General features: G+C 40.8%; 8 protein-coding genes across 12 annotated transcripts in view; 6 read left to right on the top strand and 2 right to left on the bottom strand.

Annotated features, from left to right (window-relative positions):
- Positions 1-987, bottom strand: part of LOC131447849 (uncharacterized) — a 12015-nt gene extending 11028 nt beyond the window's left edge. Inside the window, exons 1-2 of the mRNA XM_058619932.1 lie at positions 697-987; positions 470-624 (exon numbers count right to left, since the gene is read on the bottom strand). Of these exons, the coding sequence (XP_058475915.1) occupies positions 470-553 (84 nt within the window). The 5' untranslated portion in view covers positions 554-624; positions 697-987. The remainder of the gene's footprint in view (positions 1-469; positions 625-696) is intronic.
- Positions 988-1392: 405 nt separating this feature from the next.
- Positions 1393-3831, top strand: oxsm (3-oxoacyl-ACP synthase, mitochondrial). Its single transcript, XM_058619923.1, has 2 exons — positions 1393-2645; positions 3283-3831. Exons 1-2 carry the CDS (start codon positions 1663-1665, stop codon positions 3683-3685), a joined length of 1386 nt encoding a protein of 461 aa, XP_058475906.1. The 5' UTR covers positions 1393-1662; the 3' UTR covers positions 3686-3831.
- A 4840-nt stretch (positions 3832-8671) lies between these two features.
- On the top strand, positions 8672-10204 carry LOC131447772 (E3 ubiquitin-protein ligase arih1-like). The gene has a single exon (XM_058619808.1). It carries the CDS (start codon positions 8672-8674, stop codon positions 10202-10204), a length of 1533 nt encoding a protein of 510 aa, XP_058475791.1.
- A 7500-nt stretch (positions 10205-17704) lies between these two features.
- On the top strand, positions 17705-27044 carry lrrc3b (leucine rich repeat containing 3B). 4 transcript variants are annotated; one of them, XM_058620024.1, is made up of 2 exons: positions 17705-17930; positions 24954-27044. In XM_058620024.1, the coding sequence occupies exon 2, from the start codon at positions 25097-25099 to the stop codon at positions 25877-25879; it is 783 nt and encodes a 260-aa protein (XP_058476007.1). In that variant the 5' UTR covers positions 17705-17930; positions 24954-25096; the 3' UTR covers positions 25880-27044. The 4 variants fall into 4 exon arrangements, with proteins under 4 accessions (XP_058476007.1, XP_058476010.1, XP_058476009.1 ...); XM_058620027.1 differs by lacking the exon at positions 17705-17930 and adding an exon at positions 18042-18159; XM_058620026.1 differs by lacking the exon at positions 17705-17930 and adding an exon at positions 19397-19580.
- Positions 27045-52858: 25814 nt separating this feature from the next.
- LOC131447348 (septin-7) lies at positions 52859-76975 on the top strand. 2 transcript variants are annotated; one of them, XM_058619085.1, is made up of 13 exons: positions 52859-52961; positions 59280-59386; positions 64499-64599; positions 64689-64823; positions 68200-68317; positions 69398-69490; positions 69649-69745; positions 72050-72101; positions 72981-73106; positions 73568-73588; positions 75005-75140; positions 75265-75410; positions 75934-76975. In XM_058619085.1, exons 1-13 carry the CDS (start codon positions 52952-52954, stop codon positions 75968-75970), a joined length of 1179 nt encoding a protein of 392 aa, XP_058475068.1. In that variant the 5' UTR covers positions 52859-52951; the 3' UTR covers positions 75971-76975. The 2 variants fall into 2 exon arrangements, with proteins under 2 accessions (XP_058475068.1, XP_058475069.1); XM_058619086.1 differs by lacking the exon at positions 73568-73588.
- A 4891-nt stretch (positions 76976-81866) lies between these two features.
- On the top strand, positions 81867-112326 carry eepd1 (endonuclease/exonuclease/phosphatase family domain containing 1). Its single transcript, XM_058619370.1, has 7 exons — positions 81867-83153; positions 98330-98381; positions 105291-105401; positions 106640-106774; positions 107454-107595; positions 109919-110113; positions 110555-112326. Exons 1-7 carry the CDS (start codon positions 82303-82305, stop codon positions 110743-110745), a joined length of 1677 nt encoding a protein of 558 aa, XP_058475353.1. The 5' UTR covers positions 81867-82302; the 3' UTR covers positions 110746-112326.
- Positions 112327-117851: 5525 nt separating this feature from the next.
- Positions 117852-131601, top strand: meox2b (mesenchyme homeobox 2b). The gene is made up of 3 exons (XM_058619697.1): positions 117852-118455; positions 124299-124471; positions 130892-131601. The coding sequence occupies exons 1-3, from the start codon at positions 118002-118004 to the stop codon at positions 131117-131119; spliced, it is 855 nt and encodes a 284-aa protein (XP_058475680.1). The 5' UTR covers positions 117852-118001; the 3' UTR covers positions 131120-131601.
- A 7372-nt stretch (positions 131602-138973) lies between these two features.
- LOC131447696 (cilia- and flagella-associated protein 157-like) lies at positions 138974-140613 on the bottom strand. The gene has a single exon (XM_058619655.1). It carries the CDS (start codon positions 140560-140562, stop codon positions 139324-139326), a length of 1239 nt encoding a protein of 412 aa, XP_058475638.1. The 5' UTR covers positions 140563-140613; the 3' UTR covers positions 138974-139323.
- Positions 140614-144179: the final 3566 nt, after the last annotated feature.

Genomic DNA, 144179 nt, shown 5'->3' with positions numbered 1-144179 from the left:
GTTTGGGGACACAATAAACGTTCATGGACTTTGTCATTTAGAAGTTTGAGAAACCCGCACCACTGGTGGTACACAAGCTTCCTCTGGTGGAACTTTGGAATGTGTGTGTAGAAAAAGAAACAAGTGACAAAAAAAGCTATAATAAATTAAATAATAATAATTAAAGTCATTTTATCTCTCTAAATCTAACTTCTCTATACCAGTGTGTGAAGTATATGTGGGGAAGAGGATGATGATAAAAGGGCAAATTATGTTATTGGGAATAACTCTGTCTCCTGTGTAAAGTCCATATCTGATTTTGCTCGGATTATTTACACCACTGTATTTAAACGAAGGTGATAATGGTGTTACTTCAAGAGCTTGTGTTTTCAGGTGGTACTTGATATAAAACGTTTGAGAACCACCGTTATAAAGAGATGTTGTAGTCGCAGTAGCATGGCTTTAGATGTTAGAACAGACTCGCACTTACACTTTCTCTTAATTCCGTGTGAATAAAACCGTTCGCGTTTCGACACGATGTCTTGCTTTGGTCTGTTGCATTGCAGCGAGACATGCCAGCATTTTCCCCAAAACTCCCCCGATTTTTGACTGTAAAGTTCGCAGCCCTGCTGTAACTGCAAGTGACTGCGCAACACACTTCAAATTAAACAAAGCAGGGGGATAAGATACAAACAGACGCCGTGACACACTACGCACCTGGTGTTTGGGAGAAGTTTATCGTGAAAACCAGAGGTTTATGCTCCGCCGCGACGCATTCCTACAAGACTGTTAGCTAAAACTAGCCTCGAGCGGTTTGTTAGCGGCGCTGCTTTGTTGACAAAAATGTCGACATGGACGAACAGTCTGTAAATTACATCACGAAGAAGTTAAGTGAGCCCGGTGTAATCGCGTTTTTATTCGCCCGTACCTTCTAGAAAACAATGTAAGTGGGTAACGGGGCTTTTTGGCAGCGCCATGGATGTTTTGGGTCCTACAGGAAGCTGCATGGAAGGCGCCTGAATGTTTGTAGCACTGTAAATATTCTATGTAATTATTTGTTTTGTTGTTACTTTTATATGATTTACGTTTTTTGATAGGATATTTTTAGCCCTACTTACACTTTTAAACGGACAGTGTTAGTTATAGTCGTTAAGCGACTGTGGCGTTGACTACATTTACAGGCATATGTAAGGACGGACGCGCTGGTCCCATGTGGTTGTTTTTATTTTGGCTGAGGTGATTCTCTGCAATGAGCAAATAAGTTATTTTCGGTTTGTTGAAACATTAGAATTAGTTCATTAGACAGATTAGTTCAGTAATTCGTGCATGGACTGAGCTCAGACTCCGTCTGTCACTGAACTGAAAACGGCTGAACAGGTTGTGATTCGGCTCACGATCGCCGAATCACTCTCGCTAAATACACCGGACGTCTATGTTAAATATTGAGATTTAAAAAAAAAAAATAATAATCCGTGCTAAATGTTTGAGATTAGACCACGTTTTCGGGATTTGTAAGTCTTTTTAAGTGATCTACAATTCGGCATTGTTCGGTTTGATTCCGGTTTGTCGAGCCGAGTCGTTCTCGATCTGTATAGTTAAAAGGCAACATTAGTCCAAACATCAGTTCTGGAGTATCAGGACGAAATTTCAAATTTAATATTGTAAGTTTATCTTTAAATCAACATGTCTGCTTTACAACTGTCCTGTTGGACTAAACTCCAGCTGAGTTCACAGAATATGAGGACACTTCTACGTATTATTTATCCACACAAACACTCCAGGCATCACAGCTCTGACGGTCAGAGAAGGAGGGTTGTTATCACTGGCATAGGTATTGTGTCTCCTCTGGGGACAGGGACTGCACTGCCCTGGGGGCACCTGATCAAGTCCCAGAGTGGGATTGTTGCCCTTGACCCTGAGGAGTACAATACTGTTCCCTGTAAAGTTGCTGCTCTGGTAAGCAGAGGGACTGAAGAGGGTCAATTTAACGCAGAGAAATTTGCTTCACGTGGAGAGATTAACAGCATGTCACCAGCCACGGTGATGGCCCTCGGAGCTGCTCAGCTTGCTCTGCAGGACTCAGGGTGGTACCCCACATCCCCAGAGGAACAGTTCAATACAGGGGTGGCTGTCGGCATGGGCATGGTGTCACTAGACGAGATAGCTTGCACCTCTGCGGCCTTCCAAGAGAAAGGCTACAGTAAAGTGAGCCCCTTCTTTGTGCCCCGCATCCTCGTCAACATGGCTGCCGGGCACATAAGCATCAAACACAAATTAAAAGGTCCCAATCATGCTGTGTCCACAGCGTGCGCCACAGGAGCACATGCCATAGGCGATGCTGCCAGGTTCATTGCCCATGGTGATGCAGTTGCTATGGTAACAGGCGGAACAGAATCTTGTGTGGGGCCTCTGGCAGTTGCTGGGTTCGCAAGGGCACGTGCCCTCGCCACCAAATGGAATGACACACCTGCGCTGGCATCAAGACCCTTTCACCCAGAGAGGGAGGGCTTTGTGATGGGCGAAGGAGCCACTGTGCTCCTGCTGGAGGAGCTGGAGCACGCAGTGAGGAGAGGAGCCAGGATCTATGCAGAGATCCTGGGGTACGGCCTCTCAGGGGACGCCAGTCACATCACTGCACCTACTGCAGATGGGGATGGTGCCTTCAGGTAATAATTAATAATTAACTAATTTCAGGATGTTGAAAAGCTGTTTTCTTTTTCACATTTGAGAGCCAATGTTTTTGCTTATATTCAGTATATGCTTATAAGGAAATTACAATTTCAGAGGATTCCACATTTATTCTGGCTATCAGATTGTAATATGTTGCATTTGCAGAATGGAACAAGTAATAATGAGATTTATGCCTTAGCCACATTTATAGAAAATGCGTGGTTTTTAAGAAAGCAAACATTATATCCATCTTAATAAGCCTCTTTGTATTGTTTTGTTTCTTATAAGCCCATATGAGCTGGGTATGATTGGCTGCACTTAAATCAACCAATCAGTCAGTCAATAATCAAAATCATCCACATCAGCATCTATTACTGTGTAAAGATTGACCTTCTGTCAGCATTCAAATCTACATTTTCTGTTTCTGTAAAGGTACCCATTGTAACTTTCAAGTTTCAGAGTTTTCTTACCCACTCACCAACCTGACATAGCAAGAACAGAGGTCCAGGTGCACAGAGGAAATGAAAGAGGCTCCATTTTCTCCATGAGCCATCAACACGATTTTGAAGTTGCTGTGTCACAGTGAGAAAGTTGTACATTCCTGCTTCAACTGTGTGCTCCCTGTCTTCGCAGGTGCATGTCTGCTGCCATCAGAGACGCTGGCGTCTCACTGGCTGATGTAACGTACGTGAACGCTCACGCCACGTCCACGCCGCTGGGTGACGCGGCAGAAAACGCGGCCATTAAAAGGCTCTTCAAGCAAAGCACTGAGAGCCTGGCCGTCTCCTCCACCAAAGGAGCCACGGGGCATCTGCTTGGGGCCGCGGGGGCTCTGGAGGCAGCGTTCACAGCTATGGCTTGCTACCATGGGATCCTGCCCCCAACCCTCAACCTAGACCGCACAGAGCCCGAGTTTGACCTGAACTATGTTCCCTGCACGGCACAGCCTTGGCGGACTCAGGGCCGCAGGGTCGCCCTCACAAACTCGTTTGGATTCGGTGGCACCAACGCTTCACTGTGTCTCAGCAGTGTGTGAGGACACGCACAGGCTAATCCTTGACCTTTTTCTTTATTAGAAATCACATCTAATCACATTTCTGCTATGATGGAGGTTCAATGACAGAATATTTATTAATCAAGCTACTGGTTGTTTGTTCTTGAGAATAAAACTGTGAATCTAAAGATTTTTTAATACAAGTTTCAATCCTTTCTTTTCTGAAATTTAAATGAAAAGCTTTAAAGGGATAATTCAGTTTTTTCAGCACTCACAAAGCAGTATACACCGCCAACACGCTGCTGTAGTCGGGAATCAACCCGTGAAACACAAGGAAAAATTGTCTGGCTCACCTAGTAAAGTGTATGCATGCTTACCAGAATATATAAATATATATATATTTACATGTGTGTGTATATATATATGTATATATGTATATATATACATATATATTTTTATATATACATATACATATACATATAACAATGTAAAAGATTTCCCATACAGGACATTACAAAGATTTGTTCTCAGTTGGTAGAGCTAGCCATTTGCAAAGTGACCCATGTTCAATTCCACCCATCAAAGATATATTAGGTGAGCCTTTTGTTAAATAGCTAAAGTCTGCTTTGCCTCATGACCCTGTTAGCAGCTAATTTATCTTGGAATAAATTATTTGAACCTTGATACAGAGCAGACCTGATCCTGGCTGGTCTAGTTCCTGTTATCTACAATGTGATCCTCAAAAACACTGTTGAATAAATAATCAGTGTGAAACATTTGTGCATAAAACCAGCAGATGGCGCTGGCGCACAGCAAGCAACTCAGTTGCTCTCAGGTGCTTTTGTATTTTTACTTGGATCAGAATCATTCGTTCACTTATCCTCATCATGAACACAAGTGTTCTGAACAAAGTGCTCTTTGTCTGCAGTTCCCTGCATTATTGCCTCTGTCACAGTAATCCTAATGTATTCCTGTGTGTTCCTGCGTTGAGGAACGACACAGACGGCAATCAACAAGATCAGCAAGATTCTCGACTTTGAAGAGAGCTTTGAGAGAGAGAGGGGACAAATCCAGTAGAATAAAGGGACGAGGATCAGGATTAAAGAATGAAGATAATTATGAAGGAGGACTTCAAACTGTGATCAAGAATGTTGCACTGTAGAGGGCAGCATTCAACTCTTGTGTACAGCCTGCAGGAAGTCATTAGAAGAGATGATTGCATTCCAGTTGAGAAGTTGGAAAAACCATGGATGCAAACTTATCAGTTGGGATTGTGAGGTTGCTCTGATTGTCTGAGTTGGAAGTCAGACCTTAGTTCTTCAGTATTCAGAAATTCCAACTGGAACACACTGTTAGAAATGAAGAAGCCTCTTGGATAAGAGGAAAATGGTCTTCAAATAAACTCATACAAGTCCAGTTGTCTCTCTCCAAGACTACATCTTTACAAACATTTGGTAAAGATAAAGTGTTCAACAGTTTACATTTAATGTTAGGATGCCTTATTGTTGTTCGGGCCCTTATATGTAGGTGATGTAACTGTTTATTCTTAGTTTGAACTGTATTTAACTTGATGAATATTGAACCACTGACAGTGAATTTTAAGGTGATCTAAAGGCCAGATAATGAACGACCGTACCGGGGAACATCTCTCCAGACCCATTTTTAGCCGGGATTTTTCATTAACTCTTCTCAATGTCACGTGCAGCTAATGGATAAATCAATTATTCATCCATTTTGAATTTTAAAAGTATCTGACAGAGATAAATTCAAAAGTATAAGCTCTTTTTTTTTTTTGCAGGCCAGAAAAAGGTACACCCAGATTCTGTGACCAACTTGCACTATCATAATTGACAGTCAGCCGGTATCAATTAAATGCCAATATGACGGAGTGATAGTATTAATCTGGACTCAAGATTAAAGGACAAGTTAATTTAATAATAATTTCCGGCAGGATGTACATTGAGGGGTGTAATGCTGCCCTCCAAAGTTCTTTATTTCAGTTTTTGTCATCCTCTCATCTCCTCAGTCTCATCCTTTTCTCATCCTTCTTCATTGCAATTGCCCCCTTTTTTCCAATTTAATTTTACATGACAGTACAGCTTGGGACCAACACTAGGAGTAACCTGGACATGGCCCTCCAGTGGCTGCGGTCAATTAAGATTGTTTTACTGATCAGGTAAGCTTCTCAGAGGTACCCAACCATTTATCTGTCAGGATTTGAACCAGCAACAAGCCAAGTTCATTTTCCACTACACCATGAGCTGTCCATTTTGGATCTATCTTCTGTTTCGATACCAAGTGGACCCAAAAATAAGGGTTTATGTGTTTATCTGATGGTAAAAACTGATTGGAATGAATTGGAATTCAATGGGATTTGAAACAATGTGGCAGTTTGGGAAATCCTACCTTTTAAATGCAACAGAATTTATCTGTTCATATTATTAACCCGTGAACAGTGCAAAAATAATTATCTAATACGAATTATAGTGTGTTTTATAGCTTGTGCTTGGACCAGTTCCAGTGAGCTACAGTAAAAAAAATAAAATACCGCAATCCTAGAATTCCTTTAAAAAACAAAAAGACTAAACCACGATAATGGTCATTTCTAATGAATGAATGAATGAATGGCCAGAGAGAAAGAGGACGAGAGAGAATGAGAAATACAGAGCCAATTTTAGAACCTGATGATAAACGGTGGTCCTTGTGGGACAGGGTGATATCAAAGGAATGCATGCCGACTCTGTTGCCATGGCAATCACAATTCATCTCGGATATCTTCTAATTAGATGGCAGGGATGTAGAGAAGGCAGAAGAAGGGAATAACATGAACCAAAGTCATCATTACAGGAGCAGGAATCGATAGTTCCTGTCCAGATAAGGCTGTGTTTCTACAGAGCGGCGGAGTGTGCGCTTCACTCTCACAGTTTTCTTCTTACAAAGATGTCAAATTAGGAGAAAAGTGATAAAAACAGGTGGAAAAACACCAGCTCACATGGCCAGGTCACAAGATCTGAGGATATGGCGGTAGACTGTGGATGGTTTGTGGAAGAGAAAACTGAGAAGAATAGCTGTACAAACCTGTGTGTTTTGAATACATGAGTTAATTACTTTAAGATTAAAACGATGTGAGAGGTTAGTCGCTTTCTAGGCCCCCGTCCCCCAATGAAATGCCCCTGCTAGGGGAGTCGGTATTGACAGAAAAAGGATATCATTGTATTTGTGTCACTGCACGTAAAGTTTGCTGAATAAAAGTTAAAACACCCACCGTACACACATTTTAAACGCTGGGGTGCACTGGGTAAAAGAACACAAGATCTTCAATGGTGATAAATGTGGAGAACCGTCTCAGCGCTTATCTGATGATGAGAGTTTCTTCACTGGAGAGACTCGTCACATTATGCAAAGTGATGCTGCAGTACTTGACTCTAATTGCACACAGCAAAAAATATATTCCCCCTGGATAAGAACTACAGCATAATGCAGTACAAGGCTAAAGACTGTTCACTTGGCGTGTTGCAGTACAAACGGGGGTCCTTAAAATGATTGATAATCACGCAAAATGATTACAGCTTGTAAACAGCTCAGGTGTTTGTCATTAGGCCTGTAATTGCCACTGTAACCATGTAACAGTCGGTCAGGTTAAAGGATTGTGTTGCATAGATGGCAGCAACATGGTAATACAATGGTAATACGTATTTTATTGGACGTAATGTGCTTTTTCTAATGGAATTTCAAGCTGGGCGATAACAATGGCAATAGTGTGCTGATAAGGAAATAATATTACTGTAATACTGTGTAATATCCAGGTATTATGTATTAAAATTCATCCTCGCTTGAATGTACTTTTTACATTGTTATTACTTGGTGATTACTACAGAAATAAGTTATTTTACTGTGACGTGGAATGGCCAATGTATGAATGAATGGTTAAAGTGACCACTAGGATCATTGGAGTAGAATATACTGGTAGTTTTACAGCAATGTAAAAAAACAAACACATTCTGCAATGTTTGACACGCCTTAAATTAAACATCATAATTTGTTGTTTTACAGGGAATGGAGTACTATGAGTTTCTGAAATGTTTCAGTAACCTGGGCGACAAAAAATGGCCAAAAGCTGCGACTAAATTTCCCATGGGAATGAACGGGGAGTGGTCTCAGAAATGGCTGAATCATTAAATGGCCCATTAACCTTGAGGAGAAGAAGAAAAATCAGGTACATTTAAATTTAAATTTAAAAGAAGAAGTGTTAAACTGTGTTTCCATCTTGGTACGGTTCGATTAGTTACATACAGTACAGTTTGGAATGGTAAAGCCCTGGGTCAGGCTTGTGTTTCAAAAGAGAACAGTACCTTTACTTGGTAGGCGGGGTGCGGGCTGATGGCATGTCAGCAAAATATAAGTGTGACGTTGTACCGGTGTGACAACAAAGAATGACATCATCCAACAGGACACAACTGACATTAAGCTTTGTATGAGAAAAGACTGCGGGCGTTGAAAAGACATCGGCCACATGGGACGGAGTGGCGACTGTTGTGGGTGGAGCCGGTCTAGCGCCGCCCTGATCGCATCGTACCGTTTTGCCATTTATTTTGGTTCTTTGGTAATGTGTCATTAATTTGATGGTGATGTCAAAGTGAGTTCACTGACAGAAACCTAGCAACCTGGCAACAGCTGTACGTCACCTAGCAACTGCAGTCTCTTGGTCACCTAGCAACCGCAAACCTGTCTCCTAACTGCATTCACCTGCTTAACAAACCACGGTGTGATTTTGATTGGACGCCTGGGCCACTGGATCACATGTCAAAGGGCTGTTCCTTTGATGTGCCAGTGACATCATTTAGCAAGAAGAATTCAGAAAGTACTAATTTAATATTCTGGATTCCATCTGCCATCAGACACCACGAGCAATCAACTCAGCAGTTCCCTGCAACAGGGATATTTTCAAGAAGAGCCACAGGAAAGAAAAAAACATTTCTCACTCTGTAGACCTTTAGATTTTCATTGACACAGTTTTCCGCCCTTGGAATGGACTCATATGATGGATATAGCCATGAATGTGATAGCGAAGTGAATGAATCTGGTGAGTGTAGCACCACAGGGAAGCCACCACAGGGTGAGCTGGTGGAAACAGTGGTGGATGCTGGTGAATGTAGTCACGGGCCTGAGGAGGAAGAGGACTATGAATTTGAGGTTTTAGATCCCGAGGAAGTCCACCAACATATGTTGCAATGTATCAGGGAGATAAACGAGGTCATCCAAAATCCTCCAACAACAACACGCATCCTTCTCAGTCACTTCAACTGGGATAAAGAGAGACTTTTGGAAAGATATTTTAATGGTAATCTGGACAAGCTTTTCTTTGAGTGTCATGTTATTAACCCCAGTAAGAAGGTTCTGAGGCGTAGTCCAGTAACGACCAGGTCATTGACTCAGGGCGCGGATTGTGACATATGCTGCGAAAACTTCCCCAGCTCTTATTTTACAGGCCTGGGGTGTGGACATAGGTTTTGCATACAGTGCTGGGAATTTTACCTGTCCAAAAAAATCATAGAAGACGGAACAGGACAGACTATTTCTTGTCCTGCCCATAGTTGTCCCATTTTGGTCGATGACGACACAGTTATGGGTCTCATAAAAGACTCAAAAGTCAAGTTAAAGTACCAGCATTTAATCACAAACAGTTTTGTTGGGTGCAATCTATTGTTGAAGTGGTGTCCTGCGCCAGACTGCTGTCATGCTATCAAAGTCCAGTACCCAGACGCCAGGCCAGTGAGGTGCAGGTGTGGCCATCAGTTCTGTTTCAACTGCACACAGATATGGCATGACCCTGTTAAGTGTAAGTGGCTGAAAAAATGGATAAAAAAATGCGACGATGACAGTGAGACTTCGAACTGGATTGCAGTCAATACTAAAGAGTGTCCAAGATGCCATGTGCCCATTGAGAAAAACGGGGGCTGCAATCACATGGTTTGCCGAAACCGCAACTGCCAAGCGGAGTTCTGCTGGGTCTGCCTCGGTCCATGGGAGCCGCATGGTTCCGCCTGGTACAACTGCAATCGCTACAACGAAGACGATGCCAGAGCAGCCAGAGATGCCCAAGATCGCTCCAGGGCAGCCTTGCAGAGATACCTATTCTACTGCAACCGTTACATGAACCACATGCAGAGCCTGCGCTTTGAGCACAAACTCTATGCTCGGGTCAAAGAGAAGATGGAGGCGATGGAGCAACACATGTTCTGGAACGAGGTGCAGTTCCTGAGGAAGGCCATGGTTGTGCTGTGCCAGTGCCGCTCCACGCTCATGTTCACGTATGTCTTTGCCTTCTACCTCAAGAAGAACAACCAGTGCATTATTTTTGAAAACAACCAGGCAGACCTGGAAAAAGCCACTGAGGTCCTGTCCCGATACTTAGAGCAAGACATATCCCACGATTGCCTGCAGAATTTGAAGCAGGAAATACAAGACAAATACAGGTACTGTGCGAGCAGACGAGAAGTGCTGCTACAGCACGTTCATGAAGGATATGAGAATGACCTGTGGGAGTACACTGAGGATTGAAGACACATCCCAATGCAACAGACAATCGAGCATCTAAACCAACTAGAGTGTGGATGCAATTGAACAGGGCAAAAGGGGGGCCTTCTGCTGCAAAATCAACCATTTTAAGGCAGATACCAACAACCAATTTTAATGTCATTTTGTATTTGTGTAACTGTATTGATGCTAGCTGCTGTAAAACACCACTACCAAAAAGAAAATGTGCTACAGTATAGTTAGCAACAGAGTCTTGAGAGGGCAAAAAAACATTGACTTATAATGTAAACCTCCCCTGAACAATCTCACATTAAAATTAAAATGTGTTGAGACCGTTGTCTCAAAGGGGCAAAGAAAGTTTGTCCTACAAGGACAGTTTTGGAGGATTGTTGGTAGAAAGTTATTTCATCAGTCAGATCATTTGAAAAATGTATTGGAAGACGAAAATAGTCTCTATTACATTGTCACTAAGCTCCAGGGTGTTGTTGTTGTGCACAGAAGAATGGCACAATCAATAAACGTGTTCTAACTCTTGCAGATTAGGAGAGCCTGTGTTGCAAACATCTTTTCTATGAATGCACATTCTTCCTTGGAGCACTGGCAAGAAACATCTTCTTCATTTTCTCTGAGGATAATTTGACTTAACAGATTGCAGCGAGCAGAAGGAAGGACGAGAAGTCCCATCCATCTGCTCCGCTTCATAAATGGAAGAATCGGGTCTCGTGAGATGATGCAGAATAGTTAAATGCTGGCCGTCTGGCGGCAGCGCATGTCTTATTTATATGTTTCACAAGCGCCAAATGAGGCAAAATGTGCCTATGTGGGAATAATAATGGGCTTTTCACAGATTGTTCATAAGAACGCTCTAAACTATTGGAGCAGCACCATTGTAACAACAGACACTTCTCACACATTGACAATGAAAAATTACAATTCACTCTTCGGCGAGAGACACATTCACCAACAAAAACATCCTTGTCTCCCCCCACCCTTACATACTAATATTGATTATCCTACACGACAGCCATAAGTGTGTGTGACTCAAGGGCGCCATCTCTTAGAGGTAGTAGGTTAATGCCCCAGGTGACTTAGGGTGTTGCCAGTTTTATGAGAGACACCGCCACAGATAATCTCTGTCCATCCTCAGCACCCGACTAAACCATCGCAACCATAATTCTCTTACTTTATCTCCAGTCTGTTCAATCTGAGCTGTCCCTCAAATATTCTCATTTCTGACCCTGTCCACCCTGGTCACTTCCAATAAAAAAAGCTAGCCTTTGTGTTAATACACCATATACCTTAAATTATAGTTTTCATGTCTGACCAATACAAGTTTCTGTTCACTGTACAGGCTACACAAAATAGAAACTCGTCTGCTGAAAATCTTCCTCTGTATTTAAAAAAAGGGGTCTGGGACAATGAGCCTTGCACTGATTGGACAAGAGAGTGATGTAAGCGTGAACCAGTGATGGAAGCATGGACTCAAAAATAGCCAAGGACCAACTGTGAACGCAGTAGTGGGTGTTTGACCAGATAGGCAGTCGAGGGCCACACGGTGGTGTAGTGGTTAGCACTCTCGCCTTGCAGCGAGAAGACCCGGGTTCAAGCCCCAGTTGGAACAAGGGCCTTTCTGCATGGAGTTTGCATGTTCTCCCCGTGTGTGCGTGGGTTCTCTCCGGGTTCTCCGGCTTCCTCCCACAGTCCAAAAACATGCAATGTGGGGATAGGTAAATTGGACACTATAAATTGACCATAGGAGTGAGTGTGAGAGTGAATGGTTGTTTGTCTGTCTCTGTGTGTGGCCCTGCGATGGACTGGCGAACTGTCCAGGGTGTACCCCGCCTATCGCCCGAGGTAGCTGAGATTGGCACAGCACCCCCCGCGACCCTCTGGTGGAGGATAAAGCGGTAGATGATGACTGACTGACTGACTTTGAACATAACTGTGAGGGTTTACACCTGGATCAACAGATAACATGACTAGATACACATGTACATGTACTTTCACTTGAAAAAAGTGCCAGACCACACCCCTAACCACTCCCTCCTCCTATACCTCACTCACTTCTTTGGCATTGGGGCAGAGTTAACTGCAGATGATTGGGTTTAGTTACAGGTTTATATATATGAATACTACAATCAGAGAGAATTGAGATATATAGATAAATTCATACCCTATATATTTAAGATCATAATAGATGCAGCTCAGTGTAATTGCAAAAACACTCAAATGTGTATTGATTAACTTGATAAGTACTTGTGTGTGTGTGTGTGTGTGTGTGTGTGTGTGTGTGTGTGTGTGTGCATGTGTGTTTTAAGGCAAAGCCAGTGTGGTGTGTAAGCTTGTCAGGTGTTATTAATGTCTGACTGGGGAGGGCAGAAGCAAGATGACAGCTGCAATTCTCAGTGCATGCGATGAACAAGCCTGTACTCCAAGCATGAGGGGGAAAGGGCAGCCTGTCCTGCTCACCATGAGAACCTGTCTGTCAGTCCTGACGCAGCTCCATGAAGCCACAGTCCTGCTCCGATAGACATTCACCTCACTATATCCAGATTTAGTTCAGTCTGTTTTCATAAACATGAACCGGAACTAATCCAAAAGGCACATTTTTATTGACATTGAACTGCGTTAAAGTGGTTGTTCAGGTGTTTGTATGACACACCGACTAGAACGATTTGATTACATATTTTTTTGCATTGTGCAAAAATAACCAGCCCCAACTGTTTCCTTCTTTGGCACCAAATTAATGAAACATAGTGGGATTACTATTGTGTCTCAGCTTGCTCTTCCATGCCAATGTGAAAACTTTACTTGATTTGTTTCTCTTGCCTAATCTCTCTTTGCATCTTAGAGTTGTGTGTTTCCACCGGAAATGGAACAGTTCCGTTTGGTACAGTATGATATATTTGTAAAGATAAACTGACGGAATCCAAAATAAGCAGAAATCCAGATTGTTTCGGAGAAAAAGGAGAAACTAATTTATTTTTTTCAAAAAACAAACAAAATCAAGCCAAAGGAAAAACACAACTAAGGGGTCTGAGCGTGACTAGCTTGCAGGCAGAGTTCTGAGTCCAGGGAACTGACAAAGGGGAAAAATAGGTCATTAAGAAAAAAAGGAATAAAAACCTAGAGTTACGCATCTTGGCGGATCACAGAAATAGGGTCATTTACCACGCAGAGTAGACATGACACACTGGATCCAGAAACCAGAGTCTAAATAGCAGAAGTAAACGAGGAGATGAGATGCAGGTGAGTGGCTCAGAAGCTCCGCCCCCGCCAACCAGCCCAGCCTCCTCAACACAATACACACAGGAAGACAGGAAACCAAGAACTTTAATAAATTAAAAGACAGGAACTGACCCCCACGACACCATGATGGAAACACAGCGATAGGGTGTACGATTTGCTTGTGTTAGGTTTAAAACAAAACCCAAGTTGGTCCAGTTGCCCTGCGCTGAGAACCTGGGACATGGAGGTGTGCTATCACTATGCTCATGATAGTTATGAAGATGTTATGAGTGTCTGTCATTTCATCTTTTATGAACAAACATAAAAACAAGGTCACTCTGTTTCTAATGAGCGGCTCCACTGTCGGAGCACTCCACCGATGATCACACTCTGTACATATTGACCTGTGAGTATCTCCTGAACTACTACATCAGCGTGAGGGCAGCTGACCTTTCCCATTCATCACAGATCAATGAAGCTTTGTTTGATTTTTATGGACGAACAGCGGCAGCAGCGAGAGGGCCAGTGTATGTCTATAATGAGTCATAAATGATTCATGATGTGCCTCCTGTGAGGATATATATGTGTGTGTGTCTATACAGTATATGATGAGTTTGTGGACCAAAAGTCCTTTCCTTTGTCAGGTTCACGTCTGGGTTAATGACTGCATTCACACCAAAATCACCACTTCTGTGTGTGTGTGTGTGTGTGTGTGTGCTTTCTTTGGGTTCTCCGGTTTCCTCTCACAGTCCAAAAACATGCAGAGGTTAAACATAGTTGTCTGTCCAGGGTGTGACCCCACCTTTGGCCCTGTGACAGCTGGGATTGGCTCCAGCGGCCCCCGTGACCTCATGTGGAGGATAAAGAGGTTGACAATGAATGAATGAGGTTATGAGTTTCTTGTTCCTGTTCGTGTGCTGCTGCTGCTTGAGCAACGTCTGTTTTCAGACGCCCTTTGTTTGTTTTTAAATTTCCTTTTAGTTAGTTTTTAGAAAGGATTTGCTATTTTTTTATGAGTTTTTGTTTTTTGTAAATGCTTAGTTTTCATTAGTTTTAGTTTTTTGTAATATGGAGTATTTGCCAGGTGCACAGACTCAAAAAGATGCCATTTTAACCCTGAGTTACCTTGGTAAATTGCTGCGGTAATAATACACAACTCCATTATGACATTATGAAAAAATAAATACACTTCATATGAACCCAAAAGGCTTACTGTATGAAATAAATTTACAAAGACAGAAAACGAAGCACATTTTCGCTACAATTGTAGTCAGTTAAGCGCGCAGTTCGTTATCGTTTTATTTTTAAACTCTAGTTTTTATTTCAGTTAAGGAAAATGTTATTTTATTACTTTTCGTTACTTAAATCACGTCATGCGTATTGTCTCACACTTGTGTGAATGACATCACAAGCTGCAGGGCACTAATATATATATATATATGTATATATATATATATATATATATATATATATATACAGCCTCCAGGATACAGGAAGACTGACCACTTAACAAGGGCTGTCATTAATCACACACTCGTTTCCTGTAACTTTCAAAGACTTAATGCTTTGTGTCTACACAAATACTCTGAAAGCTTTGGAATGGCCCTCACACTCCAGGATAATGACTCATCTCCCGCTAATGAACCTGCTTCAGAGACGCACTGTCACAACAGATGCAGTTGAAGCCGAGCAGATTTGGTTTTCTTTGTGACTTCCCTGGGAGTTTAAGCACAGACGAACGCTGTCATAACCCGTCTGTTGTCTCGCGTCTCCTCCTCCTCCCGAGGTCAGAGACAGAGTGTTCACAATGAAACCAGTAGTTTAGCCATAATCACAACAATAAAGCACATAAATACAGTAATTATCAGCCGCGATTCTTCTTATTATAATGGGCTGGTGTTGTTTTCATTGTGTGTGTGTGTGTGTGTGTGTGTGTGTCTGTGTGTGTGTGTGTGTGACGACCACAAAAAATGAATAAAACAAAGGAGGAGAGGACATTTTGAGACAGTGGGGACGTTTTGGCTGGTCCTCACGTTCTGTGACACCTTAAAAAATTCTGTTTATGGTTTAAGACTTGGTTTAACTTAAGCCTTGAGTTAGAGTTAGGCTTAGGTTAAGGTTAAGTTAAGGGGAAGGGACAGGCATCTAGTTGTGATAGTTAAGGTTAGGTTACAGGTTACAGGAATGCATGACAGTGTCCTCACGAAGAATGCTTTACAAGCAGTGTTTAAACGTGTTCCTGAATTTGTTACTTCTTTAGGACCTCTTCGGGCATAAACACTGACCATGTCAGGACCAGTAGTCCTCATGGAGAACAAGGCCATGAACTCCTTTAGGAAAAATGTTTGACATTATAAATCAAGTGAGAAGTAGAAGCTAATTTGACCATAGCCTGAGTTATTTTTGCCATCTGTGTCTTCCTGCTACTTACTGGTCAACACCGCCGGACCAAGGCATAAGCAAACTAAGATATATTTGAAATATCTAAATAGTTATTGAGTTATTTGGTTTTAATTTGTAGTTGAACTGTTCTAAGTGTTAAAAACCAAAGTCATTAAACTGATTTACATGTTTCATTCAAAGTCCAGTATGACCACGTTTACGAATAACATGAAACTGCAAATTAATATGAGGCCACTTTTGTGATCTTACTGCTTTTAAGGCAAAAAAAAACAAAAAACAAAAAACAAGAGTGAAACTCATCGATTTGTGCAATTTATTATTTATAGTTATAGTATACTCTGAAGACCCAATTCAGCTTAGGGCCCCCACAGAGGCTTGAGTCGGCTCTGGTTAAACCTGAAGTTATCCAGCTAATCTTGGATAACTTTAGGTCCCAACAATAACAACATAATAATAATATGACCACACACACCTGCACAAACACACATGTAACACGAGCTGTAGACCAAATCCTGATTCTACTTTGTTTTGGCCGTTAGCCACAACAGCAACAGGAAACCAGGTGAGTGTGCCTTCAAATTAAAAGCACGTTGGCAGTGCACTGTGGTCCAGATTGCAGCTCAGGTTGCCTGTTTGAAAGAGCTAGAGACAAATGAGCCGAGGGGCAGGTGCAGTGTTGCATATTTAATTTGAATGGGCTCGCCGAGTCTTTCGCGAGACAGGCGGTCAAACACAAAGTCCAAAATGGACAAAACACACAAAGGGAAAAAAAACCCCACAACCAACAAAGCAAGACCTAGAAATCAAACATGTAAAGAGCACAGAGACAAGGGAGAGGCTGGAGAGAAACAAAGAATGATTCTTTAATATAATAAATGTGTTTACTCTATCCTGTTATGGCACCAATTATCTGTCTGTTTAGTTAGCTTTCCCTTCAGTTATCTTTCTGTTTAGTTGTCTTTTTGTTTAGTTAGCTTTCCATTTAGTTGTCTTTTTGTTTAGTTATCTTTCTGTTAAGTTGTCTTTTTGTTTAGTTAGCTTTCGGTTTAGTTATCTTCCCGTTTAGTTGTCTTTCCCTTTAATTATCTTTCTGTTTAGTTGTCTATTTGTTTAGTTATCTTTCTGTTTAGTTGTCTTTTTGTTTAGTTAGCTTTCCGTTTAGTTGTCTTTCCCTTTAGTTATCTTTCTGTTAAGTTGTCTTTTTGTTTAGTTAGCTTTCCGTTTAGTTATCTTCCCGTTTAGTTGTCTTTCCCTTTAGTTATCTTTCTGTTTAGTTGTATTTTTGTTTAGTTATCTTTCTGTTTAGTTGTCTTTTTGTTAAGTTAGCTTTCCGTTTAGTTGTCTTTCCCTTTAGTTATCTTTCTGTTTAGTTAGCTTTCCGTTTAGTTATCTTTCCGTTTAGTTATCGTTCAGTTTAGTTATCTTTCTGTTTAGTTATCTTTCCATTTAGTTATCTTTCTGTTTAGTTATCTTTCTGCTTCCATATAGATTAACTTTCCATGTATCTTTGTGTTTATGTTTAGTTATTTTTCCATAAAGTTCTTCTTTCCACTTCAACATCCTGACCCCGAGCAATTTCCTGAATAATAAAATACACTACATGACAATGTTTGTTTATACTCTTTTTAAGTCTTTTTTATTTCTTTTTTTATTGTTAAACAAGAACAATATCTATCTACATTTATTTTTTTTCACTAATGGTAAATCACATTCACTGACACTGCCACATTTTCTCCTCCTCCCAACAAAAATGAACACATTTCCTTCCATTTGCCAACTTCTCTGGTGGAAGCTGGTTGGTTGATGGGAAGTGATGTTGTCTTCAGTTGCTCGGTGACTTCATAGGGTGACCCCCCCTCCACCACCACCACCACCACCCTCTCTCCATTCACTGTCACTGTGCGGTGTTTCACACTGGAAGAAGGCAAAGATGCGAGTTCACACTGCGACTTGTGCAGCAGCAGCAGCAGCAGTGAGTGGATCATCATACTCCTGCAGCAGCAGCAGCAGCAGCAGTAGGAGACAGTCTGCTCCCACGGACACGGCTCGTCTCCTCACCATCACCTCCATGTGAGATGAACACTGTCAGTGTGACTGCAGCTCATCACTGTGACCGCTGGTGAGTCACGCACTCATGTGTCGCCTGTTGCTTCTGTGTCTGTGATGTCTGTGATGTCTGTGCATCTCTTCTGCTGCTGCTGCCGCCGCCGTCGTCTCACTTCTTTATAATCCCACACGCTTTGTGCAGAATACGTTATTATTTAATTCATTACGTTTACTAAATGGGATTATTCTCAAATATAAATTTTTTTTTCCTCCGCTGACATTCAGACAGTAGTGAAGCTCAGGTAGGGCTTGGTGCGTGATGTTTTCACAAGCGACGTGTCTGCCAGACGCCATTATAAAATTCACATGTAACGATTATTTTGGGGGTAATTTCCCAAATGACAGCGTGTCAAAACATTGGCGTCTACAACTAACAAAGATAATCACTCTGCCGTTGATTCGGCGTACAATTAATCCACGCTCGGGTGTTTCTTCAATGCGTTTTCCAACTTTATTCCCGCTTCGCCTGCAGAATTCTTGTTCTCGTTTCCCCATTGAAGTGCACGTCGTTGGGCGGCAGCTGCTGGCGTGAAGCACATCTACAAGTTAAAATATCGTTAAAATTGCGGAGGCTGGGTGCGTTTATTGATTGCCGAATTAAAGTCACACATTTTTTGGTGAAGAACGTGTGAATGAAAACACAGTTGGCGCAAACGTTTGGGATCACCAAAGACACGTTTTTAAAAAATACGATATGATAAAATGAGGTTTGGTTTATTGGACTGAAAATGCTGATGTGAAGCATATCTACAAGTTAAAATATCATTAAAATGGACGAGGCTAGGCGCGTTTTTTAATTGCCGAATTAAAGTCACACATTTTTTGGTGAAGAATATGTGGCTGAAAACACAAGTGGCACAAACGTTGTGCATCACTAAAGACACATTTAACAATAACAGGATATTATAAAATGAGGTTTGGTTTATTGGGCTGAAAATGCTGATAACAAAGCGTTTGTTTAGGGAGCTAAAATACCGTTTAACCACTGTTTAAAAATAGAGACAACAGATTCAATGCATGCAGCTGTTGAATAGATATACTGAGGTAAATATGGTTATTGTATCATGTGAAGTAACAAGTGGATATTCCAGGTTTTCTGTCCATCAAACAGAGGCATTTCAAGGGACTTTGGGGTCCCTGGGCAAAAGGGTCTGGATGTGGGGGGTCCTTTATTAAAATACAGCAGAGGTGTCAAACATGTGGCCAGCGGGCCATATATGGCCACCCCAAACAACTTCATGCATCATAATGAAGTTATTTTTTAAATTTAATTATTTCATTTTAAGCTCATATCAACTGAAAATTTATTATTATTTTTTTAAAATCTGTCCCCTTGACGTGACCTTGCCGACCCCTCGGGTTGATAAAACTGCTGAATCTCTTCGACTACCCCGCCCGCCGTCCTCGTAGACCGAGCCTCAGCAGCACAGATGCGGTCAGAACTGGGGTGGGGGGGGGGGACAAAAGCCAAAAGCCAAATATAGAGAGGTCGTCCCTGGAGTCACAGTGCACGGTGCACATGACGTGACACTGGAGTGACAGCTCGCCTTTCAGTGGGACAGTGACAGGACGTGTACAGAAGGACAGTGTCGGACAGTGTGGCTTAAAGACAAAGTTTCTGTCCATGTGCATTTGAGGAGGCGTCAGACGAGGCCAAGACACAGTAGGACTTTTTTTTAATTCACAGGAGCAAATATGTTCTGTTGAATCGACAAATTGCGATATTTTAATGTCAAATTTATATCACAATCAGAAACAACATACATTCATTCCTTCCTCACTGCGTCTCACTTCTTAACCAAAGTGATGGTTAGGTTACATTGAGGATGTTTAATGTATACAATGTGTCATTTAATGTCTTTTTATGTCTGATTTGGCTTAAGCCTGTCTCGTGCGACCGCACTGCGAGACAATCTTCTGTGCAAATGATGGAACAATAATGTATTATCTTATCTCGTTAAGACTGCGATGATTACTCTATTAATCGATTAAATTAGCTTCTTAAATGTGGTGTATTTTATGCTTTCTTTGCTCCACAGAGAAAGAAATCATTCAAACTGAATCATTTTATGGACTCAATTAATTGTAAATAAGCAAATTTGTAAAGGCTGCATTTTGCAGGTCTATTTTTTTTGATTGTTTTCCACACATCTTTAAGTTGTCATCCGTGTGCAGCGCTTAATATTATGGGATGGTGCCCTGTGGTAATCAGGTTTTAAATGGATTCCACCGTGATGCTGAAATGAAACTCGATCCATGACAAATCAGAAATATGAGATTTATTCTCATCCAGAGTGTGTGTGTCCACCTTTCTTCCCCGTGTGTTGTGGTGTCACTAGTGTTTGGTGAGTGTGTGATAGTATATGACAGGTGGTCTGCAGTGTGTGTGTGTACAGTCTGTGCCCCCGAAAAGAAGCCGCCTGCTGTGACTGGAAGTGATAGTGACGACGAGACGAATCAAAACAGAGCCACAGCAGATTGTGGAGGGAAAAAAAAGAAAGAAAATCTGCAGACAATTCAAGAAACCTGGCATGGTATGAAGCAGAAGACTGCCCGTGTTTTAAAGCTGCAGACCGCCTGCTGCAAAAGTGTAGGCAGACAAACTGCGCTTTTGCCTGCTCACATGAATGCAGTCATCTCGCAAACACACGGGAGGAGACGTGTTCTTTCTCCGTGCGGGTATGAAAACTGCAGTCGTTAGCGCTCGTAATCCGCCGGCACCTGTAATTGCATTTATGGAAACCTGAGGAGTGTTTGGCAGGCGAGCTGATTTTCACCTCACTGATTCTGTTTTTTTCCTGCCTCCATGATGGATCAGTACAATCAAAACATCCCCAAAAATGATTAAAAACACTCACACAGACAAATACAAGAAAACGGGAAAAAAGGGGAGAATGATAAAAGACCATCACAGTCCAGCGCAGTTAATAAAAGCTGATGCTGCACGGTTCACGTTTACCCTGTCCCTGACAAGCAGCTTGTTACCATGGTTACTGCTGGTGTTGTTTACAGACATGTGCAGTGTGAAAATATGCACATCGACTGGGGAAATAAAAACATATATGGTGTGAAAACACACTTACGCCGGCTGACCCAGACAGTGAGACATACATGCGCTGTGTTTCAGCGTTGTTGGACGTCGAGCAGCCACACTGTCCTCCACCCGAGTCATGGCTTCGTCTCACCTCACATTTGTTTCCCTGCACTTTAATCTTCTTCTTCTTCTTCTGCTAATTATGGCCCCGCTTTGGTTGACTGCTGGTATAAATATCAATCACACAGCATTTTCCAGAACCGATTCTTCCACCTTTTACAGCTTTAACTTCCACGTGAGGGTCACAAACAGGGCAAAAGGCGGGGGGTCACACCCTGGACAGGTTGCCTTTGCTTTTCCACTTCGACTCTAGACAGTTTGTGTTTGTTTTCCATTACAATATAGTACCTCCTCAACGTGGGCGGAGTCAGCACTGAAACAATTACTTGATTAATCGATTATGAATCGACTACTAAATGAATCGTCAGCTGTTTTGATAATCGATTCATCGGTTCGAAGATTTCTGATTGTTTCAGCTACTTCAATGTGAATGTTTTCTAGTTTCTTTAAAACTTAAAAACCGAATCATTTCGGTTTGCGGACGATGTTTGAGAACATCATCATTTCCAGCATTTTTTTTTTTTAGCATTTTCTGATATTTTATTGACCAAACAATTACTCGATGAAATTAACCGACAGATTAATCGATTATGGAAATACTCGTTAGTTGCAGCTCTAGGCGGTGTCATGACAGCACGGCTGCGTAAAACTGCCGTGACTTCGTTTTAGTGACTTTTAAAGCAGTTGTTTTCGATGTAACTGAATTGTTAGAATCAGTTGATTAAAAAGACTTGTTAAAACCCTGCTAAATGTTGGCGAGTAACGCGAAATTGAGAGAAGGTGACTTTATTGTCATCTGCACATGACAAACCAAGGACTTAAAATGCGATAGTATTTGTGATCCACGACTATCGTAGCTGTTAATCAGCTCATTAGTCTCCTCGCCGGTGACAGTATATGTTGATTCTCTGGTTGTTTCTACTGTGGGAAAACAGCATTGATATTTCAGCCTGTTCACTGACAGACAGCATGTAGTCCCTGGGTGTTTCAGGCGAGGTGAGCAGATGTGAAACTGTCGTGAAGCAGCTTTTCTGTGAGGTTCGGGGGAGGGTGTGTGTGTGTGTGTGTGGGGGGGGGGGGGGGGGGGGGTTGCGACAACAACAACAACAACAGTTGTGAGCAGAGGGACGGTGAGTGCCTTTGGCTCGGCAGGCTAATGATTTTTTGATTGCGAGCTCCTTCAATCTCAGGGAGAGCACAAACATACTGATCGTTGGCAATTTAGATGCAGGTAGAAACGGGGCTTTATTTTCCTTTTAAATGCAGAGCCATGCCAGTCCACTGATAGACAGACAGACAGACAGGCAGAATACACAAATCATAATATACTCATATATGCAGGAATCTGGCCTCGACGTTCATTTTAAACATGTCGTGCCAAGGGCTTATTGGCAATTTGATGCCGTAATCCTGCCGCCTGTAATCCTGCTTTATTGTCCTGTCAAATATAGTTTGTATTTGTATATATGTATATATTTGTATATAATTAAAGTTGGAAACTTGCCATGGGAATTAACGGGAATTTATGGTAGGGCTGCAACCATGATTCGATTATTAACCGTTTGCTAAATTAATCATCAACTATTTTGATAATCGATTCATCGGTTTGAGTGTTTTTTCAATAAATTAAAAAAAAAGCTTTCTTCATTTCTCAGCTTCTTAAATGTGAATATTTAAAGAACTACTTTTAAAGAAATCATTAGATTGTGGACAAAATAAGACTCGATTAATCGAGACAATAATCGACAGATTAATTCATTATGAAAATAACCGTTAGTTGCAGCCCTAATTAATGGGAATAAACTTGACATTTTTCAAAGTTGAAGATTGGGACCATAAATATATTTGGTAAAAAAAAATACTGTAGCACAATCTTGGCTGAAACAATCCATTTGATACTCAAAACCAGAAAAATTGATGTTTTATTAACACTTACGTAATATTATTTTTATGACCTTTGCACTCATCGTTAAATAATTAATAGGAATTTCCCAGAATGTCATGCATGTCAGTGCCAGCTGATATTTCAGTCCTTCAACAGTCTGCATGGCATCTTGTTTCCCAGGATTAAATTGAGCGAGTTTAGTTCTGAAGTTCCCCCGTTTGCTTTCTTAATTACTCCCTTTCACCTTAATTGACTGGCTCATAATCAATAAACGAGTAGGAGTCATTGTTTGAGCACCTCTGACCTGAGACCAGAGACATCTCATTAGCACATAGTTATAGAACAGCTCTGTAGAAACACCTCGGCACCTTAGAAAAATGTTAACTTCCTCGAGTGTTGCACAAATCCTCGTGTTTAACCAATCCATCGCTTGGACTCCCTGCATTGAATTTGCAGCTTGACCAGATGCAACACGAAGGATTTCAGATACTGGACCGCGGAGCGGAAGATTTAGTCCATTTAGTAAACTAGAACACAGACAAATCTGCACCCGCAAGAATGGCCTCTGTCTTCCAGCACAGCAACAGGATTTTTTAATGTCAAACATCAACACACAGTGTTGCACAGTGGTGAAGGATACTGAGGAGGTTGTGTTCTCTTCCAGTCTGCAGTTTCTGAAGTTCCCTCAGCAGAGCTCTGCCTGCTCCAAAACAACATTTTGATCTAATGCCGCTTTTCCACTACATGACTCCACTCTTTTTTTAGTACCTTGCTCCAGCGAGGTTCCAAGCGAGCTGTAATAAGCAGCTCTGTCGATTATTTTCTCCATTAATCGGGTAATCGTTTGGTCCAAAAAATGTTGAAAAATGTTGATCAGTGTTTGTCAAACCTGGAAAATTATGATGTTCTCAAATGTCTTGTGTTTGTCCACAAACCAAAACGATTCACTTTTAATGGTTTCTTTGTTAATGTGGAGCAAAGAAACCATAAAAATATTCACATTTAAGAAGCTGAAACAATCAGAAATCTTGTTTTAATCATGAAAAAGCTTCAAACCAATCAATCAATTATCAAAATAGTTGACGCGATGGGTTAATAATCGAGTAATCGAGTAATTGTTTCAGCTCTACTAGTTTTTTCTGCATTGAATGTACAAATGTATATACAATTTTTTTACTCGATAGTAGAATTGTTGGTTCATATACTAAATGTTCAAGAATATGTATCATGGAATTCTATTGGTTTCTTAGACGTCAGCATAAAAGAGGAGCTTGTTCTAAAACGAGGCTACTGGTAAAAAAAAAAGAAGAAGACTTGCAAAGCAGCACTTTCACGTCATCTGGAAGCTCCAAATCTATCTGACACCAGTCTTTTCCTTTGTTAGTCACGGCAGCAGCAGCAGCGAGCAGGCTCCGAGGAACAGACGTGTCAGTCAGTTAATCACTTTGGTTCAGAGAGGAATATCTTATGAGCTACTGGATGGAAAGCCGTTTTTATTACAATTTGACTCTGTAGAACCATAAGCAGCAGGTCAATGTTTTCCCTTAAGTATGACAATGAGTGTGACATTTGTTATTTACAGCGACATATCTCAAATCTGTCGTAGGCTGGACACAGACAAAAATTGTTTATTTATTAAGTTGATTTCATCTCCATGTCGGTTTGGACAGAGGTTCTCAGTCCTGAGTCCGTCCCACCGGAGGAGCATGGACAGAAAACCCCCCAAGCAATCTCACCATCTCTGAAATCCATCACTCATATTGGCATATTGTGTAATTGTTGCTTTACAATAATAGGCTATTGTTACCAATGCTGTAACCCAGATAGAACAGAGAAGCTCTCTCTCTTACTTGATTTACAATAGGCTGAAACGTTATTATGGAGTCATTCATCAATTATGCCCGAGATGCCATAGTCAATAAATGTCACTGAGTCTAGAATAAAACAAATTATTTTACTCACATGGTTGATCCTGTCTTTCTTGATTGTCGTTTCAGGCAAACCAGCATGATAATATCTGTTCACGCTCCAGTATCTCCAGTGGACAGACAGTGAGGACCAGCCGCAGCTATGCGATGTGTGTAGGGGACCAGTGGCGGTGTTGTGGCCCCAGGCGGGATGCTGCTGACGGCCAGTCAGCATGACTCTGCTGGACTTGTGGCTGTCGCGCTCCATCCCCATGTGCCTGCTCCTCCAGAGCCTTGTCCTCATGGCCCTGTGCTTCCCCTCGGCCAGCATGTGTCCAAAGGGCTGCATCTGCCTACGCGACCCCCACCTCCATGGCCTCAACGTTACCTGCAGCCAGTCGCGCCTCAAGGAGATCCCGCCCAGTCTCCCGGTTGACACTGTCCTGCTGAGGCTGGACCACAATCAAATAGGTGCCGTGCCAGATCAAACCTTCCATGGACTCCGGCTTCTGAGGGAGCTCAATCTTTCGTACAACGCGGTGGAGAATTTAGGCGAAGCGGCCTTCAGTGGCATTGAGGGGACGTTACAGGTGCTGGACCTCTCGCATAACCGTATTACTAGCGTACACAAGGATGCCTTTGCTCGCCTCAAGGCCCGCATCATTGTGGATGATAACCCCTGGCATTGCGACTGCGCCCTCCAACAGGCCATCAGTGGAATGGCCCACAACCACGAGGCTGCTGCCCGGGTTCTCTGCAGGAGCTCAGAGCTTCTGGACCAGGAGGGAAGACCTTTCTTGGCGGTGGATACTGACCTCTGTAACCTGGCTAAAAGGACCACAGACTACGCTATGCTGGTGACCATGTTCGGTTGGTTTGCCATGGTCATTTCGTATGTAGTCTATTATGTTCGGCAGAACCAGGAGGATGCCCGACGTCACCTGGAGTACCTCAAGTCTCTTCCTAGCAAGCCCAAGAAACCCGACGAGGCTGACGACATTAGCACTGTTGTCTGACGCTGTGTCATAGTCAACACCAAAATGTTTAAGGTAACAGGACCCACTTTTAATGTGTTTACTCTTTGTACTTCTAGTTATGTGAGCGTCAAACTGCTGATGAACCTTTGTATTTTGGAAATGTTGTTGTACGTCCTTTAACCAGGGTTTGTTCCGTGACTGATCTGAGATGAGACGAGAAGGGGTAGGCCACACAGTTCCAAGAACCCTGTACTGACTCGGTAATCACGTCTGTCCTGAGTGGTCTGAGTGCAAGTGCGGACGCACCCCCGATCCAATCCTGAGTGCATCCTCAGATACGATCTAAAAAAGCACAGTCAGAGTCATTAGAGCACACGTGTCTACATTCCTGAATGTGTATGAATGCAAATGTAGGATACATTTGAACTCCTTGTCGGTGTGGGAAAGTCGTTCTTGGTGCTGCCCACATGTGGTCGGGTCACTGAGGACGGACGTTAGTACGCGGTCTGAATGGGGCCTAATGGTGCATTCACACCGAACATGAAGCGATACTCGTGCAGAGCCGGCCCAAGGCATAGTGGAGATGAAGAAAATAAACATTTTAACTTATTAAAGAAATCTATATATATATATTTAGATATAGAAAAAGTTTTGCACGCTAGTTATTGGGTTTTATTTTGTAGTATTTTGAAGATTGCTCATTTATCTGTTCCAGGTTTTGGAAACCAACGTCATTAAACTGGTTTATTTGCTTCACTTAGAATACAAAAGTGCAAATTAATGCTATTCGTCAAGCACTGGCCAATTTAGAGCCCCCATAAAGGCTTGGGTTGGTGCTGGTGGTCGAAAGAGACTTTCTGCCAAGCCCTGTCCTTCTTCACCACAGTGTGGTCAAGTGTTCCAGTTTCAAATATTCCAAACTTCAGCATCTTTGTCTGCATTGACCTTCGCGTCACGTTCGGTGTGAAAAACATCATTATTGTCCAATATCACCGTTACCTTTTCTACAGAAAATTATGACGTTTTGAAAATTTGATTCTCAGGTCTAAAGATAACATCCTTTTTTTTTTTTTAAATTTGGAATTATATACATATATATATATATATATATATATATAAAAAGGTGAATCTATTTTTAAGATGTGACACCCTATAATCCCTTTCCTAGAGCCTTCATTTTGGAATCTCAAAGCCCACAGCACGATGCACGTACACTTAAATACTTATAATAACCAAATGCACCTGCATTCCCCTTAAGATTTAATGTAAATTACAATGTTTACAAATTTTAGATATACAGACAAAAAAACGCAGCGACTTGAGCAGCTGTGCATTTCTATGAAACTAATGATTCTAAAGTTTCTGAAATATTTTAGACTATCCAACCCCCTCTGCTTTGTGTAAGCTGTGGTGACCTGGGGATGTGACGGTGTGATAATCCAGCGGCAACAAGTCCATGATACAACATTTATGGCAATATTGTAAAGGTAATGTAGCTCCGAGTAGCTAGTGCATGGTAAGATGCAACTCCCGTGTCTCTTTGTAGAGAGCTTGTTGTAGTGTTTGACAAAAGTTTGTCCGTGATAGGACGTTACCCTGTGGCGCCAGTGTGTTTTACTAATGTCCAGAGTCATCTGTTGTCCGCTACAATAAAGAAGCTCGACATTCACCGATACATGTTATGGTGAAAATGGGGTTGTAAATGCTTTATCCGCAGTCTTTTTATGTCCTCCCCCCCTTCAAATCCATCTTCTCAAATCCTTTCAGGGTGACAGTTGTTGACAGTTGGGTTCGGATATTACTGGCATTGGTTGGCCAATCACAGACAAGATTCACCAGATTCACGTCACACGTTTGTGACGACGTCAGCTTCTCGGTTCTACAGTTGAATAACTGCCAGATCTCAAAAGTGAAAGTTGTCTTTTCAACATTTTTTGACAATTCTACAGCCATAAACTCAAAAATAACTCCAGGCGGCTTGATTATCACGACCGTGAGAGGAGCCAGCTGAGGTGGTTCGGGCATCTGGTTAGGATGCATCCTGGACGCCTCTCTAGTGAGGTGTTTCAGGCATGTCCTTCTGGGAGGAGTCACCGGGGCCGACCCAGGACACACTGGAGTGATTATGTCTCTCAGATGGCCTGGGAACGCCTTGGGAGCTCAGCTGGTAGAAGTGGCTAAAGAGAGAGGGCTGTCCCAGACCCAGATAAGCGGAAGACAACGATACGAACAAACTGTACCAAACCGAACCGTTCCACTCGGTGGAAACACGGCTTAAGAGAGCAGAGCCAGACCAGGGAAAGCATAGCACATTTTTCAATACTTTGAAACACGAAATTTAATAAATAAAACACTAATCTTGTTGCCAGCCTCATTTTTAGTATGAACTGAACTGTGGGAATGCACAGTGACTCTCTGTGCACACAGAAAAGAGAAAGCAGGAATGGGCTTAATGCCGTGTGTTCTGGAGGATTATACAGTAGTTGTGGTTGACTTAACACCTCTGGACAGCGTCTTCTCCTCCGTCTTTGGTGTTTTACGGCAGTTGGGCGTCAGTAATGTTGCATCACGGCCTCTTTCTGGATTGAGTCATCCATTACTGTAAGCTACCTTATTAATTTCATCAGGACAGGCCATGTCTCTGTGTTGTGCCGAAACGTCTCTCTCTCCCCTTTTAGTGTGTGACGTCTCCGTTTGTTCTTTGTCGTCCTTTGAGCCGGTCGTTCACATGAATCTCATACGTATTTTCACACTAGATAAGAAAGCACAAGTCTACGTATCGTTTCCACTGGACTCTTCCCTGTGTTGTGTTTTGTGTGTTTAGAGTCGGTCCTCGTGAGCTGGTAATTGTTACCGTTTGCTTCCCTGCCGCGCGACTCAATTTGTCTCTCGCCAGGCCCCTTTCAAGGGGAGGACAGATTTGTCAAACATGGAGATGGCAGACTAGAGTATACAATCATCTCAGTCATCACATCCCCATACCCGACGCCGAGCTGCCAATGCGGGGCATCGTTTCCCTTTAATAACACTGTGTGTGAATAATGATGTTTGCAGCGGAGCGTGAAGAGAAAATTGATGCTGTCATTTCTCAAATGGCCCGACCTCCCATCGCAGTGGCTGAAGCCCATTAAACCCACGGAATCAGAGGAAGACAATCAAAGTCGCGTGCGAGCATTACGCGCGCTGACTTATGTAAGTTTCAACAAATTGGATTTCTACCAAAACATTTATTTAAAGGACCTACTTTAAAACCCTATCCCAGAAGAATGTTCTGGCACGATTGGTGACATGTTGTATAATGGGATCGTTTGTTTGATTGTTTGTCACAGAGTGTGTACAGATGGTGGTTGTTTAGAAACGACGTCATATGCGCGCGTAGGAGATATGCAATGACAAGGTAGAGGCGCTAGGTTCTCGGTGTAAATAGGAACGTTCATGTCGTGTGAGATACTTGAAATCCCTTTAATTCGTTGTTCTTGAATGTGCTTCACCCTTTTTTGCCTTTGTCTTTGTAGAGGCAAGCGTCACACTCGTCAATGACAGAATCAGGATTGTCGTCAAACTGCATGTACAACGTACTGAAGCACAGTGTAGCCAAGGACCCTGAAAGTATTTCTAAGTGCCTGAATACTTTTGTCACCATTTGTTTTTTTTGTTTTTTTTGGTCTTATTTCTCCACGTTTGGTCTCTGTTTTGTCGATCGCGCCACGCTCTAGGAATCGTCATGGTTTTTATGTCACTGTGTTTGTCTACTTAGGTTTATTTTGCAAGTTAGGGTTTAAAAAATAAGAAAAGAAAAGAAAAAAGAAATCTGTGTCAACTTTGTTGATGTGACAAGGTGTTTAACTGAATTATACTGTACCATATTGGTTTGTCCGCGCACACACAAAACAGACTCATCTGCAGATGAGAATGAAACTGTTAGCCCTGACTGTAATGGATTTGTTGTAACGGCATGACATACAGAAAATGAAATAAAGGCATTGGTTCAAGGTGTTTTTTATTGTCTGTTCTTTTTCTTTTCTTTCAGGAATATGAACTGAAATAACGTCAGCTTTTCTGTCAGATTGTCTGAATTACATCATAATAAAATGCTAAAAATGACATGTAATGACATGTAATAATATTTAGACACCAGGTTGTGTTTTTTTTTCCTCATTAAAAATGACACTTGTTAGGTTGGTGGCCAGAAATGTGAAGCTTTGTAGTGAAGGAAATCAAGACAAAGACAGACAGGCGAGGAGAAACTGATTTGAACCACTTGAAAGAAAAGGTTTGTCTCATAAAATCCATGCCTGCTTAAGTCTTCAAGGTCTTAAGAATAATGTTCCCTGCTGATCGTCAGTCGCCTTTTTCTGACTGAAAACCTAAAGTTTGTGTCATTTTGTAAGCTCCACTAAAGTCCAAAGAGAAAATCAGCGTTTTTACATCACAGCACACAGGGGTTGCCGATCCACAGCTGGCTACTTCCATCAGTGAGCCCAAAATGTGTTATTTTTATGATTTCAGTGTTTGAAAACCGTAGTTCAGATTTACCTGAGTGACACAAACTTACCACACAGGGCAGCAGCAGCAGACCAGCGGATCCTGTGTCCCCAGTGAGCTAAAAACGCTGGTTTTCTCAATGGAGCTCCCAAGTGTGTCTTCATTTCATGATTTTTTTTGACAGTAATTTAAGTTTGAAGAGTGCGACCAAACTATTTTTCCATACAAAAACACATTGAATTACTTGGTCGTGTTGCCAATCCGACCTGTGACCAAACCATATTCCTTGTCATGGACGTGGAGTTCTTTTTTTTAATCAAGGATCCAACTCCTTTGTTTTCATGTTCAGCCATGACTTCCCCTTCCCGCTACACTCTGAATCAAACAAGGTGAGAGGGAATGACAAATCCCCAGCACTGCTGGTAGTCTCGCTGTGTTTGGTTGGTCACTGTTTGTTAACCTTGGGGCGGGCGTGAAGCGGCCGGGCAAACAGTGTTAGATTTGGCTGATGCATGTGCACAAGAGCATAGAACAGCAATGGATAGAATGTACGATCTCTCTGCTTTTATAATCTCTGCCTTATAATCCTAACCCATAACCCCTCGTCTTGTTTTGCCACGAATGACTGTTTCAGTCGATAAAAATCCCCAAGTGAATTGTAAAAGTCACTTGTCCCAGGAGTGAATACAGATCAAACACGTCCTTACGTGTCAAATATCCTGTGGTTTAAACGCAGAGAATGTTTATGTGGATGACTCATTAATGAGTGAGAGCTAATAATCCACTCTTGCAGGATTAAACACTCTGTCTCTCTCTCTCTCTCTGTGTTTACTGACTTCACTGCTGTCAAATCTGCTCAAACCCAAACACACCTTTTGTGACTCGGAGGATTATTTATTTATTTATTTTCTAAACTGGAGCCACAATATAGGTACAAGACGAGAGTGTGTGATCACTTGTAATTAATCACTGGAAACGCATCTGCTCACAGCAGCTGTCAAAGTGTCGGAGTGACGAACGCCACATTCCACAAAGCGGTGATTGATGCCACGTACAATTTATATAACAACCCTCCCTTTAAATTGAAATGTCCGTCAGGACGCAGAGAGCAGAACGGTTTTCATACAGACAGAAATTCAATTAAAAACAATAATCCCCCTGCAGCCTTTTACAAAGACACCGTTCAGAGTGAAATTAAAGGGGCAAAATGAACAAGCTCTCAATTTTTTATTTATTTATTTAATTATGAGAGGGAGGAAGTAAATGGTGACCTTCCCAGTGTCGAAACCGCACGAACACCTTAAGTAAAATGTAAAGCAGGTTTATATTTAGATAAATGCTCCAATCAGTGTCCGTCTGTCTTCTGTCCATACTTCACCTGCGCTGTCCTCTCAAAGTGAAGCACGGGCAGTTTCCTCCTCAGCCGCAGAGATAAGTGCCTGCTGTCGTCTCCGGGGGAAATGTTCCTTTTTTTGTGCCTCATCCCAGGAAACGTGTTTATTACGCCCTGTGATGGTTTCTGAATGGCACTTCAAAATATGACTTTATGATAATGGTTTTTTTCATAGAAAAATGTCCCCCCCCCCCCTCTGAATTAATGAGACTATACAGTTGGTTTGTTTTTTCCAGAAAAGATAAATTTTGTTTCTGCTCTGTTTTTCTGAATCATCAACAGCTTTCATTACGTTCTCCGGAAGCTTGATTTAATGGAAGCAAACTTGTGGAACAGATATGTGAATAAACCTCGTTTTATGGGAATTCTGACAGAAACATAATTGTAATTTGGAAACTTTTGGGACACACGGCTGCAAAATGTCATGCCTCCTCCTGCGTCTCCTCCTGCGTCTCCTCCTGCGTCTCCTCCTGCGTCTCCTCCTGTGTCTCCTCCTTCGTCTCCTGCGTCTACCTCCAGCATGTAATCAGCTCACCTGCGGTGGGAGCACACCTGCGTCCAATTCACTCATCGGCTCAGCCTTTATATGTAAGTTGCCTAAATGCCGCGTCTCCTCGCTCGCCTGCCTGCTCTTGGGTCCACAAACGCAAAACAAACTTCATCATGTGCTCCCAATTCCCACTGGCCAGAAAATCTGTGTAATCCCGGGGTTTAATTGTCATTCAATGAGTGTGAAAAGACCTGTGTGAACATGCCAATTTATTTTTTCTTCTGCTTAGTCATTGGCATCATTTCCAGCACAACACTGCAACAAAAGTGCATCCATTTTTTTCAACAGTTTCCAGTTATTTGGATCAAATAAAAGCTTGACTGAAAGACAGACTTTAGTACCATTTACAAACTACTAGCCCAATGACTATATCTATGGTTCCAATGGCGGAAAATCAGAAATACTGTTCTACCTCTATATACAAAAACCTTATCACTCGCTCCATCATAATCTAACTTCACTGTACCAGTGTGTGTGAGGAAGAGGAGGATGATCAGAGGCCTAAATTTACACCACTGTATTTTAAACATTGGGAATAATGGTGCTACTTGGTATAAAGAGTTTGAGAACCACTAGAGACTGGACCATGTTATGTGTAGACTGGAGTGCAGGTTATTAAAAAGCATCAAGTCCAAGCGAGGCCGAGAAACCACCATCCTCCAAGAAGACCAAGAAGGGCCTCCTGCAGTCAGCACCATTATGGCAGATGAGGGTAGACCTGGGAAGGAAACTGCACTTTCCCCAGGTTGTTCAAGCTTCCCTGAGGCCTGACACACCAAGAACATCATCCTGATCAAACTGACAGATGCATTGAAGCCTCAGAGAGGGAAAGCCACCAAGTATCAGGACCTTGTCCACCAACATAGAGACAAAGGGTTTTCCCCAGTTGGATGCAGGGGCTTTCCGCAGCTGTCCGTATAAGTTGGGGGAGGCAGTTCAGGGAGCCTCTTGTTGGCTGCGGAATACGAGGGAGGAGTTAAGCTGGGGACCAGGAGAAGATGGGCAGTGACTGGTCATCACTGCTAGCCCGGCGTTTGCTTCAGGGTTGAAACATCTGATGATCTTCTCCTGGTTGGAAGCTACAGTCACCTCCTTGGTGACTGTAGGAGGAAGCACTATCGTGTATCAACATTGCATTTTAAAATGCTGTGTGATTGAAGTGGCTGCCTTATCTTGACCAGGACACTCTTGTAAAAAAAAAAAAATCTTATATTCCTGGTTAAATAAAGGTTAGACGAAATAAAAGGGCTCGTTTTCTACTTCCTCTGACTCCATTTCCCACACACACTCGATCGCTGTCAGTGGATTTATCTCGTTCTCTCAGGGCGAAGCCATTCATTCTAGTGGGAAAAAGAGGCTGTAGTGGGTGTAAAAACACACTCCTCTGGTTTAAGTGCGATACACATTTCAAGCTGTGCCTCTACAGATGGAGTCAACAGGCGTTGTTTGCCCTGTGGATGAGACAGTGCTGAGGCCACACTAACTCCCACGACGCTCCCGTTTTTACCTCTGCGGCTGCCGAAGTTGTTTTTAACTCTACAAACAGCTCAGCTCTTCTCTCTCTCTCTCACTCTCTCTCTCCCGTGTATGAGGTCACAGCTCCCGTCGTCCTCACACGCTGTGCAGTACGTGGGCCCCCGAGCCTGCAGGAGCGTGCGCACGCAGCTCCGGCCCGCGCGAAACACAATCTGTTTTTAGTCACTTCTCACACCTCATGACTGTTGACGCTCACTTGTTTTTCTCGCTCTTCTCACTTTCGTTTCCTCCTTCTCTCCCCGGGGCTGCGGCTGAGCCGCGAGGTGCGAAACCTCATTAAGTTGAAAGAGATAAATAAATAAATAAATAAATGAATGAAAAATCAAAATAGAAAAATCAAAGCCTCTCTGCTCTGCTGTAGTTAAAATGAAGTAAAAGGTGACATTTTGCGTGTGCGATACTGTGAAAGTGCGGCGAAGGCAAAAGGCGCCAAGCTATTTCCCTCTGTTTCTGTAACTGTACCGTTTGACTGTACTACATTAATTAGCAGGTGCAGCCGTGGATGTCGCCAATCTGGGATTGATTAACCTCATGACTGAGTCAAACCCACGTGTTTGTGTGAGTGTGTGTGTGTGAGTGTGTGTCGATGAGTCAGAAGAGTAAACTAGCGCTCGCTCATTTTATGCCTCCCCACAAAAGTAACGAGGCTTTGGCAAAATCCACGAGTGAAATGTGTTCCACTTAGATTTCACAGTGCCAGCTCGCAGAGGGCAGCGGTGACGTCGATTTTTTCAAAGATCTGCTCAGAGAACACGCTGAATAAGAGAGCGTCAAATCCTGCCCCACACTCGAGGATCACTGGTCAGACAAGCGTGGGTGAACAGATTATCTGGCCAAATGATTCTGTAGTGTGAGGGATTAACAGAATCCCAAATTCCACATCGTATGTATTGAACGTGTTTGATATTTACAACTTGTACAGCGATTGGGGGTGCGAGCAGATAACTGCAATTACCAATGAGAGCGAGTTGACCGGGAAAAGGACGTTTTTTTTTGGTACTTTTGTTCACGTTTTCTATTCCCAATTATAACAGACGTTGGGACCGTGATATAACATCACGGTATATAACATGAACATTAACACTGTGTAATGACGGGAATGTAAACTGTCAAATCTGGCAACCTACCTGAAATACGCTCATGCAGTGATTTGACTTGGGATTACAGTGACTGTATTTTTAATTTACATGCTATATACTGTATATATCACCTTTAAGCAGGTGTAGAACATTTTATGTGGTTTTATATTTTTTCTTATACTCTTTGTTTTCTATATATATAATCTATATTTTATTCTGTATGGTAAGGTGTAACCTATATGTAATGCTGTATTTGCCAGGTGAATTTTCCTCCTTCCCCCCTGGTGTGTGGAGGGAAAAAAAAGCATTTTAACATTTCAATGAAATCTAGATATATGTATAAAATTTGGTCTTGAGCTAATTTACCAAAGTGCTTCACCTTGAACACTAATGTGCCCTTATTAAAAACAACAACACAACTATGTGTTATAATTTAGATTAATTTATGGTTTTTACATTTGTATCAATAATAGTCAAGCACCGCTTACTCTGAGGTGGTCGGAGGGGCTTCCCCACCCCCCCAAATCAAATTCATCTTAGGGCCCCATAAAAGCTTGGGCCGGCCCTGCTGATAATGCAATTCAAACCTCAATACGCTCTTGTTAAGCATGAAAACAACAGAATCAATTGAAGTGTTAGGGCCCCACGAAGGCTTGGTGCCAGTCTGGATTTAATAAACTCTGAGCTCTCATATGAGCAAATAAGAAAAAGAAAAAAGAAAACGTCTTCATGCATGACTCCCATCTGTGCTGTGCTCTTTGTTCACTCCCTGTGGACGATGACGGACAGCGGAGCAGCAGCAGCAGCTCTCGTCTTGACAGTTGTGCTTATAATTCCGACCTCAGGCTTAAACATTTCCACTCGGCTGTAATTGGACTTCCTGCATTGAAGTACATCCGCCCGGAGATAAAGATAAAGAGGAGGGGGAAAAAAGATGATAAATCTCCCTGATGAATGGATGTGTTCAATTATTTTTCTTTAAAAAATAAAGAAATGTGGAGTGCGTCTGAAGTTCAGGGAAATAAAAGCATCTTTGTGTGTGTGTGTGTGTGTGTGTGTGTGTGTGAAGTGAATCTCCAAACTGTAAATGGCAGCACAGCTTATGGATCTGCTTCTGAGACACTTTGATATGCAAATATGTGATGATAATGGAATGTGGAACCAAGTGTAAGTGTATATACTCATATATGTATATATCATTATATAGGTGTTAAAAATTCACTTTGAGGCAAATCCATGCACAGTTTATGCTTTATTGTGTGGTTAAAGGATTCGTTTTTTGAGTCATAAATTTATCTAGAGCGCATATTTTCTATAACATGCACTTTATTAACAGCTGTCTTGTGTGTATGTGTATTTCCGCCTTTATGTATTTCTCTGAGCTCTCATGTCGCTATTTTTTTGTTTCCCCGAATGTATTTTCATTTTTTATCCCTTATATCATCAACCTGCCAATGGGACTACGGGTAGAAATTAGCCTCAGGCTACAACCTGGCATATTTACATTTCAATGTTCATTAATATGCATTGTGCCTTTCCTCAAATAAATGATAAACAAAAAAAAATAAAATAATGTAAATTTACTATTGTGTTGTGTTCACTATTTCTCATTTTTGTTAATCCCACCCGGCACTCGATGTTTATTTAAATTGGATCCAGCTTTATTTTGTAACACACACACACAAAGGGTGGGCTGTGACTGCACTGCAGGTGGGCCACGATAGGTTATTAAATATGAATGAATGTTTTTCATTTTCAGTTTGCTGTAAAAATATGTACAATAAGATTTTAAGGAATTAAACAAAGCCATTTAGGCATTTAAATTGTGTGTCTTTACTCTTTTATCAGACATAGTATAGCAGCTAATAATACTTTATTCTATTCTGACATGTTAAGTGTAAGTGTCCACGATGAGCAAGCACTAGAAAAAACCTCCCTTTTAACAGGCAAAAATCTTGGGGCAGAACCAGACTCACAGATGTGCGGCATCTGCCTCGACAGGTTGCGGTGAAAGGAACCTGTCGAGGTTGCATTAAGCTTTACGTTAAGTCAGGACAGTTCTGAATCAGTTCTGACATGTTTATAGTATAACTAAAACTATTACTATATATTATATAGCTTCTCATTTCTTGAAATGAATAGTTTTTGAGGGCTTTCCCATACCCCAAAACAGATTTTTACGACCGCATCAATCCTGGTGGAACTTTACGTCTGAAAGTCGTTCAGTGAAAAAGCATGGGAAATTGGAAGTGGGAGGGGCTAATGAAAATGGGGAAAAAAATGCTTTCATAGGTGATTTTGCTGATAATACAATTTACATTGTTATTTTATTTATATATTTAACTATTGCATCTTAAAGAGAGGCAGAACCAAATTTCTTTGCACTGCACAAGTGTGTGTTTTGCAATAACAATAAAGTCTATTCTAAAACTATCTGAATACAATTCAAACATCAGCACGAAACGACAGAATCCATGATTTAATTATTTTAAAAACGTCCAAAGATGTGGACACACACTACCTTTCTCGACAGTAATATAATATATGAACCACACTGTGTGCATTTTCCTTTTTTAAAGCTGGACCTATGTGTAATGCCGCACTAAGACATTAATGATTATGTGATATGAATCACAAAAGCCCTCGGCTCACTGTGCCACACTGACGACATTTCATGATAACGCTCACTAAATATTTCATCGTGATTTCCCCTTGATCACAGTGTTCCATTATTTAATGCCCTCGACTTTTGTTTTCATCAAATTAGCGACAGAAATCAAATTAATTCCGTCAAAGAATGACAACAAAGGCACCAATTCAAAGGCTTTTTTTCTCTGATGGGTTAAAACAACTGCCTTCAGTCTGTGGCGTACAAAAGAAACAAGAACCTTCTATTGCACAAAACATGAAAAGGATACAATATAAATTCTCCAGAAAACACATTTCTCAGTGTGTAATACAGAAAATATGTAATATAATTTTCACTTATTGGTTCCTTCCACTTTTTCCACCTACTCATCTGTCTTGACATAAAACAACTCACTCAAACAATTTCACTCATTTGACGGCGGTTTTGAAGTTGAGCTTTAAAGGCTCAGTGTGTGAGATTTAGGTGAAATCATAAACATAAAATAATAATAATAATAGTGCCTAATTTTGTGCACTATGACCGGATTGTATGACTTGTTGTTTATCAGGAGCTGGGTCAGCACTGCAGGGACCATCATGTTTATACAGTAGCCCACAATGGACAAACTAAACATCTTTTCAGCTTTCACACACACTTTGCAAGAGAAGGAATGAGGTGAAGGACATTCATCTGCAAGAGTTCTCGTTAGGAACTGCTGTGAGGACAATTCAACATGCTGTGTATTAGCCTTGGTAAATTATGCCATGCTGTGGAGCTGTGAAGTACAGGTCAGAACTCAAGGTCTTCTCCTTCTCCTGGAGCCCTTCACCCTCCTCTCCTTCCTAATGAGCTGCTTGCTGGAGACGACAGGCATCTCCTCCACTGTTATTATTCCCTCACACCACACGCCCTGATAACGCCGTGAGCTTGGACACGTGTGGCTCGTGACTGAGCACCTGATCCCCCTGATCCCACAGAGCATGAAGCGAGGCAATGAGCAAACCGACTCTCTAAACTGGCAAAGGGACAGTTGTTGAATGGCTGAATGGAGACAAAAACAAAGGGAAACTGTTATTTGTTTTAAGTTTTATCTACACGGAAACAGAGGTTTCCCGGTACGATCTGTTTCTCTTTTGTTCTTAAAAAGGGTTTTATGTAAAAACACGTTAGAGAAATGTCTTCATTCACACTAAAACTCCTCAAAATGACTCTAAATACTGTAATGCATATGCCAGGCCTGCATGTGGCGCTGTAATCAGTGTTTTAGTGTAACTTTACTTTGTTATTTTTATGTCCAGGAACTTTTCCTTTTACTCCACTACATTTCCTCTAACTATCTTTGTTACTCGTTACTACCAAATAAAATCAGAAGAAGAAGAGTGAATATTATGGTCTGTATTTACAGTATATAGAGCTTTTCTAGTCTTGATGAGCTGCTTTACAATACAGCTCTCACCCATTCACACGCTGCAACTTGGGGTTGCACATATACAGACAAGCAGAGCCAGGAATTGAACGACGTTTGAAAGACAACTCGCCCTACCACTGAGCCACCATGGCACAATCCTAACTCCTTATTACTTACTTCTAAAAACCTAAGTTACTTTTGATACTTAAGTACAGTAAATGTCATATACTTTAAGACTTTTACTTAAGTATACTTGTACTTCTGCTCAAGTATCCCTTGAGTTTTTACTTTACTTTAATTCCCGATACCATTTCCATTTGAAATGTGGTATTTTGTATATTCCCTTAAACTGATTCATGTTTTCACTCTGCTGTGATTCATCTGTTTGAGCCGCCACGACCTTACACATCATCTCTAAAGCAGCCACTCAGTCTATTTATTTTTTTCCCAGTGTGTGCAGTCAACTGATCTCAGTGCTGTCATCAAAGCCCCTGCTGCTCCACATCTCTGTACGTCTCCATTCATTTGTGTTTCCTTATGTAACCACGTCTTTATTCACAAAGTGTACGTCGGGTGCTGTGTTGTATTACCCACACTGACACCTTGTGTGTGCATCACGCCATAACTGAGCCTCTGCTTGTCGTGTGTTTATCTTCCTGTTGTGTGTTACAGATGAGAACAGTGAGCAGCTATTGATTAATTCTTGCATGTCAATAAGGAGACAGTACATACAACAACACTATATCCAGCTGTTCTTCTCCTGATAAATCACATTCCCACATGATGAAACTATATCCTCATTTATAAGGAATGAGTTTTATTGGGGATTGATTTAAAGTGTCAGTTTGTAATTTGTATTTTGCTGAACAATGCTGGAACAAAAATTCCAATTTCCAGCTATGACTCCCTCTGTTTGTGATGAAGGAAACATTGTTCCTTCCAAATCACTTCACCTCCAAAGTTATTTTTAGGATTCTGTGCACACACACACACACAGCCAGCGTGTGTAAGATCTGCCCACTGTTGTTCAGTGATGCTCAGTTCAGGCCGCTGAGTGTTTTTTTTTGGAGTTTTGCTTTGGATCACTGTCCTGATTGCAGGACAGATTCTATTCACATAGTTCTGATTGTATATCTGCAAACACAGTGAAGGCAACAATTAAAACATCAAAAACAAGCATAGATAGATAGATAGATAGATAGATAGATAGATAGATAGATAGACAGATAGATAGATAAATAGATAAATAAATACATAATCCCTCCTCCCTATTCTTCAGCAGCAGTCCTAACCTTCATGGATCCACCTCCGTGCTGAAAACAAAAAAGCTGAGGCTTTTTTCTTTTTCATTTCTTTTCTTTTCTTTTCTTTTTTCCTCTTCACATACCTCGGCTGACTGTGAGCACACACACAGTTTATTTCACAGCAGTCACATCATAAATGGTTTCCTTTTACAGTAAAACAGTGCCTTCATCACCTTCTGAATGCTCCTGAAAGTCTTCTGCAGACAAACAGGGGTTCATGTTCCTCCATATGTTTGTCACCAAACCTACACACTGTCCTCTAAAAAAATTTTTTTTTATCATTATTATTATTATTATTATAATAGAATCTAACTCACTCGCTGCTCAGTGAGGAGGCTGCACTGTGCAATTGATTTTTACTGCTGCTCTGCGTAGGATGGTTCATGTCTGCTCCCTTTGAAAGATGCCTGTTCGCCACACACCCCACAATTTTGTGGATTTTTCTTTCTTTCTTTGGAATTTTTCAGGTTCCACTTCAAGATATGTGCTGCTGGAGTGAATCTGATGACAACCAAGGTTCAACACCAGCTTATAGTCCTTCTGCCCCCTCCTTTCGCCCTCTTTCAGGTCAAACAAACAAAAAACAACTATTGGATGGACTGATGGACAATAATTCCTCCAAACTACACAGGACACCTCAGCAGGATAGTCGTACATGACCTGCTGATGGTGTTCACCTCCAGGAAACACTGTATCTATGTATTTGGTAAGTGAATCTGTTGGACTTAAAGGTCCAGTGACATCTAAACAGTGGACCCCCCCCCACATTCCTTTCCCGTGCGAATCACAGAATTTACGGAAGCCTTTAGCACAGAGGATGTTGTTCTTCTTTGTTTGCATTGTAGACTTCTGCTTCATGGTGGCCTCCACAAAGGAAGCCTCTCGCTGAACAACATGTGAATGGTCTTTTACAATCATACTTATTTGTATAGTATCTTCAATTTTTGCCAATAAACCTTCCTAAATGTCATACACTGGACCTTAAAATCATCATCTTGACCTGGATGTTAGTAAAATTAAGTTATTTCTTTTCATTTAGGAGATTGAGAACTATTGCACATTACATTACCTACCTGCATGTATGCCTGCCTGCCTGCCTGCCTTACTTAAATTGACTTTAAAGTGCAAATAATCTGGTTTTGCAATTGTCTGACATAATCCCTCCTGCAGCCACACTCATCTAAGTACACAGTGTCGACTCCCTACATCACCATGACTACACTTAACCTGGTGTATTCCACTAATATCAAGGGTTCTGCCCCTCAGGAGATCTGTCCTATATAGATATTTTCACTGATATATCTTTAATTGTTTAAAGGTAAACATAAAGCCTGAGGTGAAAACTGTATCTACTCTAAATGCCCTCTAGATGGCACTGCTGACTGTCTCTTTTTAGGTTTTGTAGCTCATGATCTTTCAACAAATAGGCCAAAAACAACACAAGAAATGAATAAAAGAAAGAAAGAAAGAATTATAAATACATTTAAATGAAATTCTATACTCTTCCATAAAACCACAACATGAGGCAGTTAATATGCCTCGTGTGGATGTTATTATGGACATTTTATTTATTTATTTTTTGACAACATAAAGTTGTGTTAGGGAATAAAATAAACAGAGTTGGAATTGCAATCAGGACATAAAGACATGTGTAAAATGTGACATCTGAGGCATCAAAGACAGACTCACAATTACATAATATGAATCATTTGGTTTCTATATCTTATCATACTGCTCTAATGAAGTGCTATTCTTAGTGTTGCACTTGCTTCAAAGGCAATTGATAATAATATTAATAATAATAAAATACAAGTTATCGCGAGAGAAGGGACGACTGCCTCAATGTATCTCATAACTCCTTATTCAATTTAGTTGTTGGTATCTTAAAGATTTCAGTTATTATTATCAGCACTAACTGTGGAATGGTTGCAATGGAGTTCAAGTCTCGCGATATGTCGTAGCCGGTATTCTCCAAGCAGAACGTACGCACGCACGCACGTACGTTTGCCCGGACGTTCTCGCGCGAGTGAGTCGCCAGTGCGTCGGATAATGTGCGTATCCTGCTACTACAACTTTACAGAGTTGAGTGCCGAGTTAGTGCGAGGGAAATGTCAAACCGAGGAGCTCTGATCGCTGAGGCGGACGGCGACATAATGGGTGAGTTTTCCTCGTATTTATTTGAACCCGTGTCTCGTGTAACGTGGCCTTAAGTGTCGGGTAACTTTCTGAGCTGTTGGTCTTTGTTTGGCGGACAGTTCCCCCCCACAAAAGTTAAGTAAAACGCGTGGAAATAACGTAGGGTCCCGCTCGTCAATCGAGATTGGACGTTAGCCTAGTCCCATATAACGACTGTATGTAAATGTGACTGATTTATAAATGATTTAAAAGCTCAAGTGTGTTTTCGGTCAGCGAAGCTACACACCTCGTTCTCTTCCGGTACTTTCTGGCGTTTAACCGTCTTGAATACTTTACAACTAAAGTTAACCTAGTTGACGGTGGCTGCTGCCGCCCACCATGCTGTATTAATAGTATATCGCTACCTCAGGGTTATTGTTAACCTAATGGACGTAAATAAAGTTGTAATTTCCCTGCTGTATGTGTCTCTTTGTGTTTTCAACGGACGCCGAATTGAAAAGTGACTCTTAATGAGTGCAAGAATGACTAACTTTACACAAAAATGCGCCGAACAGCGCGATTTAACGTCCAGTTTAGTACAGTTGTTGTAGACATGACTGGGGTCTGGTTGGGAGTTATCTAAATGACACCATTCTGGACGTCAGAAACTGGTTGGTGCGTTAAGTCTGGCATTTCCTGTGTTTTTGTCATGAGTGAGCAACGACCGAGTGAAGTCTGCTCACTACAGAACTGTAGCTGTTTTAGAACGTAAGGGAAGAAAGAGCTGTGTTAGCATCGTCCTACCAGGTGGTCTAACAGGCCCAGTAATGTATGGAGTAATGGAAAGCCACATTTTTAGGAAAAGTGCAAGTGCCTTATCAGAAAAGGACTTTATGTTGTTGCTCAGTAGAAGCAATAGAAGTCGACCCATTCATGCCATTTTGTAATGATCAGCATTGGTATTATTGGTTATTACTGATCTGTGTACACCAAAAAGTTTATTAATGCTGCCAATTGCACCAAGACTATTTTGTCGTCCAAAAGTATGCCTGTTAAAGTGGTGTTTAATTATATAATATATTTCTTTAAAATAGAAGAACTTAAATTCGACTTTCTTTCCCTCTTCAAATCCAGACACAAAACTCACCCGTTTGAAATAGCTTACTCTCTGTAGTTTCACTGTTCCATTTTCTGTTTACTGTGTCGTCCTTCGCTGTGGTTTTATTGTAGTGTTTTGTCTCTATAAAGTGTCCTTGAGTGTTTTTATAAGGTGCTGCAGTGCAGACACAAAATACAGATTGGAGAAATATCTACAAGTGTCAAGTTGAGCAATTTTGTTTATCATCTGTTATTTAAATTTAGATTTGTTTATATATATCTGCATAAAATGTACATCATGTATTGGCCATCTGCTGCCCTGATTATTAAAGATTGGCATTGACTATCGAAAAACCCATGTCAGTCTGAGTTTATGGCTGCAACTAACGATTGCTTTAATAACCGAGTACTCGTTTGTGCCGTAAAATGTCAGAAATTATTTAAAAATGTCAATCAGTGTTTCTCAAACATGGAAATGATGATGTTCTCGAATGTTCACAAATGAAAAGGATTACCTTTTGATAATTATTTTGTTATATGGAACAAATAAACCAGAACGTGTTCACAAATATTAGCTGAAAAATCAGACAACTTGTATTTAATTATTGAAAAAAACGCTACCGATTAACCAATTACTATAATAGTTGACGATTAATTTACTAATCAACAAAGTATGTAGAACTTAAGATATTTTTAAGTTCATGGATGCTAGGAAGTCTTTGAATGGCTCTCGACATGCTAACAACTAATCAAACGCTTAAGTGGAAACTGCCTTATACTAACAAAGTGAAAGGGGTAATTTCACTCCTAGTCTAGTGGAAGTGGACAAACTTTCATTCAATAAATCAATTCCTGACTAGTGTTTGTATACTGGGAGCAGGACAGAAGTCCTATAAAATGGTAAAGTCAAGCTACAACAGCTGCTCGATGTGAATGCGTATGGAAACAAACTGATTTTGTCTCGGTACGTAAAGAAAAAAATACACCCCCATCACTCGCTGTGGGTGGTTGATTTGAATGTCAGTTCACGCTAGGAGGAAACCGATTTGACACAAATGAGATTCAAACTGTAATTTTTTAGCCTGGTAAACAACTCTCTGTAACTGTAAATTGTGACTTGTTGTTGTATTATTTTATTTGTTGTCTTTGTGTTTCACTGCTGGCTGTGAATCAAATTGCCCCTCTGGGATAATAAAGATGCTTAATCAATCAATATGACAATCTTCAAAGGGACAGCACAAGTTTGAAGTTTGTTACAACACAAATCTATCACTGAACTGTTAAATAGTTAGTTTAATAGTTAGTTTGGTTGGGGTTATTTATTTGAATTTGTTAGGGAAATGTATTGTCGAGGTGTTAAAAAGGGCTGAAATGAAGTATTTAATGTACGTGTGTATCATTGTAATCAAAGTCTAAGTCTGTTGGGGGAATTAACTTTGTTTCCTGCAGAGAGAGCCAAGTTTGATTTTGTCTGTGCTTTTTGGATAGTGGTAGTGACATAGCACAGATGGGCTGGTCAGGCATTCAGCCAGACTGACCCAGAGTGTCAGATGGCATGGCAGTCAAATACCAGAGAGAAGACTGTGATGGCCGAGCTGAGTGTGTTCTCAGTTTGTTCAGGTGTTGGCGAGTTTAGGTCATTCAGTTCTCATTTTTCACATAAACAGAGATAGGTTTCCATCTCCTCTCCTTGTTTACTCGTATAGCATGGCCAGCCTCCCAAAGCCATGTTTTCATTGAGTGTGTTTGAAGCTGGAATGAATAAGAGATTAGTAGATGCACCGACCTGATTAGATTTTGATGGTGATCCAGACTCTGGGCTTTTTCAAAAACAATGCATGATAGGGAACTGTATCAACGCTACGGGGAACTCGGGGCATTTGATGACAGCGTTCACTTTACTTTTCGATATTTCTCTATAGATGCATAAAGAAGTGCTGTCAATGTTGTTCAAATACAACATTGCAGTGCATTTCTCTCTCCCTGTCATTTAAATCATAGATCATTGAATCCACCAAGGAAAATTTTTCATGCTTTAAGATGCAAACATCCTGAATGCATCCTCAAATCAGATCCCAAAACCACATTTGGTGGTTTGAGGACACATTGGTCGACATTCCTGTGCTGCGTGTTTGCCAACCGTCTTCACAACAGATTAGAGACCGCCTCCTCAACTGACGTCAATTATGACAATCGTTAGTTTCCTTATGATTAATTTGACACACAAACACCGTCTCTCTCTTGCACATGTGCAAACACACAAACAGGCTGACAGCAGATGCATCTGTACAATTAGACAAAACATAATTTTGTTCTTTCATACAGTCATTATGACATCAGTGTATATTTAAATAAAGAGCGGGTGAATCCCAGATCTGATCTTATGCCGTCACAGCAGGAGACACATATATAGGATGCATATTAATGCCAGCAGGTGTGAACAGTCCTGCTAAGTGGTTGAAAACATGAACAGTGTTGTCACTGAGATGAACTCTCATAGGATGGTCAGGTTTTAATAAACCAAACTGCCCATTATTTCATTCATTCCTCTTTACAAACACATTTACTGATGGTGTGTGTTATATGCTTATTTGGTAGCACGACTAGCCTGTGAGTACAAAAGTCTATGTTAAAGTTCAGGCCCTTTCATTTGTTTGTGAGTCAACTTTTGTCATGTATGTCCTCGAAGGTATGCACAGACGACTGTGTCCACCTCAGAAATTTGTGACTGCAGGGGTTGTGCACATTGACTATGCATTCTCCAGGTAGGACAGTATGTTGTACAAAATAACAGCAGGCATGTCCGGCATGTGTATGCTAGTGGATTGTATATGTAGACACAGAACATGTAGTATGGAGAGGCCTTTTTTACATTAAAAAACAGAATGTTAATGAGGTTCCTTTTAGAGTTGTTCCGATTCCGATACCGGTATCGGAAATGCCTCCGATACTGCCGAAAATCTGGGTATCGGTATCGGCGAGTACTGGAGTCCATGCACCGATCCGATACCACGTTATTTAATAGAGCTCCGTTAGCTCTGACGCAGTTCTTCTTCGCCGCTCTTGAAACAGTTGCGCTGTGCTGTTTTAGAGGCGTGAAGAAGAACGGATCACCCGACACCTGTAGACAAGGAGCTAACGTTAGCTCATCATGTCGGCGGTTTGGCAGTATTTACCAGTTAGCTCCGTTAGCGTTGTTAGCTGCGCTAGCTCCGTTAGCGCGTCTAACGTCAAACTGGAGCGGCCCGTTTATTAAACGAAAAGAGCAGCGCTACAACTAACCAGCGTACCTGTGTCCTGCGTATGTATGCCTCTGTTTTTAAAGTTTAACGTTACTTCAGAGACTCATTTTAACAATCTGGAGTCGAGTAAAAATGATGTCACGCGCGTCCTTTCCCGGTCAGTCGTCATGGAAACATGAAGCTCTGCCAGTGCTGCGGTGTTTGGACCAGAGTGAAAACAAACGTACAAGCTGAAAAACTAAATAACATATCACTGGTAAAAATAAATGATGTCCATTTGCTGTATTCGTTCATGTTTTACAGAGGGTTTAACCTGAGCCAAACCTTACCACCAATGATTTATTTATATATGTATATATATATATATATGTTTATTTCGGTCATGTCAGTTAGATCACTCATCATCACACATCATCTTAGTGTAGTTTAAACAATACACATAACCAAAAGGGAAAGCCGGAGAAGCAAAAGCTTATCTAGTCCCGTCCCCATTACCCACAGAATACATATTTTCATCATACAATACATCATTTTTCTTTTTCTTATGACATTTTGACAAAAACATGTTTCAGCATCAGGTAGCACTCAGAGATGCAGTCTAGCTCTAGACAGTCAATCAGACTCCATGTATGTCAGCTGTTGTTTGGTTACATTTGCTTCCACTGCCGTATCCTCACGGTGTCTACAGATTTCTGTCTCTGACCTTTGTCATACTTTCCTCCTGGGTCATTCTGTATCGATTTATGGTCATCTCTACATACTTCTTTTTAAATACACTCCGTTTTGCTGATTTTTTCATCTCCTCATCCAGATTATTCCACTGTCTGACACCCGTGACTGATACGGTAAAGGATTTGGTGATGATAATCATATCACAGTCATGCAGGCGTAGTATGATATATATTTTTTTATAACACACTGGTATCGGTATCGGTACTCGGTATCGGCCGATACCCACAGCACAAGTATCGGAATCGGTATCGGGAGGGAAAAAATGGTATCGGAACATCTCTAGTTCCTTTGGCAGATGATGCTTCTTAAGTAATTGTTCTGTTAAAATGTCAGGAAATGAATTAAGATTTTGATTGGAAAAAGAGAATACTAGAAAATTAACTTTTAAGAAGCTGAAACAAGAGACTTATGCATCATTAGAGAATCTGATGCTTATTTGTGGAGGCAGCAATAAGAGCAGTATATCTGCCATGTCTGTCATTGTTCGGTGCAATTTGTCGCTACTTCATGTCTCATCACGGCGACACTGTTGAATGAGGGAGACTTAGGTGGAAGTTACTTGGCCGAAGAAGAGGGAGTTTACAGCGGCATAATGGCAAAGACAGACGCCCCATCCACATTCAGTATATAGACTTTATGCACTTTGTTCTTTGTGTTGTGGATATGCACTTTTAACTTTTCACGGACCTTTTGTTTTCTTCATTTAGACACATGTTGTGATGTATCGCTATATGATTGTCTTGCAATATGTTGATTATCACAGAATTGTTGTGTTGTGATATTATTGGTGACCATGTATTACATATTGTGTATTGTGGCACCCTGTGATTCCCACCCCAATGCATATGTTGGCCTTAAAAATATACAAACAAACAGGTAAATGCATATTTTAGTGAGAGTCATCATGATATGTAAATAGAAGTGGTATCACCCAGTGAATGTCATGATGTGCCATGTGCTTGTCAACAGCAGCAGCATATATTTCATCTGAGTTTTCATGCCAGCCAACGGCATGTGGCTGGTATGTAGTGGTGGAACAGGAGTGACGAGCTGTTGAGCTGATGTCACCATAATCGGTCGGATATGTCAATGAGATTCAGTGAATCAGTAGCAATAGCCAGTGAAGCCTGAGTTATGTGTCATTGTTAGGCATTGAAGGCGGTGGAATGGCATCAATAACCAACAGTGACTTTACAATCAACATGACTAACAAAGGTCACTAAAACTTAAGGTGTGCCTTGTCATCAGCTACTTCCTGATCTTCACTGTGCTGGCACACAATTTGATCTGATGACAGTTGGATTATTAATGCATCACATTTTTACTTTGAAAACATTTGGAAAAGAAGCAACAGTGCGCCTCTAAAAGTAGGGCTGTAAGAGGCAGTAGGATTAATCAATAATTAACTGATAATTAAATTAATTATCAACACAATTTATTCAGTCTAGTTAAAGCCCACATAGACCGGAAGCTCCAATTAACGCTGCGTTTGTGTGTGTATCTGCGTCATTACCTCGTTTATGAAACCCTAAAGTTTCAGAACAAACAGTTCAGCCACTGCTGAGAAAATAGTGTTGTATTGTTTTCCTGGGCTCTGCGAAGCGGATCGGCACTAACGTAGTTTTATGTCGTCATCAAAAATCCTCACCACTCCTCTCACCACCGTAGCGCCTTCTGGTGCAGGCACTAGTCCGGGCACATCCAGTTGCGTACATTCAACCGCAGAAGAAGAAGAACTACTCTCGTTGTAGCTGCTGAGATGCAGAGCATCCGCCGTGCCAGAGGGGGAGCTGTGTATCTGAGAGCTGGCCTATCTATTACGTCACTTCCAGGTACCTGGCCAATCACAGTACAGTAGGAAAGCTCTCGTTGGCTGGCCAATCACAACACAGTCCTGGTTCTGGGGGTGTGGTTTTGGTCTGAAACAGGCTGACAAGATCGTCAGTGAGGAGATATTTTGATCGGCTCGTTTGCAGCGATTAGGAGGATTTTAACCATGAAAACAAGTTTATATATGTAAGTAGACCTCCATAACTAACATATATGTGTGATACAAGCATTCTATGTCGCCTTTAAATGGAGGTGCATGCACACATGTACGGGGGCTTCCCCCTCTGTAGTATTTTTTTCTACTTAAGCTTTAGGAAACTGTAGAAAAATACAATAAATACAAAATAGAAATACTGGCTGAGATTGTATTTATTCTGATACTTTTCCATTGCATCAGCACACACCAGCAAAGCCATATTGCATTGCATACAGACAGCTGGATTTTTAAAAAGTAAATTCCAATTACTAATTTTCATGCTTTGATTCATAATCTTTGATGAGACAATTACAGTGCATCTAAGAAACATTTGAATGAGGCATATTATATTCAGGGTGCAGTGCTGCCTTGAAATAGCATGTAGGATATTGTGATTGTTCTGGAATTGTGATGGAAAATTTAATTAAATTAATTTTATGTATGAATTGGACATTCGTTAGAACGTGATGGGATGTTTGTTGTGGCTCTGAAAGTCCTGTAAATCTGACTAAATAACCTTGGTGAAGTTTATCTGCGCTCATGCGTCATACGGTCAAGGATATGTGTAGCTATCAACACCCATAGTGTGTCCCATATTTTAGATATAAACCATGCTAGCATACTTTGCTGGTGCCTAATCAGTGCTTTTGATTGAAGTTCTTACTCTTGATGCCAAACCCCTTCTTTGCCAGCGGACTCTCCGCTATTCACGTCTTTCAAACCATTGTGAAATGATAATCGTAAATGATACCCCCACTAACAATTTGTTTTCCAAAAAAAGCAATGCTTGAACTTTCTGTGAAAGTATTTCAGGAATTTTCTGCCAACTCTTCGTCTTTTTGCGACTGTTTATTCCCATGTCAGGGTAAAGAAGTCCAATTTGGGAAGGGATTTAGGTGAACTGTGAATGGAGCCAAGTCACGTCAACAGAAAAGTCTGTTAGAATAACATTGTGAGATGAAGCATGGAGTGTATGCACTTTCCTAAGGTCGTGGGAAGGCATTTATCAGAGCACACTGGTATCCTCACTCTGCAACTCAGGCTTCTGGCCTGGTTGGATCTCCTTCTAACCTCAGCTTCCTGGAAGCTTCCCACTGTGTTTCCAGTAGTTTTACAACCGTAACCATTGCATTGCTGCCATTTATTTTATTTGTCAGGCTACACCCATACTACACTGTTTTCATTTTAAAGTTTTGTGTATAATTCTGCTTTGGATATGCGTGATGAATTCTGCTGACGCTTTTGTTTGTTGCCCCTGCTGGACTTTTTATGGAGTTATTTTTAGTTTGGAATTGCTTGTCAAGTAATATTAGTATGAGCATGATTTTTGGGGAAAAAAAGACAGTAAAGTCGGTTTCTATACTGCAAGGGGGGGCTTGCAAAAAAGAGTTTTGGTCTAGACAGATCGTTCTCGCCTGAAAATGCTGTTTTAAATTAAAAACATAGCTGTATATAAGTATAGCCTCAGTAACACAGTCTTGGAACTTGAGCTGAACAAACACGGTGGTATTTTAACTATTTACTGGGTGCTGCTTTAAATCAAGCCACGTCTTTCTTTGGTTAACACGTCTCGATATGTCAGGAAGTAGTAAACCATCTTTTCTGCTTCCTTTTTCCTTTGTATATTGCAACTGTAATCACCCCCATTGTTTTAAGTAGACTGAATAATCAGACTACTCAGTTAACACCTGTGCTATTTTCTATTTTCTGTGTGCCTGTGTGGTTACAGTTGACTGAGAATTTGCCATGTCTGGCTATTCAATACATGACACTACTCTTGTCGTGGAACACACTTCAACCACAAAGCATCAGAATAAAGGAGAACGTTGTTGCAACAGTTGGCCCGTATACCATTAATAGAAATTCAAATGCTTAAATGTTTATTGCAAGCATAATTATCATTTCTGACATTTTATGGATCAAACAACTACTCAGTTAATCAAGAAAATTGTCAACAGCTTATGAAAAGAATCTTTAGTTGCAGCCCTCATCATGTCAACATTTAACCTCTTGCAGTAACCCAACACGTGATCTCATGACCTGGGTCTAACGAGAACTAGAGCAGGACATAATGATTCCAATGTATTGAACTGGAGCCACGCTGTAAGAAGGCCCAGAGTCGACGTGATTCAGCTGTGTATTTATTTTGTTTTATGATCAAATGTCCCTGAAATGTGTAGTATGTAAAATATGTTGAACAAATTCACTTTTCAGGGACTTTAATCTTCAAATCACCAGTGTTTTCGCCTCAGTTTTCACCCGTTTCTCTGCTGTTTGTCAAACGTCTCCGGCACAGGAAGCAGTAGAGAAAGCACTCTGAGATGGTAGCCAATAAGATGATAGTATGTAGAGACGTGTGTGTGTGTGTGTGTGTAGTCAGCGAGGCCAGTTTGAGGATTGGAGGATGCATCATGCATAATTTTAAGATCTCAGATTAACCGATGACAGGTTTTACATAGAGACAGGAAGTAACTGCTCTCTGACTCTATGCGGTTTCTTGAATGTAAGTCTGACTTGCATTGTGCACATTTTTCCTCAACCTATTAGAGGAAGTTCTTAAGTGAATGAACCTTTGTTTGTGTATAAATTATCTTTAAATGATTGTTTCATGTATGTTAAATTGTAGACAACTGAAACCTTTTTATCCAGATACAAAATTAACACCTGCCTTTTATTTGAGGTTATTTTTTTAATTTATTCAACCTTTATTTAACCAGGTTGGTCCCACTGAGATCAAAAGATCTCTTTTGCAAGGGAGCAGCATAATTACAAAGTTACATAAAACACTTGCACACAGATGACAAAATTTCACTTATGCTGCACAATCATTGAAATTACCTGATATGATATTCCATGTATATATGTAATAATTTCGTGCCTTTTAATGTGTTCTTTTACTGATTTGGCTGATCTGTCTTCTTGTCTCTTTGGTTATGTTCATGCCCCCTGGACCTGCTGCCTTCATCATCCTGACTGCAAATTAAATCTGCTCCAACTCAGCTGTAAGTGTTCTCTTCCTAATTCATATTAGCCTGCAGTGCCTCTGTATTGTACTGTTGAACACATCTCACAGTCTTACTCACTCAATGGAAGAAGAGTGTGACCTCAGTTTACTGATAGCGCTGAAGTTATTGGCCTCATTCAGATTTCTTTTTTGTAAAACTGGAATAAATTTTGCATTGGAATAATGTTTTAACACTGCCAGTATTTAGTTGGCTCCATAAAATTAGATATATTACATGTATGCCATGTCATAGATGAGCTGTCTGTGTGTTTGTGGTGGCACAAAAGTAGTAATCAGCCGTACTCTCACGCGCTTTCTGTAATCCAAGCTATCAAATAGTACGACATGCCACCTGTACTGTACTACGGTCGTGTTTCTTGTGAAACCTCTCACTCATGTTTCATTTTTGGATCACAGCAACAGAAGAACCTAGAGGGCTATGTGGGCTTTGCCAACCTCCCCAACCAAGTTTACAGAAAGTCTGTGAAGAGAGGTTTTGAGTTCACGCTCATGGTTGTAGGTAAGGAATTCTCTTTCTTTCTGCACGTTTGGTTGGTTGAGCTAACCACTGACCGCTGCTACTTTCCTGAATGTCCATGTATGAGTTTACTCTGTTCAACGGTCAGCTGAGTCTCGAGAGTCCTGATTAGACCGACGTCAGTGCGATATCTCATTCGTTAATACATCAATTTATCAGGTAAAATTGGAGGAATTCGGCCAGCAAGTAAGTGAGTATCTTCTTTTCTTCCTGTATCCAGATGTCACAGAGTGTTTGCAGTAAGTGAGGATGTGCCTCACATTGAAAATCTGGTTGTGCGCTGCATGTGTGGAAGAGCAACTGTGGGAAATATCTGGAGTTCATATGTGAAAACAGAAAAAAATGCAACATATGCCGTCATTTCCAACTTTTACTTTTGAGTGATCTTTTTTTTTTTTTTTTTTCTTACAAAAAAATGTTGCTGAGAATCACAGCATAGCACTTTGATCATGTCATATTGTGCTTATAAAATCTTTATTTTAGCCGAGCAGCAACTTGAAAATGACTGGGAAGTAATTGCTGGTTAATGGGCCGTGTTTCAGTCACTGTTTTATTCTTGTTCTGTTGTCAGACAACGGATACATGAAAGCATGTTAGTAAGAAGAACAGCTCAATTGTGAATTCCTGTTTTTATGAGCAGATGAAATCAGCTGACAGTAGACACATGATGCAGTGTCATGGCATCATCTTTACTGGGCTGAATTTGATTCAACATGTTTTCAATAATGTCATCGGTTACACATTGTGACATACCTCGTCTCTCCTCAGTCTGTGACAGTGAGCTGAGATTTTTCTGTTTTCACTCTGTTTGCTTATTTCTAGTGACAAGGTCTTGACTGAATGTTGATATGTTTACATCCACAAGTCTGCGTTTGTAATAGAATCTGTTTGTCTCCAGTGGCAGCCCATGCAAATCTCAACTTCCGCTTTGAAGCCTTGTCATTTGCGTTTTGGTCAGCACCATGTTGAGGTTTTGCAACCAGAAGTTCACCTGTAACCAGGCAGCTGTCAGATGATACTGTCAGTCATACTGTCAGTCTCACTGTTTTCTTCTAAATGGGAAACATAAATTACAAAATTGACATCAAGTTTCTATTGAAGCAGACCCTAAAACTAGCGACGGAGACCATAAACTCCACAGGAAAATGTCAACTGATGTTATAAATCAGATGAGATGGAGAAGCTCATTTTCACATTGACTTCCATTCAAACATACATCTAGGTTGTCCTCCGATAAGTATATGAAAGACAGTTTTTTTTTTTCCTCGAGCTTTTGTATTGAGTAGAGTTGGATGTAGAGAGTTGCGACTACATTGGCACTGCTTCCTCAGCAATACGTACTGAAATATTGATAAAATTGTGCCGTTGTAGATATTTATATTACATGTTGGTCATGGTCATTGCAATTATGCAGTTATGCCATCTTCACTGGAAAAACAAAAAAAGTACAAAAAACACCAGATGTGCTCTCAAGGCAGATGAAGTCAGCACTGTGGTTCACCGTGGTAAATATCACTTCCTTCATACCCTTTCCTGTCTTTCTGCCACATGTATTGTCAGACATTTACAGCCGTTCAGTACAGTGGAGTCCATTGGTTTAAACAGAAGACCCTGGTCTCTGGTAGTGAGGATTAAAGACGCTCTTCCTCTCCTCATAGCTCTCCACCACCTACCTCTATTCAGGCATTGTCATTATAGATTAGTATCAATATTAATATCAAGTACCAATCGTATCTATATAGATATAGATTCATCTTTAGTGGTTCCCCTGAAAATACTGTGGCTGAACATTTTAGCAGCTGGCTGAACAAACACTTGAGAGACAGATTTAGTCGAGGAGGATAAATTGCACATAAAACACAATTTGGGGGGAAAACCCATATTCAAAGCAAATGTTTCCAATTCAGCAGCGCAGACAGCCCAATACTGCTGCATTTGTGTGTGTGTGTGTGAGAGAGACTTATGTCTCTTGGATTGTGTGCTAGGGAGGAGGTTTCCTGTCATTCCATTAATGCAGCCAAAGTCAAAGAGCGAGTAGCTGATGTGAAGAGAGACACAGCCAGAGAGCCCTTCCGCTCTCTCTCTCTCTCTCTCTCTCTCTCTCTCTCTCTCCCTCTCTCCCTCTCTCTCCCTCTCTCTCTCTCTCTGCCGCATGCTGTCCAGGGATACCTGGACAGGAAGCAACGCTGAATGCTTTAATGATGTCACGTCCTGTCTGCTGAGTTGCTGTCTTCCTGCCCCTAGGGCCAAAGAGTCCGTCTCCCTGGCTGCCTCCTCCCCTCTGGCTGTGTTCATGTAGAAACGCCCTGGAGTTTCCCCCCCTCTCTTTGCACTCTCAGGAAAGAGGTCGTTATGTGGCAATTTTATGTGCAGCGTGTAATTAGAATTGCAGGCTAATTGGCAAAATCATATGGATGTCATCGGAGTGTCGGATTGTGTGTATACTTTTCCTTAATAGTTGTTGATGGGATTGATACAAAAAAACAAGATTTACATACTAGAGAGGTGGCGCATTGGTTCTGGAATTTATTGGCTATCATAGAAGTTATTAGGGTGTGACACATGCATATTTCCCATCGAATGTGTGTGTGTGTGGAAGTTTTTCAACTTGGGAACACATGAAGAGCGTTAGGGTGATTGGTCCACTGACACACAATTTAAAATTGTAGTGACTCAGACTAATCCGAAAGCAAAGACCATTGCTGCTTCCACCGGACTGGAAGTGTGATTAGAGCCCGTCGTCAGTTGATCGACAGCGTTTTGTCAGCTGCTTTGAACTTAAACATATGGTTTTAAGTATGGTTTTGAGTATTTCTTTTGACTGCGTCTTCTTTTACATATTTTCCACATGTTCACAAAAATGAATATTTATGTGAAAATGCCAGAATGATTCCCTGGTTTTAGATTTTCTTTTGTCGCAGCCCTTATCAAATTAAGAGGCCACAGATAATTTGAGAGCTGGATTCCTTGTGTGTGCTGTGGGCGAGTGAGGCGGGGGCAGCTATTGAAGGCGGACGAGTGAAAGTGGGCCAGAGCTATTTGTTGGTCAAAGTCAATATTTGGCAGTGATTTACACATTGGCAGGAACTGACCTCGATGTTGGCCACAGCAGCTGGAGCTCATTGTGTTTAGACTTGTTTGACAGAGAGTTGACTGCGCGCTCACTCCTGTATAAATAAGAAGGTCTTTCAGGAGGAAAATGGATGACTCTGCCAACAGATATCTGTCTAATGTTTTATGTTCATGCCTCAGACTTGTTAAACCTTTACTGCCTCCCGCCCCATTTAAAAGGAAAGTCCCATTCATGAATACAGAGGTGGATAGAAGATGACTGCCTAAAGTGATAGTTCAGGTTTTATGAAGTGTTGTTGTATGAGTTACTGACACACACTCACTCTATGTGCCTGCTCAAGTTTGCCATTTTATCTTGCTGTTTGACCACCTTTTCCCACAGGAAAACAGAGTTTGTAGCTTTGCAAACCGCCCACCTCCCACATCAAAGTCCATATAGAAAATCAACGTTTGTATATCACAGCACAACAAGAGTACGCATGATGTAAAAACACTGATTTTATGTATGGACTTTGGAGAGTGAGCTATTTACAAACTTCACATTTCCAGTTGTAAAAAAGGCTGTCTCAAAAGCGAGATTAAGTTGTGAACTGTTTCTAAAAATACCGTAGACCTCAGCAGGTGTAGATTTTATTAGGTGAGCTTTTTGTTACTAGCCAAAATTAGTTTTCCTTTTGTCCCTGGTAGTAGCCTGTCTGCGCAGTCAGGACCGACTACTCATACTAGCGCACCAGAAAAACCTGAACTATCCCTCTGTGGTAAAGTTCTTCATTTTTCATGTCACATTCAAATTAGTTGTCTATTGTCAATTGATTTAACCTAACAGGGCCTCCCTTCCTCACAATCACACTCTACTGCCTTCCCTTCTACCAGCCTTTTCCATACAGTGGGAAATGCCTTTGAATAAACCCTATGGTTTACACAGCTGCTGGAAATTTCCTTTAAAGGAAGTGAGTTGGCGGCAGAGCGAGCCGCGCAGCGAGCAGCCAGTGGGCCTTCGCTTGGCGGCCGAGCTCATTGAAAGAGGCCTCCTTTGGTGCTGCGACTGGGACGCCAGGGTGTAATGACACTGAATGGAGTCTTGTCTCGTTTTCTGACGTCAAGGTTTTGAGCGAAACCTCTTTTATGAGGGCAGAACTCAAGGGTTGGTGTTTTTGTCTGGATACCATGTGTCTTGGAAAACTGGAGTTTTCCAGTCCCGGAAATCCCATGGAGATAGTCCTAAAGCGTCAAACTTTTCTTGTTTGCTGACAATGGACTGCTGGATATCTGCAATATAGTGTATAAATAAATACTGGGATATATACGGTATATAACCATTTAGCCAAAATATACCGTGTATGGTTTTCGGCCAGCTCTGGTGCTAATGAGTATATCAATAAAGGGGCCGGAGAGAGAGTGAGCATCTTTCCACTTATTTAAGGATCTCATGAATGTTAATCTTATTAAAGATTGATTTTCACTTAAAAATATCCACAAAAAATACTAAGTTTTAGTGACATTTTAAGACTTCAAATGAGCCGATATGATACTCCGTATTGGTATCGTCCACTATCACAGGATTGGATATCGGGTAGCTAATCATGAATCCCGAGGCTAATTTTTCTCAAAGCACATTTTTAACACAAGTAATAAGATTTTGCAGCATTACATTACGTCTGGATTATTTTTGTGGTAATGTAAGTCGTTTGAACAGAAGGTTCTGTTTCCGTTTACAAATACAAAAACATTTGTTTCTTAAATAAATGTAAGCTGAAGTGGTTTCCAACTACTTTCAGACTTTTGAAACAGATTTTTATCATCATTGCAATAATATTGCACATAGATGTGAGCAAGACGAAATGCTGGTCAACAGTGCCTCAGAATTGTCCGATGATTGTTCGTAGTTGTCCTCTGTGTGTGTGTGTGATGACTGTGGTGCTTGTAGAAGCAGAGCACCTCTTTTCTCTGGGGCCACTATCTCAGTCCTGCTGTACTTCCTCTGGTTTCCTTAATTGAAGCTGGCATTTTTATCACATGCATTTCACATTTTAAGCTGAATCTCGCTCGTTTCTTCACAGACCAGTTGTAAAAAGCCAAAATGTGTCTAAAACTATAACATAAATGTGGCTCTACCCTCTTAGGAAAATATTTACGACTGAACGTGTGTGACTGAAGGATCCTTTTGTGTGATGAGTTCTTCTTTCAGCAGTGAGTGACTGGGATGTTGGCAGCTTTGGCCAGTTTTGGCCACCACTGCTGGCTACTTGTAAAGGTCAGAATCGGCCCGTTTGCAGCAGTGCCAGCCTGGCGTGTGACTGCTTTTTCTTTCACACTGAAGCCTTTGTTCAGCTGGTCCTTGGTTCGCCACAGCCAGGCCCTCTTTCGTGGATCATGCAGAGTATTTTCCTCTTGTATTGTTGTAACGGTGAGACAGCAGATTGTAACAACAAACTTGGCACTCTGTTTCCCACGTGAGTGTAGTAAGCATGGGCTTTAAAACACAAAAACGCATGCATGGTCTGGCCGGTTCGTTGGAAAATCTGTGGGTTTTTTTTTTTTATCATTAAACAGTACTAATTTATCAGATTGAGGAAATTTAACAAGCATCGACCATAGAAAAACCCATATTGGTCGACCTCTACTCACTACAGCACTGACTGTGACATGAAATAATGATGGCAGTTCTTGTGTCTGGGACATTTGTACATGCTCGGTGAAGATGTAATCAAAACTGCTGTACAGTTAGTGTTTAGCAGAGGCTGTGATCGGAGAGGGAAACTGTTATCGTATAGAGAGGGATAAGGTAACAAGGAACGAAGCCTCAGGCACGAAAAGATCCATCAGCAAAGTCATGTTATAGATCATTTAATCACAAGTGAGCTCTAACTCAGTCTGCCAATGTCTACATAAATGAAGGCCGAGGCTGTGCTTTTGATTTGTATGTTTTATTTTTTTTTCCTCTGTTTTTACACTAAGGCTTCATGATGGACCGTGGTGGTTTGAAATCTCACTTCCTCTTTGCTCTCAGTGATTCTTTGATTAGATTCCTGAAATGCAAACGGGAAAGAATTTGGGAGAATGTAACTTCCACCGTGTTTGCCTTTTTCTGTGTCTCCTGTAAATGCTTGCCTTTGAATGTTGAACATGTTAAGAATGTGTTGGTTAAAGAGTTGATAAACATCTGAATGTTGTGTCTCAGTCTGCATGAAATGCCTCTCTGTTGCTCACCCTGTCTTTGTCTTTCAGGGGAATCTGGCCTTGGGAAGTCGACACTGATCAACTCGCTCTTTCTGACAGACCTGTACTCCTCTGAATATCCAGGTCCTTCGCATAGAATAAAAAAAACTGTACAGGTACGTGGTGTACATTTGTTTTTATTTCCCTCCAGTAGGAGACCACGCCTGTCTTCTCTTCACGTGCTATTTCATTATTTACCTTCACAACCGCTTATTTTTGCAATCCCATAAAGACACAGAGTTGTGTGTGTGTGGGAGGGTGACAGGTTGACTTAACCCTGACTCTGGCCAGTTAAGGTGTCACGGCCTGAGGCTGCTACCACACAGGTGTGCCCAGACTCTTTTTCCTCTCGCTCTCTCTCTCTCTCTCTCTCTCTCTCTCTCATTACATTACAGCTCTGAGCCGAATAGTTGCTGCGTGAGATCTTGTTTTGTCAGGCTGCTCCTCCCAGCTGGTGCCACCCAGTGAAACTGGTTCATCGGTTTTAACAAAGGCTGGAGTTTGTTTGCTTAGGGGAAAATATGTAAGAATTTCAAATTAGGCAATGTAAATGGATCGTGTTAAAGGAATAGTTCAGATTTCTTGGATTGGTGCTTGTATGAGGTGCTGATACAGGGTGCGGACTTTCCTGTAATCACTGAAAAACATGGCTGCCAGCGAGGACACAAGAAATAAAAAGTGATTTTTAGCTTAACTCACGACCTTTTCTGTGACTCCGTGTCATGACGTCTGTCAGTCATTAGTGATGGGCGATAACTAGGGTTGCAAAGGGGCAGCAAATTCCCCGTAAATTTCCAGAAACCTTCCATTGGAACTTTAGTTTGAGAATTTTGGACATATTCCTAACTGGAAGCTTGCCATGGGAATTAAGGAGAATTAAAAGCATTTTCCCTCAAGCCTACAGTAGTGTGGCATTGATATTTTACTATATTTCAACAAATCAGATTGTTTTAGCCAAGATTGTGCTACAGTTTATTATTTACCAATTATATTTGAGTTCCCAACTGATAACATTGTTAATCTGCCCAAGTTTACATGATACAAATGACAAACTGAATGTATTAACTTTCTTTAAAATGATGATGATAATAATATAATGAGTGCATGAAAACATTTTTAATTTATTAAACTTTCATGCTGTTTTCTTCTTAAAGCTGCAGTCCATAACTTTGTGTGATTTTTGTTATGATTGTGCCTCCGTTTAGTCTTCAGGAACTTTTTGTGTTAGCTACAAAATAAATCAACATTAAAATCAATTTGACTACATGTACATCTAATGAAATGAGCAGCAGAAAATATGAATGACCCTCTACGATGACCTTGTCTGTGTTGTTGTAGACTGTTGCTGTTGTCTTCATTGTAGTGGCACGTTGATACCATGTTAATCTGCTCAGTTGTTTTTCAAAATTATAGTTATTGTTTTAATCCCAACATTCCTCTGAAGCAGGAGTGAGTGTGTGAATGAAAGGCGAGGCATGTCTATGCACCGACGGGACAAGACTGAGCTCAGTGCACATGGCAGTTTGCTGGCGAACGATCAAGTCCCTGTCCTCGTATGCTCCACAGCCTAACTGAGCCTTAGGAACAACGCAGCCTATCTTCTCTAAACACTTAACAGCCACTCTGTCACCCTGTCTGGTCATCTTCCTTCTCTCTTTCATAATAGACAGGATTCTGTTGCATACAGCATTCCCCCTGGGTGTCATCACATTCTTTGGCAAGACTATGGAAAAAAAAGTGGTCACAGTTATTTGAGATGTAATTAATGTCTGGCGTCTGAAGAGGGAAAAATAAGAGGAAGCGTAAACAGATTTTGTCTCAACGACAAGCTTGAGGAATCTCAGTATTACACACACAGTCTTAATCTCATTTAAACTTAAAAGAAGAGCTGAGGAGGTGTAATTGCAATGTTAACAGAGTGGAGTCAGCAGTGGGGTGAGGGCAGGTGGAGTTCCTCAGTGTGTTGTCAGGGATTAGAGGAGATTTAGAGCAAAGCAGAAGATCACAAGGAACAGGTGAAGGGAAGATGCTTGACTTGCAGCTGATCTACTGTACATTAAACCAAACCGAACACATGTAAGAGGGGGGAGGGAGAGAGAGAAGCCTGCTGCATCGCCCTCACACCAACAGTATCAACTTTCACTCTTCAAACGGTGTCTTCAGTTAAACTATGCAGCTGTAAGCTATGTTTTAGGAAAACTGACAAACCCTCATAGTCTGCGTCGTCATTGCAAATGAGATCAAAGACCCTGGACTTGCACAAATCAGTATTACTCTTGCTTGGCTGAATCAAACTTTGCAAGCTTTGATGTCTGTGTGATTGCTTCGTGTGCCAGTATGTGAATTGGTTTAAATTTTTAGGTGAAATGTGAAATGTTCTCTCTAAAACAGGATGCTGTCTGTCTTCTGGCTCTTTGAACAGCCTGGCAGCTGCACACTGACATCCCATGTTAAGGCTTTTTGTGTGAGCTCTTCCCTGCAATTCTTTTTGAAGATATTGGGACATTTAAGCCAATGGTCCTCAAACCTTTTTTAGAGATGACGAACCATTGCCTTTTTCATAATATAAATCATAACAAGAGCAAATGTGTGCATAATATAATACTTTGTTTCATGGGGTTGCTGATTCCTGGTGATGAATCTGGATTTTTTTGCTGACACTATGTGGGAGATTCACAATTTAGCATGAATTCATGGAGCCAACTTGACTTCTGTCGACAGTCCAGGCTGCTGCAGGTGGTGGTACAGTAATGGAGTTATAAAGGGCTTGAATCCCTTAGTGTTAACAAGCACCATTTTTTGTTTTTTTCTCTATATATTTACAGTGTATAATACAGAGCCAGTTGACAATTGAGAGGCGTCCTTGTCCTTCCAGCATTTTTGTTCTGTTTCCCATGAGCTCACCGTCTGAGGACAGCGTGTCTGGAATATAGTCATGTCTGTGACTTGACTCATCTTGTTGTGGAGTAGAGGAACAGAAACACTGCAGGATTCTGAGCCGTCTACTCAGCAGTCCCAGTATCTAAAACACTGTTCACATTACCAAATTATTAGTAGATGTCCAGTGTAATGATATTTAAAAGATTGCTCTTACTATACTAATTATCGGCCTAGTTAATGGTGGGTGGGATATTGGGGGTAAATGTTGTTCCCAGGAATTCAGTGCTGCAATCCTGTGTGATTGGATTGGGATTGTTGGGAGGCCAACAGCTGAAACAGCCATTAAAGGACAGCCAGTCAATGGCAACCAGGTATGTGATAGTGCAGACGAAGAGCTGGGTTACATACTAAATGTGTCTGCATGCGTTGTTGAGGGCCACACAGTGGCTGCCACTTTTGCCTCACAGCAAGGAGGTTGCTGGTTCGCATCTCTGTGGTGTTTGCATGTTCTCCCTGTGTGTGTTTCTTCCTGGTTCTCCAGTTTCCTCCCACATGTCCAAAAACATGCAAAAAAAAATAAAAATAAATTGTGAGTGAATGGTTCTTCGTCTCTATAAGCCTTTTGCCCTATGTCAGCTGGGATTGGCACCAGCAGCCCCGTGACCCTCAATGAGGATAAAGCATTAGACAATGGATAGAGATTGTTTTTGAAGTGAGGTAGAGTAGACTCCACTGTACCAAGAACCCATCAAGCTTGCTCTCAGTGAAAACACGGCTGCCAGTGGGAAATGAGGAAAAACTAGTGACAAATGACAAACCACCAGGCCTAAATTAAATGTGTCTGTCAGTTTGTGTGCTGTCTTGTGTTGAAGATAGTTGTGTGAGTGAAGAAGCGCCACTCTGTCACACCACCATACAGCCGCAAGTAAACAGTGAGTGTCTGCACTTCCAGCAAATCCCACAGTCACTGCAGTATTTCATGACCAAACTGGACGTTAATTCATTTCATAAAATGACACGGCTACATATTTCTCAACCATGAATGAGCTCTTACCGCACAAACAATCACAGCAGTCGTAAATTGCGTCTCAAGTAATTTCTTTAAACTGGTCAAATGTACTGTGTGTGTTCTTGTATTTCCCCATGGAGACTAAAACCTGGCCTTAATCAGACAGAACGTTATTTCTGAGGAGTTGGTCAGGGTGTCCAAATGAACGGGATTCAATGAAGGTCCAAAAGGACAACTGCACAAACCTGATTGTGTGTGTCTGTGAGAGTGAGACCTTGCTCAGTCTGTGAGATTGCTCTTATGACAGAATCGTCTGCTTCAGATCTGCCGATTAAATCAAATCCAATTGGATTAAATCGTCTGCCGATCATGAGTTCTGCCTCAGTGCTGTGTTAATCTAAGAATGGGGCTTTCAGGCCTTGTGTGGTCTGAGCTGGTTGTGACTCATTTATTTGTAGAGCCACAAACCAAACCCACTGTAAACGTCTGGTCTGTCTTTGTATTTTCATAAGGTCACGGAGCGTGTAGAGAAGTTGTCATCAGTGGTCATGCTTCTGATATTTTCTAAACTTTCGGTTTGGAGGCTTGAATCCTTCAATAATTTGTTTAGTTTCTTTATTAATTGTGTATTGTGTGAATTGTGCAATCACCAAAATGTCCTTTCAACAGATTTTACTTGAGCATGAACATGTCTCCCACACACACAGCTACAGGGAACTCTTACATTGCAACATAAATATGTATGCATGTGCAACTTCAGTGTCAGAGCTGGAGTTAGAGTTAGGGTTTCACAACTTTGGTTTCATTATTACCCTCATTATTAAAGTAAAATTTGCTTTACAAAATGTTTTTTTTCTTGACCGCTTCTCACAAGAGAGAAAAAGATTGAAAAAGAAGGCAAAATCAACATCAAGTGAGTCAATCCTAAAGAAAAACACAGAACCTAATATGCTGCTATTAATAAAGTTTAAAAAAAGCTGGAACTCTTGCCACACTGGAGCCAAATATGAGAGTGATTTGACTCGCAAATGCTGCACCGTCCTCGACCCTTAGTGCTGTGATGATACCACTTTGACTGTGACAAAAATGGAATTATAAGCCAAGATGGTGAGACTGGATTAAGGGGGCAAGCAGCAGGTACAGTGGCCAATGTACAGAGTTTAGGAGTAGAATTCGCAACCTCTCCAAATAAGATGATCTAGTCTCTTACTCGGGGAAGGAAGAGCAAACAGGGGCAGAGTGAATCATCCATCTTCTACCGCTTTATCCTTCAATGTGATTCACTACTTACAAAATCAATATTTAAGTCAGCTCACTGTCCACGTTTTGATCCTTGCAGGTGGAACAGTCAAAGGTTCTGGTGAAGGAGGGGGGCGTCCATCTCATGCTCACCATCGTCGACACCCCCGGCTTTGGAGACGCTGTTGACAACAGTAACTGGTGAGCACCGCCCTCTTGTCACAGTTTAATAATGCAAGTTGCTGCATCTTTTGTACCTGAAACTGATGCGAGTAACGTGTGTTCCACAGCTGGCAGCCGGTCATCGATCACATCGACAGTAAGTTTGAGGATTACCTCAACGCAGAGTCACGGGTCAACAGACGGCTGATGCCGGACAACAGAGTGCACTCCTGCCTCTACTTTATTGCCCCTTCTGGACATGGGTAGGTACTGCAGGATCCTGTTTTAATGTTTTTTTGTTGACTATTGTCTATTAAATGATGAGTGCACTGGGTCATTGTCTGGGTCAGACATCTGCAGCAGAATCTCTGGATGGTGCCTGGGTCGTGTTAGCAGGAGCTTCGCTTGCTATGTTCTTACAAAAGCTTACTTGTATATTATCTGGAAATAATACAAGGAAGCTGGCAGGAAAAGTTCTCGGGAACATCTGGAGCACCTTTTTCGGGGGAATTTGTGTTCTCGCATATAGTACTGCCCTTTCAGCCAGTCTCTGGAGAATGTCAAACTACAGTGCATTCAGAACGGGGCTTATGTTAAAGGGATCATGCAGCAAAAAACTCCTATTTTTAGATGTTTTCACGTACAAACTTTGAGAAAGACTGTGCTAGCAGGTATACACTGGCAACTGTAAGCATATGCACTTCATCTGCATCTTTGAGTCCTTAAATTGGAGGTTGGCAAAAGAGATTTGGTTGGCAAAAGAGGAGCAGAAAGGGAGAACTTTTATCTAATGCCATTTTTTTCTTGTTAGTTGTGCTAAGCAAACAATTACACAGCCCCACTGTTTATTAATGGTCACATTATAGAAGCACATGACGTCTGATACAGAGCTGGAACACTTCCCTGGACACACATTTTTCTTGTGGATGTCATCAAATGGCGTCTGGTACTTATGGGGTAGATAGGCATTGAAACTTGTTTTCACTGCTTCAGAGTGCTTCAGGGCCGTTATTAAGACGTGTGCTGCAGTCACTCTGTCATGAAGGCTGGGGTTACATAGCAGCCACACCAAGGATCACTCAGTAATTTTAGATGGTTTCTACCATAAGCTGTCTTCTGAAGAGGTTTCCCCCTTTACCACACTGTGAACTCACATGGTAAATAAGCAGCAGAGCTGTAAATCTTAGCGTGCGTGACAATGTAAACAACACGATTTTCGCATCCATTACACTGGAAAGTCATTGCATTTTAAAGTGCAATTAGTTTAAAGTTTGGCGTCTCTGTAATTTTAAGTAATTTCCATAGAAATAAATGAAAATGAATACTATTAGTGTCAAGTTTGAACAGAAACTAGTATATAATAAATATGACAAAGGTATTCCTCCAGACACCTTTTGATTTCAAGCACAAATAATGTTAATAAATAGAATGTCTTTATTGTCATTGTACAAGACAATCGAAATCTAACGAGTGGGAAAATCGGGAAGAAAAAGACACCCAGGTTTGCACAGATGTTGCATTGAATTTAATTCATTTGGACAGCCTGACCAAAGCATTATGCTTAATCATAACTAGCTAATGCCTAACCCTAAACTTAACCAGTTACACAGAAAGGAGGTTCTGCCTCATTAGGACCAGGTTTGGTACTATAAAGTCAGGAAAAAAAGGTTCTAAAAGAGTTAACAAATACAATAGCACACACTCAGTTTGGCTTGGTTGTGTTGGCAGTGGCACACTATGCCACACCGAGCTGCCGACAACAAAAGATGCTATTGCAGTCGACAGCTGTTGGGCTTGTTTGGCTGACAGTGAGTGATTGTGCAGAATCTGACCACAGCCTTGTTGGTTCATCTGGCAAATAAAAAAACACCACATGTTTCCATTCATTTGCAGCATCTGCATCTGGTGCTGTGTTGGTGTGTGTGTTAAATTAGACTATCATTGACACCTTAACAACTTTCTCTCTTTTTAAATTAAACCTTTATTGTTTGTTTGAAGGTGCTCTATGAATGAAATTGTTATTAACAGTTTGTAATTGCAACTAGTGTTTGATAAGAGGCAAAGCTCAGTAGGTTCTCGACCTCCAAACACAGTCGAATGTGTTTTCAGTCGCTTGCGTCAGTGCAGCCTTTGGAGAACATCATTAAATCATGACAGAAATCCTGTGCATACATTTAAATAATGAGAAAATAAAACGATTCATCACTTCGGTGTTTCACGTGATTTACTGTCAGACAATGAATAACAGAAAATATTTTCCGCTCAGCGCTCCGTATGATAAATGCACCCTACATCGAAGCGTCACTTGCGTGTGTTGGGACGTCAGCTGTTTCTCACTATTCCCCCTCAGTTCTGCCACGTACTGTTTTTATCTTTGTCCTTTCAGTATTTATGTATGTGAGAGGAGCAGTTCTGGAGTGGATGTTGGCCTCCTGACACCCTCCCAACCCAAACATTTGTCCATGGCTCTGATTTCACACGTGGAGCCAATGGTGGTTGATATTACAGTCATTAATATCGGCCAAGAACAACCCTCTCATGCTCTCTTGAAACCAGACATGCATATAGTGCATGACCAACCACAGACACTTTTCAATTAACCCTTTAAATGTCAATATAATATCTAATCGACTGTTTGCAGTTGGAGGACGATTGCAAGGAAAACAAAGAACTCAACGTGAGAAATGGGTTTGCACCATAAAATTAAGCCGAAATGCAAAACATGTATCATATTGTAAAAAGTCTTCACTCGAACCAGACGACATTAAAGAGCTTCAATAGTGGAAGAGTTGGAACATTCCGACTTGGAGTGTTTTTGATTATCTCTGCAGTCACTGAAATGAATCCTCCTTGTTAGGATGTGATTTATGTTTGTTGAGGTTCTGTGTGTCATTTGGAATTCAAATCTTCCTGTTCACTGCATTGTTCTTACTTCTGTTAAGGCGAAAATAGCTGGATTGTTTTGCTTGTCAAAATGTCAATAGTTTGTTTTTATCATCTTCTTTATACCCAAAACTTTACATTTTGCTCCTACAGTTGGAGCAAAATCTGTCGATTATTTTCTGGATTAATCGAGTAATCGTTTGGTCCATAAAATGTCAGAAAACGTTAAAAAATCAGATCAGTGTTTGTCAAACCTGGAAATGATGATGATCTCAAATGTCTTGTTTTGTCCACAAACCAAAATGATTCAGTTTTAATGATCTCTTTGTTATATGGAGTAAAGAAATAAAGAAACTATTCACTTTTAAGAAGCTAAAACAGTCAGAAGTCCTGTTTTAATCATGAAAAAAGCTTCAAACCGATTAATCGATTAATTTAGTAATCGTTAAATCAATTAATCGAGTAATTGCTTCAGCTCTATGTGTATACAGTCCTAGTGATTTAGTTTGAAGTGCCACAAGTGGGAGCTTGCATCTTTATTTAAAATTCTTGATTTTCACTTCAGTATGTTCACTAAAAAACATGTATCCTACATGTAATGCAAATGTAGCATCGCTGTTGCATCAGCCTCCACATTCAAACCTCATTTACACAGTGAACTGCATCCTTTAGTCTCCCACATGTTTGAATCTGTATGTGTAAATGTTCTTAACAGCAGGAAGACTCACTAACTAACTGAAACTGTTCCTTCCTCAGACTGAAGCCCCTCGATATTGAATTCATGAAACGGTTACACGAAAAAGTAAACATCATCCCTCTAATCGCCAAAGCCGACACAATGACCCCAGAGGAGTGTCAACAGTTCAAGAAACAGGTCTGTGTGAATTTTTCAATGTTATTCTTTACTGTTTCTGTGTCCACATGATTAAATGACAGGGTTTTATCGTGTTGGCTCTATAGCAGATAATCCCGCCTGTTGTACCAACACTTGTGTTCCATCTTTCCTGTGCTATGTGGCCTAATTGCAGTGTATAATTTTAAGTTTTCTCATTGAATTAGGACTGCAACTAACCCATTATTTAATCTGTTGATTATTAATTAATTCAGTACTTGATTGGTCTGTAAAATATCAGAAAATGTTCTTTACCAAACCTGGAAATGATGATGATGATCTCAAATGTCTTGTTTTTGTCAGTTTTAATGACTTCTTTGTTATGTGGAGCAAACAAACCAGAAAATATTCACATGTAAGATGCTGAAAAATACAGAAAGCTTGTTTAAATTATTGAAAAAACACTCAAACCGTTTACCGAAACAGTTGACGGTTAATTTTATGAATCAATTAATAATCTTGCAGCCCTACTTTGATCATTTCTGATGACGTCAATGAAGAATTTATGTTTGTCTGTCTTCTATCAGTTGTCACGATTTTAGATGAGTGACGTTGTATGATTTCACTCCGACACAGTCTTTTTTTTTTTACCACTTTTTGATCAGCTATGCTGTTATTAACACAGGTTAGCCACGTAATATATGTGTCTTTTAGAGAGAGAAACATTTTCTGCAGCCTGACATAACAACAGAGTCAAACATACGGCTTTTTCAAGTTGCAGCTTCTTTGGTTTATTAGGCTCACATCACTTATGCGCCGTTAATGTACAGTCATTAAAATTTAAACTGGAAAATGGCTCTTGTTAATGAAGTCATTCGGCTAATGGCTAAGGAAAAAGCACAACATTTGCAAACCTATACTTTACACATGCATCACTGGATGAACACGCTTTACTGCTTGCGTGTGTGCTTTAACCGCCAGTGCAACTACTGATGTTTACACACCTGTTTATTCCACATGCAGCTCACTTCACTACCCATTATCACTCATGAGAGGATTTTCCATTTCACCCTGTCTCTTACCCTCTGTTTCCTCTGTGCTGTGCTGTGTATTTGTGTGTAGATCATGAAAGAAATCCAAGAGCACAAAATCAAAATCTACGAGTTCCCAGACACAGATGACGAGGAGGAGATGAGGCTGGTCAAAAAAATTAAGGTGTGTTCTTTTCCTCACACACATTCTGTAATCTAGTGTCATGTCATTTATATCGTGGAAGCGCGGGAACCAAAGTGTCTATTTTTAGCCATTATGTGCGAGTTACACAACATCTGTATCATGTGTCATAACATGTGTCGCCTCCCTCCTCTCTGCAGGATCGTTTACCGTTGGCCGTCGTTGGCAGTAACACCATCATCGAGGTCAATGGAAAGCGAATGCGTGGGAGGCAGTACCCATGGGGTGTGGCTGAAGGTGAGAGACTGAAGGTCAACTTAAACTCATCAATTAAGTGGATTCACACACACACACACACACACGCACTGGTTTCTACAGTTGAATTGGATTATTGAACAGTGCCATGTGCTCTTGTTTTGGCTCTCACATCAATATAGAGTTGACACACTTGTGCACACACAGTCATAAGGGATGGCTCGATATCACTTATTCGTGTCTGATACCGACATAACCATTTAGAAGATGCTGTTGCTGATTTTTATTTACCTTTTTTTACAGTCTGTGGATAGTGAAGCATGGGCTGTATCACCTTCTATAACAGTGGAGTGTTGTACCAAATAATTTAATGGTTAGCTTTCTTATTTTTTTAATGCTTTATTTTCCATTTTGAGATAATACGATACATTTTTTGCCACGGGGGAAATGTCTTGGCCCTTAAAACCTCCTGTCAGAGATATCAGCTGTTTGGCTCACTTTCATCCAACCTACTGTCTGTAGCATTCATTCGTCAGTCAAAAGTCGAACCTAACAAGTGGAGAAGACTTGCCACTTTTCTGGCTCCTTGACTGGATCCTGGAAAGGTTTCTCCTACGTCAACTGTCTCACTCTCCACATCAGTGACATCTGTCAGAATACAGAGCTCTTTTCTGAAGAGTACCGACACCTTGTTGGCATTTTTTTTTTTATACATGTTCAGTGAAAACATTACAGCTTGAGGGGACACAAGGAGAAACAGATGTTAGCCACTTCACCAGGTTCACTCATTAAAGTATACAATAGTTTTTAGAGTATGTTCCCTGCTTTATCAAACTGTAAGACAGCTTTTTCCACCTGGAAACTAGGTTGTAAACCTCTCCATCTATCCATAGAGAGAATCAACAATTTTACTTATGGCTGCTGTGAAATCCTTAGGTCAGTTTCACCTCATAAGTGACACAAACTTATCAAACGAGACAGCAGCAGACCAGCATACAACAGCTCTTGTATCCTCGGGAGTTAGAAATGATTAGTTTCTATTAAACTACCTGTTCTGATTTGAAACTGCAGTCCGCTGTGGTTGTATGTGTGAAAATGTGTTGAGGTAAAGACTGCAGCTTTAATTATCTACCGTTTCTTTATAGCCTTGCATCTTGCAGATGCTTCGCCTTTATTTTTGCACACATGTATACCAGTGGCTTAAAGGTGTTTGTGGTGCTATGGTGTTTTAAAGAGCAGGCCTGCATGATTAAACTCTCCAACAGAACAGCTTCACAAATGTTTTATGGTTTTGAAAAATGCTCACGTTGCTGTACCATGGTCCATGATACATAATGTATGCGTTTGTGAGAAGAACTGTTTGAGCACCAGACAACTGTGGGATTACTCCTTGGAGTGTCTTTAACATCTGTCAGTTTGAATGTGCTGCTTTTAAGATGTAACCCTGTGTGAAGAAAGCACAAGAAATTCTGATAGTACCAAAAAAATAGAAAGAAAAAAAAAGAATAGTGACGCATCAAGCCATGAGATTTTTTCTCCTCAGCACAGGATATGAGAGTCGTGTTTGACCTGAAACAGGAAGCTGCTGTCACATTGTGGCATGGTTTGAATCATTATGTGACATTCTGCTGCAGTGGGACTGTGGCCTGACAGGAGGTGTTGCTCAGACGATTTAGAGGCAGTGAAAATAAAACATTCAAGATCATATATAGTTCTGTTTTTGTCGTCTTGAGCAGTTGAATATTGTGTGACTGGTTTGCTGGTTCACCAGTGTTTGATGTGTTTGTTTGCAGAGCAAGTTTTTCAAATACCAAAAATGTTGGTGTTTTTTTTTGCCTCCATGTCAACATAAATATAGAGAGAGAGGATGGGAGAGAAACTGAAAGAGAGGGAGAGAGGGCAAGGTTCCTGAGAAGCTATGCAAAGTCTGCACCGCAGGGAAATCTCTGAGGGGTGGACAGGAAAAAGCAGCATGTGATGCCACCTGCTGGTGATTTTGGGTGCACACAGCCTTTCCACATCTCTAGTCAAGTCTAGTCAAGTTAGATTAGTCTTAAATTGTTAAATAATTCATATCCTTTCAGAAACATTGGAAATAAATGTTTTTAGCATGTTAGGAAATGCCACAAAGGTGCAAGGTGATAAATAAAAGACCATAATTTGACAATGGTCAATTGTAATGTACGGTATACACCATCCTACAGCTGATGCACACTAAGCAGCCACATGTTACGTTTTCCTTGGACATGTTCGAGCTCTGCAGTAATTATTTCAAGTCCTGTCTTATGTCTGTCTGTCTGTCTCTGTCTGTCCATCTATTCACTCCATTGTTGTCTCTTTTCACAGTGGAGAACGGAGAGCACTGTGATTTTACAATCCTCCGGAATATGCTCATCAGGTGAGAAACAACACAACATAAATGATAAAGAAGCAAACAATCAATGAATAACATTGATTATTAGGGTTTATTTCTTTATTCATAGTAAAGGTAATATATTTGGTTTTGCTGTCTGTCCTATATGTCCTTTTTTTTAAGTGTGGTTATATGAGGTACAGACACTGTGCATGAGGGAACACAAGGAAAAAAAACATTTTTAGCCACTTCAGAAAAGGCTTGTCTAATAAAATCTACACCATTGTTAATTACTGGTACCTTAAGAACATAATTGCTATGTTTACGTCAACAGTAGACAGCAGAAACTGAAGTTGTATCACGGTGTAAACCACCACGCACCAAAGTCCAAAGAGAAAATCAGCGATTTATACATCACAACTTAAAGGCTTCGTTGATCCACTGATGCCGCCATCAGTAGGGTCAAATCGTCGTTTTGTGATTTTGTTTTGGGAAGTCCATTGTTCACATGGACTAAGTGACACAATAGAGCCTAATGAGGGAAGCAGCAGACCAGCACCTCCTGTGTCCTATGAGCTAAAAACGCTCTTTTTCTTCGTTTGGTGTGAGAGTGAACAGTGTACAAACGACAAATTTTGAGTGGTAAAATTCTGTCTAATAGCGAGATAAAGAGACGTACGTATTCATAAGACATAAGACAACATTCTTTATTTTCTTGTGTCTTTACTGGCAGTTCACCTAAATACAAATGCAGATAACGTTTCCACTCAGAGGAATGATTGTCGCTTAATTTTCATTAAACCATTATAGTATTTTAATTAAGGTAAACCTTCAAGCAGAAAAAAAATCAAACACACAAAAGTTTGCTCAGTCTCACCTGAGATCAAATATGTACTTTTGCCATTATTCCTGTGGTTTTTCCAGGACCCACATGCAGGACCTGAAGGATGTGACAAACAACGTTCACTATGAAAACTACCGCAGCAAGAAACTGGCTGCAGTCACCTACAACGGTGTGGACAACAATAAGAACAAGGGACAGCTCACCAAGTAAGTGGATCAGTGCACTGTGTGCACACGGTACTGTTGTGTTCATGTGTACATTTGTGGTGAACTGATGGCACAGTGTTGTTGATCCAGCGGGATCCTGGTTTAATCAGGACCGTCTGAGCTCTTCGTTGACGTGTGTTATCCGTGGAGGAACCTGCAGTCCAGAGGGCAAAGGTCACAGCAAGTGGCCTACATGTTGAAACTGGCCAAGCTGTCACTAAATCAGCTCAAATCTTTAAACCCAAACACACCACACACCACTAACAACTACCTCCACACCCTACACACACACACAGACACATACAAACTAACTGGCCACTCGTATCACTTGTGCCTAATCTGACTGCACTAATTCAACAACCGTCTGACTCCTAATCCACCGGCTGCAGCGTTCAGTAATCACCAGCTAATGCATGATTCATAACAGCATGTTAAGTGTCTGTGCATTTGTTTGTTTTTAGACCTGAGACGGATGATGGCATGTAAGTTCAATTCACTTCTACGTAACTCCTCTCCAAACCGTGTGTCTCCACTCTTCTCTCCGGCCATTTTCTTGTTTTCTCCTTTAAACCTGCAACACAATGCATTTATTGTTTCACAAAAAGTGATTCTGTTTGGTAGCACTCAATCATTTCGGTAAAATGTGTTTATTGTGATTTTTTTTGTCTTCTTGTGATTGGGATTAGAGTTTTTATATTTTATATAATATATTATATAATATATCAATCAATTTACTTTGATATAGATTCAAACCAAGATCGAGACGTAACCAGGATGAGATAAGGATGAGAACTTAGTGAATTGTTTAAGACATTTAGGCATCACATTTGATACGTTGTATAAGTTTGCTTGGCTACATGCTTTGCTTATTATGACACATATTACTAGTTTTAATCACTGCAGGAGAACTCATTATGAAGCTGCTGTGCAACTAACTGCTAAATACTACATTTACTACTACATAACTACTCTCTAATTAAAGCTCATGTCAGTTGTGTCCCATTTTGGCTAACGTCCTGTCTGCTGCCACTGTTAACCTGCCCCTACATCACCTCATGAACATGTTTGCTGAGGGTCAGGGCTGTTATGCCGTGTTTCCATCATGGTACAATTTGGTTTTGGTACAGTACGGTACGGTTTGAAACAATAAAGCCTTCGGTTAGGCGAACAACGACAACAAACAGCAATGGAGGCCGTCCAGCAGCTTGTTCCACCCGTACCGTACCATACCATTATTCTGGTACCCTAAGGGCTGCTTGTTTTGGTACTTTTCTTAATGTAAATGCAAAAAAACATTAAACACCGAACCGTTCCACCCCGTGGAAACACGGCTAGACAAACCTCACAAACAGAGAGTACTGCCTAGTTGTGGAGTTGTGGCTCCTTATTAGGCGTTTTTCCTGCTAGATGTACTCGGCACTTTCTTTTCACTACTCTCGACGGACAGAAACGGAAACATTTGGAAACGATGGTGCAGTCACTTCCTGGCTGGTTGCTATCAGCTTTTGGCTGTGAATGAACAGCTCAGATAAAAGAGGAGCGAAAATAGAGTTATTAATAGATCAGATTAAAGGGTTGAAGATGTCCAGAATGGTTGCTGCTGCTCGTGCAGGTAAGAAGACACTGGTGTCAGAGTTTGGGTTTGTTTAGCTTCCTTTGATATCTGTTCTCCTTGTCACTTTTGAGATCAAACCCTCGCTGGAAGCTGTCAGTGACGGACTGTTTCCAGGGAAGGTTTTAAAGCTGGACCTTTCCTCACTCCCTGCTCCTGCTTCTTCTATCTTTCATTGCCCTACAGTCAGAAAGATCTACTTTGGGTGGTCACATACCGAGTGTGTGGCTACACCACGTCCCTGCTACTGCGCATTTGAGTGCATGACCTTGGTTTGTGTCCTCAGGAGTCCTCTGGCTCAGATGGAGGAGGAGCGACGGGACCACGTGACCAAGATGAAGAAGATGGAACAGGAAATGGAGCAAGTGTTTGAGATGAAGGTCAAAGAGAAGCTCCAGAAGCTCAAAGACTCAGAGGTTGAGGTAAAGTAACGCCAAGCACTGTTATGTGTGACAGTGAATCTGAATGAATGAATTCTGTAGGAAACACTGTAGGTATGTCCTGCGTTGCTCTTGTTCACCTTGTTCTTCTCCTATGGCCCTGCAGCTCCAGAGACGCCACGAGCAAATGAAAAAGAACCTGGAGGCTCAGCACAAGGAACTGGAAGAGAAACGCCGCCAACACGAGGAGGAGAAGTCCGGCTGGGAGGCTCAGCAGAGGATTCTGGAGCAGCAGAAGCTAGAGGCCTTCAGGTAAACGCACACCGCCGCCACCACCACACGTGACCGTCAATTAGGCCTCATGTCAGAAGATTTGAAGTTCTCAAATTATTTTGGTTTGTCGACAGAAGATAAGAGATGATAAACCAATAGGTATTCACATTTAAGAAGCAGAAGAATCTGAGAAGTTGTTTTTACTATTTTAAAAAACACTCCTCAACCAGTTCACCTATTTATCAAAATAGCTGATGCTTAATTAAATAATCGATAAATCCAGGTACACAGGATCCATATTAAACGTCTATGCAGCACAAAAAACCCTCTCCACATTCAACACATTCAATCACAATATTGAGGAAAAGTAATATTAAGACTAACAGTTAAGCAAATAGTGAACAAACATTACATTTCCAAATATTAATCAACAGCAATAAATTAAAATATATGTATGAAATCAAACGATACATCAAAATGATAAAAATAGATATATTTCTTTAAATGCTGAAAACTTGACAGCGTTTAAGATGAAAATTCTCCCTCTTGTTTTTGTTTGCAGGACCTTGGAAAAGAACAAAAAGAAGAAGATATTTTAATAACTCTGGATGACGCACCTGATGTTACAGTGTCATGTTTTTTTGTTATTGTTTTTGTTTTGGCCTGCGCTCGATTGTCAGAACATCTGCCAATCAAACTCCATGAATTACAGAATACAGTTTGACCATATTACTGTGTAATAATCAAGTGAAAGCCAGGGGGCAGTATTGTCTGGACTAACTGTTATTCTTCTACTGTCCTGTTGTTTGGGTCAGGGCTTTATATTATAAACACGTACATTCACATACAAGAAAGGAAAAAAAAACTAGTTTAAGAAAGTGTTTTTATCCTCTTTTTTTTGTGCTGTAACCTTTTTAATGCCAAATAAAAACCAAAGAGGTCAGGCAGCAGCAGCAGCTCACTGTTTATATATATACACGTGTATGTACATATACATGCATATGTATGTATGTATAGGTATGTTATGCACCTCCATCACCTGTAATATAAATCCAGTAACCGTGTTTATCTTCAGTCCTCTGTAACATTTTCCTTACTTTTTATCCGTGTGTTGTTTCCCTTTCTATAGAAATCATGTGTTCATTTTGCTTCCACTATCGTAGCCAGTGTTTTTCCCTCCCTGACTTTACTCGTGCCGAGTGTAAACGAACGTCTGCACTTCGTCTTCAGCGTTTTTCCCAGACAGAGAGGACGCAGCAGATTGTTTTCCGGTAAGTCTTTTGTTAGATATACGGGAGGGTGGACGGACGGGAATGCTGAAGCTTAAAGAGGTGTCACCTCAGTAAAACTGTACCTTCCTTTTATATCACATTTAGCAGCGTTTCTGTACTGCATCTGTCTTTTTTTTTTTTTTGTAATGTCCCAGTTTTCTGTTCTTATTGTACAAAGTCACATAATAAAATTGTGATGGGGAAAAAACTTTTGGTAAAGTATAAAGTTGTAAGACGAGTTAATGATATGATTAAATTCCAGTGTGTAACAGTTTGGAGGGTTTGTTGGCAGACGCTGAATATACGACCAATAAATATCTTTTTATAAATATATAGTTGCTTCAAAAATAAAAATCTTTTTGATTATATAGCCGAATGCTGTGTTCACACCGAATGCAAGTGGCGTTGTCTAATGCACCACGGGATCATTTTGTAAATTTCGTGACGTGATCGCAAGTCCATCCATCCATTATCTACCGCTTTATCCTCCACCAGAGGGTCGCTGTGCCAATCTCAGCTGCCATAGGGTGATAGGCGGGGTACACCCTGGACTGTTCGCCCGTCCATCGCTGGGCCACACACACAGAGACAAACAACCATTCACTCTCACACCTATGGTCAATTTAGAGTGTCCAATTTACCTAATCCCCATACTGCATGTTTTTGGACTGTGGGAGGAAACCCCCACACACGGGGAGAACATGCAAACTCCATGCAGAAAGGCCCGTGTTCCAACCGGGGCTTGAACCCGGGTCTTCTTGCTTTTAAGGCAAGAGCGCTAACCACTACACCAACCGTGCAGCCCCGTGATCGCAAGTCACTGTATGTAAATAACTAAATTATTTTAACCATCTACCAAAGCATTGTTGCACTCTGTTGTGGAAACGCCTGCAGAGAAGAAACTCTGCATGGTGTTGTTGTGAAACCACACAAGACGATGGTTTCTTCCCTGCAGACGTTTCCACAACAGAAGAAATGTCGTACAGCTCCGAGTGTCAACACAAAAATAATACATTTCCCCCCAAGCAGAGTCTGGCTGCTGGCAAATATGACTTCATTAGAAGAATCTCGACACTGATTGGCCGTCACGTCAGCGTGATTTTTCCGTAAACATTTCAACTCAAGCGTCAGACGCAATTTGTGCAATGGGTGCACATTTTTTTGTCACGGCATGTGTGCCAATGGCGTTCATTGCCGCTCAACTCGGCTGGTGCTAATATAGTGTCTTGTATGTAACGTTGTCGCGCCCGGTGTGAACACAGCATTAGAATAAGTATTTCATATGTACTTAAGGCAAGGGCCTTGCTTTATGGAGGTACTGGCTTAATGATTAGAGCTGTTTTGGGTGTTCCATGTTTGATGAAGACATCTCCTGAAATGTTGCCGTGTTTACGGATAACTTTCAAAACAAAAAGAAAAAAAAGATAAATAACAAATTTCTCAGGGTTCTAGGGCTTCTCAAAGAAGATGAAGAGAACCGCAGATGCTGTGGGTGTGTTGGATTATTTTGGTGAAGGTTACAGGGACCACACCTCTGCCTGAAGACCTTCTTGAGTTATGGTGAGGTTGCCAGGTTACCCATAGATAAATTTACTCTGGCAGTTATTAGCCCTCACATGACCATTAGCAAATTTACCTTCTGATATGAAATGGCTCCTGACAAACAGTTGCCATAATTGCCAGATCCCTCTATCCCAACTCATGTAATGTGTATGTGAACACATGCTCCTCACAGAATCGAACTAAAAGGTTAGTGTCATTGTTCAAAGTCAGTTTCTGACACTACTAGTCTATACTTTCCAAGTATATACAACATATTTTTAAAAATCAATGCCTTTCCCCCTTGTACAGTGTGTTCTTGTTGGGATGAGAAAATCAATCACCTGTAGACCATTCTGGGACGCTCCCTGCTAAAAAATCTACTTCACAGGAATTGTGTTGCTAGGAAACTACTTTGGCTCCATGTTTACTTCCTGCCTGTTAAACAGAAGATGAATCTTTGAAGTGTTTCCATTTTTAGTTTGATCAAAATTAGGTTTACTAGTTAGTGTATATCCATCCCTGGTATTTAAGATTAAATATCAGCCTAATTTTAACATTAAATTCCTTTCCCCTCTGGCTTATTCAAACAAAAGCTGAGCCCTTTGGACTCCCGGCTACTTTGTCGAGTACAAACACACACGTGCACACACTGCTGGTCGACAGCATCACGCCACAGCCTCCCCAGCCTGACAAGTTCATCTGTTTCTGCCTCTTCTCCCGCTGATTGGTCGGCTGTGCCCTCAGGTCACCGACGTAAAGACATTCTCAGCCAATTGCAGAGATTTCCCCTGTAACCTTGCGTGTCATGGCACGATGGTACAAGACAAATCAAACTCTGCTGCAAAGCCGGTGCCGGCCCCGACTCTGACTGTCTGCCTTAAAAGGGTTTGATGATACCCTCATTGTATTTGTTCCAAACTATACCTGCCCTAAACTCTGTCCATGACATTGACCAGAAGGTCACTGAGTTTGTGGGTTAATACCGACCAGCCATGGACACATTCATCAGTCAAGAAATCACGGAATTTTCTGCTGTAAAACTGCTCTGGGTCACACTAAACATATCTGCTGCTACCAGGGAGTAAATACTGGTGTTTCTGCAGCAATAATGAGCAGAAGATGAGTGTGCACCTTGGCTTTGCACAGGATATGGAACTGGAACTTGCATTTCTGCCAAATATAAAGCAGACGAAGAAGAAATTAGCATGTTCACTGAGGTCTTGTGTTCCCCCTGTGATGCCATCTGGAGCTGATGCCGATAAAAATCCACATGCATTGAATGTGCATTCCCATTGGTTGAAAACCTTTTAAATCCCAGTTTGTTTGTTTTTACCATTAGAGATACAAGTCACTGATTACTAATTAAACATTACATTGATTTGATGAGGTAAACGGAGACAGTGCATGACCGTCTTGAGACAGAAAGTGGCCTGAATGAATTCATTAATTCTCACTACATTCAGAAACCGCTGAAGGCAAAGGTGACCACTCACAGGATCGTCCATTTGGATCCCTAGAACTGTAGAAGAGAGCTTAAAATAAAATTACTGCCCATCTCAGTAAACCTAGTTAGTTCACGAGAACCTCATAAAAACCCTTCAGAAACCCCTAGAACCCTGGAATTTCCTGAACCCCCTATTGAATTGTACCCAAACACCCCTTTGAAGAACTTATAAAAACTCAACCACAGAGCTATAGAACCCCACAGAAGCAGGCGAGAACGTTTTCACTTATAATGACATCAAAAGAGTTCCTTGGTCTATGGATGAGAGCTTCAAACTAGGACCAGTGTAATCTAATCTGCCACCAGAACAAATTAATTCAAAAGAACCTTGTGAAAACCCTTCAGAAACCCCTAGTCAACCACAACGCTATGGAAGCCCCCACAACATCCCATAGAAGCAGGCGAGAACATTTGCTATAATGCTATAGCTATAATGACATCAACGGAGCTCCTTGATCTTCACAAGACCACAGAGTTCCCTCAGGAACCCATGTAACCACCACAAGAATGAATGTCCTTGGAACAGTGCAAGAATTTACAAAGCAACTGCAAGAATCTTTAAGCCTGGAATCCTCTGGGCTTTCTAAAACTATCAATTACTGTAATAAATATATAGAATCTATAGATTTTAGAAGAATGAAATTAGTCAAATCCAAGCCAGGAACATGTGCAAGCTTATCGGGTTTAAAAACTGCCATTGACCCACTTCAGGAACATTCTAATCCTCTCAAGAACATCTACAGTATATGAGGCCTTTACAGCAGCAGCAGCAGCAGCAGCAGCAGTGGGTTAAAGGATAATCACAGGCTTTGTTGATAAAAGACTGAAACCAAAGCATGTGCCTTGTGTGAAACTACGGTATAATGCTGTGCTGATTGAATCAGGCAGGATTTAGGCAGAATGGGCCACAGAGGTAATTACATTCCTCCATCAATGAAAGACACAGTCAATGCTTTCTTAGACTATCCTACTTAAAAATAAAAAAGACTGTCTCTGACAATCAATTAAATTAAAGTCATATTTTAGGTTTCTCTAAGTGACACAAAGAGAAAAAGAATCTCACCGAACAAAGCCTACAATATCTTAAGAATATAACTGTTTTTAGTCTTTATAAACCACTCTTTCTCTCCACACCAGTGTTCATTGAGAAAATGTGTAATTTTTACATCACGGCACCACAGGGGTAGTCGATCCACTGCTGCCTCGTTAATTCACAAGTGTTATATTGTGAGTTTGGTGTTTGAAATTCTTCTCTTAAATTTACCGGCGTGACACAAACTCACCAAAAGTAGAGCAGCGGCTCCTGTGTTCACACAAGCTAAAAATGTTGATTTTCTCTAAGGACATTGATGCAGATCTTGTGTGTGTTTTTTTTCTATTATTTATTTTACAGTCATAGAAGAGAAAAATAAAATAAAATAATTCACATGTACAGAAGTGAAATCAGAGAACTTGTTACCTAATCGATTGGACACTAATGTGATTATTATTATTGATAAACTCTATTGATGTTTTCATTAGTTCTTTGAGCCATACAATGCAGAAAATGGCAAAGAAACACAATTGCAGTTTCCCAAACCTAAAAATGTGTACATTTGTACATTCTGTTGTTTTATAAACACAAAACAATAGCATTTCATATGTTTTGCTGACATAGAAGTTTCATTTTTTGGCCATAAAATGTAGAAAATGGCTTCCAGAACTGGGAACTTTACCATTTGATTGTTGTGTTGTTCCCTGAAAGTTTTCCTAATGTTCCCCTTAAGTTGGTTTTGGTTGCACATTTAGTTCCCAGAACGTTACTTTGTCACAACCTTTAGAGAACTTTCTCTAAAGGTTCCCGGAACGGTCCTCGAACGTTACTTTTATACAACCTTCGTACATTAACGTGACAGCATTCATTATATAGAACTAATATTAATGTAAACTGTGCACATTAGTAGACACACTTGCAGAACCTAAATATGTACAAAAAATGTATACACAATAAAAAAGTAGAAAACAAACTAAATAAAAAATAGAATAAAAACAAATGTGTACAAAACACAAATACAATATTTTAAAAGCTTTTATTACACTATACATTCAAATAAATGCACCATCAAAGTGCAGAAAATAGTAAACAATCGTGAAAATCGGAAATCGTGTCACCTACTTTTAAACGATTAATCGAAGATGTTGCAGTCCAAGTGTGTGTGTGTGTGTGTGTGTTGTTGGCCGACCTGTGGACAGAAACACAGCAGTGTGTTGTAGGTCAAAGTTTCCAGTGGGAGCGCGCGACTGTGAATGTGTGTGTGTGTGTGTGTGTGGCTCTTATCTACCAGAGAGAGAGACTTCAGCAGTGACTCTTCAGAGCCTGTGTGTGTGCGTGTGCGCGCGTGTGCGTCTCCACGCAGCGTGTCTCTGCGGCTCTGACACTGCTGCATTGACTGTGTGTGTCTGTGTGTGTGTGTGTGTGTGTAACACCGTGTGTAATGTGTTTTCAGAGACAGAGTTCTCTCTCTGTCCTCTGGTTGCCTGTCCTCTCTCTCCCTCTCGCTCTGTCTCTCTCTCTGTCTCTTCCGTGCTCCTCCGTCCTCCTTCCCGGTTTGAGCCCCGGTGACGCGCCGCAGTCATGGGTGGCAGTCTCGGATGCCACCGCTCTATCCCCAAAGACCCCACGGACTTCGGCTGCGGGAAGCGCAAATTCAGCGCCGCGTGCAACTTCAGCCACATCCTGGTGAACCAGGAGCGACTCAACATCAACACCGCCACCGAGGAGGAGCTCATGACTCTGCCGGGAGTCAACCGCACTGTCGCGCAGAACATCGTGGAGTACCGGGACTGTATCGGCGGCTATAAGAAGGTTGAGGACCTGGCTCTGGTGAGCGGCATCGGCGCCACCAAACTGGAGGCGATCAAGCTGGAGATCTGCGTCTCCAGCAGGACCAGCTCGTCTCAGCACTCGCCGTCCTCCCTGCGCAAAGACCCGGACCACCAAGGCTGCGGCACCGGCATCAACATCAACAGCGCCACCGCGGCGCAGCTCATGAGCATCCGCGGCGTCACGGAGAAGATCGCCAAGAACGTCGTGGCGTACCGCGTGGAGAACGGCCCGTTCAAGAGCATCGAGGACCTGGTGAGGGTCAACCACATCAACAGCTCCCTGCTGGACAAGATCCGCTTCCAGGTGTTCGTGGAGCGGTCCAGAGCGCCGTCCACCAACACCAACGGAGGACTCACCTGCACCACCAAGTCCCACCCGAGCCCCACTTCGTTCAGCTACAGGAGCGACGACCTGGACCTTCCGCCCGGGGGACCGACCCAGATCATGTCCGTGCGGCCCAGCGTGGAGCCTCCGCCCGGGCTGCGGGACGGGAAGCCCGTGGTGCGCGTGGCGACCTGGAGCTTGCAGAGCTGCTCCTGTGACAAGGCCAACAACCCCGGGGTCAAAGAGGTGCTGTGCATGACCCTGCTGGAGAACGAGTGAGTACAGACCATACTAACGATCATTTTTCATTATCGGTTATTCTGGCGATTATTTTTGCCATGAATGGACTATAATGTCAGAAAATGTGATTAAAAAAAAAATCAGAAACCATAAAAATATTCACATTTAAGAAGCTGAAAAATCAAGAGAAACTCAATAATCGATGATCAAAATAGTTGATGAAAATAGTTGTGTTATCACAATACACTATAGAAATCTCTCACTAAATTGTGATGAATTTCAGTTATCGGGATAATCGTGAATGAACCACAGTCCTAGTGATTTACTTTATTTAATATTCCTCATTTGTTCCCTAAAATATTTAACATTTTTGTTAAATTTAACATTTTTTATAAACAAAAGTAATGTTTTTGTGTTTGTTCCATGTTTTCGTAATACATTACATTTGTTAAGTTCTTTTACAACAGAAGTAATTGTCTTATAGCTTTAGTTACAGGGCCGGCCCAAGCCTTTGTAGGGCCTTAAGCTGAATTTGATTTGCGGGCCCCTCCTCCCACCATCTCAGACACATTTATCATTAGAGAGCAGTAAAATCACAAAAAGTGACCTGGTATGAATTTGCACTTTCATATTCTATTGGAATTTTCAAATATAAAATAAAACTGAATAACAAGATAAACAATATCTGTATCTCTAACAATAAATATATTTCTTTAATATATTAAATTGACATAACATGGCATTATGACATTTAAAAATAAATAAATAACCAGGACTGTACGTTGGCATGCTGACTGCATGGTCAAGTCACTGTGAAATATGAACACTTTCCTCCGTTCATGATCATTCTGAAAATCTGTAATATCGAGATACTGTAAACAAAGCTAAATATTGCAATATTTTCCCCTAAAGACATATTTTTAAAGAAAAATAACACTGTTACATGCATTAACAATAAACAGTATAAATAAGATTAGAAGGAGGAGGCAGAGTCAAAAGGCTGAAAGTCTGATGCCAACTAGTGGCTGGAGGGTAAAATACAGCATATTGATAATAGTACTTGAAAGAATTGCGATTTATTTAGTGTATCAATATTTTCTTACATCATAAACTTGGAGAGCAGTGTTCCAATGATTAACATTACTTCATAACAAGTTCCTCAGCCTGCGATGGATCAGCATCAAACTGTCACACAAGATGTTTACTTTATCTGTTCTCGTGACGGCTTCACGTGCTCTCAGTGTGTTCTTTGTTCATCATAACACACGGTTCTTATGCAGGGGTGTGACGGGAGGTTCTCCGTGCGTCTCTGTTGGGACGAGGTTACCTTCGGCCAGGTTTGTGCAGTTGGAGATTTAGAGTATCCTGCTCGTCCGGCTGGTGTTTGAGCCCTGACCTGCTCAGGAGGGCGGGGTCGGTACAGGTTGTTCTGTCTGAAACTCTCCCTGCCTGTGAAATTAAACAAATGACTCGGGTTGATGGCGGTTAAAAAAACATCTTAAACTTCAGTGCGTTGACCTCTCAAGACTCCTGCACTGTGATAGGGTCTCGAGTCTCTAGTGCACTTACTTTAGTCCTTATCAGAGGCCCGTCTCATGATTCATGAGGAAAATGTCTGGCTGAATGTTCAGTGAGTTGCTGAGCTAATCTACTGTGTACAGTTGCTCTCCACCTCTTAAAGAAGAAAAACTACTGGCTGTAATAATAGAAAGGTGGTGGAAGCAGTAGTGTGACATAACCAAAAGCTCCTATCCAGATAATGGTATCTGTATTTACCTACTCCTGTTTTCTTCTGACGTTGTACATTTGGAACATTTCTTTGCAAATTTAAGTTGCAACATGAGTCGCTATCTCCTTCCATCTTTGTGATTATATTCCTCCAGGGCAGAGGTGGCTTTATTTTAGGTTTGAGCACTGTTTTCTTTGAGTTAATTAGATGGTAAGAGGTTAGTTGTGTGGGGGACTGTTCAGTGTTCAAGCTGTTTCAGAACTGTCATACCCAAATTGCCCATTTTCTCTTGGCCCGGTTGGAGTTCCTCTCCATTTTGGGTTTCTAAACACTGCTTTCATGTTGTTTCGGCATCTGCGTTGTGTCACAAAGAGCTGTCCAACGTCGTGTTTGATGGCTCAGTGAGATAAATAGTGTTTGCACAGGTCTCGTATGAAGAAACCTCTGTGCTCCTGGAAAATCTCTCCATGACAAAAATCTACAAAGCTACAAATTTTTCATGTTCTTTCTCGGTCTGCGTCGTGTCACAAAGAGCTTTCCAAAGATCGTGACTGGTGGCGCAATCAAATAAGTCGTGTTTGGACAACTCTTACGTGAAGAAACCTCTGTGCGGCTGGTCAATCTCTCCATGATAATCCTGCTGTTCAGTTGTCAGAAAGTCATCACGAGCTGAAGCACTGTTAGAAGCACTAGTACAGGTGTTTGTAGGCCGTGTACTTTACATTAAGCGACCTAAAGGTGCTGAAATGAAATGGTTTGGTTTTCAGCTTTAAATGACAATGCAACCATTGCTTTGAAAACTGTAAGATCCAGCTCTATGGTTCCTGAACTATCTGAAAGTACGACCTTGTGAGGCGAAAAAGATGGCCAGACATTTTCACGTAGTTCCTAGTTCCTGCCGTAGACAAGCATAGTTCCTGGAAAAGTTCCTCGTTCCTGTTATTAAACCCTATAGTGGAAACGTGCCTTAAAGCTCCACCTCGAACCTGGCGTAGAAGATGACGTATCCACATGAATGTCAGATTACATTTGGCATCACCACAGATTTTCTCCCATTTCTGCCTCTCCTACCAAACCCCACCCATGCTCAAATAAATAATCTCCACCATTTCCTTCACTCATGCCGTCCACTTCCTGCGTTCAGTAGCGGCCACCGATGCCAAGAGCGCAGGCATCGTTGTTGTGTAGGAGGATGAGGCCGTGGAGGAGATTTGGCGTGTTTGCACAGATAGGGCTCGGCTTGTGTGCGCAATCACAAGATCCAGGCTGAGTTGACACACTTCCTGGCTTTCCTCCAGACACAAACAAAGGGTTTTTAGAGTTCAATGAACTCCAGTTAAGCAAAGGTTAAACAGCACACTGTGCTGAGCCTGTCCGCAGCCTCCCAAACCTGCTGATGTTTGTAATAACAAAGCCGTTGTGTCAGCCTCACACGCTGGACACTGGGGAAGTGAAAGAGCCACCACTACCATCACCACCACCGTCATCCTCCACCAGCAGGATTAATATGGATGTGTGTGTGTGTGTGTGTGTGGACGTGAGCTGACAGCACCTCACTTTTCTGAGAGGAAACGTTGGCTGCACTGATGAAAAGTCTGCCCCCGGAAATCACAAAATCACATGATAGTTTGTAGTGTAGCGTTTGTTTACAAGGAACGGACAAACGTTATCATATGACAAAATCACCAGTGGTGCTACAGAGACGGTAGTTATCTATGACTAATGTCATTTTAAGTTGTATAAAGCATAGTTAAAGCATAATTTAAAGCATACCTATCCCAGTTTTATAGAAACAATGCGGTCATGACGCAGTAATAGTTATATGAGAGACAGGAGAGGCATGTTTTTAATGTCCATGCTGCTGTGGATAATTCTTTGAAGGAAAAAACTTGTTTATTTTTATTTTATTTACATGTTTTTCTCCCTTTTTGATATTTGTAATGTCTACATCAAATGCGATATTAAAAAAGCTCCCCGAAAAGTATTGTGTACATGAAGAAGTAAACATTTGGAGTCCTTTCCATATTTGGATACACTTTATTAGAGGTTGGGTATAAACAGCAATGAGCTCTTAAATTTCATAAATACGACAAACTGTATTTCTTTAACTATATGTATGTATAAAAAAAACATATACACATGATATTATCTTCATTTTAAGGGTCAAATAGTTTTTTTTGCAGTTTCAGATTCATTTTATTTGGGTGGAGAAGGGACAAAAATTACTCTTTTCATTCCAAAGGTTGCAGACCCTTGGTCTAGGCAAATATGGCCCTGTACTGGTCCCTGACCCGGGGATTGGGAACCCTCTAATGTACACCGCATGTGTCCTTAAACAGGGAAGCAGTAACCAAGTCCGAGACAGTGTAACACAAACTCAGTGCTGCTTACATCAGTTTGGACAGAGCAAAAATAGAGTTGCTGTTCGTGACAGACTTTGGTTTATGCAGCTAATGCCTGTGCAGTCGGCTCTTGTTGGTCTTCTTCTTGAAGGTGAAGGTGGGTGAGGTCCATCATGTTGCAGGAAACTGGTGTAAATGTCACTGATGGCAGCAGGAAGCCTCCATGACCTGAACATGCTGAATTACCCTTTAAAAGAGAGGGTTACTCGAGGTTGCTTTTATTTTCACGTTTCCACCACCACCATGTGACGTTGAGTCACGATGTGGTGGTGAAACAGTGTTGTGTCTGTAGTCGACCTCGGACCTCGCTGACATGGTAGTAACACGCAGTGAAGAGAGTTCCAGCTGAAAGTGAAGCTGTAGTTTTTCTCAGAACTGGTCAGGAAGGAGCATGTCCAAGTTTTATTTCCTCACTTCAAGAAATCAGTTATGTTTCTGACAGATCACATTAGCCTTCTGGCAGATTACAGGCCTCTGTAGCTTCTCTACTCACAGTCTGATCTTAGTCAGACTAAGACAATAATTTGGTTTTTCTGTACTGAAGTACTGAACTAATCTTTATAATGAACTGATTCTAATGATTCAGTTACATCGAAAACAACTGCTTTGCTCGTCACTACATACAGTACCTGGATAAGGCTGATGATTCATAGTCCGATTACTCCTGCGTGCATACGATTAGTCGGACTGGAGTCAGACTTGGCTTTCTGCGCATTCACCAAAACTTCCTCTGCGGCCTTTGACCCGGAAGTGGAAGGAGGAGATTTATAAACTGTTGCTGGAAATCATATACGGTGGCGGCGTCTTTGTACAGCAGGTACGAAACATACAGAACCAGAGTGCGATCCATCTCGCCGTTTGCGAGTTTGTTTGTTTGTTTTTCTGTGACATAAAGGTCAACAGGAAACAAAAGGATTCAATACGCACTAGATTATAGAGAGATATGGTGCCACCTACGGAGGTGGAGTCAGACGTACACAGCCAATAAATAGTTTTTCTAACCACGGACCTAAACATGTAAGTAAAGAACTCTCAGCAGACATGGAACATGTCGACATTACCAGATAATAATCCGGCCTGTTGTTTCCTCACTGTTGTCAGTAAAGCCTCATATCTGACCGTGATAATTCGGGTCTTTAAAGGGACAGACGTTGTCTTGTTAATCTCTGCACTGTCTAATCAGGTCTGCTCCTGCTGCCAGTTCGTCATTACTTTTGTCGAGAGTTCAAACTCATAAATCAACCATACGTGTGTGAGTCTGTGAATGGCTGAATTCACACAGAGCATTTCATTCTAATAATATTCTCCCTCATAAGTCATTCGACGTGTCGTCTGTCCTCTCTGTCTGTCGCCCTCTGGTTTCATAATTTTATGACACAAGAGCTTCATCAGAGGCCAAATCGCTCATACGTTGTTTTTATTTGCTTTAAACAAACACGTCATATTTTATTTGCGTACATGACTCACATCAGCGCTGCTGCGTCTTATATAAACATATACACGGATGAAGAGTCAGACAGAGGACGACAAGGATTCTGAAACAAGCCCAGATGAGCTGCTCGTTAGATAAAATCTCCTCTCCTTATCTGCTGTGCGGAGACAAATGTCACATATGGGTGAAAAGTGCAGCCAGTCTGCAGATAATGGAGCTGCTGGACGACGAAAAGAACAACCTTCAGTCCTTTTAGTTACAGTTGAAAATGTAAAAAAGATTTTAAATAAAACATCTTAAGAAATCTGACGTTGACATTAGTCATCACTGAATGTGGCGATGCTGGAATTTAAAGCTGTAGTACGTAACCTTTGAATACAAACAATTCAATTCAAACTGTCATCAAATGAGTTTTAAACCGTTTGATACAGCAGTGAGTATCGCAACATATGATTTCGCAAACTATTATTACTACTATTATATCATATTGTGAGTTAAATATCGTGATGATATCGTATCGCGATGTCTCTGGCGATTCCCACCCTTAGTGTTTGGATCTTGTGTCACCTGGCGACGCGACCTCGCTGCACACAGGACGGAGGCAGACGGGCAGGCTGGAAAATGACTGAAACGCAAAGATTCTGCTGCTCAGAAAACTTCATTTGATGGAGATTCAGACGCTGCACTGTTTCGTCAGTGGAACATTTGCAAAAAACTAAAATCATGTGAGGGTCACATGGTGGTGCAGTGGTTAGTGCAGTCTTGTATTGCAGCGAAAAGACCCAGGGTTCACGATCCTGGTTGTTTTGCCTCTATATGTTTAGCCTGCGATGGACTAGCGACCTCTCCTCCCCCATCTTTAGCCTTACGTCAGCTGGGATTGGCACCAGCAGCCTCGCGGCCCTCATGTGGAGGAGGGAGCCGACCTGCAGAAGGTCAGGTCCTTGAAGAAGGCCCAGGGACTGTCATGACTGATCAGGGATCAAAAACCGATTAAAAAGTCATTTATCTCTGCTGTCATCAGCCTTTTAAATGACTCATCGTGATTGTTACTGGGATCTACGACATGTTGCAGTATTTTTTTATGGTGTTGCGTTGTTTTGTCGATGTCCGTGTGTTTCGCTGCTGGCTCTGAAACAAAGTGCCTCTCTGGGGATAATAAAGAAACCATCGAAGCTTGAATTAATGATGATTTCAGTGCAGCTCAGGTTTATTTCTTTCAGCAGTGAGTGGTGAGAAGAGCCCGTAAAAAGCTGTAAAGCACCAGTGGAGATAGTTTTTTGGAGTTAATTTCTCAGACCGGAGCTGAAGTCTGAACATGTTCCTGAAATTGTCTGCAGGGCCCGAGAGTGTGAGAATGCAAATATCTGCAAAAGTTTGTTCAGACAACATCGCAGTGAAATCATAGGACCGTGGATAGTGTTTTTGTCGGCTCAGGCGAGGAAGGTGCAGCTGGGAAGGTCTCTGGTAATTAAAGCGGTAGTTCAGGTTTTATTTTGTATGACGTACTGACATAATCAATGCTGCCGGTTTTCGGTCGTCCCTCACAAATGATAATATGTAGCACCAATGTCCAGTTTGATCATTTTCAACATTTCTGCTTCGTGTCATTTGTTAAGCATTCGCATCGGCACGTGACTCTGACTCTGTATTTAAACACAGAGCGATGGCGTTACCTGGTATTGATCTCACCTCAGCCTTGGTTAATTTTTTTTCTTTTTTGTTAAACTCTAACTGAGGAGAACAAGTCCAGACAAAGCTTCTGTCTTTTGTGTCACTGCCTGCTACTTATTAACCTTGATCTCATTTGCTTACAGTAATCACACCACTCTAAACTAGCACTGTGTAAAAGAGTCTGTCTGTCAGTATTTGACACCACTGAGCAGAAACAACAGAGAGTCACTTACACAATGGAATCAATAGTAATAATCAAATAAATGTCAGTTTCCCACAGTGTTGATACACATAATTGGTCATCTGTAACCAAGATCATCACCAACTTCTAATAACTCTTCCCTTGGGCCATAACCTACGAGGGCTGAAAGATTAAATGGCAGATTAAGAGCAGTATCCAAATTCAGAGACGCTTCAATCACTTGATGAAGATGAAAACGTGTGTGAAAACACACATTAATGTTGAAAAATCCTCAAAATCATGTTGCGAGACAGACTTTAAATAAAATGTCAGAGCTCTTACACTTAGAACCAAACACGATCAGTGAATCACAAAAGCAATGTCTGTCTGTACGTCCCCAGAAAATCCAAACATGTCCTTTAAATCTTGAGTAAAGTAAAGGACAGATTTTGATGGAAGGTTTCTGTGGACATGTGTTATTGGCTTAAAGAGAAATATAATCAGTTGGTTAGATTTTGCTTGGTCATTTGGACGCGGGAATGAGATGTTGTAGGTGAAGGTTCTCAGTCGTCCAGGTCCAGGTCGAAGGCGTTTCACCTCTCATCCAAGAGGCTTCTTCATCTCTGACTAACGAGTGGGATGATGAGAAGGTTCACAGACAGATGGTTTGAAAGAGGAGAGAAGGAAGCCACCTATGGTAACCAGGAGAAACCGTCACTCAACAGAGCAGGTGGACTATCAGCTGTCCTGAATCAACAAGTCCAACGCCCACACAATAGTAGACTCTGCCTCTCAGGTGACCTCCTAACAACGTGTTCACACCTTGTCTCAGGTGAAACCAACAACCTGAAACTGGGAGGGGTGAACGATCTGCATCATTCAACTTAACGACTCTCTAGACCGGTATGACACCTGGTTCTTCCCACTGGTTAGTCAGAACTGAAGAAGCCTCTTGGATGAGAGTCTTCAACTCAACTCAAGCAAGTCCAGTCGCCCACAGCTCACTACTGAAGATAATCTGAGATATTGACACTGTGGGAAACTGAGCTGCCCTGGCTGAGGTTTACACTCTCTTCACACCAGGATGTACCAACATGGTTCCCGTACGGGGCTCTAGTTCCATTTGGAAACTTGGGAGTTTGTCAGTGAAACAAGTCTGTTTTTCACACCAGTTAAGCAGAGCCAAAGCTCCGCCCCCTTACATCATCATCGATGTTGCTCAATGCGCGACATGAGTGGAAATAAACACAACAGCAGCAGCAGCAGCAGCAGCAACATGAAGGAACACCCAAATCCACACCAATCACTGCATGTTCTCAGTTTTCCTTTTGCCATTTTCACAGGTATGTTGTGTTTCCACTGATGATGTAACAGTTAACATGTAAAAAAACAAAACAAAACAAATATAACCCAAATTTATTTCATAATTTTTTTTTGACTGGTTCAAAATCCGGTGCAGGACCTGCAACCTTGCCAGCTGTGAAAGGACGTCGAGTGTTTTCAGTCGTTGACGACTTGACGCCACACTCAAGGACAAACGTGGGTCACATCTACAAAATGTTCCTGTCCATTTGCTCCTCACATGAGCTCAGTCCAGCTGTGGAGATTATGCACACACACACACGGATTATGCATCTCACACTTTCAGGCTCACACACAGTTTAGCAGCAGCGTCACACAGACCTTTAATCCCATCACACGCTGACATAACCACATTATCAGCCAGCTGCTGAATATTTACACAGTGAGTGATGATAGTGGGGCTGAGGTGGGGGTTGGGGGGGGGGGGGGGCAGCAGCAGGGTGCTGAGGTCATGAGGACGAGGCTCTGTGCCCGAGCTGACGCAGGCTGTTGGTGCAGCTTGTTACAGTGGGCTGGTTCAGGATTCAGGATGTTGCTGCTGCTGCTGCTGCTGCTGCTGCTGCTCGGTCAATACTACAAACTGCCTTTTAATCAGCAGGACTGAAACAAAAGGTACATTTATTTAAAAGCACCGGAGTGTGAGGAGAATTTACGGAATCAGATTTGTGTCGATATTTTCCAGCAACACTTTTCATGAAGCAAGCAACACTTTTTGAGAAGCTTACACTTAGTCACTTGAATATAATACAAATGAATATAATATAATATGATATGATATGATATGATATGATATGATATAATATAATATAATATAATATAATATAACATAATATATTTTATTATATATATATATATATATATATATATATATATATATATATATATTAAAATGTAACCCTGTGGCAATAATTATTATGACATATTAACACTTGACACATGTTTGCATTGCAACACGTTTGAGTGTCACAACTCTTTACAGTGCAGTGTAATCTATATCTGTAATCTGTATTTAAATCTTTAAACTGACTGATTTATGTTAATTTAACAGCAGGATTAGAAAGTAGAGGCCAGGAGAGGAACACATTTTGTGCAGCTGAAGTTCAAACACTAGATAAACTGTGCAGAGACACATTTATTATCACTGTGTGTGTGTGTGTACCCATGTGGTGGTGTGAAAGCTATCTGCAGCCTCGGGTCTTTTCCTCTTTCAGCTGCAGAAGAGTCTTCGGAGTCTTTGTTCGTGTTGAAGGTCGTCTCTGCGTTCGCCGCTGTGTCACATATCATTACGTGACCGTGTGTGTTCTCTCAGCTCTTGCCTCAGCCTGTCAAACTAAGTTCTCCCACACACACACACACACACACACACACACACACAGTGTCTGCGTCTGCAGCTCAGACATCAGTGAAACACTGACCATAGTTTATGTTGTCACGGTGACACTAACAGATTAGCCTTGAGGTCATAAAAGACTCTCTGTCTCTGTGTGTGTACTAGGTTTATTGTCATTTTTCTTCTTCAGTATGTGTGTGTGTGTGTGTGTGTATTATCACTGCTGTGACCTCCTGAAGGCCTGACAGTCTCTGCCTCTGCAGTCTCCGCTGTGTCATGACACGGCTGAACAGCTCAGCTCAGCTCAGCTCAGCTCAGCTCAGCGTGAATCCCTGTGAAAGGACTGTGTGACCCAATGTGTACCGGAAACCTGATTTGTTCTGTGCATATATGAAAGTGTAAACTTCCTATCCTCAATCCTAAATCCTAAATTGGAAATTACAACCGGGATGCATCTTTTCAGAAAGGAAGACATTTTGCACGTGGAAACATTATCTGTTGTTGAGGCTCCGTGGACTGAGCATACATCGGTGACAGCTGTCACTGAATGTAAAATAATAATAACACTAATAACTTTGATTTTTATAGCGCATCTCGTAACCCAAGGTCGCTGTGCAGGGGAAAAAAGGCAGACCATAACAAAACCACAAACACAAACAAGCGTCGCTTCCAACGTTGATTTTAAACACTCTAGAGTTGGTAAATAGTTCCAGAGGATGTGAGTTCCAAAGGGTTGGAGCTGTGAAACTGAAAGCCCTGCTGAGCTGCAACCCTTAGTGGTCACATGGCACGTATCAGTGCCGCAGGTGTGTGTGTGTGTGTTTATAGGTCACATATTCAGGCTTTTAAAAAATGCTTATGTGTTGTTGAGTCAAATTTATGATTCATTTTATGTCACATAAAAGCAGTGACATAAAGTAGCGATAATTTTGCTCAAGTCACAGTTTTCCTTTTCATTTTTGTTCATAAAACCGAGTCAAATGAACTTTAAAACTGTGACGTATTTCCAAATGTTGTAAATTCAATCCGATTTTTTTTGAGTGCTTTTTGCTCAGGTGTGTTTATATAGTTGGTGAAAATGAAAATGAAACACATTTTTTCATCAGGTTGCCTATAGGTTGTGCTGAAAAAAAGGATATAAGACAGTCTATAGCGCATAATAGAAAAAAGCAGCCAAAATGCTCTGTATTCTAAGGGTTAATGGGGAGCATGGGGTGTGATGTGTGAGAACCCTGGCAGCAGAGTTTAGAACATGTTGGAGCCTTTCCAGCCCCAATGCATGAATGCATGAATGAGTGTGTGACGGCCAGAGTGGGGAGATATTTCTGAGATTGAAAAAGGCAGATCCGGTGACACATTTGATGTGTTTGTGTCAAATGATCTGAAGTCAAAGGACTGGACTTTGACGTCGTCTTGACGTGCTCGGTGTGTGTCTGCGCGACCGATCGCACCTGCAGGACAGTCGGGCGGCTGTCGTCTGTGTCACAGGAAGCAGAATGTGTGGACTCGCCGAGTCACAGCCTGTGATCTCAGCACCTCCCTCGCTGTCAGTGCTGAGTACAGGACACTGTGTTCAGCTGAGTGGAGCAGAAAATAATAAATAATAAAAAACACCCGCACACAGCAAGGATTATTGATTCCTGTGTTTGATTGTTTAGTAAAGAGTTTCTGTTCCGGTTGGCAGGTGGCTGTACAGCCTGGGTTAGTGTGTATACAGTATTGTGTCTGGATAATCTGGTGTAAACATACACAAAACATTCAGATTCTGACTGAATCATGACACCAAAACAGCTCTGAGGCAGGGACTCTAGTCTTATACACAGTCATCATTATGGATCAGGTTTGGACAAACCTTTCCAGACCATAATCCGGTTCAGATCACGATCTGGTCCATGGCCTGTGAATGTGTTTTAGCAGCATATTTCATATCTGTGTTCACTGTGCATGTGTCTGCGAGCCGTAACCATGGAGACAGTTGCAAGTCACGTACAGAGAAACACAAACTGCGTATCTTTTAGTAACCGTTTGAGGTTCAGGTGGATTTTTTTGTCTCTGTTCCACAACATTCTGTCACGGCGTGTGTGTATAAATATATGGTTTTCACCATGTGTCATCCTCACAAAATTAGAACAATAATGTAAAAAATTACCAGTGAATGACAACAATCACAATGTCAGTCAAAATAATCGCAGTTTATCATTAGATATTTATTCAAAACCCTCCAGCTCGATTATCAATTATCTTCAGGCTTTACAAAATATGTTTTTCCATCTTCTTATTTATTGTTGAATCAAAAATCATGATTAATTTAACATTTGAAAACAGGAGTAGCATTTATTGTGCAGAAGTCACAATTTTTATTGATATAAACGAGCAAAGCGAACTTTGAACTGTGACTTTTCAACATTTTGAGTACTTTTTTTCCCCTCAGATGTGTCCATATACTTGGGGAAAAATAAAAAAAAAGGTTGCCTATAAGTTGTGCTGTAAAAAAGACACTATAATAGTCTCTGTATATATGTTTTTAACATAGTAATGCTTAAAAAAAAAAGGCAACCTAAAACTAAAGTTAACACTTAACTTTACAGTTTTCGGATTTTCTATCCTATTAATGTTCTCAGTATGAGTGTGAACTGTACAACGTTGTCAAGGACTTTGTGTTGTAACTCACTCACGCTGCACATGATGCTGCTGACACTAAGCCTGAGTGGAGCGACTGACTGCACTCAGCGAAGTGAACGTGAGTTACTGTGGTGCTCCTGTCATACTGTAATGAGCAGCAGCAGCAGCAGCAGCAGAAAAGAAAAGACTGTTATACAATGTGATTTTCTGTGTGGCTGATTTCAGATTAGTGGGTTAGAGGTGAATGAGGTTCAAGTGTTGGCAGCAGCTTTATTTCTCTGTTGCATCACAGTCGATCCGTTTATCATCATCTGCTACTGCAGCCTGAGCTGAGGACGTGTGCGTGTGCGTGTGTGTGTCGCGTCGCAGTGCGTGTGTGTGTAACTCACAACCCACTCTCATATTTATGACATTTATTTTATTCTGAAGTCACCCTTGAAATTAAAATGTACTCGACAAGCAGCTGCAGCTGAGCGTCTGAAGATCATTCCCAGGATTAACTGTAAACCCTGAGATTATGGCTATCATCCCACTTCGCCCCCTAAAACCCACAGTTTTGCCCCACTCCTCTTGTCTTGCATGTTCACGTGTGAGCATGGTGTGTCTGGGCGAAGTGTGAGAGCTTACTAGCTCGCAAAAACTGAGATTATTCACGGGGTGCACACTTCAAAGGGAGGATCATGACATTTTTCCCAGATTAACCAAATCCAAAAGTACTATAATATTAAGGTCATGAAGGCTGGACGGACGTGTTCCACTAGGGTCCACGTGATGGAAATTCTCCTCCCAGTTTCGTTGTTGTCAGAAGAGACAACGAAGAAGACGGTAACAATGGAAACGTGCACAACCATGTGCAACTCGGTAGTCAAAGAAAACAAGGACGTAGAAATGAAGCAAGGCTCTTATTCATGGCCATAAGTGTGAGCCGCAACACTAGTGGAACTTTAAATGAAGTTTAACTTTAGAATGGAGTAGAATAGTAGTACTTTAATTAGAGTAAAAAAATGGTATGAAATGAAATTCTATGTATGTATGTGACATAAAGATGAGGGGAGTAATAAATAATAATAGTTGAAATTTGCAGTATTTTAATGGACCAGACTCAAATACTTGATTAGAAAAGTACAAAAAAGTAAAATAAAGTGTTTTGTATTTTTGGCCTGGTCTCAATCTCCTCTCCTCTCCTCTCCTCTCCTCTCCTCTCCTCTCCTCTCCTCTCCTCTCCTCTCCTCTCCTCTCCTCTCCTCTCCTCTCCTCTCCTCTCCTGTGTCGCAGCTCCTCCTCAGAGCCAGTTGGCTCTCAGAACTTCATTGCTTTTTTATTGTGCTGACTGTTGGTCTGGAAAATCATTTGAAAACTAAACAGATAAATGTTTATTGGGTCGTAAATCCGCTGTCCTTCGCGGTGCAGCTCAGGACAGCGGTCCAAACTCTCTCGGCAGGAGTTGGTCAGGTTTTTCCTCTTCGCTCGCTCTGTCGGTTTGAAAGAAAACAACAGAAAAAAAAAAACCCACTGACTTTGCCTGATGTTGTTTGTGACTCTGAGAAACCAGTCTGGTGTGAAACAGACACAGTGTGTGAACAGTGTCTGTTTGCTTTAATATTGCATGTTTACTGTCCGTAAAACTGATGTCTCTGATGTTAAGGTTGCTCATACTAAGGTGACAATTGGCAGTAAAGTTGTTGTGACAACTGTTCTGCATGTTAATTCGGAGAATCAGGAAGTTTATGGGAACAAAATTTCCTCTTATTTGTACTATTTCCTCCAGGGGTCTCAAACTCAATCTACCCTGGGGGCCAATGAGTGTCATGAGGGGTCATGTGACAAAAAAAGTTCAACTGTGTTGGAAATTAGCTTAAAATCACATCACAATATTCTGTCACGGAAACACAGTTAAATATTCATGACGATATTTCACAGAATTGCAAAGTAAAAGTGTTGAAAAATGGAACGATACACAGTTCAATTCAATGTTAAGCTGTGCGGCCATCTGCCTAGACGGGTTGGGGTGAAAGGAAAAATGGGGGACATTGATCATCATTGATATACATCAAACTAATGAATCTACATCTCCTCCTTCTGTTTAATCATGTTTGACTTTATATTCATGATGCCATTGACTGGATAAACTGGTTTGAATGTGAAGAAACAGTGTAAATAATTCATGAATTAATAAATAAAACATCCTCACACCTAAATTATCAAGTCAAGTTAGTTAGCCCAGCTTAAAAAAGTCATGATATATTTTTTTTTAATTCTGTACTGATGGTTTTTATTGTATATAAAAATGGAACCTTCAGTATATTGTCAATTTCAAGCATTTTACCTTCATATCGTCTCAAAAATGACTTATGGATAGAGTCAACAACAGCAATTATCCCACATTTCTCCAAAAAAACAACACATTATATTTTGCTGCTGTTTAATATCATGTACAGTCCTAATTTAAACGCTGTTTCTTTTTTCTTTCTGCCTGCAGCATCAAGTTACTGGCAGTGCAGGACCTTTTGGAGCGGGAGGCTCTGGATAAGGTGAGGCAGAGCTGCTGGATCACACTGTTCGTCACGATGCCTGCTTTGATTTGCAGCACTGTAAATGCGATGAGTCACCGCTCGCTGAGAAACACTCGCTGTGTAATGTGTTGCTGTTATGCAAATGTCTCCTCTTTTCTTTCCTCTCGCCTCCCGGGTGTTTTTATCGCTTCTTCTCGGCCCATATTTTGGTCTGAGTTGTGCTCGTGTGCTTTCATTTCTATAAATATGACAGCGGCGGCACATTGGAGTTGAAGGGTCATTGTTTTCAGCAGCAACAGTGTGAGGATTCTAAGAATATAAGAATATTCAGTGGATTTATCTTTGATTCAGAATGATGTTTGGCACATTTTGGACGGACGGCTGAGACATGTCTCATGTCCCACAAGACTAAGACGTTACAGAGACTATAACTGTCCAGCTTGTACATCAGCAGGGGACATTTGCACGGGTCCTTGAAATCCTTGAAAGTTTGTGAATTTAATAGACATGTGCCATTGAAAGTGCTTGGATAAAAAAGAAGTTAAGTTGATATGTAGGTAACTGTCTCCCGGGTTTTGTTACAACGCCACCTACTGTTTGATGTACGGACAAACGTGGTGTTATAATTAATAATTATAATCCACTGTCGTCTCTCTATCGTTTATGTGAGATTCCGTGAGCGAGTTACATTAAGCAAAGAGAGAGCAAATGACGACGAGATGAAAATTCCAAGATCTCTGACCCGCTTGTCCAGATGCAGAGCGTTGCTGTAAATCAATGACAGTGGACGCCATCATGGGGCGAAGCGGCTCTTACAAGTTGCCCTCCCATCTTAAGCTGTGTCGGTGCATTCAGTCCTTAAATTTGAGCTAATTGGTCCTGGAAAGTCCTGGGAAAGTTTTTGAATTTGATGTCAACCAAGGTGTGGGAAACCCTATTGTTGCGCTCTGGTTGCGTTTGTCCTCAATCAAGTCCGAGAGAATAGGGCAAAACTACATTATAATGTATTTTGAAATAAAATACCAAATACCCAACGAATAAATGTATGAAAATAAGATACTGTACTAAAAATCTGACTAAGCAAAAAGGGAGAACAAATCTGAGGTGTGTGCACACAGTCGACTGTCAATATTGTGGCCATACACTCAACAACGCAACCTTATTTGGAGACATTTCTAACAACGTAATTAGACCATAATATGTGACACACTGTCAAGAACGAAAGCGCTCCATGCTTGAGATAAATGCGTCATTGAATCAACTCATAATTTTGTGTTCTTATGATGTCATCACATCGCTTCAAAGACATTTGAAAATACCTAAAAATACACAACATTGAAGTATTTTGATAGAAAAGATGAAGGCATTTTCGTCATCGCATTAAAATACAAATTACAAAACAGTATTGTGTTCCGGGGCTTGTTTATGGTTATGACTAAATTTATTGTTACATCCTGGAGAAAACACACACAGACTCACCATTAATTACAATCAATTCTTTATTCTTTATTCACTATAACCTATAACTGATAACTGTTTACATAATCCAACCACCGTGGTTCATTTTAAGATGTTGTCGTGGAGGAAAAGGACAAACGTCCTTTGTGTTGCGTTCACTGACCTGCCACCTGCCATTTTTTTAAATATGAGATATAAAATGGATCATAACTTTGTCTCATCAACACATTTTTTAGAGCCTGACGATGTCACCTATAAACACACACCCAGGATGTCCATATAAGGAGTTGTGTATGATCTATTTCCTCTATGTTTCACCAGAAGAGCTTGAAATCACTCTGTAAACTGACGTGACCTCTTGCCGTCAGGTGTTTGCGTGCTTCGTCATTTGCTCTCTCTCTCTCTTCCCGTCTTTGGCTGGAGCTGAGCAGCCAATCACAGTGATCCCTGTCATGGACGGACAGCAGTGCTGATTCAACATGCTGAATCAGTCGTAAAAGCTGCCGGCAGGACCTCCTGCCGATGCCAACAAGGTCCCAGCTTGTTCCACCTGTAGACCTTTTTAGAATGGAAAAGCGGTCAATCACATGGGTCCAAGATTTTGCAGGATCATCTGCAAAATTGAGTGAAAAAGTTTGTCCCTGAGCGAATACCCAAGTTGCTCCTGAAGGCTGTGCTGTGTGAAAACGGAGAGAAAGACAGAGCAGAGACGTGTTGCAGTATAAAAATTCAGAGTTCAACAGGCCAGCAGTGAAGTGTTGCCGCTCAACCCACACTCTACTTTCCATAGAGCGTTATGTTCCTCGCTGTGTTGGATACCGTGGGGATCCGTGGCACAGAAACTGGAGCTCCGTGGAAAGGGAAGTAGGTCAGCAGCAGAGTATTTTGGAAGGAGAGCGGGAGGCAGCGAGAGGATGAGTTACCTCCGGACAAAGCTGTAGCCCACATGGACGTGTTTTCACTCAGGCAGCCTCCTCCACCGGCAGTTTGTCTTTGTCTTTCTCGCCCTTGCCTCCTCTGTCCCTGCAGTGTGGCTTTCTCTCACGTGGTCCAGTTCAGTTTCCCAGAATAGGTTGATTTATTTATTATTTTTCTGCTCCAAATTTCAAAACATTAATTTAGAAGTTTTGAAAAGACATTTCTGTTGAGTTTTGTGCCACATGTTTAGCAACCCTACATCTACAAAGTAAGCCACTGGATGATGATGATGATATTGGATATTGGAATATGAGTTTAAAACATCCGTAAACCCTTTACTTTGGTGTTAATAGTCTCAGTCACTAGTTTCAGGTCTTCTTCGGTGCAGCATAGAGCCAGTTTAATAATTCATAGAGTCAAATAGACCATAAAGCAAGGTATACTTTCAGGGTGTATATATGTTGCAACTGATATTGGATGTCACATGGAGGCAAGTGGAAGTGGAAGTCACCCTCTCCTCCAGATATGATGTCTTCTGGATTAAAATGGCCAGATAAATAATTTCAGGGCTTCGTGGGGAGTTGACACTGGAGACTTTATTGAGACTGAACCTATTCAATTGAATTGTATTATTGTTGGGCCCTAGAATATGAACTTTTAGGAAACACATTGTGATCAAAATCTATTTCAGCTTTGGGTTTTATCTCTATATAAGAAAACATCTTACTTTTTAATGTTTTATGTTTAATGTTTAGCTCTCACTTCCCTTTGATTTCAGACTGAAAAGAGGATGTGTTCAGTTGGTATCTGTGCAGCAGCAGCAGTCACAACTGGATGAGAGTGTTTCACTGTCTCTTTGGTGAATGTGCCATTATTAGTCACCCACACAGCACACAGTGTGTGCTGATTTAGACTGTTGTTCTCTGTGTGTTCTGTCACTAAGGAACCATGTTTGTCTATGTGTGGTGTATTAATCATACCATAATCATATTGTTTATTAGGTTACTGTCAATAGTCCCATCCAGCTCCTCAGAAGGTTACTACAGTTTAGATTTGTTTTGACCTGAATTTCTTCCATCATGCTTTCAAAATGGGATTTCAGATTTGTTTCGCTGATGTTTCAGACACGGTGGTTTTCATCAGGGGAATTGAAAGATTCCTCACTGACACTTCACTAAAAGACTAAAAATAAAAAGAAAAACTTGACATAGTCCTCAGGTTTCCTTGCTGAAGCCAACCTTGATTGAATAGCCACTGGGGGACGATTGTGCTAGTTAAAAAACAAAGTCAGCTTGAATGGAGGCTTACTGGAAATTGATCCACCTTTCCCTTGATTTACATCAGCAAACATTTCCATGATGAGTTCATGGTATCATTTGCTAGTGTCAGGACTCTGACTGGGCAATTTAATGAATTGGGGTCCAATTTAGAGGAAAACAGACATTTAAGTGCAGCTCAAATGAGTGCTTGTCAGTTGGTGTTGTTCATAGGAGCTTATAGTTGCAGGTGACACCTCTGAATTTCCTGTTTAGCAGCTACTCGAGCTACAAGCTGTGGCACGCTACAACAGCTGGTTTAGCCAGAAGACACTGTTAGCTACTACTTTAGCTAGAAGACACTGTTAGCTTGTCTTACTGTTAAATGTTTGTTTTATATAAAGCATGTTAAGTTGCCATTGTGTATGAAATGTGCTAAATAAAGTTGCCTTGCCTTGCCTTAGCTGCTACTTTAACTAGAAGACACTGTTAGCTGCTACTTTAGCTAGAGGATACTGTTATCAGATACTTTAGCCAGACAACATGGCTATAGCAGATGCTACATGAAAATTAATGCTATAAAACTCAGGGACAAATGCAAAATGGCCTTTTTCACGTTCTTCTTTCTCTTCTCACAAACCCTTTAATATTATTCAAGCCTATTTCAGCAACTTTTTACCAGCCAACAAACAAACAACCTGGTGATTAGACTGGCAAAATAGTGAATAAAACCAGTTTTATTTTTGTAAATCTAGTCGTTAATATTAAGTTTGATTGCCCTGCTATGTCTTGCCAAAGATATAAATAAAATGATCCACAGTCGCATGGTTAAGTGCTTCATTGCCACTTTAATTAGAATAACACAAAGCTAGATAACGCCGTGGATTTGTCACAGAATGAAAACGTGTCAGGTCATCTCCCGGTGCTTCTGCAGCTTTATCAGGTTCAAGTGAGATAAGCTGCACTGCAATCAGGGTGACCTGCCTTCTGCATACACTGGCACACTGCTGAGTTAGTAATAATATTTATTATGAAGCAATTTCACACTGTCAGGAGGTTAAAAACCACCAGGAGGATATACTTCCAATCAAAGTCCCCAAGGGCCATTAAGCTCGCAACGCATAAAAGGATGACGAATGATTAGACCTAAACACAAAACAGACTCATAACTCAGCCTGTTAGGACCAAAGTGAAGACACATCATGTTTTCAAGGTCCTGGCAGTGAGCCCAGACCTGTGGGAGTCACCTGCGTTACAGTCCCTCTATAACAACAGTACAGTTTAAGGTTCCCTTTGCCAACAATTTGATTACATGATTGGCAGGAAGAATGGTAATCAGTCCAGACATAGGATGTAAAACCTTCTCACCATTGTTCTGCTGTGTAGAACACGCTTTAAACACTGAAGGGAAACAACACTATTGACTAAAGCTTGAATAGCCATCAGGGGGCGACTCCACGGATTGCAAATACAAGTTTGTTTCAGTGTAAGTCATGAGGAAATGAGCCTAATTCTCACTTGATTTAGTAAACCTTCTCCTGAGGAGTCAATGGTCTAAATTCTTCAATGGAACATGACACCATTTGTTAAAATTAAGTTCCCATTTTGAAGAAAACAAGTGGGTACAGAGAGTGAACACCAGTGTGGTTGGCAAATAATATTGTCCAAATGGTGCCTGGTTGTAGGTGAAGCTTCTGAACTTCTGGTTGCAAAACATCAACATGAGGCCATCCAAATCAGATCCTGGGGGCCTTAAAACGGGAAGTGGCTGCTTTACCCCCCAACAAGGGCACATTGACATGCAAACTAGAAGAAGCAAGAATTGACCTTCTGATTAGGATGAGCTCTACCTGCTGAGCCACAGCCAGCTCTTGATAGTTCAGTAAGCACGTTTACATGCAGTCTGGCTATTGGACAACTCACATCCATAGACTCAATTTCCTGTTGGCCTTTACGCCATCGAAAAACAAACGCGAAGCAAACGGTGAGCTGGATCGTGCTGTGGTTCTGTATTTTTCGTACCTGCTGTGCATGATAATCGAGAGTGGGTCTTCTCTGCAGTTCAAGCCGATGCCATGGCGTTGTTTGTTCTTTTCAGTTCTTTCTTTTCCGGGTCAAAGACCAGAGTGGAAAGTCCAGTCAGTTTAAGCGCATACATGCAGGAGTAATTGGACTTTGAATCAAATTATCTAGTCCAACTAAGAAAGGTTCGATTTTACTCGGACCAACATGTTTACATGACGCTCACTGAAAACCAAACTATTGTCTTAGTATGACTAAAATGACAAGTAAGACTGACTGATGAAGATACCATAGTGGTTTAGCTCTATTGTGTCATCAGGGTGAGGTGCTCACAAGGTTGCCAAGTTTGTGTGACTGCTCTGACCATATGGGTTGACTGCACTTGGGCCTGGTAGGACAATATGTTGACCAACACCGACCCCCCTTTTTAAGTAGGAATAGAACTACGAACATGAATGCAACCCCCCCTGCAGAGGTATGGGAAGACTTTTAACTGGTGTCCTCTCAGACTGGGACATGGAGAGGTGTGTGTGTGTGTGTATGTGCGCACATAGGTGGGTTCCTCTTCCCCTCACAGGGAGCCTCGGCGGTTAAATTTAGAGCCATAAAAAGCAACCCGAGCCTACACGAGCACGTTCATGTGGAAAAACTCTAAACTATTTTCTTCCCTTCCCCTCATTTCATTTGATGTGTGACTCTGTGATGTTGACATGAGAGGCTTCCTCTTGCTCACTGTATTTCCTCTCAGAGATGACTTGGGGGTTACACGAGTTCAATGAACTCTTTATTGTTTCTCAGAGACTGTTGAGCAAAACATGTTTTGCTCAACATTTCTTCATCTGCCTTGAAGAATGTCTCTTTATTTACCAAACTGCACAAGTCCTGGGGCTTCTTTCTTTCTTAAAATAACTGTGTGTAGAGCAAAGTTACCACTTGACATGTCATCATTAAGTCGGTACTACTTGTGTTCTTTTATTACAGAAAGTAAGTGGCAGTTGGACATAAGTTCCACTATTAGTATTGTTTCGCTCAGTTTGAATTCCATGCGACCTTTACTCACATTAAGATCTGTCCCTCCATATACGTCCACTTGAGGGCATCATAAAGTCATGTATAGTCAGAGCTGAAAGCTGCTGCACTGAAAGCTTTTGTTATGATGTTTTCGCCTCAAAGAGTTTCACCCTTCTTGTAATTTGTCTTGCTTGATGTTGGTGTTTGTGCTTGTGAGTTCTAAAGTGCTAACAGTTCTTTCTCTCTTTATGTGCTCGTGCAGTTCTGCGTGGAGTTAAACCAAGGAACACTGGCCAGCGTACGGAAGTGGAAATGGCCTCGAGGGACGTGGAAAAGTGTTGTGTCCGAAAAACCCACGGGACACTCAAGCAAGGTACGGCAGCCATTTTTTATTTTTTTTATTTATTTATTTATTTTAACCAGCGCTGATTACACTCTTAGCACACTGAGTGACACATGTCAGAAAACACAACACCTTAATTTTGCCTTTTTTGTTGTAGCTGCTGTGCCAAAAACACATTTTTTATTGAAATATGTCAATCTCGTCAGTCCAAAAAAGATGAACTGGCCTGAATCTTGCCATTTTAAATGATTTTGTTTTTTAGTCCCGGTTGGCAACTGTGCTTGAGTCTGACTCTGGTATACCTGGTATAAAGCATGCAGTAGTAATTCAACTCCCAATCACATTGTTTGGTTATTGATCATCAGTTGACTAACATGTGTTTTAAAAGTCCAGCTTTAGTCACATTAACTACTTTTAAGTATAATATTGCTACTATATTAATTGTGTCGTGTCAAAATGCTCACCTGGTGGAGCTTCCCTGCTAATCTGTCTTATCAAATAAAGGCATTGGCCAGAGATGTAGAGAGGACCAGAGTTCATGTCCTCAGTATTTCAAACAAACAGCATGTTCTTTTTGAAGTGCTAAGGTAATGGGCTTATGTTCTGAGTTAATATCTTATCACGCAGAAGTCAAATTAATGGCTGCTACGCGATAAAGACGCCACACAGTGTGACGTTAAACATCATCAGGGTGTTAACAGTTCATTGTTTCATACTATTGGACTTCATTTTCCATTTGGTGTGAAATTTTATGTAAATTAACACTTATTTGTATGCTTAAGTAGCAGTTTTCCCCCACAGGGATCAGTAATGTGTTTTTAAATATCAAACTGCACTTTGAATAAGTAAGAAAATGTTGTCCCTCTGAAAACTGTGACTTAGCCTCATTAGCTGACCTTTGGTATATAAGTAGAAAACAGAGGACACTGGTGTTACCCAGGACAGGATAACCTCCAGGCTGATAATGAAGCAAAGAGCGCAGTCAAGCCACAGTCATGAAATCTATATAACATTTGCCTCTCAGTGAATGTACCTCTTTCTTATCTCTGCACAGATAAACGGTCATAATTCTGCTGTAATTCATGCACAGAAATACACTCTAATGGTTTTTTTTACCAGCTCTCAAAGCCTGGAGACAATTTCACATATTTATCCCTGTGTTTAAAAGCTGGTCAAAAGTGATTGTGATGATGATGATGATGATGATGATGATGATGATGATGATGATGAGACAAATGTGATAATCTCCCGTGATCCTCTGTTTCCAGGGAGTGAGCTACTCTGGTTTTTTGTGGGACAGCTCGGCTGGCGTCGACCTGAAGGACGCCACAGTGCTGGAAGCGCCTGTTGTCAACGGCAACGGCAGTCAGGCCTACCCTGTCCTCTACCTGGCTCACTTTTTGGTAAGTGCCAGTCACGTCTAAGAACAGAATCACAGAATAAACATAGAGTAAAAAAAACCCACTGCATTTTAATTTTTCGGTTTAATATAATATTTTTTAGTAAAATAGAGATGTGGGAAAGATGCCTCACAACAAAGAAACCACTTCAAAATCAGCAAAAAGTATTTTTTCCAAACGTACAAAATAAAAGAGCATTCATGACTATAGAAGTACTCATTTGATGGAAACATCTGTATCTACTAAATAATTGTTCACTTTTTCTTTATTTAGTTTTCATTTTTAACAGATTTTCTTCCCTATGGTGGCCTGCAAGTGCAAACCATTATTACTAAACGTGCAATACAAAGCTTGAGACAATTTTACATGTTCGAAATCACATTTATAAAATGCAAATCACACTTACAGTTTCTGAAACAAATTTGACTGATACCAGCCGACCACTCTTATAGTAGCACCAGTGGCTTTCAACCTGGCTTTCAAAATAAGAGCCAGTGGCTTTTTACTACTTCTTTTTATCAAACCTTTGCCGCAACGTTCACTACATTAGTTAATTCTATGAAGCAAAGTAAAATAAACATTTGAATGTCATGTCAAGCCTCATCTTGACTGTTTGTATGTTAAATAGCCACTGTATTTTTAAAATATTGTTAATCAAGACTTCTTTTTCCCCTCTCCTTAGGTTGGTTCATATGAGCTGACCATGGTGAACGTGCACATGAAGGCCACAGCATCGTCATCAGCAGAGTCTAACGGCAAAAACCACAACACAGATGAAGTCAAGTGTCAGCGACTCTCGCCAAGTATCCAGGAGACACTCAAAGGTCTGTTGGTTTAAGAAATCACATATGCTAATCCTTAGTAATCTGAAATAATTCAACATTTTACTAAATTATTGGTTAATCATGTCACAGGCAACCGGTTGTAATGTTGGGGCTGATTGGTTTATATCACAGGCTTGACCAGGAGACTGTTTAATGATGAGATAAATCAGAGAACGTGTTCTTAAGATATAGGGTTAAACATTTGTTAAACAAAAATGTCCTAGTATAGCATGTCAACAAAAAAGGTCAAAATACAATATACATATATCAAATTGTCAAAAATGTAGCATCTAGTCTGGCCAGTAATCAAAGTGACCATGTCTTGGCCAGCAGGGGGTGTGCACAACGCTCTATGTATAAGTACCTCCTACAACCACACTTTTGAACATACTTTATTTAAGCATGGGTACAATCACACATTCACAGCCCTAACAAAACAATTCAACAACATAAACAAATTGCAAACTCTCCCTTTCTGCTCATGTAGTTGAACCCACCACTGTCTAAAGTGAGCAATCACAGGTAAAATCACAAATAAAAAAATAGAAATAGCTTTCATCTTTCCTATGGAGTTTATTATTTTAGATAATATACTAGGTCCAATGTTTTTTTTTTGTTATTCATATTGTGTGTAACACATTCATACCCAAGAATGTAGCTTTATGTAGCCCGTTGTGGGTGAATGTTACATCTGCAAGGTAAAATTCTTAGTTAGTTGTCATGGCCTACTTAAATTCAGGAATCAGTAGGCCAAGTGGGAGGTGTAGAACTATCCAGCAGGCAAAACTATCATTCTATTTATCTATTTATTGTTATAGTTAGTATCAATTCAATTCAATTTTATTTGTGTAGCGCCAAACCACAACAATAATAATGGTGGTGATATGCATCATATGGATAGCCTCGAAAACTGGACAAAGAAAGAGAGAGAGAGGGAAGGAAGGAAGGAAAGACACAAACTAGGGAGAGAAAGTACAAAGAAACAAAGCACTGTTGCCTTTAATGTGCATCATCAAAGCTCTTTCGGTATATATTAACCTTCGTATGTGTCTTTGTAAAACTATATCATCAGAACCTGTACGACTTGTCAGTTTTACAACCTAACTGCTGTCTAACTGTTGTGTGTGTGTGGAATAAATCTTCATAAAGACACTCGAGTTGTTCCCGCAGTACTTGTTCTGGTTGCCCTTTCCAGAAGGGATTATTGAGCTGAAAGGATCAGTCAGTAAAAATCTGGACAGTTGTACAACCAACAAGTCATACAGGTTCTGATGATAGTTTTACAAAGACACATAAGAAGGTTAGTATATAACAAAAGAGCTTTGATGATGCACATTAAAGGCAACAGTGCTTTGATACCAACTATAAATGGAATGATAGTTTTGCCTACTGGAAAGTTCTACACTTATAGTATCTCATTTTTAATTTCCAATTAAATTCCTTCCATAGTGTGGACTATTTATGATTTTAAGTAAGTTATTAAAAAAAAAAAAAATAAATAAGGATTTGAACCTATAACTTTAGACCTTGAAATCAATGTTTGGCAGACAAAGATATTTGACAAACATTGAGGAACAGTTTGGCCTTGGGATTTTTAAGTGGTTAATAAGTTCTTAACTTTCATGTGCTTTTTGGGAATTGAACCATGTCTTTAGATGTACAAGTCAATGACAAACACATAGAGCTAAACAACTTGAAACTTAATGTGTTCTTCTTCTTTTTGTCTTGTGTATCTGAAAATGTGGGCTCTTACTTGTGAGATGAAGCAAATTGTATAATCCTGCTATCGTATGGTTGTGGAACTGAACCTGATAACTGCTGGACTACAAAAACCTTATGGCTGTGAACAAAGCCACTTCACCGTGAATTCCTGCTGCGTTTGGGGTTTTTCGTCTTATTTCAATCTTCACTTTGGATGTTTTCTTGTTCTTTATAAGAGTTGAACCTATGACCTCAAAGATTCACAGCAGTGTTCTTATCCACTGAGCTACCTGTCCTACACTTCTTTTAAGTTTTCTTCAAGCTTCAAGTTTCATGCTTTTGAAATGTCTCTAAAAACCATCTACTCCAGGGAGTTGATGGTTTCCTCGATTTACAACCACACTTGATAAAACCTGAACCGAACCTTTAAGTTGTAGATATGTTTTTAGATATTTCGTGTGGGTTGTTGTCGTAGGGCTGGCTCGATACCACTTTTTTGTATTCAATATGATTCCAGTATCACAACCATGACTTTTTGTCATCATGACTGCAACACAATTGTCCAAACAAAGAGACTTTGCTCCCCATTCTTAAAAATGGTATACATATTTTTTCTCCACAGCTGAGAAGGAGTTGGTGGTGCTGGGAGACTTCGGCTGCCCGCCTCAGAGCTCAGAGCTGGACGTCCTGAGGAAGGAGAAACTCTGTGCCCTCGTACCATCCACGCAGTTCACCAACATCAGCACACGCTCTCCACAGGGCAACCAGTGCCTGGATAACATCTGGGTCAGCCGCTCCTTCAAGAAGATCTTCTCTGGTGGGTGCACAGACTCCAGTTCACATGAGTTCCCAACAGGTCAGGTCAATTTCAAGTCCCTTGAGACCAGAAATTCCTCCCTGACACCAAACCTGGAGCTAACAATATACTTGAATAACCACCAGGGGGCGATCTATAAAGGTCTCACTCTCTAGGTCTTTCAGGTCTTCTTCAATACAATATATGTTGATTTTGTAAATTATGTTCCCATTCAGAGGAAAATAGAGTGTTTTAGAGACATTTATCCATCTGTCCATTGTCTACCGCTTCATCCTCCACATGAGGGTCTCAGGGGCTGCTGGTGCTAATCCCAGCTGACATAGGCCTTTCGCACTATGTCAGCTGGGATTAGCATCACAGTCCATCACAAACACAATTATTTGGTCAGGATACATGTAATATTATGGATTGATATATGTATGTTATCTTCTCTCCTGACAGGTCAGTGCACGGTCGTGCGGGAGGGACTGACCAACCCCTGGATCCCCGATAACTGGTCGTGGGGCGGCGTGGCGTCGGATCACTGTCCCGTGGTGGCGGAGTTTTACGCAGACGTGTCCCCGAAAGAGCTGAGCAGACCCGGCACGGCGGCGGTGGACAGGAGAGACATTATGCCCAAACACGAGCGGTGACAGTAGAGACAGTAGTGGTTGAGTGACATTCACAATGAGACTCTGTCCTGTCGGGAACCTGTGCTGTCGTCGAGCGTCCTGATGAATGTGAACAAGTGCCAAGATTGCCTTTTTTTGGAGGGGGGGGGGGGGTCAGTTTATCAGTGTATCACAGTGACTGGTAAAGCCAAGGAAGTGAAGATGAAAAATATATATATAGATATATATTTATACATATATATGTATGTATATATACATATATGTGTATATAAAAGGTGATTTAAATGCAGAAATGTGCCAAACATTTTCTATATGTATATGAAATAAAGACAAATTGATATATGTTCCTCCTGCTGCTGCTGCTGCTGTGTCTGAATATTAATCATGATCCGCAATCATCGCGTGAATGTTTATCAGTGGAGATAATAATCTCGCGAGAGCTGTAAATTATGTAAGCAGACATCTGTGTCTGTATTATACGACCTCTGAACTGTTAACAACGTTTTGTTTTCTTTTCCACATGTTTCGTCTTTAAGGTGAAGGGCTGTACAGACTTTTATTTTTTGTTGTTGCAATAACTCACAATAAGGTTTTCCATCTTCCCTGCTCAGTTCTTGTCAGATTGTGTCACATTATTCAGAAGTGGCCGAGTGGCGCCACCATGTGGCAAGGAAAGCGAGGTGTTAAAGAAGTAAAAAAAAATGGAAAACAACCATTTGCATTTGGATAATTTTGATCCATCGGCGGATACTTGATTTTGATATTGAAACACGGAAGACTTTTAAAACAGCAGATGGATTAATAATAAAAATAAAAAATGTATAAACTTAGTTATTTACTGATTCTATATTGTGGTTTTCCACGTTCCCTGTTATAGCCCAGAGGTTTCTTCTACCAGCAGGCCACAATCATCAGGGTCACACTGTGCTTCTGGGAAATGTCACTTTTTTTTACCCATGTGCTCATCATCTGTTTTTCATTGTTGCACAAGTCCCCACAGAGAGTTCCTGTGACTCTGTGACCGGGTTTTTAACCCTAACCCTAACCCTGTGAATTATGAGGAGTGTGTCTTTTTAAAGTCAAATCTAATCAAAGGTGCACAGGAGAGAACACACAGCCAACAAATCAGAAATCATTCCAACACCAGATTAAAAGAAAGACACAACATTCAGTCATTGTCAACACACACACACAAATATACGTATGTAATATATACATATGTGTATATATATATATATCTATATATATAGATATATAGATATGTGTGTGTGTGTGTGTGCTAGGCTGGATACTGTTGGTATCAATATACTAATAAAGTTATATTCCCTTCTAATGTGCAGACTAGTGTTATACACACACAGCACAGCCGGGGGCAGTAGGAGAACATTCAATGATCTTAAATACATGGAGAGGACATATCTTCAAACAAACATAAAATAAAAAAGCCTTTTTTTCTGTATTATTCCCAATAATAGTTGTAACTTTATTGATTAAGTTTCAAAACCAAAATACTTGGTTTTGAAAAAGTTATCAGGTAGTTTAATTTTACACAATTGTGCAAAATGTTCATCACTTGAAAAATAAAAGCATTCTTTTATCTAATTTTTCCAGTGTCATCGCTGTTATTTCAACGACATAAATAGTGACACAGGTCCAACTGACATCTGAAATCTGTCCCATAAAAATGTAAATTTTACTGTACATTCCCATGCTTTTCTGCATTATTAATTATAGTATTTTGGAAACTTTATTCCATAAAACTGTTTAAAGACTTTGTTGCATTAAGTAAGGTAAAACAGTCTAAAGCCCTCTAGGTGTGTGTGGCTTAATGTTAAAAACAGAAATGTGATATATCACATATATAGAATGTCCCTATACTAAGAATAATATTGCCACATACTGTATGTCACCTACTTTATATATTGATATGTAATACAGTACGTATTATCATTACACATATCACTCATTGATTGCTGCAAGGAAAATATCAATTCAAAGACTGACTCAATATTGTATATATATATACGCTAAGCTAACTCCTAAAATTAATATTTGAAGCAGCAACACATCAAACTGTGCATACCTATTAATGCAAAATGTTTAATTTGTCTTGAAAACTTATATATAAAATATATATATAATATTGTGTTTTTCTTGTTTTTTTTTTCTACTTGTTGAATTCACTTGTGGTTCAGTTGGATTTAATTTTGTCGTGGTCAATGTTTAATTCACTTTCCCTTATCAGTAATATTTCACGGTTATCAGAAGCTTAATTACAAAACTTTTTAAAAACCTTTATATATCCGTTTATAAAGTACTCACAGCCCTTCTGCAGTACCGTCACAGCCCACCAGGGTGAATCTTAGGAAATCACTGATATGGTTTAAAAAAATGAGTTTGAAAAACCTACATATTTCAGACAGATATATCATCCTGCGTTCAAATATGTTTTATACATACATGTCATTATGTCATAGATTGTGTACTAGATCCCCACATATGTGACATATGTGGGAATCTGTTACACATGCATATATATAGATATAGTGTATATATATATATTTAGTGTATATGTTGCTTATGCGGTCACCTGAGGGAACATGTCCTCTCTCTCTCTCTCTGCAAGCTGTCACATTAGTGTTGAGGAATGATGGGAGCGTTTGGCACACGACGACATGTGAGGAGCGAGGAGAAACACTCGCCTCGACCTCTGAAGGCCCAGCCGAGGAGCTGCTGCTGCTGCTCAGCTGCGTTAAAGCGAAACCATATGAGCATTGATATGCACAGTGGGCATACACCCGAGGATTACTTTACACAGCTACTAATTATCCTAATTTGTTAGGTAAACACAGTGTTTTGCTGCGGGACCTCGAGCAGGACCAGCGGATGTGGTGCATGTGTAGCACAGGACCGAACCCTCCTGCTGCTCCTGCTGTTGCTCGTGTGTGTGTTTTTGTTTTTGTTTCAACCAGTTCTCCTCTCCTCCCTCTGTGCACATGCTTTCTTTAAATTTATTTTCACATTTTAACATACACACATACAGATCTCCCACACTGCCTATACCCTCATACTGCCTTCACAAAAAGGAAAATAATCGTAATAAAAAGAGGAAAAATCATTTCCCAGAGCGTGTGTAACTGTTTCAAGTGGATTGTAACGGTTCATCTCAACCATCCGTGAGCTATGAGGAGGTTGGAGTCTGACTTTCATGTCGCTGCTGTACATTTCCTGGCAACACACACACAAAGCTATTTCCAATTTTTTTTTGAAAGTGACTTAAATATGCTCCAACTGCTGTTTGGTTTGCTAGCGAGCAAATTTATGGCTCTAATGGGGGAAATTACAAATCACTGAAGTCCTGCCAAAAAGGTTTTACATTTAGTGCACAAATAAGTCACTGTAAAATAAAAAAAAGACGAGCAGCACTTGGTACAGCAGGTGTATATGTATGTAATTTCTGTGGTGTAAAATGAAGATGAATCTGTATCTATTGCTTTTTGGCATCATTACTTCACCCTATGGATTGGGGGTGAAGTATTGTTTTTGGTGGCTCTGTGTGTGTGTTCTTCCGCAATTGCTGCACTTGCCAACATGACGGAGGGCGCCAGAGGCATGTTGCGTGAGTGGGGTGAAGTCTGCCATCTCTGATTGCCTTTTTTCGGCTGTCGTCCAAAATGTGACAAAAAAGTCATAGTTTTGAATGTCCTCCAAAATTTGAAAAATTGTCATAGTTTAGTATGTCGTCCAAAATTTGACAAAAAGAGTCATAGTTTAGTATGTCGGCTAAAAAGTCACCAAAAAGTCATAGTTTAGTATGTTGTCCAAAATTTGATAAAAAATGTCAGTGTTTAGTATGTCGTCCAAAATTTTACAAAAATGTCATAGTTTGGTATGTCGTCCAAAACCACCAAAAAAAGTCATAGTATAGTATGTCGTCCAAAATCGGTCAAAAAAGTCATATATAGTATGTTGTCCAAAATCGGTCAAAAAAGTCATATATTGTATGTCGTCCAAAATTGGTCAAAAAAGTCATAGTATAGTATGTCGTCCAAAATCACCAAAAAATGTCATAGTATAGTATATCGTCCGAAATCGGTCAAAAATGTCATCGTATAGTATGTCATCCAAAACCGGTCAAAGATGTCATAGTATAGTTTGTTGTCCAAAATCACCAAAAAATGTCATAGTATAGTATATCCTCCAAAATCGGCCAAAAAAGTCATAGTATAGTATGTCGTCCAAAGTCGGTCAAAAAAGTCATAGTATAGTATGTCCTCCAAATTAGGGGAAAAAAGTCACAGTATAGTATGTCGTCCAAAATCACTAAAAAATTTCATAGTATGTCATCCGAAATTGGTCAAAAAAGTCATAGTATAGCATGTCGTCCAAAGTCGGTCAAAAAAGTCATAGTATAGTATGTCGTCCAAAGTCAGTCAAAAAACGTCATAGTATAGTATGTCCTCCAAAGTCGGTCAAAAAAGTCATAGTATAGTATGTCCTCCAAAATTGGTCAAAAAGTCATCGTATAGTATGTCGTGCAAAATCGGTCAAAAATGTCACGGTATAGTATGTTGTCCAAAATCACCAAAAAATTTCATAGTATAGTATGTCGTGCAAAATCGGTCAAAAAAGTCATAGTATAGCATGTTGTCCAAAATTGGTCAAAAAGTCATAGTATAGTATGTCGTCCAAAACACCAAAAATGTCATAGTATAGTATGTTGTCCAAAATCACCAAAAAAGTCATAGTATAGTATGTTGTCCAAAATCAGTCAAAAAAGTCATATTATAGTATGTTTTCCAAAATCACCAAAAAAGTAATAGTATAGTATGTCGTCCAAAGTCTGTCAACAATGTCATAGTATAGTTTGTTGCTCAAAATCACCGAAAAATTTCATAGTATAGTTTGTCCTCCAAAATCGGTCAAAAAAGTCATAGGATAGTATGTCGTCCAAAATCGGTCAAAAAAGTCATAGTATAGTATGTCGTCCAAAAAGTCATAGTATAATATGTCTTCCAAAATTGGTCAAAAAGGTCATGTCGTCCAAAATCGGTCAAAAATTTCATAGTAGCATGTCGTCCAAAATCGGTCAAAAAAGTCATAGTGTAGTATGTTGTCCAAAATCACCAAAAAATGTCATAGTATAGTATGTCCTCCAAAATCGGCAAAAAAGTCATAATATAGCATGTTGTCCAAAATCGGTCAAAAAAGTCATAGTATAGTATGTCGTCCTAAATCACCAAAAAAAGTCATGGTATAGCATGTCGTCCAAAATCGGTCAAAAAGTCACAGTATAGTATAACATCCAAAATCGATCAAAAAAGTCATATTATAGTATGTCATCCAAAATCACCAAAATAGTAATAGTATAGTATGTTGTCCAAAATTGGTCAAAAAAGTCATATTATAGTATGTCGTCCAAAATCACCAAAAAAGTAATAGTATAGTATGTTGTCCAAAAACGGTCAAAAACGTCATAGTATAGTATGTTGTCCAAAATCGGTCAAAAAAGTCATAGTATAGTCAGTCAGTCAGTCATCATCTACCGCTTTATCCTCTGCCAGAGGGTCGCGGGGGGTGCTGTGCCAATCTCAGCTACATCGGGCGATAGGCGGGGTACACCCTGGACAGTTCGCCAGTCCATCGCAGGGCCACACACAGATAGAGACAAACAACCATTCACTCTCACACTCACTCCTATATGGTCAATTTAGAGTGTTCAATTTACCTATCCCCACATTGCATGTTTTTGGACTGTGGGAGGAAGCCGGAGAACACGGAGAGAACCCACCATAGTATAGTATGTTGTCCAAAATCGGTCAAAAAAGTCATAGTATAGTATGTCGTCCAAAAAGTCATAGTATAATATGTCCTCCAAAATTGGTCCAAAAGGTCATAGTATAGCATGTCGTCCAAAATCGGTCAAAAAAGTCATAGTAGCATGTTGTCCAAAGTCGGTCAAAAAAATCATAGTATAGTATGTTGTCCAAAATCGGTTAAAAAAGTAATAGTATTGTATGTTGTCCAAAATCGGTCAAAAATGTGAGAATCTTTGGGATATGCTGGAGAAGGCTTTGCTCAGTGGCCCGACTCTCCCATCATCAATACAAGAGCTTAGTGAAAAATGAATGCAACACTGGACGGAATTAAATCTTGTGACATTGCAGTAGCTTATGGAAAAAATGCCACAGTGAATGAGTGCCGTAATCAAAGCTAAAGGCAGTCCAACGATGTGACCCTTTTTTTTAGGTGGCAAATTTTTTTTTGGCCAGGCAGTGTATGTAAATATACCCAATTATAGATGTTGGCCTTGATTCCCTGATTTAACTTGGGTTACACAAAGCGAACCAAACTGGCTGACTTAAAAAGCAAAAAAAAGAAGAACAAAGCAACAAAAACAAAGTAACTAAACAAAAAAAAAAAAAAAAACAAAAAAAAAAACTAGGAAAGCCACAGCAGCATATAGTAAAAAGAAAGCTTGGGTAAAAACATCCAGCACTAAAATATTGGAGATGAACTTTTCAAAGTCCTGTCAGCTTCCAGTGTTTTATTGCTGTCACTATCATTTCACCAAACACAACAAATCAAGCAAAAGTAGGAGTCACTTTTTAAACTTCCATCCTGCCGTCATTAGAATAACAGACGGTGACAGAGCGGCTCTCTGGCTCTGATGCATTGCAGCTCCTACAACTCCAGGCTCCAGAATAAATTGCCCACTTTTCCTGAGGCAGCACTAAAGGAATGGGTCAGATTTATTGAGCATTTCATCTTGGAGGATGATCACATGCATGTGGTCAGTAGCAGCAGAGCCAGTGACCCAGCCTACATCTCAGGTTACACCCCACATATACAGTACATATATATATAAAACACCCCCCCTTCCTTCCTCCAGTGTTGCTCCCTCCCTCCTTCTCTCCTTCTCCAGCACTACTTCCCTGGAATCGCCCACTCCTTCCACAGTGGTCCTGGCGTTCGCCGCTGTCATCCGAGATACTTCTCAGCCTCTCAGTGTTTATCCACCATCTGCCTGGCAACCGTGTGTGTGCGCACAGGATTACCAGAGGTCTCTTCTTTCAACACCACCATCTCCACCTTCCATCAGACCGGTTTCTCCTGGAATGAGGAGGGTCTGGAGGTCTGAACCTCTGCAGAGGAGAGCTGGGTCTCAGGCTGCTCTCATCCCTGATTCCCTCTTTCTCGTCTTTGTCTTGCCTGCTATTTGGAGAGTTTTTGGTTGATAGCTACGAGAGAGGGGGGTTTGGAGGACACCCCAAACCATGAATCACTCTCTGTTTGGTTGTCTAAGTAGCCCCCATGCCCCATCCCAAGGTCTACACCCAGCCATCAGCCAGTCATCGCTGACCCTGCACGGCCGTAGTGACCACATCTCTTACCTGGATCTACCCAGCTCCTCGCCTCCCTGTGGCTACTCTGGAGGAGAAGATGGAGGGGCATTTGGAGGCCACCTGCCTCATTCTCAGCACCCACCCAGCTGGGCAGTCCCACCACAGATGCTCTCCCAAAACATCCGGAACAATGTTTGCCTGCCGCTCCTGGAGGCCGCAACCTCAGAACTGAGCTCGGAGGGCCAGAACCTCTGTGGCACCAATCCCGCTTTGGGCAGCGGTGACCCGTCGGGGTCGTCGTGTGTTTCTGGGGAGTACATCCGGCAGAGTCTGTCCTCAGAGGACCAGCTCAGAAGAAGCAGTAAGAACAAGAATGATAACCCTGGTAAGAAGAGGAAGTTTATAATTCATTTACTTAAAAAAAAAACCTCCAGGATCAATTTCCTCTGCCTTGAAGAAATATTATTTTCCTTGAATTAAATAAATGTCCAGTTTCACACACTTTTTACTCACTCTGTACACACTTTCCTTGAAATACGCATCTTATATCATCTTAAATAGTTTAGAGTTCTTATTTTTCTCAAAAAATTTTTTTGCTGAAAGACAATTATACATTTAATGTAAATCATTAAAGAAACAGTGTCAAAATGTTGATTTCTTAGCTATAAGACCTGAGTTTGTGCCAAAATTAGTGAAACTTATAGTTGTACTCACAGCTAAATTACTTTTATAACGTTTGGACTGAAAATTCTGATACTGATGATAGAGAATCATCAGAGTCATTTTTACTTCATTTTCAATATTAGTATCACCAGCAGCTTAACTCTGAAATGATATGTCATTGTCAGCACTGACTAAATGTGCTTCAGCTTTAACAAATGGCAATATGATTTATTATGAAACCATCTGTAGTAATACAATTTTATTTATATAAATATATATTAAATATAAATTTGAGCAAAACATATTTCTTCCAGATAAAAAGGTCTACATGATCTGGAGATAAGTCGGGGAGTCACGTCCCCCGTCATGTCCATATAAATAAATAAATGTACAAATAAAGAAGATGCGAAGAAGAAGTCTTGAAATTTAGAAATAAATAAACTGTCAAAATTAAAGAAAAATAAAAAGCTATGAAAATGGTGTTGAAACCAAATGCAACAATAACTAATAAATAAAATGAGAAGAGAACAAACACATATACAGAAATACAATACAATTATGTGTTTAATGGTGACATTAAGTTTTGGCCAAACTCATCAAATTGTGCTTTTCGAAGGCGTTTAAAAGCTGCAGTGAAGTTGGGCACAATCTTGGGCAAACAGTCACTTTCTATATGCTTTATCACTTTATGAATAAACATCAAACACGTATACACATGTTATAATATGTGTATAATTAAAGAATTATATACACACATTACAGATGCATGGGCTCAATTTCAGTCACATCTTATTAATGACTTATACAGTGTTACAGTTAATTAATGGGTTAATTATGAACATTTATGACGTCTATAGATGTGCAACTGTGTTGTTAAGTGTGCCCGTAAAACATCTTTAGTTTACAAACACATTTCTCTAACTTCATATGCAAAATTTATTCCGTATGCCTCACCGTTTCATTGCTACATTTGCATGACAGGAAAGAGAAATTGTCCCGTCACGAAATGACTTGCACAACGACTTACGGAAACATGAGCAATGTCAGAATTTATATTTTTTATTCTTTATTGTTTATAAAGGTTGATTATATTACAAATATAAAACATATAAAGCAGAGAGCTACAGCTGAGAGTGCTGGGCTGTGGATAAGGAGCCAATTAAAGGTCACAAGATGTGGTGAAATAGTCTAACGTAAAATAAACAAACCTTAGGAGGAATTATCCTTTGACAGTTTGACAACTCTCTATGGTTGGAGATTTAGTTCAGGACGTTTGCAGATCCAGCAGTTGATACATTTTTGTTAAATGTTACTTAGAAGACGACTTTTTAATAACAGATCTCAGATTCACTCTTATTTATAGTATATTTTGATACAGGGATTTAAAGAGAAATAATAACATGAAAGCCCCAAGACTGCTAATGCAATATGGAAATCAAACTCCACAGTGAAAGTGGACTTGTGGTGACACTGAAAAATACTGGAATGAGATTATTAAACATTAAAACACCCACGAGTATATTAAACGGTAAATATTCCCTATCAAAACTCAGAGACAAAAGCACAGAGATCTAAAATTAAATAAACAAAACCAGGAGGAATTATGATTAACGTTTCGTAATATGTTCCTTTGAAAATTAAATTTTAATAAGATCTCAGATATAAAGTTATTTATAAGATCTTTTAATACAGAGCTTTAGAGGGAATAATAAAAAAGGAGCCTCAAGAGTGCTGATACATGATGGAAATCAAACTCTGCTGTGAAATTGACCTTGTGGTGAGACTGAAAACACTGGAATGAGATTCTTCAGTGTTTTTAACAATAAATATTCCCCCAACCAAGAGTTCTAGACAAAGCACAGGGGTCACAATCCGAACACATTTCATTTGAAATCGTGACAGTGATTGTGAAAGTGCAGCTCGTATATCAGAGACATAAAAGTTAACTTCCACGCATAAATTTTAGGGCACTACATCTGCACGCATGTGCATCACATGAACCGGCGAGAAGGACACAGAAGAGCTGATCATCTCGAGGATATATCCACAAGATTTAAAGGCAGGGCGCAGTATCCGTGTCGTTTCACGCTCCCCGCTTACGAGCGGCTTAGGGCCGCATCGTGGGTGCCAAGTGTAGAACTTTCCGATTCCCTCGACACCAGTCCCGGCCAGGATGGAGGGAGTCCTGACAGACGTATTTAAAGGATATATTGATGCTGCCAGAAGCTCTAACCCCAATCCAATTTCCTCACTCTAACTTCATTGGCACTTAGAGAAACCACAGCGCTTTTACTCTCTGTTTCTGAACGTGGTGTTCTGAAAAAGGTTCTGATGATGAAATATAAATAGTTATGGGATGGTGGTTCAAAGACTGATAATGATGACATCATTATTTATCAGCTGCACTGAAGATACTGATTGTAGCTGAAGTGGAGAGTTGCGGGAATTCTTCGGTGAAGTACTCAGCCCGATACGTTTTTATATTTCTGCATAAAATATGTAAAAACAATGAAACTCATGATATATATTTTGTGCACCGATGTTAGAAAAAATGTTTCCAACACTCTTTAAATCCATAGGATTTCCGATTTCTATTCAAGACGACGCCTTCAAATGACGTCATCCTCTGCCATAACTTTGAGTTTTGAGTGAGAAAGGAAATATTTGGAGCCAATGTGTTGACTTTTGCTTTATTTTTTAAAAAATATAACTTTAGCTGCAAGTCCTTCTGTTAAAGCTCGCCAAGTAAAAAACAACAAAAAAACAAACACAGAGGGACACCAAACAAGACAACAATTTCCATGATTGCACATTGCTTCCGAAACTCACTAAACTCAGTCTGTTGTTTTGGATTTGACTGAAAGAGCAGAAACTACATTCATTTAAAGTATCTAACTCACTCTAACTTCATTCGCACAAACCTCTTCGCTCTTTTACTCTGTTTCTGAATGTGGTGTTCTGAAAAAATATCTTTTTTAACTTAAAGATAGGAACCAAAAGACTATTAACTTTACAGGAATCATATTTTTTTATCGTATCTCTGTTACATTTGCTAATATTCAGTGCCTTCAAAATGGCTGACAGCAGGACTGTTATCACACTACGTGACGTTAGCCACTCAAGTCTCAGATATAAAGTGTTATAAAATAAAATAAAACTACTACATTGAAACGTTCATGGTGAAAAAACCACCACCTTCTAAGTTCTTCTAACAAACTAACACATACACAGGCCCTCATTGTTTTGTTTTTCCTCTGGTTGAAATGTTTTTGAGCGGTGAAGCTAGGCTTGCTAACATTGCTAATTTCAGGTATTTTTTTTACCCAGAATTTTGCCTGCCTTAATTCATAGCTGCTTCATAGTTTGCTGTGTTCTGGCTTCAAACTTCTGTCAATCTGTGTGACAAAGTTCTACAAGCTGCTGCAAAGTTTAATAATATATGACTGTAAATTAAGTTTTAATGAAGCCAGTATTTCACTTTAATATTTCCTCTGATAATCTCTGATGACAGAATGTCATTTTGGGGCTAAATACAAGAACCTTCTTCCTTTAACTCAAATCTGCTGTGATTTCAAGTTGAGCTTGTCAGTTCTTTATGAGCCAAATAAGACCAGCGTCAAGATAAAGACAAGCCAAGAATTGTCCTCATTTATTTTATTTCTTGACACATTATGATAATTTAGTAGATCTAAAAGGGTTTCATAGACCACCACAGATTTAAAGAACACCATGAAAAAATAATCTGAATTATTGGACACAAATGCACTGATGGACATTGTCTGAATCATGATGGGTGTCTGCCTCACACACAGGACTGAGTGTCTCTTTCCCTCTCCTGGCTCACTGTGAACCTGTCAGCAGGTTTGATGCACTGCAGACTTCAGTGAAATTAACATTCAGAGAATTTTTGTCCCAACTATGAATGAGTGCTCTGTTTATTTTCACCACTCACTGACCACAAACGCAAGAAATCGATGCCTCAAAGGAGCGTGACAGTGATTGCAACTCTTAAAAGCACATCGAGTATGTTCTCAAACAAAAAGGACATCATTTACACGTCCACAGATATAAAAGTACATATCAACCAAAGTGTTTTAACCACTTATTTTGGGAGAAATTGGGAAATGATAACACTTTCCGTCTAGTTAAGGCTACAAATAAACGATTAAAACACAATATACATCACATATCCACATTATGGATTCGATCACATGTGGACAGTTTTAGGTAGGTTGGATGCGTCTCCTCCTGTGACCACATTATGATCACATCTGCTGTCACATGAACGAGCGTTTTACCCCTTAGAAAAATAAATCCTAAAGGTATTAGTGTTTATACTGTGATGGCGGCTGCAGATACATTGAATTTTGGTGCTGATTAGTGTAAAAATTGGGAAACATACATGTTCAGGAACGTGTCTACAAACCGGTTGATTTGTGATCAGATTTGAGGATGGATTACGATTTGACACAGAAATGGTTGAGACTTTTGGCGAAGTTTGGTTCAGAATCTCTTAAAGAGCATACACATTTGAAAGTTTAGGTAATTTAAAGTGTTTTACAAGATAAAAGATACAATAACAACATGAAACACAATAACAGTGATCAAATTAAAATGGTCAAATATAAAATCAGTAAATATCTAGTAAGGTGAAAGCCAGAGAGAAGGTCTTTAAAAGTGATTTAAAATGATCGACAGAATTTGATGGGGCAGCTTTAGAAAAGGCTTGATTGCCCTTAAAAGAAGAACTTGCCCTGTTGGGCTTAATGGTTTACAGTTTTCCTAGATATCAATAATCAGTAATAATGTTGGCTGAACACAGAATAATAATAAATGATCAAAAATTACAAACACATTTATATCCAAGTTTTTAAAAACAAGATGTTACATTCGTAATGCACATCCATTAATCTCAAACCAGGCTATTATTTCATAGTTTTGGCTTTAAACTACACAAATTAATCACAACATGACATCAAACTCTGTGTTTCTGTTGCCTCTTTAAGAACTTTCCTGATATTAACACTGACTTTGTCAGGACCACTAGTCCTCATGGAGACCAGAGTCTGGAGCTAATGAGGCAGAACCTTTTTATTTCTAAGGCTCTGGTTAAAGTCATGGATTAAGACATGAATTGTGGTTATAGGGTTACGCATTAACCGGTTATGGTTAAAGGGAAGTCTTTGGTTTCTAAATGAATGGAAACAATGCAAACCTGAGTATGTGTAAAATATTGCAGCTGATAAGAGTAAAACAGTTATTGGAGCTGTGCGATCCCTGCTTGGGTTAAACACCACCGTGTGCAACATCGATTCTTGTGCAATAAAAGGTAATTGGCGCTCCCAAGCTTTGCTTTTATTTTTTTCTATTTTCAGACCAGTCCCTGCAATTTATCAACGTCACCAACCCCCTAATTTCTGTCAACCCCCCTATTTTTGTTCTTTCTTGACCTCCCAATTTTTAAACCCTCTCCCCCCCCTTCTTCTCTCCCCCCCACCCCCCCACCCACCCCCTCTGTTTTTGAGACTCAACTGTGGCTGGAAAATGTTCTGTTTTTCATTTCAGAGTCCCAAGACAGGAGTTATAAGTCAGACATGAACGGCAAGCCCAGGAAGGAGCGCACAGCCTTCACAAAAGAACAGATCCGGGAACTGGAGTCCGAGTTTGCTCACCACAACTATTTGACCAGACTGAGACGCTACGAAATAGCTGTCAACCTCGACCTCACGGAACGACAAGTACGGTATACCTGGCTGCTGAACTCACTTACTCACTGTAAAGAGGGAGGAGGAGGAAGCGGGGGACAGTGATGTACAGTAAATAGATGTCAAAATCCTACAAGCGAGTGTCCTCCTTACAGTTAAAGCAGGATTAAGTGAGTTATAACTTATATGGCCATGCTTTAGTCCATGGATCTTACTGACAAACACTTTAGAGTCATAGTTTTGACACTGGAGGATTATACAATGTAAGCACATATCAAAGGATTTACTCTTAATAAACCATCACTTTTATTCCATGGCCAGTCTTGACAACGAGAAATGTACACTTCTACTGTTAGATACATTTTTAGATGTGATCTTGATGATTTCTGAGGTCACTAACTATAAAGATTATAAAGTTTGTGTTTGGTAAAAGAACATTTTGTCCACTTAAGTCATCTTGAGAATATGCTTCCTGCTTTTTTTTTGCCATTAAACAGACTTTTGCAACTGGAAACGTACATTTTAAAAAGCTCACTCACCCACACCAAAGCCCATTGAGAAAATCAGTGTTTTTATCTCACTTGGACACAGGAGCTGCTGGTCTATTGCTGCCTTATTTGATAAGTTTGTGTCAGAATGTACACATTTTAAGTCACTCATGGATCAACAACACCTCTGTGTCATCACTGATTTTCTCTATGGACTTTGGTGTGGAGAATGAGTGGTTGACAAAGTCACACAAATAAATACAGATAAAGTGGCAATTGCATATTTGAAACATCATAGTCTTAAAAAGGTATAGATTTTATTTGGCCAGTGGACCAAATCAGTTTTTCCCGCAGTGCAGCTTTTAGTAAAATAATAGTATAAAATAGTTTATATGTGTAAAAAACTACATAGATACATTTTACACAAGGATTTATAGGTTTATATATTAAATGCATTTAAATCCAGTAGAAGAGTGACATCATTCCTTGCATAATATAGATGGCAGTGAGCTGAGATGATGGACTGAGAGTCTGGCAGACGATGTATGGAAACATGGACGGTACTAGAGAATTTCATGGACCTGTTATAGCTGATGGTGGAAATCATGCAGGGAAGATGGAAGTTAAATGAGTAGGAAAACCTCCTTTTTTTCACCAACTCTGGATTGAGCCGTCTTAGTTAGTTTCATCCGTGCACCAGTTAAAGATATGGACTGCGAGTTAATTAGTTTAGCATGAAGAGCTGTGGAAAACTGTCATCCATCAAAGGCTACACACGTACCTTGCAGAAAAATCTCGACGCTGTGCTTTTTACATGTTGTATTTGGTTTGGAGAAGTAAAAACAGTCCTTTGTGTTGCCAGCAGTCTGTGTTCTGTTAGTGCTCCTTATATGTGCACAGTGTTGAAGTTGCCTTTCACCACCAATCAATTTTTTTGTGTGCTGCAGTTGTAAGTTGAGAGACGCATATAGCGCGTCTCTCAACTTACGCTGCCTTTCTTGCATTCAGAACCTGGTTATGAGTTTTGTGACGATGAAAAATAGCTGCGAAACGATGCAGATATTTTACTTAAAAACCAGAGGAAGCAGTAATCAAGTGCTCCACCAATGCAGCTCAGTTTCCTTCATCGCCACCAAAATCTACCTTTTTTCCCCCATGGGCCATAACCTATATACAGTACATCCACAGGAAATTTCATCAAAATCCAATATGTGTTTGAGTTATGCTGCTCACAGTCAGACAAATGACCAGACACATGTGATAACCTCCATGTTGGAGGTAATAACTGCTTCAGAATCGTGTTATAACAGACACTGTAATGTTTGTTCTGGCTTTTTACAACTTCAACTCTTGGGATCAGGTTGTGCTCAGTTTGTATTCTGTCGGGTTTGAAAGGTATTGTGTCCTAAGTTTGTTCAGGATACAGTCACAAGCTCCAAACAGTGCTCTCCATCTTGTGGTAGTTTAGGTTTTTCACTACTAGGAACCAGCTTGAGTTCCCCCCGTAGTGTATTCAACGCACAATTAAGTCTTCGTTCATTTGGACCCACTTTTAGCTTGTTAGTATCAAGTGGTTTCCAGTTTAGGTTGTGGCTATTTGTCAGTATGTCGAGCGCTGTTTACGAGTCTTCCTTCCATCCATGAACTTTAAACTATTCACTCCTTTGAGCTGATTTGAGTTCAGTTCTCAGTTCCACAAATACCAGCCTAAATGTTTTTGTAACCATTGACAACTTTTGTCTGATTGAAGGTTTACAAACAAATTATCTGGGTGTTAGTTTGACTTTGAGAAATGTAATTTAGTACCATTTCAGCTGGACTAATATACACTTTAAAAGTCCAGTTTCAGTCACCACTAATATTGCACATAAGCACTGACTGTTTGCCTGACCTAAAACTGCAAGGTTTTGTGTGGCTTGGTTTTGTAGACGAGGTTGCTTGATTCTCTCTCAATCACATCATCAACACCCTGGTGCAGTGTATGTGTGTTACCACAGGTTCTTCTCATTAGTGCAGTGACCATGTTTGACTTTGCCTGCACAAATAATTCATATATCTACATCAAGCTAACCCTGATATATAGGGTGCCTGAAATAATCACTAAATAATCCTAAAACTTTGAGAAATGAATAGATGCCACATATTCATTAAATCACTGAGACTTTCATTGACAGATCACGATATCCAGTCTTTATGCTAAGCTAGGCTAACTTTGTTGTGACTCGAGGACACAGACATTGCCATCATCTCCATCACCAGATATCAAGTGAAAAGTGCCAAATCACAACATACGTTACTTCAAGGCTCTTTTACAATATTATAGAGAGAAAAGAAACCCACAAATTCACACAATGGAACAAGCAATAAAGGCATCAGTGGAGAATGTGCAGCCATCTGCCTCGACCAGTTGGGGTGAAAGGAAAAATTTGGGGCCAGAGATTTTGAATCATTTGTTCTATTTCATTTCATTTGCTCCTTGAGTGCAAATCAAGTGCAGCACTGATCCTAGTCCCTAAGATACAGATGTTTAGCTCCTTTTTGTCACAAATATTTATTCGGGAAATCACATGGCAGCAACTCAATGCTTATAGCCATGCAGACATGATCAAAACAACCAGCTGAAGTTCAAACTGAGCATGAGAATGGATAGGAAAGGTGATTTAAGTGACTTAAACGTGGCATGGTCGTTCATGCCAGATGTGCTGGTCTGAGTATTTCAGAACTGCTCATCTACTGGGATTTCCACGCACAATCATCTTGAGGGTTTACAGAGAATGGTCCAAAAAAGGGGAAAATACCTGCTTCGAGCTAGAAAGAGCTATGGTTTTTTTTTCCTCACAGTGTCAACATCCTCTTTATAGGAACACACTGGAATATCCTTATAATGCCGCAACAATCTGCAACAAATCTTCCAATGTTTAGTCTCAGAATGGGTTTCAAACTGTGGTCTACTGCTTGGCGGTCATTTCACGGATGCCGTGCTAAGTTCCACTGCACCACCACCGCCACCACCACCAACCTCCTCCCTCTCCTGGTGAGAATTATGCCTCAAATTCCTGAACTACGTCACTTCAGTAATTAGGAATTGGCACGTATGAAAACCTAAACATCACATTTAAACATTTTATTCTGTGCAGAATGTACAAATGTACAAAGGAGTAAAATAACCAGTTTTTCTTAAGAGACCAGAGTGAATGTTGAGGCATTAGTAACGGGCTGGACATATCGATTCCTGACAGCATAACTTTGAAATGATTGTGTGCTGCTGCCTGTGTGTCACTCTCAGTCCACATTTTTCCTTTTCTCTTTTTCATTTTTTCCCTCACAGTTTTCTTTAAGCTTATGAAGAAACATTTGTTGGACATTAGCGATGATGTGGATGACAGCTCGGCCTGCTGCTGTTCATTTAGGGGCTTGGAAGTGTTTGGAAACAGTTGTGAGAACGCTCATTGTGAAAAAGTGCTTCGCCACATTTCTGGAAAGTGGAGGGAATATGTGTCATCTACATTGACACATAGAACTGCAATGCATTTCTGACTTTCTAAAACTTTAGTGCAGATTGGGTCACTTCTCAGTAGAAGTTATTATTTGAGTTGAAGGACTTGGACAACCGTAAAGTGAACCCATAAGCAGGCTATATTCTTCAATAACCAGCGTTCTATAAATTGCATAGCATAGTGGAAAGTGCTGCTCAAATGCTGACCATTTTCCAAGGTGTACCACATTCATTTCACAGATTTGTTAATGTCTATATTTCAGCTTAACCATTAGCGTCCATTAAAGCTGTGGAATGTGACATTGCTGTGGCATCATTGATCAATAATTCCATAATAACCTTTTAGCATAATGTAAAGCAAGTGAACTTGGAGAAGACTAGACACATGCTCCACAGGTTCCGTATACTTTCTTGGGGAGATCTGGCATGTCCGTGACTTTGAGCTAAAAGTCAGAGACTGTTTCTCATGAGAGATTGGGAGGCATGTGATCGCCAGTCGCTCATGTACTGTGAACTGACAGCTGATGCAAAGTCAGCACATTGTGAAGTGTGGGATGTACTGCGATCCTATGACTCCCGCGTGGACACTTAAATGGAACAAAGCCATCATTTGTGCCATTGGGTCCATCTGTGTGGTTTCAACCTAATGGACTGGCTCCAGATAATCTCATCTGACATAGAGCGAAAGGCTCCATTAACTTTTAAATATTTCATTCTTTAATTTGACATCAAATAAATGCGTTCTTGTCATTGTTCCAAAAATACACCTGCATTGATTTCACCATGTTTTTCTCACTATTGTCTTCTTCTGTGTACTGGCTTCTTCTATTATATCTGGTCAAAGTCATGTGGCAGGAACTGTGGTACATGTGCAGAGTTAGACATATATATATATACTATAGTAATTTGACTCATACATGACTATCTGTGTATTTTCCACCTATGGTCCCAGCTCGCCTTGGCAAACCTGCCATGACTTTGTTTTACACGCGACACACAAACAAGTGATGACTTTTAAAGCAGTTGTCTTGAGTGTAACTGAATCATTAGAATCGATTAATTAAAACAAAATTTGTTCAGTACTTCCTCCATGGCCAGAGCACAGACTCCATCTGACACAGTCACTGGACTGAAATACAGCGGCAGGGTTTGTGATGCCACTCGCTGGCGCTAAATACACCAGACTCCTCCGGTAAATATTGAGATTTAGACATTTCCCTGGTAATTGTTGGAGATTAACTCACATTTTTTAGGATTGCTAAGTCTTTTAAAACTGATCTACAGTTCGGCATTGTTCGGCTTGACTCGTGTCGGACATCTCTTCCTGTGACGGCACTCTGATCAATCAGTGGCTGGCAGTCTGGTGACGTCACCCACATATTACCAGGTAATATGCTAGTGGAAACGCAAATCGAGCCGGTGGAAACACGCCATTAGTCTGACTTTGAGAAATTCAATTCAGTACAATTTCAGTTGGAGTAAGAGTGTATTTCAAAAAGTCTGGTTTAAGTCAGACTAATACAAATATTAGATTTCTATACTGTACTCAGCCCTGATGGATGTGAAGAAAAAAAAAATCAAATGCAAAGCTTTATCTCAAGATTTGTTGCTTCCTGTCTGCAGGGAAGATTAGCTTCTTGGAATGCTGCTATGTACAGTATGTATAAATCTTTCGCTCTCAAATTTACCTTGCTCCCGTCCAGCACCTCTGTCCAACAACAACCCCACACTTTCACCACCCCCATAAGCACAGTGCATGCAGAGGTCTTTTGGCCAGAACTAATTTGTGCATTGGCTCAGTCGACAGCCAGAACAACTCACCCAGGATTTAGCTCTTCCTGTCTGGAGCCTGATCCCTCATCACTCCCACTCACGTTGGCCGTGTCTCCAAATGTCCACTATGGTAGTCCAATAAATCTGTGCATGGGAGCGTTAATTCTGGATTCCGAGACCATTAACAACCCATTACACATTTATTGCTAATAAATGAATTGGCAGGAGACTGTAGCATCAAATGCTGCTAACCTATATCTTCATCTTTACCTTTGTGTGCTCAAACATTTAAAGTCCAGAGATGGAATATAATATTTATGATTCTTTCATATATCACCCGAATATAAGTTGTTTTTTTAATGATTTTGTTACCTTGGAATGAGCCCTTTGTGACTACTTCAGGAGCAGGTCCTTCTGAATGGAGTCCACGTCACGTGTCCTCACTAGCACAGAATGGACAAACCAAACTCATCTATAAAACATCTGTATTGGACTAATATAAGTATCAGTAAATACTCAAGGTGGTGATATCAGTATCAGTGCTGGGAAAGAAAGAGTGGCTCAGCCATTCCTTCATTTTAATAAACATAAAATATAAAGTACAGTGATAAAAGTGACCATAAAGCAGACTTGCCTACCGTGTAAATTATGGAACTGTGACTTCCTCACATCTTACTGGTTTGTGCTTCCTCACAGGTGAAGGTGTGGTTCCAGAACCGGAGGATGAAGTGGAAGCGTGTGAAGGGAGGCCAGCAGGGGGCAGCAGCACGGGAGAAAGAACTGGCGAATGTGAAAAAGGGGAGGTTGCTGCCGTCTGAGTTGTCCAGTGTAGTTGAACTTCAGTGCTTGACCAGTTCACCGAGGCTCGTGACCGAAGAGGACAGTCACGACAGCGACCAGAGCTCGGAGCACCTTCCCCTATGACCTCCCTCACCCCGGCCTTTTCTTTTCTTTTTTTATAAGGAAACAACTGTTGGACGAGGCAGAAGCAAAGGAAGCATTGGTGACATATGGATATACATCTTGTTGTGAGCACACGCTCGTGACAGGACAATAAAACAAGACTCGGAACATTCCAAAGATGACTTGGCTTTGATGGAAGGGCTTTGGTTTTGCACTGTCAATGATTTGTTTTTCAGTCCACTCCTACTGTAATTCCTCTTTGAACAGTCAGTATTAAAACATTTTCTATTGTATGAATGTATCAATAATTTATCAAAATCAAAGAGTTCCCCCAAGACTGTAACCACTTAAACCCATACTTTTTGCATTGTAACATACTGTAAACATGTGTTTGTTTTCTTTGTTTTTCATCGTGCTCCCTTTGGAAAGTTTACATGCTTTTAACTTGGAAAAGCCCTGGATTTGTTAAAAAAAAATAAAGTAAACCAGACAAATCAAAATAATGGTTTTGAGGTGATTTTTTTTTTATGTATACAAGCAAATGGGAAAGAAGGGCAAAGGGCCTGAAAACACATTTAAACTCTGGCCCTGCTTACTACTTGTGGCTCTCCCAATTTGATTCTTGGGCTAGTATTGTGTGAATCAAATTGGGAATGTGTGGCAGCACAAAGCAGTGGAAAAGGAACTTGGCTTTTGAACGAAGGGTTGCTAATTCAAGTCCCAGCGAGATCAAGGGCTGGGGTATCCCTGAGCAAGGTACCCATTCCATTTTCTACTGCTTTATCACGGGGGGCGCTGTGCCAATCTCAGCTGGCATAGAGCAATAGGCGGGGTACACCCTGGACAGTTTACTAGTCTATCGCAGGGCCACAGTGACCAATTTACCTAATCCCCACATTGCATGTTTTGGACTGTAGGAGGAAGCCGGAGAACCCAGGGAAAACCCATGCACACAGGGGAAGAACATGCAAACTCCAAGCAGAAAAACCCTTGTTCCAAACCAGGGCTCGAACCCGGGTCTTCTTGCTGCAAAGGCAAGAGTGCTAACCACTGCTCCAACCGTGTGGCCAAGGTACCCATTCCCCATTGTTAATTGGATTCTCCAAATTTACCCCAGCCACAAGGGGGCATATCCAGTGTACTCCTTGTTGCACCAGGAAGGGCATCTGGGGTAAAAAATCTCTGTCAAATCAAATATGAGGATCATCCGCTTTGGCGACCCCAAGCGAGGGAGAAGCTAAACTGGCAATACTGTAGATCAGCACCTTCCACACTTCCACTTCAATAAGCCTGACATTTCTCCTCTCTTTATCCTCTAGTTATCATTTATTTTCTGTAGCCAAAACACAAGTGCACTACCATCTGGACAGGAGATAGAGTCGTGAGGAGGTGAATCCTCTTCACCTCTCAGCTGCATCTCGCAGAAACACACAAAGTTGCAGCAGGAAGTAATGAAGGCTTTGAATGAGAATCCGCCCTTGCATACACTTCCTCAGGAAAGATGTTCCTTTCTCTTTTTTGTGTCATCCACAGCATGTGAGCGCGCATTCTAATTCATGAAGCAGTGTTTTTGGCCGACGAAAGCTGCAGCCTCCGACTTGTAAAAACAGCTGGTGATTCATTCACTTGATTCAGTGCAGGCCTGTAGCTGCTCTGTGGCTTTCCAGTCCCTTCAGATGCGTCTCAAATCTGACTTGTGGTTCAGATTTGTACCCAGTGTTTTCTTTCTGTGCGTGTGTTTCCTAAGTTCTTAGGAATATCCTCCGATCCTCGGTCCACGGTTATTTATAGCCGTCGTGGGCATCTTTCAGATCTTTGTCCTAAACCCAAATAAAGGGAATTGCATGACCACAAAATGCCTTCCATAACAGTTCATGAATTTGGAAATGGTCACTTCAGTCCTGTCCTTTTAGTATGGAGCACTTTTAACCTTAGAAGAGGACAACAAATTTGAGTTCAGTTCATGAATTAGCCAACATAAAAGGCAAACAAACAACAATCATCGAATACATCAACTGGCTAGGGCATTGCAATTCGTGTTTCTTATGAGACCCTAGATTTCGCAAGACCTCCTGATTGTTGCAGAGATTTGATTATCAGGTGAGACTACCAAGGAAGGAGTATCTGGTACCTTGGGGAGGACTGCGCAGTCGAGTTATCGGTCCTTTGCACCAGTTAGGTTCGGTTGAACAAAGATATAATGAGGAACACTCTGTAGACAAATTATGGGTGCCAGGGTTACACAGAGGCCTTTGTGATTTGCCAGTTTCAGCTGGTGAGTTGTTAGATTTGAAGGCCGAATAATCAGTTTTTCTTCCACTGATTCTGAGGAGCGGCCCTGATCTAGTAAGGCTGGTATTAACAGACAGTTAGGGCGAATGGTGACAGCCCCCAATCTCCACAATGACAATGACTCTGAATCTTTTACATTGGGGTAAAAATCCTGCATAATTCTGCTTTATATTTAAGGTGAAGCGCCTTTATTCACCCTCATCTTACAGAATTTATAATCCAGATTTGTGTTTGTAGTGGGAGGAGGACCGATTCTTCATATACATGTAACGCATCTGGCCAGGCTGACTGTACCTTTACTCCTGAGGCAGCTGCACGAAGGGGGCGCGTTGTCATCACATTCCGTCACGCGAACATCCAACACCAGCCAGCTGAGGATATTTCCACATTCAACTGGCACGGCTGCTTTACTTTACCAAATAAATTATTCCGATGTGCAGCAAAGCCCTGGTGTTGATGGGCGCTGCATGCTAAGATAGGATTCTTGAGCTTTTACGAGTCTTTCAACAAACGTGTCTTGAGAACCTCTGATGTTTCATGAGAAAACTGAAACTGTGTGTTTTGCAAAGTGGAGCCTCAGTTTTTCCTCAGCGACTCAAACTGTGCCCTGGACTAACTCACATATTCTTTTTTTTACAGACTCTTTGCATGTGGGAAATATTAAAGATGCCACAGCTTGAAAAAAACAACAACCAACAACCGTTGCATATTTAGTCATATAGTTAGCTGTTAACTGTTGTGGATCTGTCATTTGGATGTTTATTTTTTGGGCACTTGTTAAATGTTTGTGAAGAATGTAATTGAATGACAAATACCAAAGCGTGACAGTGGAAAGTGGGGATCTAGGGCCAAAGAATTTTCTTGTGCTCAGGAAGTTGTTCAGATTTTGCAGATTATGGACAAAATGCGAGCATATGACGAAACACAGGAAACCACAAGCCCTCCAATAAACTGGAAGGGGGAACCTGACTGACAGCTGTTTTACCCATTTAACGTTTCTGTCGCTGGACTGAAATCCATTCTGCGGTAACAGTGAGACTGGCTGCCTGCACGGAGAAAAGAAGGTAAACAGTGTGACTTCACACCTGGAACACTCTGATATGAAGACATATTTATACTCATTTTCATTTTGGTCACCGATGATGTGATGAAATACAGTGATCAGACATTATTTCAACAAGATGAAATACCCTTCAAGATGGGGTCGTGAGGGGGTTTCATTTTTATCAGATTGTTATATAAATATTAGGTAAAACTGACAAATATGCACTCGGGAATTTAACCATGTGAGTTAGGAGCTGTTATACACAACAGAAAATTAATGGTGCAAAATAAATTGCATTTTAGAGGCGATCCAGTGTTCTCTTATCTTGCTGCACTGGAACATATGTGCGCTCTTGTGCAAACAGAGCAAGAACTCTGCTTTATTTTGAAAATGGGGTTATATGAAGTGCTCGCCCAAGCTCCCCATCAGGCAACTGGAAACTGAAGTTTGCAAACCACTCACTCTCCATCTAAGTCCATCCATTGTCTACAACTTTATCCTCCATATGAGGGTCATGGGTGAACCAAACCAATCCCAGCTAACATGGGGTGACCCTGGACAGATCCCCAGTCCTTCGCAGGGCCAACACACAGAGAAAAACAACCATTCACTCTCACATTCACTCCTACAAACTCCATGCAGAAAGGCCCTTGTTTTGACCGGGTCATCAAAGTCCATGGAGTAAATAATTATTTTTAGTTGCAGGTCTACTCCTGTCTGATTTGGTAAGATTTTAGTCACAAACATGGAATTTCCAAACACCAAAGCCACAAAATAATACATTTAAATTGTCTGAGGGGGAAAAAAGTAAACAAACCCGGTGTAGTAAGAGTCTGGAAAAGGCTCCACTGCAGTAAACTATGAAGGTGTAAGGTTTCAGCCAACTGTGTTGTGCCAATGCAAGAACACAAATGCCCTTTTTTATGTTTCCTCTGCCGTTTTATTTTCTACCCCAGTGCTGTTGCACGTCTGTCTGTCTGTCCTGGAAGACGGAAACCTCCTCTGTGGCTCTTTCTGAGGTTGCTTCCATTTGTTTCCCCCACATAAAGTGCTTTTTTTCCCTCTCTCCTAGCGTTGGTCTGAAGACAGATGATGTGACAACATGTACACACTGTAAACCCTGCAGAGTCAAACTGTGATTTGTATGCAACACACTGAGTATATACAGTATAATTACCACATATAACCTAGTATCCTAATGTTCCAGATGGTAGTGATTCTGAAAAACGTAGTAGTAGCCGTTTGGGAGCTATGGTCGTCAGACAATAAAAAAAAGTACGTTTCATTCTGATGAACTGTGGCACAGTAATGCACTGGTCACCCACATTTTCCTTTAGATGTCTCTGTTGTTATTTTCTCCGTCTTCCACAGTACCAGATTCTTCACGATGTGTCCTCCAGCTCAATGTTTTCCCCCCGGTCCCAGTGAAATTTTCCAGTCGTCAGGATGTTTTACCACTCCTGATCCAGTCTCCTCGGCTGCAAAGTGCCACATGCTGTCATTGCCCGGCTGGCTTTTCCAACCGCTGGCTCCCGACACCACACCAGTCCTTCATTAAAGCTTGTGCTGCAGAGCTTCAGTCAACGATCCACAGAACCACAAAATAACCAGACAGCGTGGAAGAGGCCATTTACTCCATTTTCCCCTTTGTTTTTTTCCCTTTTTTTTGTTTAAGGTGCAAGGCAGCTAATTCATTAAGGTCATCACAAAGATTAGGAAATGTCATACAATAGAGAAAAAAAGAGAAAAACTTCCTAAAGATTTATATCTGCGGTGTGCTTGGCTCTTTGAAAAAGGGTTTAAGTTTGCCAAACTATCTCCTGTGAGGTAAGCTACCGTGACTGGACCCCTGCTTTGTCAATGAATCACAAAAACCCAGTAAAAGAACAGGCTGCAGTTAAACTTTGCCAAACAATCACCTGTGAAGTAAGCGTGCATGATAATGATGATGATGATGAGTGTCAACCAACTTCTGATTTATTAATAAAACACAAAAGCATCAGACTTCTCATTACGGTAACTTCTAGACCATTTTTGATATCTAGGAAATTCAAAAAGTATGGACGGGCTATCAGTACCGTAATTCCTAAGCGGCTGAATAACTGCCAGATATTGAAAATGGAAGTAATCCTGGAAGAAAAGGGGCAGAAGCAGTCACTCATTGAACATTTTTTGACAATTCTACAGCCATAAAATCAAAATAAATCCAGATGGTCATAAGAGGGTTAAAGAACAGACTGCAGCTCAAGTTAGATATCATCATTGAGGGAAACTAGTGTGAGGACGGATAAGGATGAAACACAAGAGCCCAGTCAAAGACATTTGTGCGAGGTGGGATTTTCTATTTTCACAAAAATAAAGACCAAACTCAAAAGTAGACTGAACACTGCCTCAGACCTGAGTGTGAAACTGTGCAATAGTCAGCACCAAGGTACCATGCTTTTACCTCATACAACTACACTTTAAAAAAACGACCTTTAATAGGTCTAGAAAATGTTCTTCTCAGCATTTGAACAAATTACCCATGCTGCCTTTTCAGTGACGACAGTCTCCACATTACAAACACTGACTACCTTCAACACATTATCTTCACTACATCAACCACAGGTGCCAAACAATTTGCGCCCTGATATCAGTGCCGGTCCAAATCAAACACGCACCCCCACCATGGTCCTTCCATCAAGAGCCACAGATGACAGTTAAATAAACTTGAAAATCCATCGCTCTCAAAGTTTAACGTTGAAAACCCAAATAGAAAATAAATATATGTATTAAAGAACATGTGTGCAAGCCTGTCTTTCATCACTTTATCTCTTTCTACCCGTGCACGTTTCAGAAGGAGTCTGCCATATGTGTTAAGCTTTTAGAATACAGTGAGGAGCAAAAAGAGAAAATGGAGAATGAGAACGTGGGCCAAGCTGGCTTTGAAGGAGGAGGAATGAGATGAGGCGAGGAGAAAGTACATGCAGATTGAAGCAGAACTCCTTCCAAAACTGTTGTCAACAGAGGATAATAAAGTACAAAGAGGGTCTATTTGCTTGGTAGAGAACTGCCTATAATGCTCATGGGAGCGTGGATGCAGGGAGCTGTTCTTCTCGGTCACTGCTGGGCTTTTGAGAACAAAGTCTCCACTAGAACAGAGCAAAAAAATAGGATTTGGCATGCGTACATTTGTACACATAAAATACAGGAAAGCAGAGAAAAAGAGCTTGTACCGTAATTCCTACATGGTTGAATAACTGCCAGATATTAAAAGTGAAACTTATCTTGGAAAAAGGGGCAGAAGCTCTCACTCATTGATACATTTTTTTGACAATTCTACAGCTATATATGGTCAGAAGAGGGCTGAATCAATGACATTTTAGGTATAGTATATTTTTAAGGATAGTATTTTTCTGAAATTGTCTTTTGGTCAGAAAGCCTTTTCAAATTCAAGCTGGAAAATGGAAATTCACTCTCTGCACCAAAGTCCATAGAGAAAATTTGCACATTTAGCTCAAAAGGGACATGAGGTTTTGGTCAAATGCTGCCTCATTTGGTAAGTTTTGGTCACTGATGGAAACTTACAAGGATTCTAAGATTTTAACACTGAACTTACTGATGGAGGCAGCAGTGGATCAACAACTCCTGTTTGCTGTTGTGTAAAATTGCAAAATTCCTTTATTGTCTTTGATGAGGGGGTTTTTCAAAGAAACCTAACTGAAGATTCTGTAGACTTTAACTGTTTTTTTTTTACTTTTACTGTAGAGTTTAAGTCAAAATCAGTTTTAACCACACTTCAAAATCCTGAACTATTCCTTTTTATTTGCCTAATTCAATGTGGATCAAATGGTATATGATTGTATCTATATCACTAAATCTATATCATAATTCAGAAACAGTGGTGCCCCAGGGTGTTTTGCTTCCTGAATTTCCCGACAATTACAGAATATTGTGGTTTACTGGTGCATCTACTGACAGCTGCCATCTAAGGGGAATCACCGTCAGGGTCCACGCAGCTCCTAGTTTATTCTACGTAGACCAAGTGCAGCTGTTGCTCTACCTCTGGATGTTTTTGTTTAAAAGAACGGTTACCATTTGCCCACCGCAGAGGAGGCTCGCCCCCAACAACAAGGGCTTCATAAATCTTCACTGTGTCTGGACGTTCCTGGCTGTGCAGGTTGGAGGGCGGACAAAAGCACCGAGACACTCAGGGAGCTGCAGAGCAGCTGCAAGCAAGTGGACGTGAAATAACATCAACACTGGTTCTGGCCACAGGAGCTGACGTGGTGTGAATGTTTGTGTGGATGACATGGATGAGACAATGTGAAAAGTGAAACCATGTGACGATACTGGAGTGAGTGTGCTACTGATGGCTCCGTACACCCACAACGGACTGGAAGTGCTTAACAACATAATCCCACACTGTTGGTGTCTGACAGTCAGACAATAAACACAAAAAACACATTCATGTGGACAGAGATTGCCTCGGGTGCTGGGCAGAGAGCAGCAATCCCCAAATTTTTGTCTTCCCAAAAAACAGACACTGAGCTGGTGTTGAAAATGATTTTTAAAAAAAAATGTATTTTGCACTGGATCTGATGAGCAGGTAAATAAGTATTAGCACTGAATCAGAGTGTGAGTTCAGCTGTTCAGTGGTAAGTTCGAACCCTTTTGTCTTGTTTTCTGGGGTGTTTATGTTGAGGAGGGTCTGCTGTCTGACCGCTGAGTCGGTCAGGTTAATTGAGCTGGTCATCTTCAGCCTGGAAAGTGTCCCGGTGCACAGACAGGATAGGCCCACGTCCCAGCATGAAAAGAGAATGTGTGAAAGCGTTTTGGTGCAGGAGGTATAAAAAGTGATTTGTGGGCCTGAGGTAGGACAGCGAAAGATCCTGACTTGCTGCTCCGGTCAAATGTCCGCCTCTTCACTTGCAGCGTCTTCTGTGTCTTCTGTGTCTTCATCTGTTTGCTCTTTTTGTTCCATCTGCAATGCTGCCTTTATTCTTGCTTTCTTTATTTCCTTTGCCTCCTCATCTTCCAAATATTGTGCTAAATCTGCAATTCCTTCGGGCCTTGATACGGATGGCATCTTCCAAGACAGAATCTTCCACCACTTCATCCACTGCGTCTTCACCTTCTTTAGCTCTGAACTACATTGACTTGCCTCTTCTGTCTTTTTCCTCAACTCGGTACTTAGTGCCTTCCTGTCCTGTCTAAGTGCCTCCAGGTCATTATGGAGGAGAACGAGGCACTGATCATGTTTGGTCTTTAGGTGCTCATACTCTTGCTTGAAGGCCTTCACCTCCCGCTGTAGCTGCTGACACTTGTCTCCCAGCTTCGCCATCACCGCCTTGCGCATCCCGCCCTTGCGGGAGAGCTCAGCTAGCATTTTCTCCAGGCTGTCCACGTCCACGTTGAGTTGACTGTTGCGGTCTCGCAGAGCGCAGTTGTTCTTCATCAGGACCTTTGCCTCCTCTGTCAGCTGGATAAACTTGGCACTGACCTCCGCGTTCTCTTTAAGGGTCAGCTTGGTCATGTCAGTAACCTTCTCATTCACCATGTCCTTCACCCTCTCCTCCATGGCTCTCAGATGGTTCTCCAGCTTCTGGTCCCGTTTCTTCCTTTCAAGCAGCGCATCCATCTCCAGCTTGTGGATTTCGTCAAGGTGATCCCTTTTCTCGTCGGCCAGCTCTCTCTTCAGAGCTTCCATGCTGGACATGAGCTGCTCCTTCTGAATACGAAACTCCTCCAGACTGGCCATACTTTTCTCAAATTCCTCTTTCTCCTCTTGCAGCTTGTCTACCTTGTCTTGGAATTTTTGCCTCAGCTGCTCTTGCTCCAGCTGCATGGCATCTCTGTCCTTTTGTGCATCGTGCTGTTGAATCTCCAGACGACTCAACACGTCATCAAGCTTCTGCTCCTTCTTAATGGCAGACTTTTGCAGATACTCAGCAATGTCATCTTTCTCTTTCTCCAGTGCATTGAATTTGGACTGTAAGTCCTCATGTTGCCCCTCCACTTGCTTACATTTCTGCTGACATCTTTGCAGCTGATCTTGCAAGTACTGTATCTCGGCCTGGTACAGCGCCTTGTCCTTCTCATCGCCTGTTTTTGCTTTACCGCCTTTCCCTTTCTTCCCTTTTGCCATTGTGTCAAAGACAGTTCAGAAAAGTTAACACCAGAGGAAGATCACCGGAGGTGACGGCGTTCGGTGTGGCACGTGTAATTTTTGCTTTACTGCCTTCTTCTGCTCAGTGATGTAACGGTCACGATCCTTTGATGTCGGTGGCGTCATATTCTATGGTGTGACATCACGCTCGATAATGCCAATCATACTGCATCTAAGAAAGGGATTAACTTTTCCTGTTTTGCAATGGCATGGGTGTCCATTGTTCTTTCAAAGAAAATGGTAGAATTTCTAATTATAAAGTAATTACACTGAAACACAACTCGTGCTTTTTTTTTTAGTAATGATTTCACCAGAAAACAGGTAAAACAGCCAAAACCTTCTTAAGATATCATAGAAGGATTGATTTTTATATTTTATTAGGTGAGCAGTTGTCAATCACACTGGTCTCCATTCATATATGCTGTGATTTAATGGCTATTTTCCTCTAAATGGGCCCATGATTTACAAATTGACATGATCTATTGAGCAGACCCGATACCAGATACAGAATACAGTAAACATGACAGTAAATGATAATACTGGAAGCACTTAAGACGATGCCTTCCCTGCAGTTATCAGGCTTTTCTCTGACCCATAAAACACTCACGGCAGCCAAATTACACAACACCGACAAAGCATATTTCATCTCCACTTTCACATACTGCCACTCCATTTGGTTGGCAGGTGCTGCACGCTGTGCTGTATTTCACTTAGCACAGAAACTTCAATACCAGTGTGTGTGCGTGTGTGTGTGTGTGTGTGGCCTGGTGATGAGATTACCTGCTCCGTGAGCACGAGTGTTGGTTACACAGGCCTCTGTGCTTCCCAGAGCTGCTGCTGAGAGACAGATGGGTGCTGTGAATCGCGAGTCCAATCGTTTCAACCCTGTGGCCGTTTTGAGGTTGCAGAGGGATTGTCAGGTCAGAGAGGAAGCATCAATTCTGGCCCAGTTGGAGTTTAGAGCTGTTTTTTTGGTCTTTACAGACAGAAATTGTAGAGACAATGATCTATCCATCTATGTCATGATTACGGGCTCCACTTGAGCCCAGCAATAGAAAAGAGTAACAAGCTGCTTTGTGGCAAAAAGTAGTTTAAACCATCCTAAACCAATATTCCATGGTTATGTTGGTCTGGCATTTCCATGATGGAGAGCTGAACAATCCTTAAAAAGGTTTCAGAGATGACTCAGAGTTAGCCTGTGCAGGCAGGTATTCTGTATTCCATTCCAAAGTATTCCAACTATGGGTCTACTGAACTAGGAAAGCAGCCAAATATTTTATATAAAAACAGAATCACCAATAAAATCTGGTAAAAAAAAAAAAACAGCAATTAAAAGTAAGTTTTTTCACTACGTTTAAAGTGAGGCTCCTATGAGTACGGACTGTAAGTGGTTTATCTCTCTCTATCAAAGATGACCAGAGGTCACCACAGACATCAGATGATGTGAAATTCCATTAATTTCATGTGCACTCCACAGTCCAAATATTCCTCCGTGTGTGTGAAGCCAGAGATGTACACGTTTCCTGTGTGGACGGTTGGAAAGCAGAGGATTGGAAGTGAACACTCCTCAGTGGACCTGGTGGGAGTTTAACGGGCCACAGGGACTTTGGTGAGACCGGTGTCTCTGGTAACATGAACACAATGAGGCTTTTATTGATCCACTGAGAAGGTGAGTACACTTTTTCCTTTAAGTGGGCGTCTGCAACTGTTTTTGCACTTTTGTCACTTGGCCCAGCGAGCGGGCTGAGATTTATGGCCTATGAGCTTTATCATGCAGGATACTTTTCACGATATTTGTCGCAACTTTAATCGTTGAGATGGTTTATCATTTGCAAATTGTACTTTCCTCACTCTTTGAAAGCAAAAAGGCTCCTGCAATTTTATAAAGAGATTTGTTATTCCTACACTTTTGTTCAAAATGTCTGGTAGAAAAATGGAAAAACAACATACTAGTAAAGTTATTGTTATTTTAAACATTCAACATTACCTTTTAAAGTACTTTGAGGGTGATATTGCTGGTTTAGATCATTGTGATCACAGCAATTATGTATTTATGTCATTGCTGCCATTTTCTGACTCACTGTGTGTTTTCAGAAGTCGGGAGTCATGAGTAATAACAAAATCTGAGTGATAACACAAGTGAAATAACACTTATGTCATTACTTATACACTGTATTGTATTGTATTGTATTTATTTACATGCCAAAGAATGAAGTGACATATTATGGACTTATTACGTTATGATGAAAGTCTCTAAATCCCATGGGTCTGTAAAAGTGGTTTAATGTTGCTGTGTAAAATTATCCAGTGCTGATATGAATAATTGTGACCCCCTACTAACTTTTAATAAGAAATATATAACTGCAAACATTACACTGTTTTCTTTTTTATACAGAAACAAAGAAAGCTGGCTGTTTGGTAAGACAACACTATGACGTCATCATGCACAGTCATGCCTGGCATGAACATGAAATGATTGCGGCAATGTCTTTGGCCGTGGCTTTAAATGGTTTTTAAATGGCCAACATTTTCATAACATATCATAAAGTATCACTACAAATTATTACGTTTTCTGATATCCAGTAAAGATGCAATGTTAGAGAGGAAAGAGTAAAAAAAAAGAAGGTACAATTGGTGGTGTCTTCTGATCGGTAATGTATGTGTATATATTGTAAAAAACATGTATAAAATGACATTTTAATTTATTATCTCTTTCAAAATTCAAAATGACATAAAGTGTTACAGATATAGCTGTAAATTAGTTGTTATATTATGCAAACATTTGCTCTTGTCAAGATTTATATTGCAATTTGGTTCATGATAGCCAACTTGGATCCTAAAAAGTGGATCCTAAAATTGAAATTTGGGAAATACTGTTTTAATGTAACATTACTTGTCAAGACTGCATCCAGAAAAAAATCGAATTGGAGCTGCGTGGCAAAGCGAACAGCAGCAGCAGGTGTGATTGAACATGCATTCAGGCATCTTGATTGCTTTTGGCAGAAGTTCTTCTGAATGTTAAGGTTAAACATAAAAATAAAAAAGAGGAGGAGAGAGAGAGGCTTAATCGGCATTGTGTGAACTCTAGGGTTATGGGTCCTTGAAATCCTTGAAAATTTTTGAATTTGATATTTCACTCCCATGGCCCTTGAAAATTGAAAGTACTTGAACACCAATGGTTTCATGCTCCTTGCGTTGCTTTGGTACGGCTTTGGTAGACTAGGCCGATGAAGAACAAACATACTGTGGGTGTTGTGGACACTGTCCACTGTCTCTCTACGCCATTGACATGAGATTGAGCAAGTAAAGTTACGCAAGAGAGAGCAAATGATGCGATGCCTGGGAAATGTGAATTCCAAGACTTCTGTCTCACCAAAGAAAATTACAAAGACTGACTTTGTCCAAGCTCCCAAGGACAATCACTTGTCCAGATGCAGAGCGTGCTGCAAATCAATAAAAGTGGACGCCACGGGCGAAGCGGCTCTTACAAGGTGCCCTCCCATCTTGAACTGTGTCGGCACATTCAGTCCTTGAATTTGAGGGAATTGGTCCTCGTTTAAATGTAAAAAGACGTTTGTATATATATTTAAAAGTTA

Source organism: Solea solea, chromosome 20 (assembly GCF_958295425.1).
Source record: "Solea solea chromosome 20, fSolSol10.1, whole genome shotgun sequence".
NCBI lineage: Eukaryota > Metazoa > Chordata > Actinopteri > Pleuronectiformes > Soleidae > Solea > Solea solea.
Note: the sequence above shows the minus strand (reverse complement) of the source record. Positions and strands in the feature narration are given on the sequence as shown.

Coding starts and splice junctions, on each gene's coding strand:
- meox2b (XM_058619697.1), top strand. CDS start 118,002: ATGAATCACTCTCTGTTTGGTTGTCTAAGTAGCCCCCATGCCCCATCC. Junction 118,456..124,298: donor GAACAAGAATGATAACCCTG/GTAAGAAGAGGA, acceptor TTTTCATTTCAG/AGTCCCAAGACAGGAGTTAT. Junction 124,472..130,891: donor TCGACCTCACGGAACGACAA/GTACGGTATACC, acceptor GCTTCCTCACAG/GTGAAGGTGTGGTTCCAGAA.
- LOC131447696 (XM_058619655.1), bottom strand. CDS start 140,562: ATGGCAAAAGGGAAGAAAGGGAAAGGCGGTAAAGCAAAAACAGGCGAT.
- LOC131447348 (XM_058619085.1), top strand. Junction 64,824..68,199: donor ATTGCCCCTTCTGGACATGG/GTAGGTACTGCA, acceptor TTCCTTCCTCAG/ACTGAAGCCCCTCGATATTG. Junction 75,411..75,933: donor CAGAAGCTAGAGGCCTTCAG/GTAAACGCACAC, acceptor TTTTGTTTGCAG/GACCTTGGAAAAGAACAAAA.
- oxsm (XM_058619923.1), top strand. CDS start 1,663: ATGTCTGCTTTACAACTGTCCTGTTGGACTAAACTCCAGCTGAGTTCA. Junction 2,646..3,282: donor GATGGGGATGGTGCCTTCAG/GTAATAATTAAT, acceptor CTGTCTTCGCAG/GTGCATGTCTGCTGCCATCA.
- lrrc3b (XM_058620024.1), top strand. CDS start 25,097: ATGACTCTGCTGGACTTGTGGCTGTCGCGCTCCATCCCCATGTGCCTG.
- LOC131447772 (XM_058619808.1), top strand. CDS start 8,672: ATGGACTCATATGATGGATATAGCCATGAATGTGATAGCGAAGTGAAT.
- eepd1 (XM_058619370.1), top strand. CDS start 82,303: ATGGGTGGCAGTCTCGGATGCCACCGCTCTATCCCCAAAGACCCCACG. Junction 107,596..109,918: donor TATCCAGGAGACACTCAAAG/GTCTGTTGGTTT, acceptor TTTTCTCCACAG/CTGAGAAGGAGTTGGTGGTG. Junction 110,114..110,554: donor CTTCAAGAAGATCTTCTCTG/GTGGGTGCACAG, acceptor CTCTCCTGACAG/GTCAGTGCACGGTCGTGCGG.